Consider the following 128,118-nt stretch of genomic DNA (forward strand, 5'->3'; position numbering starts at 1 on the left):
AATAAACATCAATTTTGAAAGTAGTGCTACAAAGATATTTATATGCATTGTGGGTATTTATTAACATAATGATGGCAAACCATGGATTGTGTAGAGCCTTGAAGGACCTCCCAATGGCTGGACTCCGTCCTAAGACATGTTCTAGGCCTGTGTTTCGAGGTCTCACCATATAAACCTACTATACAAGGGTAGGCTAAGAGCATATTTTCAGAAAGCAGACCCACATCTTTTTGTATTCAGATTGCCTTTGTTCCTACATCATATTATTTTTTCTATTAGTTTAAGGTACCTATTTACAGGTTTAGAAAGTGCAGAGGTATCCCTGTCATCCTTAGAAGAGAATGAATGGGAAGAAAACTGAAAGAAAATCAGAATTCCTCAAGGCACTAAACTCAGAAGAATTCATATAAGCCCTGTATTAGCTGTTTCATTTATTTCACCAACATCCCACTCTGGGTGACAAAGTTGTATAGAAAGGAGATTAAAATGTAATAGGAGTTAAAGCATCCAAAGAAGGGAGATGACAACTGACGCTAGCCTTTACCTTCTGGACAGCCTCAAAGGGTTACTTCCATTTTACTCGGGAAGATGGCCAGGGTTCCTGTGTTTTATCTCTGGCCCACTCTTGTCAGTTCAGAGCACAAATGCAAACATACATTTTTAATATGCCAAAGCTTCGCTTTTCCTTATTGTATTGTTCCTACCAGTAATAAGTAGTTCTCAGCACCTAAGGCATGAGGTGGGTCAGATCTTGGTAGAATCTGCTGCAATTTTTAGAATCATTCTTGTAATTTTTACCTCATTCAAAGTATTAGAAAGCACAGTAGTAGAACAGACAGATGGAACTCCTTAGTAGATTTTAGCAGTAAAATTTGTCTGACAGTGAATTGCTATTATTTAAAATTTTCTATGTTTGAAAAGCTTTTCCATTGTTGGTGATTTACTTTGAAATGAACTTTTATTGAATTTAACACTCTAAATTTTCTCCGATGGCTTCCTGTGTTTGGGGGAAAATCCACATATTCCAAAAATAGAATTTTAAACTAAATTTTTAGGAGTTTTTAATCCATAGGATGGAGCCAAAAAAGGACAATCATAAGAGGGGTACCATCCAGTTCTCTTGTTAAGGATAAGTGCTTCTGAAATGTCTTGACAGAATTGTAAGATTGCAGAGTAGCATTGCATGACTGTTTTTTCTTATACATGATGACAGAGAGGAAGGCCCACACTTAGGGATGGAATGAAATGTGTACATTTTATAGCTTCAATGTATTATTTATAGTCTATAGTATACATTACTTGCAAATGGAAAAATAACTTTTGCAATTATTTTTATACGTTAAGAGAATTATTATATCCACTGTTATATTCAGATTAAAGCTTATTGTTTGGTTCTTTCTGTTGAGTGTGATGTGTGTGGGATCTGGGTATGTCATGTACTTCCTCCTCTTTCTTTCCTGGCCCTGCAGTAAAGGGAAAGAAATGAAGTTTTGGGTGCCACAACTTACTCTTTATAAGAGAGGAAAGTAGATATTCCCTAATAATCCCTTCCCATTAACAACCTGGTAGTTCTCGCTGAATCATATTAGGTTTAGCTCTTTGCTGAATTATAGCCCATTGTGATATTATATGATCAGTGTATAGCACAATGCCTCACACATAGCAGGGTCTCAAATACTTTGTGACTGAATAATTTAACATATAGTAACTGATAGAGAAAAGTATTTGTGAGATTTGACCTCATATATTCCGGTTCCCATATAATTATTATTTTATTGTGTGCTAAGCATAGGCCATGTCTTTAGGGATGTAAATATAAATAATGCACAGACCTAGGCCCTTAAGGAATTCAGTCTAACAGAAGTATGCACAACTAAACCCAAAAACATGTGCTTGACATCACCTGTACAGAACAAAGTACTGAGAGAGAAAAGGCAATGGGGATGTTTGTGAAAGGGGGGGCACTCGACCAGCAGAGATCTCACAGACCACCAAGGCTTGTACGAAAGGTTTTTTTTTTTTTTTTTTTTGTAGAGACAGAGTCTCACTTCATGGCCCTCGGTAGAGTGCCGTGGCATCACACAGCTCACAGCAACCTCTAACTCCCGGGCCCAAGCGATTCTCCTGCCTCAGTCTCCCAAGCAGCTGGGACTACAGGCGCCCGCCACAACGCCCGGCCATTTCTTGGCTGCAGCTTGGCTGGGGCCGGGCTTGAACCCGCCACCCTCGGTACATGGGGCCGGCGCCTCACCGACTGAGCCACAGGCGCCGCCCTGTACGAAAGGTTTTTATTGGTGAGGGAGGGATGCTGCAGAGCAGCACCAAGGAGGAGAGAAAAGAACAGAGAGAGAGGGGAGAAAAGAGAGAGGAAAGAAGGCGCAGAGAGACGGGGGGTGGGGGGGAGAGAGAGAGAGCACACGTGCGAGAGAGAGCTATATAGGTTCCATTAGAGGAAGTCTTAGAATAGTGATGGGAGGGTAGAATAGGCAATAAGGAGTTACTGCTCTGGCCGGAGGAGGCGTTAGGGGCAGGCCATAAGTTTGAAATTTTCAGCGGGTAGCTAATCTTGGTCTGTAGAAAGTAGGAGGGGCTTTCTCTGGGGCAATTACTTAACCATTTGTGTCCATGAAAATAGGACACCTCCTAGCTCAATTGGAGGAAGCAGTCAGAATGGTTCCCAAAGCTCAACAACTACCAAGATGCCCACCCAGACTTCCACCATGTGTTCAACACACACAACGTCCCTTCTAGTACAGAGAAGCCAGGACACTGCTTTCCTCCTCTATGGCTCAGCGTGCTTTTGAAGAAATACAAGCAAGTAGGCATTATATTACAATAGTTATCTCTACTTTTTTTTTTTGCAGTTTTTGGCCGGGGCTAGGTTTGAACCTGCCACCTCTGGTATATGGGGCTGGTGCCCTACTCCTTTGAGCCACAGGTGCTGCCCCCCTTAGCTCTACTTTCTAATGGCAAAAATGAATTAGTGTTTCACTAGTTGCCCTCTCACTATAACTTAGATCAGTGGTTCTCAACCTGTGGGTCATGACTGCTTTTTAACAATGAAAATACAGTGTGGCATTAGGAAGGTTGAGAACTGACCGTCTTGCTTTCCTTTAATAAGGTGGTGACCACGGGTCACCAGAGCCGGATCCTTCTTGAGATTTTATTCCCTCAAAGTTGCCCCCAAAGTTAAGGCCACAGCTGCCCCTGCAGGAGCACCTCCACATCCTCAGGACCTTGAGTTCACCAAATTACCAAATGGTTTAGTGATTGCTTTTTTAGAAAACTATGCTCCCGTATCAAAGATTGGTTTGTTCATTAAAGCAGGCAGTAGACATGAGGACTCTAACAATTTAGGAACCTCTCATTTGCAGAGTCTTGCATCCACTTTGACTACAAAAGGAGCTTCCTCTTTCAAGATAACTTGTGGAATTGAAGCAGCTGGTGGTAAATTAAGTGTGACTGGAACAAGGGAGAACATGGCTTACACTGTGGAATGCCTGAGGGGTGATGTTGATATTCTAATGGAGTTCCTGCTCAATGTCACCACAGCACCAGAATTTTGTCGTTGGAAAGTAGCTGACCTTCAGTCTCAACTAAGGGTTGACAAAGCATTGGCTTTTCAGAATCCACAGGCTCAAGTCATTGAACATTTGCATGCTGCAGCTTACTAGAATGCCTTGGCTAATTCCTTGTATTGTCTTGACTATAGAATTGGAAGAGTGACATCAGAGGAGTTACATTACTATGTTCAGAATCATTTTACAAGCACAAGAATGGCTTTGGTTGGACTTGGTGTGAGTCATCCTGTTCTTAAGCAAATTGCTGGACAGTTTCTCAACATGAAGGGAGGGCTTGGTTTAACTGGTGCTAAGGCCAGATACCTTGGAGGTGAAATTCGAGAACACAATGGAAACAGTCTTGTCCACACTGCTCTTGTAGCAGAAAGTGCTGCCACAGGAAGTGCAGAAGCAGACGCATTTAGTTGTCTTCAGCATGTGCTTGGTGCTGGACCTCCTGTCCAGAGGGGCAGCAATGCCACCAGCCTTCTATACCAGGCTGTTGCCAAGGGAGTTCACCAGCCTGATGTTTCTGCTTTTAATGCCAGTTACTCAGCTTCTGGATTTTTCGGGATTTACACTATCTCCCAGGCTGCAGCTGCTGGAGAGGTTATCAAGGCTGCCTATATCCAGATAAAAACAATTGTTCAAGGAAGCCTTTCCAATGCAGATGTCTAAGCTGCCAGAAACAAGCTGAAAGCTGGATACCTAATGTCAGTGAAGTCTTCTGAGGGTTTCTGAAGTTGGATCCCAGCTGCTAGTTGCTGGTTCTTACGTGCCACCATCCATAGTCCCTCAGGAGATTGATTCAGTGGCTTATGATGATGTCATAAATGCTGCAAAGACGTTTATTTCTGGCCAGAAGTCAATGGCAGCAAGTGGAAATTTGGGACATACACCTTTTGTTGATGAGTTGTAATACTGAAGCACATATTACAGGAGAGAGCTGAAAGCCTACTATATTTACCTTTTTTTTTTTTCAATAAAGTAAAATACCTTAAAGTATAAATTCTTTCCAGCTGGCCTAAAGTCAATAAAGCAATCTGCTTAAAAAAAAGGAAGGTTGAGAACCACTGACTTAGATGAATAACCATCATCTCTCTCTTCTTCATCCAGGATACTTCTACATTATGGCTTATATGTACTTTACAATAATGTTCTAAAGTCTAAAGATATTCCTATTTAGAGAGGGTCTCAGAGTAGCACAGCTGGAAGCTTAATGATGTAGCTGTAATCTAATTCTGGACTGTGGGGCTATGAGACTATGAGACAGCACACAATAGCACGAATACTATCAGATGATGTGCATGTATTGTGCAATGTATAGATAAGTTTGCATATTTGTTACCATCAAAAATCCTTTCTTTAAATAAAATCTGAATGCCAAATACACCTAGGGGCTGTTCTGATGGTTGGGGCAAAGGAAAAGAGAGGCAGGAAATGGAGCAGTCCACCCTCAGGCTGCCCCTTATAGGGTAACACAGTTTACAAACCTTGTGTATAGGGAATAAATACCCTGCCTCGAGTGACGGCACAATCGGGACAAACTGTGTGTGCATTTTACCTCATTCATTTATTGTATATTTTTGTATATTCATTCATAGTATTTTGGTCAGTTACTTATATCCCATTGTTTTCCTGAGGTAAATTACCAAAATACATATAACAGAATATCAGTAGACAAGTGGCGCTTAACAGTAAAGGAAGCCAAGAATAAAGTCGAAACACAAGAATATATCAGAGTTGGGTGTGCTTGCTCATACCTGTAATCCTAGGACTTTGGGAGGCTAAGGTGGGAGGATCACTTGAGCCCAGGAAATTGAGGTTGCAATGAGCTGTGATGCCGCCACTGCCCTCATGTCCAGGGAACAGAGGGAGACCCTGTCTCAAAACAAATTTTTTTTTAGGTATATACCAGAAATACTAAAGGTAGAGCAAAAATTTGTCTCCATGCTTCCTACCAACCAAAGCAAAGGGTGAAACACAATCAGATAAAAAATTCATGGTCCATCTGTATGAACAAACTCCCTAAAGAAAAGAAAAAAACCTGATTTTCAGTAATCTCTCTGGTCATGGGTTTCTAATTTAGCTTTTCTGCATTATAACTTGGACATAACAGTATTCTTTAAAAAATTCCAATAGAGGCTCAGCGCCTGTAACTCAAGCGGCTAAGGCGCCAGCCACATACACCAGAGCTGGCGGGTTTAAATCCAGCCCGGGCCTGCCGAACAGCAATGACAACTACAACCAAAAAATGGTCAGGAGTTGTGGCAGGCGCCTGTAGTCCCAGCTACTTGGAAGGCTGAGGCAAGAGAATCACTTAAGTCCAGGAGTTGGAGGTTGCTGTGAGCTGTGATGCCACCGCACTCTTCCCAGGGCGACAGCTTGAGGCTCTGTCTCAAAAAAAAAAAAAAAATTCCAGGGCTGCGCCTGTGGCTCAGTGAGTAGGGCGCCGGCCCCATATACCGAGGGTAGCAGGTTCAAACCCGGCCTCGGCCAAACTGCAACCAAAAAATAGCCGGGCGTTGTGGCGGGCATCTGTAGTCCCAGCTGCTTGGGAGGCTGAGGCAAGAGAATCGCGTAAGCCCAAGAGTTGGAGGTTGCTGTGAGCCGTGTGACGTCATGGCACTCTACCGAGGGCGGTACAGTGAGACTCTGTCTCTAAAAAAATAAATAAATAAATAAAATAGCCGGGCATTGTGGCAGGCACCTGTAGTCCCAGCTACTCCGGAGGCTGAGGCAAGAGAATCATCTAAACCCAGGAGTTGGAGGTTGCTGTGAGCTGTGACGCGACAGCTTTCTACCGAGGGTGATAAAGTGAGACTCTGTCTCTAAAAAAGAAAAAATTCCAATCGAATTTTATTGTTCTTCTAAACATGCACAGGCCTTTCCTACTGAAAGATCATTGGGCAGTCAAATAATTATACTTGCCATTCTCTGTGAACATAATTATACTTTCCTTTGCCAGTTTTTGACTAAGGAGTAATTAATATAATGAAGCTGAGACATGTCATTCAAGTTTTAAAAATTACAAGCATATGCTAAGATGAAAATATAAGGAACAGTGACACAAGGAATAAATTTCAAGATACTGTAAATGCAATGAAATGATGGGATAGTATAGCTTATACTGAATAATTTTAAAGGATAAAACACTAGGGAGTAGCTTAAATAGGAAAGGCTACATGGGAGAAGTGAATATTAAGATCAAACTTCAAGCATCAGATTTAACTAGGTAGAAAATAAGCAAATCATGTGAAATGAAGGTAACAGCATCAAAGAAACCATGAATGATATTTACAGCTGTCTAATCTTTCAAAGTTCCCTATCATTTCTCTCTCTTTTTTCTTTCTTTTAACAAATCATAGCTCACAGAAGCCTCTAATTCCTGGGCTAAAACAATCCTTCCTCCTCAGCCTCCTAACTAGCTAAGGGTACAGGCATGCACCACCATGCCTGGCTAACTATTTTTAATTTTGTGTGTAGAAGTCTCATTATGTTGCCCAGGCTAGTCATGAACTCCAGACTCCAAACAATCCTCCAGTCTCACCCTCCTAAAGTACTAAGATTACAGATATGAGCCACCATGCCCAGCTCCTTTATCTATTTTCATACAGAGGTTAATTTGTTCTTTGAAAAACAATATGGCACTATCTTGTAAACTTATTTCATTCTATAACTCAGCAATTCCACTCTTAGGTGTATGCCCAACAGGCACTCCTGTACAAGCACCTCAGGAAATATGTGCAAGAACGATGCTGTCAGTACGCTTCCCAGGAAAAGCTTGGAAATAACCCAAATGCCCACTGACAGGAGAGCGGATATACTGTGGGAAATTACAAAGGAATATTATTGATATATAAAATAAATGAAGATAGCCTCTTGCAACAGTGTGAATGAATCCTAGCAATATAGGATTACAGCAATGACCTTTTATTAATGAAAGACAAGTAAAATATATGCGGTACATATACACTCAGAAGAAAATGCAGGAATGTTGATAGCATGCGAGCTACCTGGAGAGGGTGGTCTGGAGGGGCTGGGCTGGAGAGGAGACCACGTGCATAGATATACTATCATTTAGATTCCAGTTTTTGGCTCGGCACCCGTAGCTAAGTGATTAGAGCGCTGGCCACATACACGGAGGCAGGCGGGTTTGAACCCAGCCCTGGCCTGCTAGACAACAATGACAACTACAACAAAAAAAATAGCTGGGTATTGTGGCGGGCACCTGTAGTCCCAGCTACTTGGGAGGCTGAGGCAAGAGAATCGCTTCAGCCCAAGAGTTTGAGGTTGCTGTGAGCTGTGATGCCACGGCACTCTACCCAGGGCAACATAGTGAGACTCTGTCCCAAAAAAAAAAAATTCTAGTTTTCATGTGGCTGGTGATTTATGGGGAGTATATTCCTTAATGAACTATAGATAAATATACTATTAGACAATGAACAATAAATAGTTAAATAAAAGAGGACCAATGATGAGAGTGTGTCTTTAAAGCAAAGATCATGACCAACCCAATTCTGTGCAACTGAGGGAAAAAAGACAAAGTTTATAAAGATACCACTGGAGGGAAATCCTCCTAAATGTAAACAATGATTCTTTTTATGTGGTGGAGTTGGGTAACTATATAGTCTTATTATGGTTTTGTATTTTCTAAATTTTCTACAATGAGCACATTACTTGTATTATCAAAAAAACCCCACTAAAATAGTTTTAAAGTGGGTGGCACTTGTGGCTCAAGGAGTAGGGTGCTGGCCCCATATACCGGGGGTGGTGGGTTCAAGCCCAGCCATAGCCAAAACTGCAAAAAAAAAAAAAAAAGTTTTAGGGCGGCGCCTGTGGCTCAGTCAGTAGGGCGCCGGCCCCATATACCGAGGGTGGCGGGTTCAAACCCGGCCCCGGCCAAACTGCAACCAAAAAATAGCCGGGCGTTGTGGCGGGCGCCTGTAGTCCCAGCTACTCGGGAGGCTGAGGCAAGAGAATCGCTTCAGCCCAGGAGTTGGAGGTTGCTGTGAGCTGTGTGAGGCCACGGCACTCTACCGAGGGCCATAAAATGAGACTCTGTCTCTACAAAAAAAAAATAAATAAAATAAATAAAAAAAAAGTTTTAAAGTTTCTTTAAATGAAAGAAACCTTTAGTTTACCCTTAGTAAAATAATTCTTTCATATCATCTGTTGCCCTGTCTTTACTCAGATTTCCCCAATTGTCTTAAAATAGTTTCCTAGAATTAGGTTCCAAACTAATACAAGATTACATTTAGTTCTTGTATTTCTTATTCTTACTTGTTTTAATGGATATCCTCTCTCCATTTTTTTCCCAAGCCATTGATTTTTTGGAGAAACTGAGTCATATATGTTGTGGAATGTCTAATGTTATTAATTTGGTTGATTACTTCCATGTAGGATTACTGAATGTGTTCCTGTATTACTCAAATTGCCTGTAACCTGTTAGTTAGATATAAAGGCTAAGGAGATTCAAGTTCAGTTGTTGTTTTGTTTTGTTGGGGTTTTTTGCAGGGGGGAGACAGGGTCTCACTCTTTTGCCCTAGGCCAGAGGGGTTGGGCATCATAGCTTACAACCTCAAACTTCTTGGCTCAAATGATCCTCTTGCCTCAGCCTCCAGAGTTGCAGGGACTACAGGCGCCCCCCATAACACCAGACTAGTTTTTTATTCTATTTTTAGTAGAGATGGGGTCTCACTCTTGCTCAGGTTGGTCTCAAACTCCTGAGCTCAAGAAATCCACCCATCTCAGCCTCCCACGGTGCTAGGATTACAGGCGTGAACCACTGTGCTGGGTATTTTATGTTCTTAGGCGGTGCTAACGGTCAACATGACCTCTCTGATTCCTTTTGCAAAGATACCCTTCAGCCTTTCACTTAATGGCATTAGCATCCGTGAAGATTATGCTGAGATCCATTATTTTATTTAGGGTTGCAAAATGATAAGTTCCTAATTCTCTAATTTCTTCTCTGCTGTTTGAAATTGTGTGAAGAAGAATGTTCTCATTTAACTGTTTGATTATTCTCAAAATTAGTTTATACAAGAAAGAGGAGAAAAAGAGAATTCTTTCATCAATTTTCAAAGAAACATATTAGTGTCCTAGCAACCTTTAATAGTAACCAATGAGGTTTTCTTTCTTTTTATATTATTATTATGAAACCATGGAATATTACATACTTTATATATATATATATATATATATATATATATATAAATTAATCACAAGCAGCATTTATTTTGATGCCCGAGTTGTCCAATCTTAGGCTAATGAGAGCTCCTTTCAACTTTTTAAAAAATTTTAATTGGGGCGGCGCCTGTGGCTCAGTCGGTAGGGCGCCGGCCCCATATACCGAGGGTGGCGGGTTCAAACCCAGCCCCGGCCAAACTGCAACCAAAAAATAGCCGGGCGTTGTGGCGGGCGCCTGTAGTCCCAGCTACTCGGGAGGCTGAGGCAAGAGAATCGCTTAAGCCCAGGAGTTGGAGGTTGCTGTGAGCTGCGTGAGGCCACGGCACTCTACGAGGGCCACAAAGTAAGACTCTGTCTCTACAAAAAAAAAAAAAAAATTTTAATTGGAGGGCGGCGCCTGTGACTCAGTCGGTAGGGCGCCGGCCCCATATACCGAGGGTGGCGGGTTCAAAACCAGCCCCAGCCAAACTGCAACCAAAAAATAGCCAGGCGTTGTGGCGGGCACCTGTAGTCCCAGCTACTCGGGAGGCTGAGGCAAGAGAATCGCCTAAGCCCAGGAGTTGGAGGTTGCTGTGAGCTGTGTGAGGCCACGGCACTCTGCCGAGGGCCATAGGATGAGACTCTGTCTCTACAAAAAAAAAAAAAAAAAAAATTTTTAATTGGGATAAAATGTACATAACATAAAATTTACTATGTTAACCATTTTTAAGTATACAGTTTGGCGTGTTGAGTACATGCAGTTGGGTTTTATGTACAATATTTTAATTTGCTCTTCAATTGTGTTTAGTGCATGAGGCTGTCAAGTAACTCTAGAAGTTATAATGGGAAGGAGCTTTTTTTTTTTTTGGTTTTTGGCCAGGGCTGGTTTTGAACTCACCACCTCCGGCATATGGGACCGGTGCCCTACTCCTTGAGCCACAGGTGCCGCCCAGGAAGCAGCTTTTAGTGAAAATTTTTTATAGTTGCCAATCTTTCCTTTCCCATATTCCTTTTCTTCTTTTTTTTTTTTAATTTGGCCGGGGCTGGGTTTGAACCCGCCACCTCCGACATATGGGACCGGCGCCCTACACGCTGAGCCACAGGCGCCGCCCCCATATTCCTTTTCTTTAGCTCTATCAAGATATAATTGACAAATACAATTGTATAAAACTAAGGTGTGCAAAGTGATGATGTAATATATATCAGTACGTGATATGATTACTACAATCAAGTTAATTAACACATCTATCACCTCACCTAGTTACCATGTGTGTCTGTGGTTAGAATACTTGAACTCTAATCTCTTAGCAAATTTCTAGCTTACCTTATCATTAAATAAAGTTACCATGCTATATAGGAGGTTTCCAGAACTTATCTTATAACTGAAAGTTTGTACCCTTTGACTGACATCTCCCCATTTCTCCCACCTCCCAGCCCCTGGCACCCAGCGCTCTACTCTGTTTCTATGAGCTCGACTTTTTTAGATTCCACATCTTAGGTGAGGTCATATAGTATTTAACTTTCTCCGTCTAGCATATTTCACTTGGCATAATGCCCTCAGTGTTCATCCATGTTGTTGTAAATGGTAGTATTTCATTTTTTATGGCTGAATAATATTCCTTATGCTACACTTTCTTTATCCATTCATCTATTGATGGAAACCTAGGTTGTTTCCATGTCTGGGCTATTGTGAATAATGCTGCAATAAACCTGGGTATGTAGCTATCTCTTTGAGATACTGATTTTATTTCCTTTAGATATAAATCCAGAAGTGGGATTGCTGGATCATATGGTAGTTCTCTACCGAGGGCCATAAAGTGAGACTCTGTCTCTACAAGAAAAAAAAAAAAAAATAGTGAGGTAGATTTACATTGAGTGATTATGGTAAGCAGAATAATGGTCGCCAAAGATGTCCATATCTGAATCCCTAGAATCTAAGAATATGGGCAGCTACATGACAAAGGGGAATTAAGGTTGCAGGTAGAACTAAAGTTGCCAGTAAACTGGCCTTAAATTGGGAGGTTATCAGGGATTCTTCAGGTGACCCTAACGTAATCAAAGAGGTCCTTGAAAGTGAAAGAGGGAAAACCAAAGAGATGGCAGCATGAGAACTACTCGGGCAAGGCCGCCGGCTTTGAAGATGGAGGAAGAGAAACACGAACCAAGCAATGCGGACCAGCTGTAGAAGCTGGAAAGGGCAAGGAAATAGATTCTCCTCTGCTTCCAGATAGGAAGGCAGCCCTTCCAATAATTTGACTTTAGCCCAGTTAGATCCATTTTCAGACTTTTGACCTAGAAAACTGTTAGATAAAAATGTGTTTTGTTTTAAGTCACTAAGTCTGTAATAATTTGTTACAGCAATAAAAGGAAACTAATACATTGTAGAAAAATTTATAGCATGTGTGTTGCTATGGTTTGAATGGATCCCCCCAAATTTGTGTGTTGGCAATTCAATCCCCAATGCAACAGTGTTGAAAGGTAGGATCTTTTGACAGGTATTTATAGGTCGTGAGGGCCCTGACCCATGAATGGATTAATGTCACTGTGAAAAGGGCTTGTGGGAGTGGGTTCACTCTTTCTTGCCCTTCTGCCTTCCTCCATATGAGGATACGAGAAGACCCTCACTAGATGCTGGTGCCTTGATCTTAGACTTCCCAGCTTCTGAAGTGTGAGAGAAAAACTTTCTGCTCTTTATAAATGACCCAGTCTCGTGTATTCTTTTACAACCTTACAAAATGGACAAAGGCAGATGTGATTCCATTTTTACATGTATATATGACATAGAGGTGTCAAAAAAGATGCTCATGAAAAGTTAAATTTAGCCCTTTATCAATAAAGAGCCCGGGCATGGTGGCTCACACCTGTAATCCTGGTACTCTGGGAGACTGAGGCGGGAGGATCACTTGAGTTCAGAAGTTCCAGACCAGTTTGAGCCCCATCTCTGCTAGAAATAGAAAAATTAGCCAGGCTTGGTGGCAGGCACCAGTAGTCCCAGCTACTCGGGAGGCTAAGACAAGAGGAGAATTTGAACCCAGGGGTTTGAAGTTGCTGTGAGCCAGGCTAAGGCCATCACATGCTCGCCTGGTGACAGAGAGTGACACGAAAAAAGAAACATCTATATGTGTGTGTGTGTATCTTACAAGAGTAGTTGAAAAAGAGTTCTTTTTTTCTTCTCATATAACCAAAAGACTAGAAGTAGGTGGTTACTGGTAGAGAGTCAGTGGAAGGGAAATGACTACCAGGTGAGTTTCCAAATCCAACAAACCCATAGTAAGATGGACTTTGCCCAGGGCTGCATTATTGCCTAGTGTCCCAACTTATCAATATTTACCAAGACACTGCATGTCATAATCCTCCAAATATCTGGGTATTCCCCAATGAACGGTCAACTGACTAAATGGCCTTAGGTCCTCTTGAGGAAACACTGGGGAAATCATTGAAGTTCATGTGTGTGGCAGTCATTACATGACTATATACATTTGCAAGAACTCATAGAACTGTACCATTATAGGTGGGTTTTTTTGTATAATAAAGCTTTTTTTTTAGAATCCCAGGTTTGAATTCATGTTCACTTTCTGTGGTCACAACTACTATTCAGAGACTGGAATTAGGAATGGGCATTCGTCCAGGGCAGAAGTGGTGAAGCTGTGACCTCAAGGCCACATGTGGTCCTTCAGATTCCTAAGTGCTGCCTGTCAACTGAATCCAAACAGGACAAATCCATTTATTTATTCATTTAATGTGTTCATTTATTTTTTTGAGACAAGGTCTCACTCCATCATCTGGGGTTGAGTGCAGTAGCATCATCATAGCTCAGTTGCAACCTCAAACTCTTGGGCTCAAGTGATCCTCCCACCTCAGTCTCCCCATTAGCGGGAACTACAGGCACACCACCATACCCAGTTAATTTTTCTATTTTTTGTAGAGATAGGTGTCTCACTCTTGCTCAGGGTAGACTTGAACTCCTGACCTCAAGCAATCCTCCTGCCTCAGCATCCCAGAGTGCTAAGATTATCAGTAGGAGTCACTAGCCCAGCCAACAAGTCTCTTTATTAAAGGGATTTGTTCTGTAAAATTTAGATTCAGTCAAAAGGCTGCACTCAAAGATCCAGAAGGCTACATGTGGCCCCAAGGCCACAGGTTCCCCATGTCAGAGGGTATAAATGAAGTTAAAAATTATAGGAATGCCAAAGACAAAGATAATTAAAGCTTCTTTTGGGGAGGAAGTTGGGCACAAATTGCAAACAATCAAAAATCATATTGCGAGATGACATTGGACTTCTCAATAACAACTGTGGACACTAAAACAATGATGCAATCAATCCCTTAGAATTCTGAGGAAGGAATTTTTCTAATTAGAAACTTTCATTCAAATATATAATACCTTTTCACACATGTATATAATATAAAATTATCTCCTGAATAGTGCACTCCATCAAAAATAAGGGAAAAAAACCAACGAAAAAAGAAACTATGCCATATAAGAAACAAGGACCCAAACTTAAGAGATGGGCGAAGGGAATGCCCAGGAAAAGAAAATGGACATACCCAAGAGGGCTGTGCAACAGCCCCAACATCAACCAGTACAGAGTGGAGCCTTCAGAAAGCTCCAGGCAAGGCTATTGGAATGCCTCATTTATTAACATAGAGTTTGGAGATGAGTTATATAGAAAACCAAGCAAACAAGAAGAAAATTATTAAGGTGTGCAGGAAAGGGAAAATATTTATAATATACTTCATGGATCAGCTGTAAAAAGCACTTATAAGGTCATAAAACTGTATGCACTAAATGCTAATTCAACCAAAAATTGATCTACCTGTATTACAGGGATGGGGAGATAGGAAGTATTCACTTGTGGGGGGGGATGTGAGAGAGAGAGATCCCATATTTCATGCAATGTGATAAATGCATGCATTTAGAGAAAATCGTTTAAGACTTAGTTCTGGACAGTGCCAGTGGGTAGAGTACGGACCACATACCCCAAGGCTGGCAGGTGCGAACCCAGCCCGCACCAACTAAAACAACAATGACCACTGCAACAACAACAACAACAACAAAAAATAGTCAGGTGGTGTGGCAGGAGCCTGTAGTCCCAGCTACTTGGAAGGCTGAAGCAAGAGGACCACTTGAGCCCAAGAGTTTGAGGTTGCTGTGAACTGTGTCACCACAGCACTCTACCCAGGGCAACAGCTTGAGACTCTGTCTCACAAAAAAAAAAAAAAAAAAAAAGACTTAGTTCTGAGAAGCAGAGGAGGCCGAGCAAAACAAAGACTCAGAGCTAAGCCATATTTGTAGGAAGCACCTTGCCCTGCAACAGAAGAGACATCATTGTGAACAGCTCCTCAGCTCCTTATCAAACAAGATGGAGGAGAGTAAATGCAAAACACTGAATCACAGGGTAAATGTCTGCTGTGCACTCAGCCCAGGTGTCCCCCACATGCATATTCATCAAAACAGCTGGTCCAGGAAACCAAACAGGCAACACAGCTTAAAAAACCAACACAAGAAGAAATAAAAACGAAAGGGAACAACAACAACAAATGGCAGAGAATATCAATAAAATATTGATAACTAGAAAACTGGTGTATATGAAAGCTGTAAGCAAATATTTTACTCTGCCAGAAAGGCAGAAAGTAGTGTTAGTACATTGGTATCTTTAAGATATCATTTAAGGGTGATAAATCAAGTAATGTGTGAGTGTATTTTCCAATACCAAGACAAACACAAAGTATACAAAAGGAGAAAATACATGAATTTCATCATCGGAATTATGAAATTATAGGTGATGTCCAAAGAAATTGAGAATTTAAGGGCATGAAAGTTATCCCCTTAAAACAAATACATAAACCTTTCAAATTAGCAGAAGTAACACGCACAAAACAAAGCAACTAGGTAACCTCATGGAGAATATTTTTAAGGTTTAAAGGAGAAAGAATGACATAAAATAATGTGCCAGATCTATGTTCAAACATGCCTCTGATGTCAAATATGTAAATGGACTTCGCCCACCTATTAAAAGAAAAAGACTGACAGATTGAATCACAAAACAAAATCTAACTCTGTGCTGTTACTCCTATTCAGAACAAAGTAATGCATAAATGTTGATAATAAAAAGATGGGCAATTGTACAATTAGGCAAATGAAAATAAAAAGAGAGCAGGTGTCACAATCAAACAAGGTTGAATCTGGGTCAAAATCATTAAGCCAGTCAAAGAAACACACTTTGAATGATAAAGGGTCCATTTCCCAGTGAAGATATTAACCGTTATGAATATGCAACAAATATCATCAATATTCAGAAAACAAAAAGGGTAAGAGTCCCAAGGATAACAGTAGCGAAAGATTACAGCTCATGACAGTTGAAAAATGTAAGTAAAGCTTGTAGGCAATCTAAATATCACGAACAATAAGGAATAGAGGGTTAATGTGTCTATTAACCTGGAAAATAAAGATTAGGCTTCCCTTTCAAGGATCCACAGAACTGGCTATACAACACTAGGCCACAAAGAAAATAACATCAAATACATACACACTTACTATGCACCAGCCACCCTTCTAAGTACTTATGTATATTAATTCACTTCATTCCAACAACAAGCATTAAAAAGTATATGTTATTATTCCCACTTCGTAGATGGGAAGACTGAGGCACAGCATGCTTGTCACAGAGCTCGTGCTAGTGAGCAGTGCTCAAGCACAGAGCTATTCAGCAGCAGAGCTGAAGTTTAACCCCAGCAGCCTGCCTCCCCATCCATACTCTTGATCATGACACCACGGACTTTCTTCAATAAAGTCTCTAAAGTAGAAAAAAAATGCAGATTTTTTTATTCTAAATTAATATGAGAGTACAATGCAGGTATTTTCTAATGACAATACCATAAAAGCACAAGTTAATAGCAAAAATGAAAAAAAACCTAAGAACTCTGCCAGCCAAAACAATAATTTTAGAAAAGGAAAAAAAAAAAAACCCTATTAATGAATCAATCAACCAAAGAAACAAAAACCTAGACAAAAACTCTCAACTTTTGGGTGAAAGAGCAAATCCAGACTAGATTCGAGTTAAAGCTCAGAGGACAAGTTAAAGTCTTGAATCCTGGCTCAGCACCTGTGGCTTAGCGGATAGAGCACCAGCCTCATACACCAGAGCTGGTGGGTTTGAATCCAGACTGGGCCTGCCAAACATCAATGACAACTACAACCAAAACATCGCTGGGTATTGTGGAGGCCGAGGCAAGAGAATCGCTTAAGCTCAAGAGTTTGAGGTTGCTGTGAGCTGTGATGCCATGGTACTCTACCCAGGGTGACACAGTGCCACTCTGTCTCAAATAAATAAATAAATAAATAAATAAATAAAATAAAGTCTTAATCCTTCTATTAATAAACAAGAAAAAATAAAAATGAGTGACTGGAGGATCTTATCAAGAAGATATAAAAAGAAAATTGAAATAGGCTGGGTGCAGTGGCTAATGCCTGTAATCCTAGCACTCTGGGAGGCCGAGGTGGGTGGAGAGCTTGAACTCACGAGTTCGAGACCAGCCTGAGCAAAATGGAGACCCTCTTCTCTACTAAAAATAGAAAAACCGAGATAAGAGGATTCTTGAGCTGGAGAGTTGGAGATTGCTGTGAGCTATTTATTATGCCACCGCAGTCTACCCAGGGCAGCAGCTTAAGACTCTCAAAAAAAAAAAAGGAAATAAACATAAGGACTCCACAAAGAAAAACCAATAAACTGGCCAGGCATGGTGGCTCACGCCTGTAATCCCAGCACTCTCAGAGGCCCAGGCGGGTGGATTGCCTGAGCTCACAAGTTCAAGACAGGCCTGAGCTAAAGTGAGACCCCAGTTTCTAAAAATAGCCTGGCATTGTGGTAGGTGCCCATCCTCCCAGCTGCATGGGAGGAGAATCACTTGAGTCCGGGGGTCTGAGGCTACTGTGACACCATGGAACTCCTTAATAAAAATTCCAGCCAGGGGAGCTGCGGCAGACCAGAGTCCAAAACGGCCACTCTCCCCAACTGGCTCAGTCTTCATTTTATCCCCAGTCAAAAAGTTCTAGCCCACACGTACCTTTCTCATTGGTCAGTTTGAATCAAGCTGGAGAAGTGGGCTTGGCTTTTGCAGAACCGAAAGCAGGTGCTAGTTGTGAGGTCCCAGTTGTGAAGCTAAGTTTCTACACATTCCTAAGAACTCAATCACCATGAGGAGGACCTTGGGCCCTCCTTGAGAAGACCTCTGTTCTCTTAGATCTTACTTTTTCTGGGTATCCTCTCTCATTCCCCCCTTTGAGAATCCACATATATTTTAATTTGGTGGTCTCACTATCAGCTTGCTCCTGTAGTGTTTCATATAGAACAAGTGTGATGCAGCTTTTTTCTTTTCTTTTTTTTTTTTGGATTGACATCTGTCCCAATTATCTAGGGATAGCCTTGACTACTAGTGGGAGGAGAAAGGGAATAATTAAGCAAACTCTGGTTATGGCTAGTACTCCTCCCAGTAAGGTTTTAAATTCTCTAAGGCTTGAAAACTAGTCTCTTTACAGGTTTTGAGGGCTTTACCGGTTCCAAGTCTGTACCGGGACATGGGTCAATGTCTGGGTTTTTCTTTACTATGTCTCATATGACTTTTACTTGGTTATTAATTTGCAAGACTAATGTCTATATCTTTTGCTCTGTTTTGTGGGTATAGTCTTTCCTAGAATTGGAATCAGTGTTTTTCTTGAGTCTTGAAAAGACGTTAGAAGTTTTTCTCCTATTATACATATGCTGTACCACTTTAAATAATATTAAACTTATTCTATGAATCATCTATGAATGATTGGTTGAATTTCCTTGTGAAACTGTCTGGTCCTAGTCTTTTCTTTCCCTTTGGAGTGGGGGCGCAGTTAACTTTTTGGCAACATTCTTGATTTCTTCTATAGTAATTGGTCTGGATTTTGTCTTTTCTGGAATCACTTTCCTTATACATAATTGTTATATATTTTTTCTTTGGTAAGCTATCACTGGGATTTATGTTTTTACCACAAAGCATCATCTGTAGTTTTGTTCTGTTATCTCATATTTTGACATCAGGCAAACCGCCTGGTAGGCCCCTTACCCTTTCTTGGAACAGTGTCCTCGCCCCAGCATCACTGCCCCTCTGCAGAAGCTCCTGGCTGCCATGCTTTTCCCCATTGTCATTTGATCTGGGGCTGAGCACTTGACTCAAACTTGGTCAATTACAGGTCCTTCCCCAGGATTTTGGAATTGGTGTAAAGATTTTCTGTTTTAGGGTGGCGCCTGTGGCTCAGCGGGTAGGGCGCCGGTCCCATATGCCGGAGGTGGTGGGTTCAAACCCAGCCCCGGCCAAATTAAAAAAAAAAAAAAAAAAAAAAAAAAAAAGATTTTCTGTTTTAATCTGGGCTGGTATCTAAAACAGAGAACATGTAAAAAATTGGGGGGAATTATAACAAAGCCCTATTTTTAACCATGTAACATCAGGAGCAAAGAAAGCTAATCCACAGAGAGAGGGAAGCAGAATGAATAGATCTCAGAGAAAAGCAGAATGAGACAAAGAGAAAATTGTCTGGAGTCCATGTGGCTTTTTTTAGCTCCTAATTTTGGTTCTGTCTTCATGGGGCTTGACTGCATTCTTTCCCTTGGGTTCTGGGAGATACCCCTATATCTGCTGTACAAGCAAATCAGCTGAAATTTCTTTTACTAATATTTTTTATTTATTTTTTTGAGACAGAGTCTCAAGCTGTCGCCCTGGGTAGAGTGTCATGGCGTCATAGCTCACGGCAACCTCAAACTCTTGGGCTTAAGCAATTCTCTTGCCTTGGCCTCCCAAGTAGCTGGGACTACCGGTGCCTGCCACAGCACCTGGCCATTTTTTGGTTGCAGTTGTCATTGTTTTAACTGGCTGGGGCTGGGTTCAAACCCGTGAGCCTCAGTGTATGTGGCCGGTGCCCTACCCACTGAGCTACGGGCACTGCCCCTGAAGTGATTTCTTTTATGATGTTTGTGATCAGAACAGTTGACGTTTTTTTTTTGGTTCTAATTCCCACCACCCTTCCTTCCAACTCTGTTTTGACAGGGCAACTCATACCACCCTGCAGGCTGTCAGAGTCCTTCTCTGACTATGACCAGGCCTGACTTAGTCTATTCATCCATAACCTCATCAAGTTGCTATTTCCTTCATAAAATTTTCTCTATCTCAGACCTTTTTGATTTTTCCCTCCTCTGAATTTCCAAATTCCAAACGTTTTTCTATCTCAAGCATCTGAGCGTCTTTCACACACAATCTTTTTTTTTTTGTAGAGACAGAGTCTCACTTTATAGCCCTCGGTAGAGTGCCGTGGCCTCACACAGTTCACAGCAACCTCCAACTCCTGGGCTTCAGCGATTCTCTTGCCTCAGCCTTCCGAGTAGCTGGGACTATAGGCGCCCAACACAACGCCCGGCTATTTTTTTTTTTTTTTTGGTTGCAGTTTAGCCTGGGCCGGGTTTGAACCCGCCACCCTTGGTATATGGGGCCAGCGCCTTACAGACTGAGCCACAGGCGCCGCCCCACACACAATCTTTTAGTCCTCCTGATTCTGCAGTGAAATTCTCATAGCTTTGCCCCATGGTTACACCTGTTCAGTCTCAATCTGCAAAGCTGGATTCCTATTTCAAATTGATGGTTAAAACCAATTAGAGAATTGTGTGATCAGTTTTGAGTCTCACTCAACTGCCAGGGAAAAGCAGGGTCCCAGGTGGAAGAGAGGGGTGGCGACACGCGCTGAGGTCTTACTGCAACTCCTGCATTCGTTTGTTGGATAACATTGAGCAGCATGACTTCATGTTATCATAACCACCTATGACTTATGACATGAAGTGCAGAAGAACTTTATTTATTGATAGAAAACGCACAATTTTCAACTGGATTCTAGGGAAGAAGTTTAAATGCATTTTGGGGAAAGGATGTCGTCAGTATGAGGTGTATGTGTCAAGTGTAATGGGTTAATTTAACAAGTATGAATTGTTCTCAAGTAGGCTGTTTAATTAGTACAAGAAAAAGGAACCAGAAAGGCAAAAATACAGAAATGTTCAAATATAGCCGTTGAATCTGGAATCGTACATAATGAAAATACTGAGAAAATGTCCCCTCTAATCAACAAACATTGGCTGTACATCTCACTCTAAAAGGAAGAAGATAAGGCCAGCAAAGTGGCTCATGCGTGTAATCCTAGCACTTTGGGAGGCCAAGGCTGTTGGATTGATTCAGCTCCGGAGTTCTAGACCAGCCTGAGCAGGAGCAAGACCCTGTCTCTGGTAAAAATAGAAATACTATATACTATATACGTGTAGTCCCAGCTACTCGAGGGGGTGAGGGAAGAGGATTGCTTGAGGCCAGGAGTTTGAGGTTGCTTGACCTGTAACACCTTGGCTGCACTCTAGCCTGGGGCAACAGAGTAAGACTCTGTCTCCAAAAAAGAAAAAAAGAGAGAGAGAGAAGAAAAGGAAAGATAAGTGCATTTCCTGCAAACAGAAGCATAATACCTTCAAAATTAAAAGGACATCTGAAAAGACAGCATGATGGACTTGTCAATAAGCCCCACAAATACGTGCTAAAGAAAATACAAGTCTTGAGAAAGACAATCTTTGCATTTAGTTGCTTTTTGATGTAGCAAAGAAAAATGGAGCATCCTAAGTGCTGAGAAACTGTTTCGTCTGGTATTTATGGTATGGTGCTTCTGGTGACAGATCAGCAGATCAATGAAAACCTTGGTGATAACACATCAAGACTATCACTACAGAACATTTAGAAGAAGCAATGTTGCAGTATGATGTAGTCACAGTCCAACTTGATGAGGGCACCTATAGTGCAAATTGTATAACACTTTAATGCCAGATATGTGTAACAAGATAATTTCATAGAGGCGTTACTGTCTGTATAGAGAAAAGTATACGTAGAATTAGAAAATAGCTCCCTTGGCCTCTGTGATTGCAAGTAGTAGTGTGGCAACGAATCTCATGGCATGAAGGCAATCACTGGACCATGTGCTTGAGAGTCCAAGAATTCTGAATACTGGCTTAGGTATGGAAACTCTATTTGTATATAGCTCTGTGAAGGAGAAATTAACCCAGGGGCATCATCATTGGTTATTAAGGAGCTTTATAAGGCTACTGAAGCACTAAAGGCTGATGAAAATATAAGGAGCTGACTTTCTGGAGAAATCCTGATACTTTAAGCTCTGCATGAAGATCTGAAGATTGCATTACAGCCAAGAATGTACAAAGAAATGACCACATCCAGCACTGAAATTTTTTTTTTTAATTCTAAAACCACAGCTTTTATAAATCAGTGAAAAGTAGCTTCCAGAGAGAACCATCAGATGTGTTTACATAGCATCTTATTCACTTTTTAAAACTGGCTCGAATGCGTTCATGTTGCTATGTTCATATTTATGTATTCCTCATTTATAGCTCTGATAGCTTTAATTTTCTAAGCAGTCTATCAGATGTGCACATCTGCTGTGCCTGGTTCAAGTATAGTGGAACCCATCAGTAGTGACATGTAGTAGTTATGATTTGACATTTCCATTATAAACGTTAATCTTGAATTGTTTACACACAACTGAGGATTTCTGTTGTATTGAGATGAAATTTGACAGGATTTCAGCCACCATTTGTGAATTGTGATTTAGATTTGTTATGCATATCATAATCTTGTTTTTTAATAGAAGAGCATGGATAATATTTCTTGTAATCTGCTCTTTAACAAAGAAGATACTGGATTTTGTTTTATTTTATTTGGACACACAGTCTCACTCTGTTGCCTGGTAGAGGGCAGTGGCATCATCATAGCTCACTGAAACCTCAAACTCCTAAGCTGAAGCGACCCTCAGGCCTTTACCTTGCCACTAACTGGAATTTCAGGCCTGGGCCACCAAGCTCTGCTAATTTTTCTATTTTTTATAGAGAGGGGATCTTGCTTTGCTCAGGCTGGTCTCAAACTTCTGACCTCAAGCCATCCTATTGCCTTGGCCTCTCAGAGTGTTAGGGTTACAGGTGTGACCCAAACTTCACCTGGCCTGTAGTGAGTAAGACTGAGTAATACCCTGTATTTAAATAGCAACCTTTTCTTTGTCTTTTTTTTAAATCTAGGCTTTTGACCATTTTGACTTTTTAAATGCATGATATCTTTACCAAGTGCACTGAAATATCTCTTATTGGCAGAACACATTGGAGACAATAAAAACTTGTGATAAATCATTTGATAATAAACACTGCAAATACATGTTGTCATTTATAACATCATGAGAACGTGTTTGTGAAACTATAAAATTTGTATATGCTTCTACACCATGAGAGTTGACGGTTTTGACTTTGTAGATTAAATTACTTATGTATGAAACAAAATATATTGGGAATGAATTATGTTCATACAGGACTTCTCTGATGTGTCACATTTCTTAAATGTAAATATATATATATATTTTAATGCATACTTAATATTTAAGAAACCAAACACTACAAGTACACAATTGCACTGCTGTGCAAAGACAAAAATAAAACCACTTCCATGGTTTAAAAAAATTACAAAAGAACGTTTAGGTAATAAAAATTAAATTACACAAATTGTAACAGATTTCAAATGATTGAACAGCAACTATGATCAGGAAACAGTAGAGACACAGAAAAATTGTAAGAAACTATTAAAACCAGAAGAAAACTTGAGACACTAAAAAAATGTATTAAGATTCTTTGGTTTCTAAAATTTTAAATAATTGAATTAAACTTGATATCTATGAAGAAAATAAATTATTGCAGCTTAGTACTTCATTTATATAGAAAAAAATGTTTGCCACAAATGACATTTATCAAAATGTTGGATTAAGATTAAAGAAGAGTTTATTGCTAAGAAGAACCTGTACATACATTATTACTATTCAACAACTACATATGTGAACTAGGACTTTTAATTTTGGCTTGTTATAGAACAAAGAAAAATATCAGGCTCAACAGAATACCACATTTTCCTGGTACCATTGTCTTCATAAATTCTGGAACGGAATAAAATCTGTGAAAAGGCAAGGACTTCCATGGCAGTAAATAAAACTCTTTTCTAATTTGCTTCTGTCTTATATTAAGATGTTTCTACAATGTATCATAGAATATTATTATATTAACTTTATCCTATGCAGGAAGGTAACATTGTGAACATATTTCAGACTTGGATGTAATGTGTATTACATTGGGTTACAATGTAAAATCTATTTGTTCTGTGGCTCGTGGATCAGAAAGTTGGAGCAACATTCAACTTTAGCAGAAGTTAACAGAAGATGATGTTGGATGAGTAACACAACTGCAGGACCATCTGGCCCACAGACCACCAGCTTGAGCCAGGTGTCCTGGCTCATCCCTGTAATCTTAGCACTCTGGAAGGTCCAGGCCAGAGGATCCCTTGAACTTAGAGGCTCCCCTGAGCAAGACCCTATCTCCACTAAAAACAGAAAAACTTACTGGGGTATGGAGGTGGACTCCTGTGTCAGCTACTGGGGAGGCTGAGGCAGGAGGATCACTTGAACCGAAGAGTTTGACGTTGCTGTGAGCTAGGCTGATACCATGGCTCTCTAGCATGGGCAACAGAGTGAGACTGTCTCAACAACAACAACAAAAAAGATAATTTGTAGGTAAGTTGCAGCTAGGGCAGAGAATAATGTAATCAAAAGCAGTGTTTTAGAAGCACTAAAATGGCCCCATTGCAAGAGTGGCAGGAATAGAAACAAAGATCACTTAAGGTCTACCAAGACAATCAAAAGATGAGAACTTAATTTGGAATCAGAATTGAAGAGAAAGGAGGTAATAGAGGCAAAACATGATGCCAAGGAGAAATGACAACATTTTAGAACTGGAAGGGACATTTGGAATCATTGATTCCGTAACAGTCTTCGTACAAGCACAGAAAATAACGGAAGAGCAAAAAATCGAACCTACTCAGAATTTGTTTATGACGTCATGCTGACTCAATCAAAATCCTTTTATAGCTAATCCAGTTAATGTGGAGGGCGAGCCCTCAAATATACTTTCTACTCAATGGATTAAAACAGCCAGTAATTCTCGTCCTTTTAAGCCTGAATTCCAATTAGTTTATCACAGGCGCGCCAACAAGACGTGCCCAATGGATGCTCCTCCCTCACCCTCATTTAGCATTCTTTGAGTGCGTCCCGAGATACTCCCGAATCCTCAATAAATTTTCCACTGATGTCAATAGTTTAGGTCTTACAAATGAGCCCAGGAGTGTTCATTTGTTTGTTAATTTTCCAACTGCACACTGAGCATTTTGCCCCGTGCCCCACGTACCGCCCACTGCGGCCGGGAGAGGAAAACAAGAGCCTGTCTAGGAACCACCGGAGACCAGTGAGACTCAGCTAGCGCTTCTGGCAGAAAGCAAGTCCGCTTGGAGCTGGGCATTTCCTGTCTTCCCTGGGTACCTCGGGCTGCGGGGGCACTGGGCAGGCAAGCCCGGCGGGTAGTCCATGTGTCCCTCTACCCTTGCCGAGTGTCCACCTTGAACAATCGGCTGACACCGCTAACTCTCTAGAATGGAGAGCGCAGGCAGTGTCTGGCGGGACCCGGCGCCATGGCTGGATCTGTCCTGGGCACATCCCAATGTTCGCCCTTCGAAGCTCCAAACGCGCCTCGGGTTTCCGGGTGCGAATAGGAAGCTACTTGTTAAACGCCAGAACCCTCCCTTAGAGAAAGGGTGCAGACGGCGTCTCTGTTTCCAAGGAAACATGCCACTTCGTGACGTCACTTCCGTCGACCTGTCTGGACTCCAGACTGTTGGGAGGAAAAGAGGAAAACTGAGCAACAGCCACGACGGTGGACGCGAGCGTCTTCTGTCTGCGCATGCGCCCGTTCAGCGGCCTGCTTCTATTTATGTGGGGGATCCAACATGGCGGCTGCGGCGACCCTGGCGATGGCGGTGGAGCCCATCAGAACATAGTAGCGGGGAAGGGGGCCCGGTCCGCACTCACCGTGGCGCCGGCGGAGACGGCTGAGGGTGGTGGAGGGAAGAAAAGCGACGGAAAGGAAAAGGAAGGGCGGGCAGGCACGCAACGCGGCGTAGAAGCGAGCGCCGGCTTGAGCGAAAGCAGAGGGCCAGAACAGTGGGGATGGCGGAGCCGCGCAGAGTAGCGTTCATTAGCTTGTCACCGGTGAGGCGACGCGACGCCGAGTACCCGGGGACCGAGCGCGAGCCTGAGTACCCCCGCGAGTCCCCCCGGTTGGAGCCACAGCCGTACCGCGAGCCGGCTCGGGCGGAGCCGCCGGCCCCGCGGGAGCCTGCCCCCCGCTCGGACGCGCAGCCCCCGCCGCGGGAGAAGCCGCTCCCCCAGCGCGAGGTCAGCCGTGCCGAGCCGCCCATGTCGCTGCAGCGCGAGCCCCCGCGGCCCGAGCCGCCGCCGCCGCCGCCGCTCCCGCCGCTGCCCTTGCAGCCACCCCCGCCGCGGGAGCCGGCTTCCCGGGCCAAGCAGCCGCCGCGGCCGCCGAGGGAGACTGTTCGGCTGGAGCTGGTGCTGAAGGACCCCACGGACGAAAGCTGCGTGGAGTTCAGTTACCCGGAGCTGCTGCTGTGCGGAGAACAACGGGTACAGAAGATTCCTCCCTCCTGCCCCAGACCCCGGGAGCCTCAGGACCCGCCGCCTTCCCCAGCTGGTTTGCACCTTCGGGCGCCCACGGAGCACGCCCCGGTCGCCCCGAGGGTGGGGTGGAAGGGGCAGGGGCCGAGCGGGTGGACAGGGCAGTGAGCACCGCTTTGCTCCGCTCCCGGGGTTGCCGAGGCTCTCACCCCGCCGCGCCGACACCCCCACCCCCGCCCGCGTTCGCTCCCAGCACCGCGCCGAGCCTGTTTTCCTCTGCACCTTTCGAAACCTCAGATTTTCCTCCTTTCCTTTCTGCTCCCCACACTAAATCTTGGGGCCCTGCAAGCCGTGCGGCTGGGGTTCTTGTGGCGTTCCAGCTGTCGTTCCAGTAGAAAGAAAGCGAAAACCTTGGGGGACACGCCTCCCACTCTGAAGCAGAGAGATTGTGTAACCCCTCTCGTATCATCCTCATCCTCATCACTGTTTGTTATTGCGGGGCGCCGTGGCTGCTGAGGTGTGCTTGCGTGTGTGTGGTATTTATTTTTCATTGAAGGGGCTTTAAGAGCAAGGAAAGATTTTCTGAGACTGATTCCACTAGGAATGGAGAAGTGGGTTGGTTATCTGGTTACTTTTCTCTTTTGTGTTGGTATTGGTAAACCTTTTTAGCTTTGCTTTTGGTTCAGTTTGTTTATATTGTAATTGAATGGGAGGTGTCTCCTGTTTTATTTGGCACCTACCCATTTTATTATTATTTAAGTGCATATCATTCGTTTATAGGAGGATATTGTACTTGGCCATTGTAATTTTCAGAAATTGAAAATATATAGGTATGCTTTTGATGTAATTGTTGAATAATGGAGATAGGACAAAAGTTTGTTGGTAATTTCAGTTTTTATTGTTGCGAGTTGGGAGATCTTTAGACGTAAGAAATCATAGAGTAATAAGAAAGAGAACAATTTTCTCTGTTGTTGAGCAGTTGCGCCCTTTATTAGATTATGCACCGCCCTAGATTATGCTTTGTAATGGACTCTCGAAGTCACTTGTTTTCTTCCTGAACTATCCTTACAGTTAAAATGAATGACTCTTTAGTCAAAAAGTATAATGTTTTGAACATTGTCGCTAGATTTTATGTCCAGCTAATATTTCAATCATTATTTACAGTTGTTGTCTGTCATGTAGTCAAATCTTTACTAAATTGTTTCCCACCAAAATGAATTGTTAAGGAATCATTTTGATCACTTCTACATAACATTTTGCCTTTTAGACTAATTTTATTGCCCCTTTTGTTTGTAAATATGATGTCATTTTTCCCCCAAAGAATATTGAAATTATTGGATTGGAGCATTTTTCAAATGAGTTGTATTTGACCTGATAATCTAAGTAGGTTTGCAGTTTCTGTGATTTTCATAAAGTACAGATGAAAAGCACTATCTAATACATAATAATATTATATAGTATGTAATAATAGCTAACATTTACTGAGTTCTTACTGTGTGCTAAACAGCTTTAAGCAAGCACTGTACATGGTTTACCAAGTTTAGCAGAACTCCATGAGGTAAGAACCATTATCCCCATTTTACAAATGTGTTTTGTTAGTACTTCTTTCCATAGTAGTACCAATCCTTTACAATTAAGTTACATAGTTTAAATTTAGAGGATCCTGCCAAAATGAAGTAAAGTTAGAGTCATTGTAGAAATAGAGTCCTCTATTCCAACTATCTTTATGCTGTAATAGTTGTGCCATTGTAAATTAGTAATAAATATGTATCTTTTAATTATAAAAGAGAAAGTTTAGGGAAAAAGTTTATTTTACACTGTAGCTTTGTTAACTTGAGAATACCAGCACTATTATTTTTGAGCAATAGGAGAAAGATGAATAATTCCATTTAATTTTTGTATTTATACTATTAATTTAGGAGTTTATTGGTCTAATTTTCTCATTGTATATTCAGCCATACACTTTTTGTCTTGTTCCACTGAACAACAACAAAGCCATTGTTTATACAGTGCAAAGATTTGCCCATTTTCCTGCAGTTGCTCCCAGTGAATATATTTATTGCATAAGAAAGTGTAGAAAACTTTCTAAGTTTTAAGTAAAACTGTTGTGGATCCACGAATGGAAATCCCAAAGAGAAACCATCAGAAAGCAAAATGTGAGCATTAGAATTGGTCTGGAAAGTAGTGGTTCCCAAATCTGGTTTTTTTTTCCCTTTGAAGAAGAGTCCATTTATTTTTAGGGATGTTGTAATATTTTCAAAATAGTTTTGAGTTATTGTAATTGAACAATGTGCCTTGTAGCAGCCTGAAAGCAAAAAGGGAAGGAAAAGAGATTATAAAATTAGAAATGGGGTTCAAAATTTTTGAAATAGCCATCTATTACTGAATGAGATTTTAGTTCGAGATCCCGAAGTTCATGGACGAAGGACTGTTAAAAAAAGGGGGGGAGGGGAAATGTGTTACCTGTGGATGGCATCCATATTAGGGTGCGTTTAAATCAGCCCTTTATAAATACAAAATCAGCAGTTAAGCCTTGACTAATCAGAACACAGTCAGACTGCTATTTTTGTTAATTAGGAAAAGTACAAGTAAATAAGCTTATGCTGGATAAATATGATAAACAAAACCCCAGGTTAGCTACATCCTTAATCTTGTCATCTCTATACCATCCTGTGCTGTGATAGAGGTGGTTTAGAATGATGACAGGGATTGAATCATCCTAAATCTGAAGTATTGGTTTGTTCACCATTTCTGTCTAAAGGGTAATATTATATTTTAGAAATAAGTTTTAGCAGCGATTGATACACAAGAAACTTTTTTTAACTCTTAGTAAACCAGAAATCAGCTAAACAGAATACCCTTTTTGCAGATGATTAATTGATCATTGACTGTAAAAAGAAAAATAAGTTATTATGGTGTTAATATAACTATACTGCTTGAGAATTCTGTGGTATTTCATTGTTTGCCATATTGTATATTTAGGATAGGTCTATGACAGATCTCCTGTAAATGGTGTTGAAAGGTTAATATCAAAGGACAGAATTACTGCATCAGTTTTGATTATGGGCAGTTGGTAGTTTTCAGATTTTTTTTTTTCACTCAAAAGAAAAAAAGTAGCTAGCTTAGTGTAAATTAGGAAGGGGCAGTTAGTAACTGTAAAGAAAAGTGTGTTCACTTTAAAAAAATTTTTGATTGTCAAGAGTAATTAAAAGATGTACTTTTGATGCTTAAAGTACACAAAATATTTTTGAATGCCATGTAAGATGATTCTTCTAAAAATATAGATCCATGTGTTTATGTTTACATATAAAATGGATCAGACCAGTAAAAAGACCTAGTACTTGGACTTCCCTAGTGCATGGAAGGGCAGTTTATATAATAAGGCATGGTGGTTGCTTAGACCTTAACTTCAGCCCCAAGTTAAGGCTAGCTATACCCTGAATGCCCCTAGTATTTCTTATTTCCTTTTGAGTCATGTTTACATTTTTCTTTTTTTTTTTTTTGTAGAGACAGAGTCTCACTTTATGGCCCTCAGTAGAGGGCCGTGGCCTCACACAGCTCACAGCAACCTCCAACTCCTGGGCTCAAGCGATTCTCCTGCCTCAGCCTCCCGAGCAGCTGGGACTACAGGCGCCCGCCACAATGCCTGGCTATTTTTTTTTGGTTGCAGTTTGGCTGAGGCCGGGTTTGAACCCACCACCCTCGGTATATGGGGCCAGAGCCTTACCGACTGAGCCACAGGCGCCGCCCGAGTCATGTTTACATTTTTCATTGGTAACTCCTACTGGGATAAAGAATTTAATAAATTGTTTATTATGATAATTTAAAAATTAATTCTAAAATTAACCCCTTTAAGCTATAAAGGGTAACCTTTTATTCTAATGTCCCAGGTATGATGAATTTTGTGTTCTTTCTATCCATGTTTTTCTGTCATGGTTTTTCAGCCGATCCTGTCTCAGCCTTTATATCCAGAATGAAGTATATCAATTCCAATGTGGGCAAATCTTCATTCCCTCTGCATTTTTTCTTGCCCCTCAGGGTCAGATGAATCTGTATCTAGTATTTTAGCTGTAACATATTTTCATTTTTAATCCTGAGGATGCTACTTCAGTAAAAACATTTAACCTTTTTTTTTTTTTTTTTAAGTTTCTAGTCAATCATCTGAACCTGGATAAAAATAATATTTTTATTTATAGGTTGGTCCTTGGGTTGGCATTTTTGATTTTTGGAAAATCATATGTATAAAAATGTGTCTACTAAGATAGCAAACTTGAGGATATGATTTATCTTTTTGTTTTGGTAAATAGATGGATCCTACTTTGTATGTGCATCTTTTTAAACCATGTATTATAATAAACTGTTACTCTTCCTCTGCTAGAAAGAAGTCATGGTAATATAATCTTTTTGCAACTCTTTCACTTTTCTAGCTTTGTTTAAAAATAGCATGTATTCCTTGAACGGATTTCCATTGATCGGGGATATTGGTGACAGAGAGATTGTTGATACTGAGTCTTAGCAGAAATCCATAGCAGCTACTGGCACTCAACTGATGACTCCCAGGCAGATTATTAAACATTGATCTCAATTAATAATCTAGAGATTCTAGTCCGGGCATGGTGGCTCATGCCTGTAATCCTAACACTCTGGGAGGCCGAGGCAGATGGATTGCCCGAACTTACAAGTTCGAGACCAGCCTGAACCAGAGTGAGACCTTGTCTCTAAAAATAGCTGGGCCAGGCGGCACCTGTGGCTCAGTCTGTAAGGCGCCGGCCCCATATACCGAGGGTGGTGGGTTCAAACCCGGCCCTGGCTGAACTGCAACCAAAAAATAGCCAGGCGTTGTGGTGGGCGCCTGTAGTCCCAGCTACTTGGGAGGCTGAGGCAAGAGAATCGCTTAAGCCCAGGAGTTGGAGGTTGCTGTGAGCTGTGTGATGCTATGGTACTCTACCGAGGGCCATAAAGTGAGACTCTGTCTCTACAAGAAATAATAATAATAATAAATAAATAAAAATAGCTGGGCCTTGTGGCGGGTGCCTATAGTCCCAGCTACTTGGGAGGCTGAGGCAAGAGAATCCCTTGAGTCCAAGAGTTGAGGTTGCTGTGAGCTAAGATGCCACAGCACTCTACCAAGGGTGACAAAGTAAGACTGTCGCAAAAAAACAAACAAACAAAAAAAAAACCCTAGAGATTCTTTTAGAAGCATTTACTGACCAAAGCCGTTAATCTCTGTTAGGGAAGATGACAAACTCTAGTTCTAAGTGGGACTTTAATTTTTTTACCTAATATTTGTGGGGTTTTTTTCCCCTGTTACTTGATTGAGGATGACCATATGATCATTTTTTTTTTTTTTTTTTTTTTTTTTTGTAGAGACAGAGTCTCACTTTATGGCCCTTGGTAGAGTGCCGTGGCCTCACACAGCTCACAGCAACCTCCAACTCCTGGGCTTAAGTGATTCTCTTGCCTCAGCCTCCCGAGTAGCTGGGACTACAGGCGCCCGCCACAACGCCCGGCTATTTTTTTTTTTTTTGGTTGCAGTTCAGCCGGGGCTGGGTTTGAACCCACCACCCTCGGTATATGGGGCTGGCGCCTTACCGACTGAGCCACAGGCGCCGCCCCATATGATCATTTTGTAGGTGAAGACAAGTAAGGGTTGTTGATTTCTTAACCCACTAACAAACTATTAGAATGTAAATGTGAGTCTATTAAAAGTGCAAATACATTTTGCTATGAACCATTATTTCTTTTTTTTTTTTTTTTTTGTAGAGACAGAGTCTCACTGTACCGCTCTCGGGTAGAGTGCCGTGGCATCACACAGTTCACAGCAACCTCTAACTCTTGGGCTTACGTGATTCTCTTGCCTCAGCCTCCCGAGTAGCTGGGACTACAGGCGCCCGCCACAATGCCTGGCTATTTTTTTGTTGCAGTTTGGCCGGGGCTGGGTTTGAACCCGCCACCCTCCACATATGGGGCCGGCGCCCTACTCACTGAGGCACAGGTGCCGCCCCCATTATTTCTTTTACTTGCTTGTTTTGCTTTCTTTGAGACAGTCTCACTCCATTGTCCATACTGGTTGAAGTGCAGTGGTGTGGTCATAGCTCACCTCAAACTCCTGGGCTCATGCAGTCCTCTTCCCTCAGCCTCCTGAGTACCTAGGACAACTAGCTCATGCCACTGTGCTCGGTTAATTTTTCTATTTTTAGTAGAGTCAGGGTCTCACTCTTGGTCAGGTTGGGCTTGAACTCCTTACCTCAAGCAATCCTCCTGCCTCAACCTCCCAGAGTGCTAGGATTATAGGCCTGAGCTGCAAGCCTGGCCTCTTTTTACTACCTTTTAGTGCTTCTGACTTATTTGTTAGTATTAGGAAAGACTGTCTCTCAATATTTTTTTTTTTTTTGGTTTTTGTCCGGGGCTGGGTTTGAACCTGCCACCTCTGGCATATGGGACCGGCGCCCTACTCCTTGAGCCACAGGTGCCGCCCTGTCTCTCAATATTGATTAAATTTAAGGATATATTCAACTCTGATAATTATGCAGCATAGTAATATTTTTGAATATAATTATACGTTCAATTATATTAAAATATAATTGAAATAGTTGATATGTAACAATAACAAATAGATAACAATAATAGTAGTTACAGTGATACTAATACTGCTGTTTTTTTTCCCATTTCACCTTGAATCAGAAGAAGCTCATTCATACAGAAGACCCATTTAACGATGAGCATCAGGAAAGGCAAGAAGTGGAAATGTTGGCTAAGAAGTTTGAAATGAAATATGTGAGTATAATAAACTGTTCACTTAGGTAATTTTATCCTGTTGACCATTTCCATGACTAGTTGACAGGGCTTATAAATATCCACTGCCTGCCTGCCTTGTTTTCAAATTGAAACCAAATGAATGGTTGGTTAGACAACACATAAAGATCCCAATAGGTTTGTGATGGCTATAATAGTAGCTATTGTTTGTTATAATCCTTCTGGAGTCTAGGCAGTTTAATATATATAGAATGTACCCCCCAAAATGTATACACATTTTAAGAAAGGAAAAACCTTTATAGAAATTATAATACTCAATATATACCAGTAACAAAAAACAAATACAAGACATATTGAGTACCTCTTGTAATAGCAGAAGTCAAATATAACTTAGTATTAATGAATTTCATAGCTTTTTCCTTTCTTAAAATGTGTATACATTTTTTTGGCACCCTCTGTATATTATCTCCAATCCTTGTAACCAAACTTCAAGCTAAGTAATATTGACCACACTTTGCAGACAAAGAAACAGGCTTTGACCTTAAGGTTTAAGTAGGTGATCTAAGATTACACAGTGGCAAGAATAGGCTGTCTAGCTCTGACCCTATTCTGCCACCATTGAGAACATTATTTTAATGTCCTTGATGTAGTAGTTATCAAACCTTTCTGCTTCTTAAGAATTTGAGAGTGAATGTGTGTACTTCTAGGCCTCTTGGATCAGAATCAACTTTTTTTTTGAGACAGATTCACTCTGTTGCTTTGGGTAGAGTGCTGTAGCATCATCATAGCTCATAGCAGCCTCATACTCTTGGGCTCAGGTGATCCTTTTGCCTTAGCCTACCAAGCAGCTGGGGCTACAGGCGCACACCACCATGTCCAGCTAGTTTTTCTATTTTTAAAGACATGGTCTAACTCTTGCTCAGACTAAGAGCAAACTTTGAGCTCAAGCTATCCATCCTCCTTGGCCTCCCAACAGTACTAGAATTACAGGCGTTGGCCACCTCGCCAGCCTTTGGAGATTTTTTACTTCTTTTTTATTTTTATTTATTTTTTATTTTTTTTTGTAGAGACAGAGTCTCACTTTATGGCCCTCGGTAGAGTGCCGTGGCCTCACACAGCTCACAGCAACCTCCAACTCCTGGGCTTAAGCGATTCTCTTGCCTCAGCCTCCCGAGTCGCTGGGACTACAGGCGCCCACCACAACGCCCGGCTATTTTTTGGTTGCAGTTTGGCCGGGGCCGGGTTTGAACCCGCCACCCTCGGTATATGGGGCCGGCGCCTTACCAACTGAGCCACAGGCGCCACCCACCTTTGGAGATGTTTTTTTGTATCAGAGCTTTCTCTTTCTTTTTCTAAGGCTGAATGGTATTTCATTATGTGGAAATACCACAATTCATTTAACGAGTTCTCAAATAATTTAGGTTGTTATCAGAAATTTGCTTTTATAAATAGTGCTACTATAGGAAATGGCATTTTAAGTTTTTCTGTAGGACAAATTCCTAGAAGTGGAAGAATTAGGTCAGAGGATTTATACATTTATAATTTTGGTATAACTATTACCAGTTTCTACTCCCTCCACCACTATATTAGAGTGGCTATTTTGCTTTGGATTACAAGACCAAGGATTAGAATTGGCCCTTTGCAAAAGGAAAGGTTGCTAGCATATTACATATAAGTAATGTGACTTAGTGTATGATATACTGTGTCAAAGTTAGCATTAAATCTTACTGGTTAATCCTGGGTTAGTACTTGGTATAGAAGAACCAATGTTCTGAAGAAGTTGTTTGATGTGTAAGATTGGGTTTTAAGTAACTTGGATATATCCAAGCATTGTCGTTGTCCAGGGATAAAATATTACTTATTATAATCCAAATTAATGGGCTATATTTGTTCTCTAGATTTTTATTTTGTTGATTTTGTTATTTCCATTCTAATTAGAGATATAAAATGTCCTACTTGGTGCAGATTTTATGTGCATTAATCATGCAGCAAGTATTATATCTATGAGTATTAAATGTAAATATCATTTGGAACATTTTAAAAAAATCCTCAGGTCAAAAGTGACCTAAGAGAAGGTACTTTGTCCAGCTCTAAGCTTTAGACCTAGAGCTCTAGGCTATCACAAAAGATCTTTCTTAAACAACCAAAGGTGTTTTTTCTCTTTTTCTTTTTTTTTGGAGACAGAATCTCCCTCAGTCTTGCTGGAGTTGAGTGCTGTGCCATCATAGCTCATAGCAACCTCAAACTCTTGAGTTTAAGCAACCCTCTTGTCTCAGCCTCCTGAGTTGCTGGGATTACCAGCCCACCACAGTGCCCAGCTAGTATTTCTATTTTTAGTAGAGACATCTTGCTCTTGCTCAGGCTGTTGTTAACCTCCCGAGCTTAAGTGATCCACCCACTGCTTCAGCCTACTAGAGTGCTAGGATTACAGGTGAGAGCCACCATAACTGGCTGGGTTTTTGTTGTTGTTGTTTTGAGGCCTAGTTTCACTGTTTCCTGGGCTAGAATGCAGTCATCATAGCTCACTGCGGTCTTAAACTCCTGGGCTCAAGTGATCCTTCTGGCTTAGACTACCTTGTAGCTCAGACTACAGGTGTGTGCCACCATGCCCAGCTAATTTTTCTATTTTTTGTAGTGATGGGGTCTTGAACTCTTGGCCTCAAGTGATCCTTCTGCTTTGGCCTCCCAAAGTACTAGGGTTATAGGCATAGCCACAGCAGTTTGCCTAACGAAGATTTTTATAGGTACGTAGGGATAACAAATTCATATGTTCTAGTAGTTGAAATCAGCAATATCAGAAATTATAGAATATAAAATTACAAAAGGAGCACCTTTTTTGGAGTTTTCCCCTTCCATTTGCTTTTATTATTATACATTCTATTTCCTGTTCTGTTGCCCTTATGCTCAAGTAATGTGACAGTTTATATTCAACATGAATTGCTAAATAGTTTTTTGGGGGAAAGGTCAATATGACTATTAAGTACTTATTTTTACCTGAAATATGTTAAACTGGTAGTTGTATATAAATCTTATTAAATAGTTAAGCCAAAGGGTTTTTTTGTTTGTTTTTTTGGAGACAAAGTCTCACTTTGTTGCCCTCGGAGAGTGCCGTAGTGTCACAGCTCACAGCAACCTCCAGCTCTTGGGCTTAGGTGATTCTTTTGCCTCAGCCTCCCAAGTAGCTGGGACTACAGGCGCCCAGCACAACACCTGGCTATTTTTTGCAGTTTGGCCGGGGCCAGGTTCCAACCCGCCACTCTTGGTATATGGGGCTGGTGCCCTACTCGCTGAGCCACAGGCGCCGCCTGCTAAGCCCAAGATTCAACATTTCTACTCCTCTATACGTTCCAAATTAGTCTTGTTGGTTGCTGTGGAAGGAAGCAGGATACTGTTTAAGGGGCTTCTATGTCATTCCCAGTTAAGGCTTCAAATGTTTAAGCTAAATTTTCTAGTTTCCAACTCAGTTTTTAGATGACTTCTAAGTAGAATATGCCTTATCTATGTTCTGGAGTAGAGAGTGAGTTTCAGTTTGATGGAAATAGACCTGTTCTTTTAGCCTTATAGGACATAGGATAATCTGTAGTAGTTTGAAGATTACTTTTAGTGACTTTTCTCACTCAGTTACCTTAGTCATCTTGAAAGATCATGCTATCCTAGAATTGGATATAAATTCAGTAATCTAAATGAAAGTACGTAGCGCATTACCTGGTGCCTCTATCAGGAGCTCATTTAAGACTGTTTGAATCTGAATGACTCTCTGGGTAGGAAGATGCGTATTCTGCCATGAGTTGATTAACATTCGTGAAATTACATTATAACTTTAAAATCTGGTTACAGTGCCATGTAGACTTCAAATACCACCTTTCATGCTCAGTTCTATGTGAGTTTGGACTCTCAGAGTCCTACTAGCTTCATATTTATTTTAAAAGGAAGAATGGGGATACATTTGATGCTGTAATAGTAATTCTTAGCAGTCTTATAAATAAAGTCAAACAGTTGATCAAATGGAATAATGCAATTTTTTAGTCAAAGACAAATTTCATTTCTATAAAATCCTGATTTCTTTTGGTATGACTTATGAAACTGATTTTGTCCAGGTACATTTTACAGAATGGCAATATCTTGGGATAACGGTATAATTGATTAATGACTTCTTGCCAGTAAATATTATTAAATTGAGTGGAAAGAAATATAATTTTGTCTTAAAATAATTATGGATTTTTAAAAATGTCCTCAAGTATGAGATTGATATTAATTGTATGATTTGAAACCACTTATGTATTCTTTTTTGAGTCAAGAATTTTGTCAATTACTTGCATTATTGTCCATACCTGTAAGTGGTTAGGGCTTCCTTGGGAACTTCCTAGGCTGATTTTACTATTTCTTTTGGCCTTATGTTAACAGGGGCTGGTCCTAAGGAGCAACTTGGTAGAGCTTTGGGTAAAGGCTCTACTAAAAAATAAATTCTGGGTTCGGCACCTGTAGCTCAGTGAGTAGAGCATAACATAAACCGAGGCTGGTGGGTTCGAGCCCAGCCTGGCCCTGCTAAAACAACAATGACAACTGCAACGAAAAAATAGCCAGGCATTGTGGTGGTCCCTGTAGTCCCAGCTACTTGGTAGGCTGAGGCAGGAGAACCACTTAAGCTCAAGAGTTGGAGATTGCTGGGTGGTGCCTGTGGCTCAAGGAGTAGGGCGCCGGTCCCATATGCCGGAGGTGGCAGGTTCAAACCTAGCCCCGGCCAAAAAAAAAAAAAAAAAAAAGAGTTGGAGATTGCTGTGAGCTGTGACGCCATGCACTCTATCGAGCGTAACATAATGAGACTCTGCCTCAAAAAAAAAAAAGAAAATAAATAAAATAAAAAATAAATTCTGCAAAACAAATACCTGTGTATTTAGGGTTCTGTAGACCAACAATAGCATATTACATATACAGTAAAAACAAAATAACTTTATAAATAACAAAACAAACTGAAGGAGGCAAGGAGGTCTTAGATAAAGGGCAAGGAAGAATTTCTAGCTCAGATAATAGCTTCTTTATTGTGGTTACCAATTCTAATTGCTTGTCATGACATGCTCTTTTGAGTCTTTGGCCTCCGTGAGCTAAGTAAATTCTCTTCACCCTCTTTAATCCTTTAGGAATGATCGAGAATCAGCAGTTTTAAGGTACTTGAGAGGAAGGTCCTATATCTGAAAGTGATTATGGAAATCTGTGGTTATAGATTATAGAAATCTACTATTTCTGTGCTGTGTAGTCAGCTCTGGGCCGTCTTCCACTGACTTGAAATTGTACCCTTTTCTATTGGTAGATGGAGAAACAGGCGTAGATGTAAAGAGATAAGGTTGTGGCAGGGCTGGGACAAATAGGGTGGCTTGTAATTAGAGGATGTTTTCTTCTCACTTATGAAATGAAAGTCTTTTTAGCAATGAGTGTCATGCTTGCTCTGTTAATGAATGTTGATTTGAGGTGATCAATGAATGTTGGTTATTGATTTGGTTTACTATTAGCTAGAGGCAGGGGGATTGTCCAGTACTAAGACCATCTTGTTTGTTTTCTATTTTAGTATTACAGTGTAATCAGACTGCATTGGCTTGAAACACTGATTTATCAGGTTAAGCAAGTACTAATGACTCAGTCAGTAATGGTCTTCTGAGTCACAGTGAACTAGTACCTGGAGGAATAGATATAAAGAGGTTTCTTCATTTTAGAAGCACCAAAATTTCAGAGTTTTTTTGTTTGGAAAAAATTTTTGTTTTTTATAAGATCTATTTAATGGGTAAATTGTGTAATATCAGCATCTGTAAAAATCCAGAGAATTTATTAAGTAAGACTTTGATTCTACTATAGGGATTATTTTTGCTAAGGATGCAGAAAAAGAGAGCAATTGAAAATAAGTCTGTTTAGTAGGGAAGATATTGTAATATAATCCTTTGCCCATCTAGCTTATGTTCCTTTAGGGTAAATGTGTGTGTGTGTGTGTGTGTGTATTTTTTTTTTTTTAAGACAGATTCTCACTCTGTCACCCTGGATAGTAGATGTTGTGGCTTCATCATAGCTCACAGCAACCTCAAACTCTTTGGCTCAACTTATCTTCCTGCCTCAGCCTTCTTAGTAGCTGGGATTACAGGAACCCACCAGAACGCCTGGCTAGTTTTTCTACTTTTAGTTGAGACAGGGGTCTCATTTTTGCTCAGGCTGGTCTTGAACCCCTGAGCTCAGGTGATCTACCCACCTGGGCCTCCTAGAAGTGCTAGGATTATGAGCCCCTCCGCCCAACCTAATTTTAATATTTGTGAAGTAACTTTTATGTTCGTTTTTGGCAACCGTCAAAAGTTTGTTTCCAGTTTTTACAATTTGCATATGATTGACTTTCAGCACAGTGAAGAAACTGGAAGGTAGAGACTAGAAAGGGAATAAGGCAGGAGGCAGGTTAGGGGTAGAAGTTTTCCAGGAAAGCCAGAAGGTGATGAAAAGTAAACTATTGCCAGAAAACTGTACTTTATAGCCTCTGCGATGAAGGTGGGAAGAAAGCTGATGGAACCCTGGCTTTGGGAGAGTGATTTAAGAAAGAGCTACTAGGCGTTTATATGTATGTGTGAAATACAGGTTTTTCCAAGCTCTTGTCTCCATTGGGACTGGGAAACTTCAGAACCATATGAAGAGGAATCCAGAACTTTGGTATTGAACAGAGAATATTTCTTGATGGGGCACTACGTGTACTTAATGAAAATCCAAAAGATGCAGAAGGTAACATGATGACCAGTGAATGTCCCTCCACCCTTGGTTTCCAGCTAACCAGTTCTTTGAGACACTGTGCGCGTTTCTTGTCCCAGAAAACTATGTTGTAAGCATTTAGATATTTCAGAGTTTTTTTGGTCATGGTAAAAGAAAGTATAAATACAGATAAACAAAGAAGAAGAAAGTAAAAATCAGCTAAGCATCTGTAGGCTTACTGCCAGGCAGAACCCCTGCGCAGTTTGTGGTGTGATGTGTATCCTTTCAGGACTTTAAAAAATAGATGTACAATTACATATGTCCTTTCTTTTTAAAAAATGTTTTTAAATTGCCTGAGCAATACATGAATATGTTCTTATTAAAAACAAATTCAAATAACTGTTAAGCCAGCCTTCCTTCATTAATGCTTCCAGTTATATCCCTTCCTCATGATAATAGCCATGATTTATCTGCTTGTTATTTATTTGAGTATCTTATACATATCTATAAATACACACATTTATTATTGTGTTACGTTTTTCCTAAATGAGATCATCTTGTTTGTATGATAGTGGAAAAAAAATACCTTGTTATTTAGGAGTTGTCTCCATGATTGCCACTTAGAGTTGAGCACCTTTTCAACTGCTTAGTGAACATTGATACTGTCTTTTCTGCCAAAACTATACATGACATTTGATAAATTGCTTTTATTACCTTATATATCTACACTAATACTATGATGTCACATTGTTTTTAAATGGCTGTTAATATGAATGGATATGTCGTGGTTTGTATATTGTTGTTATGATACTGTAATCAATTTGATGCTTGGTAAAAATCTTACCTTTGCAATATAATTTTTTGGAGGCAATTTGATCATAATATTAAGATCAAGGAAAGCTTTAACTATTTTGTTTACTCTGTTAAGATTCACACTTGTATAACAGCATTAACCATCTTATTGCATATAATAGGTTATTAAGTATGAAATGTCCTTTTTTTTTGCAGTTTTTGGCCGGGGCTGGGTTTGAACCCACCACCTCTGGCAAAATGTCCAATTTTTTAAAGTATTGAGTTTGACAGTTGATATTTTTGACATTTATTTATTTCACTTTGACACTTCTTGTTTTATTTTTATTGTGAAGGTACATCTTTAGTCTTTCAAATGCATGTTTTGGCTTGTAGTTATTTTTCTAAAAAGTTTTAGAACAATTTTTTGAAACCATGCATAAGTCAAAAATCTGTGTTCTTTTCTTTTCTTTCTTTATTCATTTTCTTTTCTTTTTTGAGACAGAGTCTCAATTTGTCACCCTCAGTAGAGGGCTGTGGTGTCACAACTCAAACTCTTGGGCTTAAGCAGTTCTTTTGCCTCGGCCTCCCAAGTAGCTGGGACTACAGGTGCCCGCCACAATGTCCAGCTATTTTTAGAGATGAGCTCGCGCTCTGGCTCAGGCTGGTCTTTTTTTTTTTTTTTAATTTTTTTTTTGTAGAGACAGAGTCTCACTGTACCGCCCTCGGGTAGAGTGCCGTGGCGTCACACGGCTCACAGCAACCTCTTAACTCTTGGGCTTACGCGATTCTCCTGCCTCAGCCTCCCGAGCAGCTGGGACTACAGGCGCCCGCCACAACGCCCGGCTATTTTTTGGTTGCAGTTTGGCCGGGGCTGGGTTTGAACCCGCCACCCTCGGCATATGGGGCTGGCGCCCTACTCACTGAGCCACAGGCGCCGCCCTCAGGCTGGTCTTGAACTCGTGAGCTCAGGCAATCCAGAATGCTGGGATTATAGGCATGAGTCACTGCGCCTGCCAATCTGGGTTATTTTCAAATATGAATTAAGTCATAGAATGATTAAGTGTAGGTAGCTCAAAATATCAACAGAATGTTTAGGAAGGATGTGGCTAATAAATGCACAGTACAGTGATGGTTAGAGAAGCGCATTCTGGTGATTTAAATCTTGGATATCAGTCATGTGAAAGACCTGAGACCAAGGTGGATAATTATGAGCTGAAAGCTGTGATGGAATTGAATCCATCTCAACCTACATGTGAATTAGCAGCAAGGTTTGATGTTACTCTTCCAACAGTATTGGACTGTTGGAAACAAATTGGCAAGGTAAAGAAGCTGGGTAACTGGGTTCCACATGAATAAATGAATGTCTTTAATCATCTCGAAGCTTGCCTTTCTGTGCTATCATGACATAAGGCTAACCATTTCTATACCATAGAAAAATGGATTTTTTTTTTATAATCAGAGGCATTCAGCATAATGGTTGGATAAAGATGACGTGCCAAAACACAGTCCAAAACTGAACATTCGTCAAAAAAAGTTAATAGTGGTCCAGCCCTGGTATTATCCATGAAACCTAGTCAATCAATTACAGTACATGTCTGCTGCAACCAATTGAACAAAATGATGAGGATGCTTGCAATTAGGCAGCTGAAATGGGTCAATAGAGACAGGCCAATCCTCTTACAAGACTGTGCTCAACCACATAGTACACAAACAGCGCTGCTCAAACTGCAGAATCTGAACTTGGAAACTGTCATCCACCATAGTCACCCAACTTTGCACCGACTGACTACCGCTTTTTCCAGGCTTTGGATTACTTCTTGCAAGGAAAAATACTCAGTTCTCAACAAGCTGTGGAAAATGCCTTTTGCTATTTCATTGCTACTCTCCAGGCTTCTTTGGTGCTGGCATACACAAGCTACTGTTAAGTGGCAAAACTGTTGATAGTTCAGGCTCATCCTTTGATTAATTGTGCTGCTTCTTGCTTGAGATACAATAAACTAAACTTTTGATTCAGAATCAGACATTTCATATTTAATAATCTAATAGTAACAACAGTCATAATTGTCAATGGTAGCAAACTAGTCACATGACTAGACATAGATCTTCCTGAGTCTAATTACCTCCAAATTATTTGTACTTCTACATATGTCTGATTGTATTACAACAGAACCTATTTGGTTTTTTAGTTTTCCCCAGATAAATATTATAGACAGCTAGTGATGCCACAATAAATAGTATGTTAGGAGAACAAAGATGATTGTTGTTGCAATTTTAACTAGAAAGCATCTGGGAGAAAAGATTTATAACTTAGGCTGATCTGTGAAGGGTGGGAGGATTCAGTAAGGAATAAGAGACTAGTTGCCAATAAGGAAAAGCATGGGGTAAGCCAGTGTGTTTGTGGGAGAGCGGGTAGATAGTTTAAAAGAATCAAAGTGTTCATGTTGGAAAATAGTAACAAAAAAGTTGGAAAGGTAGTAGTCAGTCAATGGTAGCTATCTTTATGATCATAGCCACGATTGGTACTTAAATTTATTTTATGTCCCAAATTACTGATGACTTTCTTGCAAATCTCTGCATTTTTTCCCTTTCTGACTGGTCTTCCCCCCAACTGTATTACTGTGTTAATTCCCTGTATAATAGACAGAGGCTTTTGTTAAACAGTAATCTCTGCAGTGACCTCCCTGCGCGGATCCCTTCAGTGGCCTCTGCTAGTGTGCGTCACTATACTCCTGCTTGTTTGGGTGTCATTGTCTTAGCAAAAAACCTTGATTAGGTTCTCTATTAGAAAGGTCTCCATGCAATCTGTCATTTTCCTGTCTACCGTTTATAGACTAGCTACCTCTCCTCTCCGTACTTAACTGCTTTACTATAAAATGCATAAAACCTGGCACATGAGTGCTCAGTAAATTTGTTGAGTAGATTATCTTTTTTTTTGAGACCATCTCGCTATGTCACCCTCCATAGAGTGCTGTGGCGTCACAGCTCACAGCAACCTCAAACTCTTGGGCTTAAGTGATTCTCTTGCCTCAGCCTTCCAAGTGGCTGTGACTACAGGTACCCGCCATGAACACCCGGCTATATTTTTTGTTGCAGTTGTCATTGTGTAGCAGGGTTCTAACCTGCCTGCCTTGGTGTATGTGGCCGGCGCCCTAACCACTGAGCTACTGGTACCAAGCCTGAGTAGATTATCTTGTTTTAAGTTCCCTGAGGACAAGGACTTTTCGTATTTAAATTCTTTCTGATATTTTAACGTATTTCTCTGTATGGCATAAGTTCTTAACAGATACTTTTGAATCTAAATAGTGGTTTGAAGTAAGCTACATGACTTAGTTGAATTATTGGGTCAAATAAGATAAAGAGACAAAAGAAAAAAATGTAAGAATATTGCAGAGTCTCATAGCAGATGCCTCCAGTTGCTTTCCAAAATGTGTTGTTGGTAAACTCTTACTAGCAATGTTTCTGCTCCATCTTTCCACAATTTAAAAGCTTGTAATTTGATAGATGAAATTGGTGTCTTCTTTAATGTCATTTATTTGGTTTATCAAGCATTCTCCATTGAGTTGTGATGTTTCCTTTTTCATTTCAAATTCTCATATACTAGAGTAGGTTTCTGAACAATGCTATTATTGATATTTTTATTCTTATATTATACTGCATCTATTTTAACTGCTATAACTTTTAAGATTATTTAATATGTGTCTAGGCTAGTCCTCTTCATTAGTTTTGTATGTAGATTTTTATATACTTCTTAGATCTCTCCCTCTCTCTTTTTTAGGGTGAAATTGTCCCTCATGTAAGTTAACTGCTTGTGTGTAACTTTTTTGCCATAGACCAATGCTGATCATAGGAATATCTTTTCCCTTCCCCTGACTTCTGATTCTCACCATAATTCCATTATTCCATAATTCTCACCAAATGTAAAGGTCTCAGTTTGCAGACCTGGCAAAATGAATAAATAAGGATAATTTAGTATGCATGCTGTATGTAAGCGTGTATATATGTTTTATGTGTATATGTATGTATATGTCATCTGTATATATGTGAGTAAAATCTAAAAACATGGGAACCATTACTTTTTCTCATACCATAATGCCTTTCTTGGTGATGATTATGTATATTAATAGTGTTGTTTTGTCCACTGAAAAGTATATAATACAACCATAGCATTTAGTTGGTGTCCTCTTTGACAGTTGCTCAGAGCAATGGCACCATGTTAGAGTCTCTGATAAGTCCATTATACTTGATTTTTCCTCAAGCACTGGAAGAAATCTATTTCTTTGTGTAGAAACACAGTGGATCATTTTCTTTAAGGGCCAGAGTGTGTACAACGTACCCATCTTTAGCCACTAGAGTCATGTTTCGCGTTGAGTGGTATGCAGTGTGCCGAATGGAACCCAACTAAGTGGTGTTCCCATGTTGCATCTCAGGCCTTCTGCAAGGCACACTGTGGCTCATTGGTTGGTATGTTAGTTGGCAGAATCCTTTGTACTAATTATTTTCTTTTCTCTCCTCTCTCTTTCTGAGCATCCTCTTCCCCACTCCACATTCCAACACCAAAAAAGTATAGGGTAGAAAGATGTTAGAAGCAGCTTAGAAAGTTTAGTTAAATTTGAGCAAGTAAATTTAAGTGTCTACAATGAGTCTTAAAGATTAAGCTGACATACTGTCCTTGTTTTAGTAGTGCCATGATAATAGGCTGCTTCTTTACTTTAACTACTTACACCAAGCCTTCAAAATATGTGTGACATTTTATACCTGAGATATAATGAGTTCTGTATACTGTTATCAGCCAGAGTCCAAAGGCTCTGTAAATAGGACCCGAAGAAATCTACACTGGTTTGTTTTGTTGTTTCACTTTTAAAAACCTTTTTATTTGGGCAGTGCCTGTGGCTCAAGGAGTAGGGCACTGGCCCCATATATCAGGAGTGGCAGGTTCAAGCCCAGTCCCGGCCAAAACTGCAAAAATAAAATGTTTAAAAAAAAAAAAAAACCATGAAAACTTTTTTATTTAAAAAGAATTATAGACTTGTAAGAAGTTACAAATACCTTACAGAGAAGTCACTTGTGTCCATTACTCAGCTGCTTCCAATGTTGATGTCTTACATATTTACAGTTGTCAAAACTGGGAAATTGATTTTGGCACAACACAATTAACTAGGTGATAGACCTTACTCAGATTTCACCAGTTTTTGCATGCACTCATATTTTATTTTCTTGTATGTCTGTGTATGTAATTCTATGACATTTTTTTTTGGTTTTTGGCTGTGGCTGGGTTTGAACCCACCACCTCCGGCATATGGGACCGGCGCCCTACTCCTTGAGCCACAGGTGCCGCCCGTAATTCTGTGACATTTAAAAAATAATTTTAAGAATAGTTTTAGAGGGTGGTGCCTGTGGCTCAAGGAGTAGGGTGCTGGCCCCATATACGGGAGGTGCCAGGTTCAAACCCGGCCCCAGTCAAAAACTGCAACAACAACAACAGCAACAAAAGAATAGTTTTAGATTTACAGAAAAATTTCAGAGATAATAGAGACTTTTCATACAGTCCCCACCCATTTTCCCCTGTTGTTAACATCTTATGTTTGTATTGTTTATAACATTTATTGTAAATAAGGAACCAACACTGGCCCATGACTCTTAATGACAATTAAACTCGGTGCTTTATTTGGATGCTACTAGCTTTTCTCCTCATGTCCTCTTTCATTTCCGGGTTTTCATCCAGGATGCCACGTTACAGTTCGTCATTGTTTCTTCTTAGTCTTATCTAGTCTGTGGCAGTTTTTCATATTTTCCTTGCTTTTGATAATCTTGACAGCTTTGAAGCACACTGTTCACTTACTTTCATAGAGTGTCTTTCTCCTTGGATTTGTCTGATGTTTTCCTCATGTTTAGGCTGGAGTTACAGGTTATGAGAAGAAGGTCAGTGCACCACAGAGGTCAAGTGCAATTTTGATCACATGCTGTCAACATGACTTCCCCTTTCGATGTTGACTGTGATTACCTGAGTTGGTTGAGTTCTGTATACTGTATACTGATCAACCAGTGAGCCACAGTGTCCCTTGCAAAAGGCATGAGATACAAGATGTGACTATCATGTCGTGGTAAGGTAATGTTGGCCAGGTTTTCCACTGTAAAGTTATTCTGTCCCCACCCTCATTTCCATTCTTACTCTACTTTGGAAGCAAGTCACTAAGTGTTAACTTAATACTCAAGATGCGGGGGGGGGGGGGTCTTAAACCCAACCTCCTAGCAGAGGGATTATCGACAAAAATGGTTTGAATTCTTCCAGCAGGTCATTTTAACTTCATGGAAACAGCTTATGGATACTGAATCAGTCTAACGTATCTGTTCTTTGCAGGGTGGGAAATCCCGTAAACACCGGAAGGATCGGCTACAAGATTTAATTGATATAGGCTTTGGCTATGATGAGACAGATCCATTTATTGATAACTCAGAGGCTGTGAGTAATGTATTTTTAATATAGCAGCAAATTCTTTGTGTGGGATTGTAGAAGTTAAGGGTGAAGTAGGTTAAATAGTGCAGTGAATGTTTTTATTTGTGCTTTTTAAGGCTATGTTTACTGCTTAAAGATTTTTCTTTAAAAAGAATACTGTGGATGTAAAACTCTGTAATGTTGGGTTGGTCTGAGTGAGTCATTATTAACACTTATACCAGACCAGGTTGTAGCAAACTTTTTTCCATAAAGGGCCATATCCACGTAGTAAATGTTTTAGACTCTGCAGGTTTGTATGGTCTCTGTCACAACTGTTCAGTTGTGTGTTGTAGTTTGAGAGCAGCTATAGACAATAAGTAAATGACTGAGTGTGGCTATGTTAAGATGAACTTTATTTAAGGACTCTGCAATTTAAATTTCATATAATTTTCATACTGTCATATCCTTACATGAAAGGAAATATTAATCCTCTTTTGGAGGTTTTTTCAATCATTAAAAAAATACCTTCTTAGCTTGCAAGTTGTATGGAAACAGACTGGCCGGCTGGGTCTGGCTAGCTCAGCACATGGTTTGCTGGGCGCACTCTGCCCTGATTTTCACTGTGCTATACCCCTTCCCAGTGCCTGACTGCAGTCCTCGATGTTCTTTGATGGTTGCTGGTTGTAACTAGTGTTGCTTCTGTTATCACCCCAGGCCCAACTGAAAACAAAAATAAATTTAATAAAAGAGAACAAGGAAAAGAGTTCTAACCATATGCTGAAAACTAATACATTAAACAAATGGTTCTCAGTCAGGGCTGAAACATATTAGTATACTTGCTTTAACTCAGACTTACTGAATTAGAATTTCTAGAAATGAGGCCTGATTAGATTGTTCAAGAGATTTTTGGTGTTTTGGGGTTTGGGGATTTTATTTTTGGCGTTTTCTTTCTTTTTTTTTTTTTTTGGCCGAGGCTGGGTTTTTGAACCCACCACCTCCAGCATATGGGGCCGGCGCCTTACCCCTTTGAGCCACAGGTGCCGCCCTTTTTGGTGTTTTCTTATTCTAAAATTCTACGTTTGTGATAAAACAGCAATAAAACACAAGCTAGTGATGCAGTAGACAGTAAAGTACCTTGAAGGTCTCACACTGAAAAGGTGTAAATACTAGTAAGCTACTTGTATAGTTCCTTGTATATTAAGCATACAACCTATTATTTAAATATTAACACAAATAAGATTATACTATGTATCATCTTTCAGACATTGCTTTTCTGATAAAATATAACATTTTGATGATATTTACATATTAGCATACAGATATGTTCTTTTTAATGACTAATGGAGAGTATACTTAAATTGCATAATTTATTTAACTAATCTCATTTGATGAACATTTACATTATTTCCAGTGTTAGGTGCTTACAAATAATTGGGCATCTGTGTACATTTATCATCTTAAGTTGTGTATGAAGGACATAGAGTGCAAATATATCGTAGGGATAAATTTCTAGCAGTGGAATTTATTGGTCAAAGAGTATTTGTATCTTGAGGTTTTATTGATAATCCCAAATTTGGGCAGTTGTGTTTTGAAATGACTTTCAAATGAGAACCACACGATTTTCAATGTTGGTGACACTCGCTTGAGGTAATTATGGCAGACATCTTTAAAATGCCTTACCATAAAATGTTTTACCATACCTGACAGCCTGGTCTATAGGAGTATCATATTGATAATGCCCTTTGGAGTAGAGAAGCCCTTCCTATTACCAAAGAGGTTGTCAGCCAGTAAGTTAGCATGTGGAATGTTTTCAAAAGTCTTGTGAAACTCCTGGACTCAAGTGATCCTCCTGCTTCAACCTACTGAGTAGCCAGGACTATGAGTGTCCATCACAACACCCAGCTAGATTTTCTGTTTTTTGTAGAAACAGGTCTCACTCTTTCTCAGGCTGGTCTAGAACTTCTGAGTTCAAGCAGTCCACCAGTCTCAGCCTCCCAAAGTGCATGAGCCACCATGCCTGGCACAAGTCCTATATTCTTGTCTTAACTACATTTCTAATTCACCACGTGACCAGGAGCTAGTTCTTTAGTGTCAGTTTTCTCTGCTATAAGTTGCTTATCCCACAGGATTATTCTGAAACTCAAAGTAATGAAGGTAATCATGCCAAAGAGCATAAAGCCAAGTATAAAGCATCAGTAGCAATGTTAATATATGTAGATTTTGGGGAAGGGACTCTGTTGGCCCAGGCTAGACTGTTGCGGCTTCAGCCTAGCTCACAGAAATCTCAAACTCCCGAGTTCAAGAGATCATGTATGCCTCAGCCTCCTGAGAAGCTGAGACTGTAGGCACTGGCTACAATGCCTGGCTACTTTTTGTATTTTTAGTAGTGACGGTCTCACTCTTGCTTGGCTGGTCTCGGAGCTTCTGAATGCAAGTGATCCTCCTACCTCAGCCTCCCAGAATGCTAGGATTACAGCCGTGACCCACTGTGCCTGGCTCTGTATGTACATTTTGAATTATAAATAACCCAAGGAGGAACTCACCCATATATAAATGGGCATTGCATGTACTCACACTTACGTAAATAACTTCTTAAAAATTAATAAACTTAATTTTATTTGAGAAGTTTTAGATTCCCAGCAAAATTAAATGGAAAGTACAGAGAGTTTCCATGTATACTCTGCCCCCATACACAAACAACCCTCCTGTTGATGTCCTGTATCACAGTGGTACATTTGTTGTAACTGATGAACTTAGATTGTGATACATCATTATCACCAGAGTTGATAGCTTACGTTAGGGTTTACTCATGGTGTTGTACATTCTTTGGGTTTGGACAAATGTACACGTATAATGACACATGCCCACCATTATGGTATCACACAGAATAAAATCTGTTCTATGCCTGTCCCTTCCTTGCTTCCTCCTAACCCCGGCAACCACCCCAAATTGGGTTATATATCAATTTGGTGGGTGTGACCAGTATTTTCAAAGAAAATGGAATCTAATAGAAGAGGAGCTGTCATAGTACATCATTAGTAGATTATACGCTTTTTATTGTGTGTGTATGTGTGTGCTTGGGTTGTGGAAAAAAATTTTGAAAGTTACTGCTTTAGTAAGGATACATTTTACAAGTATACGTTTACAATTAGTTACTGACGTTTGTAGGACAAGGTAGATCCTTGTTTTGAAAGAGATGGTTTGACTTGCAAAATAACTTTAGCATTGTTGCTCTGAACATATTATTTGCTTTTTTTATAAGAGAATTCAAATATGAAACAATTATTGTCAAACAGGATGAGTTTTTTTTTTTCTTTTAACTGATTGCATCATCAGTAAGCTTGCGGTGTTTGGTGTATTATTTGATAGAGTGAAAATTATCTGGTTCTAATTCATTTTCAGAATCATGTACTAAATTACTAAAAATACCTAAAATAAATGCTTTTGAGGATTATTTTTAGTCTCATATTTATGTTTCCAAACTGTAAAAGAACTGAAGGAAAAATTAATTTTATTATTAATAAATAATACCAGTCATGAGTAACACTGTTTTATTTAGGTTGTCCCATTAAAATTATACTGGAACTTTGTGAAGTAACTATGTCCTTGTTTTACAACTCCCTAAAAGTTGATGTTAAGTGATTAGGTCTGGGTCACAGTAGTTAATCATTGACAACAGATCTAAATTCAGGCCTTCTGATTCTCAATTTCAGTGTCTATTGCCTCTCGACACATTCTTATATGGCTAAGTTAAATATTCATGAAGAGTTTATTCACTTGAAGAGTGTTCTGATAGGGAAAGTGCAGCAGCATATTCCCAAGAAGATGGACTTTGAGCACGTCAAAATCGCCCTGTATACCAGGCGGTGCATGTGTTTCCATGTGAAGAAGCTGCTTGGTGTGGTGGATGGGTTGGTGGCAGCCAGTAACTTTGCCATAAAGATAGAAAATTGCTTTGGTAAGGTACTTGGTACTTACCTGGTTTTCACTTACAAAATGGAAATAATATTTGCCTTTCTTGCCTTACAAAGGTATCAGGAGGACCGAATGAAATAATTTATATGAAGAAGCATTGAAAATTATAAAGCACTATACAAGTACATGTAAGCAAAGAGTACAGGTGTATTTATTTTATCACAGTTACACATTTTCAAAGTAATTACTACGATGTCTTTTAGTTTTAATCCTTCACTTCTCATATTGTTCCTTTACTAGTAGATTGTACTGGCCTTTTGCTCTGAGGTCAGTCTTATCAATCTTTCTAGTAGAACAACAAGAAAGTAGTTTATTTTTTTCTTTCACTCATTTCTTTTTAATTCAATAGGATCAAACTGGACACTCTTATTCCATTCTCCACATAATTTAAAAGAATATGGGTTAAAATCATAACTTTTATACTTGGCCTTATATTCTTACAGTTCCTAGTAGGGTGTGTGTGTTTCTCACCCATGGCAAAAAAAATTTCCTTAAAAATCTGACTTTCTTAAAGACTAGATTATATGAAGAACCTCAGAAGTGGAGTTTAGGGGCCCTGAGATGGCAGAGGCCTCTGGGCTATTAGATAAGTGTTAATAGTTCATTTTTTCCTTTCCTCTTTGAACATCTTCATTTGGTTAAGATTGCCTTTGTTTAATGTTTGCTTTTTGTCCATCTTCATCAGGTGAGATGATGACAAATCTTAAAACCCAGACTTCGGGGCGGCACCTGTGGCTCAGGGAGTAGGGTGCCGGCCCCATATACCAAGGGTGGTGGGTTCAAACCCAGCCCCAGCCAAACTGCAACAACAGCAACAAAAAAATAGCCGGGCGTTGTGGCGGGCGCCTGTAGTCCCAGCTACTCAGGAGGCTGAGGCAAGAGAATCACCTAAGCCCAAGAGCTGGAGGTTGCTGTGAGCTGTGACGCCATGGCACTCTACCAAGGGTGACAAAGTGAGACTCTGTCTCTAAAAAAAAAACAACCCAGTCTTTGAGGACTAAATCTGATTTAGGCAACTAGGAGCCTAAAGCAAATTTGCTCCAAGCAAATTTTCTGGCTCATTCTGTGTTCTCAAATGTATATTTACTGAACTGAACATTTGTTTTTCTGCTTCTCTTTAAAATATATGTGCTATTTTTCTTTTAAATGTTGAAAATTTTTCCCTATTTTTAAAAGCATAGGGCTAAGGCAGAAGAAATAGTTTTGTATTTATAATTTGTCTTTACAATTTCTTTATGAATAAGATTACATACTGTTACGGTAAGAAATAAAATTTACTCTTGTCTAGACATTTAGTCATCTGTTTTAACTTGTTTCAGTTTCTCATTAGAGCCTCTTGTCATTAGGAATAGTAGCAGTGGGAAGGGGAAAAAAATAATAGCAATCATCCTTCAATTATTCTCAGCAGGTGATATATTTAAAATTTGCTTTTTATTCTAGAAGTTTCTTTCTTGTATATACTAAATGATCAGAGCTAATTTTTATTCCAGATATTAATTTTTTCTAAATTTATTCTGCACGTAATCCTCATTGTAGTCACTTTTATAGTTAGGATTTAAGGATGATGCTGCCATGGTGAATGAATTTCTTTGACATTTTATATAGCGTTAAAGACAAGAGGATATATCTGAATTTTTTTTTAATCTAGTATGATGAATTAGTTCCTGCTTCTCTGACAACAAAATATGGAGGCTTTTATATCAACACTGGTACTCTACAGTTTCGCCAAGCTTCAGATACTGAAGAAGAAGATACTACAGACAACCAAAAGCACAAGCCAGCCAAAGTGAGTTTCTCTGACATTAATAAGAACGTTCAATTAATACTATAGTAGGACCTCTATAAGTTGACCACCCAAGGGAATGTCGCCAACTGGTCAGCAATATACAGAGGTGGTCAACATAAGGAGCAAGGCCTACCGTATTGATATGTACATATGGTACATGTCCAGTCTATGAAAATCAGGCCAACTTTAAGGAAGTGACTGATATAGGGAAGTGGTCAACTATGGAATTTCTACTACATATACTTTTTTTTTTTTTTAAGACAGAGTCTCACTATGTCACCCTTGGGTAGAGTGCTGTGTTGTCACAGCTCACAGCAACCTGAAACTCTTGGGCTTAAGCAATTCTCTTGCCTCAGCCTCCCAAGTATATATACTTTTTGAATGTTACTTGTGCCACAACTGAATGCAAAGAAAAGTAAAATACAGACCATTGTTTTGAATCTATGGTTAATTATATACTTTAAAATTCTATAGATATGCGGACGCGGTAGTGCACGCCTGTAGTCCCAGCAGCTTGGGAGGTTCAGATGGGAGGATTGCTTGAGTCTAGGAGTTGGGGGCTGTAGTGCACTATGCCTATCAGGTGTCCGCGCTAAGTTTGGCATCAATACGATGACCTCGCAGGAGCGGGGGGCCACCAGGTTGCCTAAGGAGGGGTGAACTGGCCCAGGTTGGAAATGGAGCAGGTAAAAACTCCCATACTGATCAGTAGTGGGATCGCGCCTGTGAATAGCCACTGCACTCCAGCCTGGGCAACATAGCGAGATCCCATTTCTAAATAAATAAATAAATAAATAAATAAATTCTGTAGCTATGGGAAAATTAGTTTTTTTACATCATAGTAGAATTATATTTTCTTTAAAAGTTCTTTGGGTGGTGCCTGTGGCTCAGTGAGTGGGGTGCTGGCCCCATATACGGAGGGTGATGAGTTCAAAACCCAGCCCCAGCCAAACTGCAAAACAAAACAAAAAGTTCTCTGCATATATGGTTTAATAATCTGCTATTTCTGGTATAAAATTAAGTTCCTAGAAGACATTAAAATTTGCTATACAGGGCGGTGTCTGTGGCTCAAGGATTAGGGCGCTGGTCCCATATGCCAGAGGTGGCAGGTTCAAACCTAGCCCCGGCCAAAAAAAAAAAAATTTGCTATACAAATGATCGTTAATAATTGTTACATTGCCTAAGATATAAGTTGTGACTAGTTCTGTGGAGTTTGCATGTACTATATTTGGGAAAGGAATAGTGTCCTTAGATAACTGTTTTCTTAAAGTATGGTCCGAAGACTGACTTGTATGAGAATTACCAAAGCACTTGTTTAAAATGCACATTATGGGCGGCGCCTGTGGCTCAGTCGGTAAGGCACCGGCCCCATATACCGAGGGTGGTGGGTTCAAACCCAGCCCCAGCTGAACTGCAAAACAAAAAATAGCTGGGTGTTGTGGCGGGCGCCTGTAGTCCCAGCTACTCGGGAGGCTGAGGCAAGAGAATCGCTTCAGCCCAGGAGTTGGAGGTTCCTGTGAGCTGTGTGAGGCCACGGCGCTCTACCAAGGGCCATAAAGTGAGACTCTTGTCTCTACAAAAAAATAAATAAATAAAAAATAAAATAAAACGCACATTATTGTTGCTAGACTTGGGAAGATTTATTTATTTATTTATTTATTTATTTAGAGTCTCACTTTGGCACCCTTTATAGAGTGCTGTGGCATCTTAGCTCACAGTAACTTCAAACTCTTGGGTTCAAGTGATCCTTTTGGCTCAGCCTCCCAAGTAGCTGGGACTACAAGGTGCACACCACAACGCCCAGCTGTTTTTTAGAGACAGGGTCTGTCTCTGGCTCAGGCTGGTCTCAAATGTGTGAGCTTAGGCTGTCCACCCACGTAGGCCTCCCAAGTGCTGAGTTTGCAGGCACGAGCCACTGCACCCGGCAACTTGGGAAGTTTTAAAAAATGGTAAATCAATAAATGCAAATTATAAGGCCTACCCCAGATAACTGAATCTAAGCCAGAGGTGAGAGTGTTCATGGACCCCAAGAATTTGTACTTTTAATTTAATTTAATTTCTGTTTTTATTTATTTACTTATTTTGGGGAGGGGACAGAGTCTTACTTTGTCTCATTTAGTAGAGTGCCGTAAGGTCACAGCTCACAGCAACCTCATAAGCTCAAGTGATTCTCTATCTCAGCCCCCACGTAGCTGGGATTACAGGCGCCCACCACAACACCCAGCTATTTTTAGAGGTCAGTCTTGCTCTAGCTTGGGCTGGTCTCAAACCCGTAAGCTTAGGCAGTCCACCCACCTCAGCCTCCCAGAGTGCTGGGATTACAGACTTGAGCCACCGTGACCTGCCCCAAGAATTTGTACTTTTAACAAGCAATTCTGATTTATACTGACATTTGAGGAAAAAAACTCTGCCCTGGATCCTGAATTACATCAAAGAGTAAAGCATTGGTTCTTATGTAAATGATGCATTCTTCTATCATTTTACAGGTTCCCAAAATAAAAGAAGATGATATTGAAATGAAGAAGCGGAAACGGAAAGAGGACGGGGAAAAGGAGAAGAAGCCAAGGAAGAAAGTACCCAAACAGCTAGGGTGTGTTAAATTAAACCTAAGAAGGGAACGGGTGTTACATTGTGACTGTCTCTCCTTTTAGAAAGATATAGTCACCATTAATTAATTCAACTTAGCTGGGTCTAATTTAATATACTGTTTATGAACATTAGTGACTGTTAACTTATATTTTAATATTATAATATTTGTTGGTAAGCAGAAGGCTTTGTCATCTTAGAGACCCGTGGTGTTTTAGATCAGATTTACAGATTGGTTCATTAAGTATTTTGTTTGTTACAACTTTTTACCAATAAGAACCGGTTTGAAAAGATATTAAATATAGAAGAAATTGTTTTAATGTTTTGATACTAAAACTAACCTTAAATGCTTGGGGATTGAATATTGGTAGTAGCCTATGTGTAAACAGTTATTTATGACTGTTACAGTATAAAAAATTTTATTGACTTTATTTAGCTATTCTTAACGCTTGTGACCTTAGGTAATGATATTGCTGTTAAAATCTAAGTAAAACTGGGCAGCGCCTGTAGCTCAAAGGAGTAGGGCGCCAGCCCCATATGTCACAGGTGGCAGGTTCAAACCTAGCCCCAGCCAAAAACTGCAAAAAAAAATCTAAGTAAAACTTCTCAAAAGCCATATGTCACAAGAACAAAATATTCATACCATGCAATCAAAAATTGCCATTTGTCCCTATTTCTCTAGGGCTTTTTCACAGAGAAGGACAGGTATGAGAGGCTAGGTATTGCTCCTCTCCTTAGCTGGGGAGGTGTATTGAATTTGGAGCTGTCAGTATCCAAAGGCTGATGTAGGGAGGTATTTCACCCCTCCAAACATGGGATTTCAGCCATGAATCAGGACCTTGAGTTATAAAGAAATCATCAAGAAAAAAGTATATATACCACTAATGGTTGTCTTAAATGTTCATTATTTATAAGTAAGTTTCTTTGTAAACATAGCCTACAAGTATTTCTTTTTATTGAATTTATTTTCTCAACTTTATAAATATTAAGTACCGGTTTATTTTTTAAGGCACTATTATCCAGATTTTGGGTGTATAAAATAGACTAAAACATGGGCATACCTTCAAGGTACTAATCTTTTATGTTCTGTAGTGCACACAGAAGCATCTAAGCCATAGGATTTAGAAGATTTCTTCAAGGAAGTGATGGCTAAACTGAGATCTTCCCTATAGTTTCTGTAGGAAAAAACGCTGTCGTTGAAAATTACACATATTGCTTAACATGACTGTTTCTGAAATGGAAAGTGAAAAATATTCAGAAGGCAGTAGTAAAGAGAGTAGGGTCTCTAGGAAGACCACGTGACAGTGAGTAGGCTTGCAGCTCAAGACGGGATTGTGTATTGATACTTCTTTTTTTTTGGCAGTCTGTAGCACAAGCCACATGTAGGTACCAGCTTGAAGATGTATGATGTGAACTTCGCTGGTTGTAAGGCAACTCTTTTTTCAGCAAATGTTCATTTAAAAAAAATCACACGGCTTGGCGCCTGTGACTCAAGTGGCTAAGGCGCCAGCCACATGCACTTGAGCTGGCAGGTTCGAATCCAGCCCAGGCCACCAAACAACAATGATGGCTGCGACCAAAAAATAGGCGGGGTTTGTGGCAGGTGCCTGTAGTCCCAGCTACTTGAGAGGCTGAGGCAAGAGACTTGCTAGAGCCCAGGAGTTGGAGGTTGCTATGAGCTGTGATGCCATGGCACTCTACCCAGGGTGACAGCTTGAGGCTCTGTCTCAAAAAATATAAATAAATAAATAAATAAATAAATAAATAAAATCACACAGCCTTTTTGATCACTTTTTTTCTTCACAGAGTTGTGGCTCTAAATTCACACAAGTCTGAAAAAAAGAAGAAACGTTATAAAGATTCTCTTTATCTAGCTGCCATGATACGAAAATTTCAGAAAGAGAAGGATGCATTAAAGAAGGAGTCTAACCCTAAAATCCCAGTGACCTTATCAACCTCCTCTCTGAATAAACCCCCTTGTGCTGCTGCAGCATTAGGGAATGATGTCCCAGACCTAAATCTCAACAGCGCTGATCCAGACCTTCCCATTTTTGTTAGCACAAATGAACATGAACTCTTTCAGGAAGCTGAAAATGCCCTAGAGATACTAGATGATTTCGACTTTGACAGATTACTGGATGCTGCTTCTGATGGTAGCCCCCTATCTGAGTCAGGGGGAGAAAATGGAAACACCACCCAGCCAACCTACACCTCTCAGGTTATGCCCAAGGTGGTACCTACACTCCCAGAGGGTCTACCTGTACTTCTTGAGAAACGTATCGAAGACCTCCGTGTAGTAAGTATAATAATTTTCTTGGTATTTATTTGCTCTACAAACATAGCAATAAATGCTTTTCTTTTAAAGACAAAAATAACCTACCATCCTTCTAATAACTTCTTATTTGTCATATTTCCTTTTAGGCATTGACTATATAAATAGGTCTTTTCTTTTAAATAGAAATAAATGGCTCGGTGCCCGTAGCACTGTGGTTACGATGCTTAGCCACATACACCGAGGGTGGCGGGTTCAAACATGGCTCAGGCCAGCTAAACAGTTGCAACAAAAAATAACTGGGCATTGTGGTGGGTGCCTGTAGTCCCAGCTACTTGGGTGGCTAAGGCAAGAGAATGGCTTAAGCCCAAGAGTTGGAGGTTGCTGTGATCTGTGACGGCATTCTACCAAGGGCAACATAGTGAGACTCTGCCTCCAAAAAAAAAAATAATAAATAGAAATAACTATAGTTACAATGGATACAGTTGATTCTTTTATTATTTTAGTTCACCTAAGATGTATTTTTTTGTATAGATTTCATAAATTCAGTTTTTATTAGCTCCCTCATATAAAGAAAACAGAATCAAGATAGCCATGATGCTCTACCAAGGGCAACAAAGCGAGACAATGTCTCAAAAAAGAAAAAGAAACAAATACAGTAACATTGCATAAGAGTGTTTAAACTTGGTCTAAACTATGTTGACATCTCGTTATTTTATAATATTGTTCCAACTGATCAGCAGCTTTAGTAAGAGTTGAGCTTTGTAGCCTAACATAGATTACTTTCAGATTGACTTATGTTCATAATCTTCTTTTTTTTTATTAAGTCATATGCACATAGATCATGAATACATTTATGCATATGTGGGGTACATTGTGTTGGTTTTTTTATACAATCTGACGTGGTTACATCAGTGTTCTTAACTAGCTACAAATCTAGTTACATCTCACACATCTGCTTTTTATTTTAGGGGAGATAGTATTTTGTCTAAAAATGTGTCAAGCCTTGTCTAAAATTGTCCTTTTTTAATTGCTTTAACTCATTCATATTTTAGTAACTGGGGCCCCACCTCCCCCACCCCCCCAGTTAAATAAGTAATACAGTCTGGGCACAGTAACTCATGCCTGTAATCTCAGCACTTTGGGAAGTTTACGTGGGAGGATCCCTTGAGCCCAGGAGTTTGAGACTAGCCAAACTAAATTAAAAATAGCCGGGCGGCGCCTGTGGCTCAGTGAGTAGGGCGCTGGTCCCATATGCCGAGGGTGGTGAGTTCAAACCCAGCCCTGGCCAAACTGCAACAAAAAAATAGCCGGACGTTGTGGCGGGTGCCTGTAGTCCCAGCTGCTCAGGAGGCTGAGGCAAGAGAATCGCGTAAGCCCAAGAGTTAGAGGTTGCTGTGAGCCGTGTGACGCCACGCCACTCTACCGGAGGGCGGTATAGTAAGACTCTGTCTCTACAAAAAAAAAAAAAATAGCCAAGAATGAGCAGCGCCTTATGGCTCAGTGAGTAGGGCGCTGGCCCCATATCCCGAGGGTGGCAGGTTCGAACCCGCCCCGGCCAAACCGCCACAACAACAACAAAATTAGCCAAGAAGGGTGGGGCCCTGCCTGTAGTCCTAGCTACTTGGAAAGCTGAGTCATGATATCACTTGGGCCTAGGAGTATGAGGTTACAGTGAGCTGTGATCAGGTCACTGTACTCCAGCCTGGCCAGCAGAGTGGGACCCTGTCTCTGAATGAATGAAAGAATGTTAATGGGATTGTAATATGTGGATTTATTACAATATCTGATTAGGAGAGGACGAGATCAATCTTTCTAACAGCTGGCCCCTGGATTTCATTTATCAATTCTTTTTTTTTTTCCTATTTTTTTGTTGTTTAGTGTCTTTTCTGAGGTTATGGGTTACTAATTAATTCCTTTATCTTTTTACTTATTTTAATCTACTTCATCAGTCCAGGAGTTAGAGAAGTGTGTTAAAGTATCTCAGTCTCATTGCTATGTTTAGTTATACATTGTCTTTACCATAATTTTTGCTGTTTATTTCTATGCTAGTTGTTCAGTTTATGAGATTTTTAATGACTCTGTCTTCATTGTGGTGATCATCATTTGAAGGTGACCCTTTTTGTCCTATTAACACTTTTCACCTTGATTTTAATGTTGTCTTATTTTACTATAGATGCCTTTCTCTTTGTTTGTTTTTGCATGGTATAACTTTTCCCATCATTTGCATTCCCTCTGTTGCTCAGGCTGGAATGCAGTGGTGGGATCATAGCTCACTGTAGCCTGAAAGTCCTGTCCTACAGTCTCAGCCTTCCTTAGTGCTAGGGTTAAAGGCACAACCCACTGTGTGTGGCCTATCTTCAATCTTTTCGAGTTCCCTTATTTTAGCTCTTTTTATTATAGGAAACACAGAAATGAAAATTTATTTACTGACCTAATCAGAAGTTTTTTCTCTTAACAAAAGATTTTATCTGACCTAGAGTTATTAAGATATAATTGGGCTTTATTGCATATTTATTTATTTATGAGACAGAGTCTCACTCTGTCGCCGTTGGTAGAGTGCCATGGCACCATAGCTTACAACAACCTCCAACTCTTGGGCTCAAGATATTCTCTTGCCTTAGCTCCCAAGTAGCTGGGACTACAGGCAACTGCCACGATAATCACCTATTTTTATAGACAAGGTCTTGCTCTGGCTCAGGCTAGTCTCGAACCTGTGAGCTCAGGCAATCCACTTGCCTCAGCCTCCCAAAGTGCTGGAATTACAGGGATAACCCACCATACCTGGCCTATTGCAATTTCTTTTACATTCTGTTTTACTGTTCCTGTCTCCTATTCTGTTAGTCTTTTGTACTTACTTTTTGAAAAGTATACAATCTGTTTATCGTTTTATTAAATAAGATCTTGTTTAATCTTTTCCAATTTCATGTATGAAATATGAATATTATTTCCCTTTTATGGGTAAGAGACTCAAATTGAGGTAGGTTAAATAACTTTATCAAGGCTATGTAACTAATATGTGATAGAGCCAGAATTTAAATACAGGATTCACTTATGTCAGAGGACATCCTTTCAGCTTTCCTGTGTTGCTGCATCTCTGAAACCTTTTGTTTCTTGTAAATTTTTAAAAGTGCTAGTGATGTGATTCAAGCTTTTCAAGGAATAATTCTTAGTAATAATACCTGTTTTTATTTGGCAAAAACTGATCATATCTACTGGGTGCAGTGCTACGGTTCCTACCACTTCCCAAGGCCCTCTTCACCTCTTGGGAGGCAGTGACCCTGACTGGGTTTGATAGATTTTACGTACTGTATAGTCTGATCCTCCCAACAATAACGTGAGCTAGGTAGTGTTTCTCCCATTTAACAGTTGAGGAAACTAAGGTTCAAAAGGTTAAATGATTTTCCCAAAGCCACGTGATTTTTTTTTTGTCTGTTTGAGACAGTCTCACTTTGCCACCCGGGTAGAGTCCTGTGGTGTCATAGCTCACAGCAACCTAAAACTCTTGAGCTCAAACGATCCTCTTGCCTCAGCCTCCTGTACTCATTCTAAATATTTGTTTCTATTTAATTCTAAAGATCTTTAACCTTAATGAGAATCAATCTTTTATTTTTCATTTTCTTGCCGTGGCATCATAGCTCACAGCAACCTCAAACTCTTGGGCTCAAGAGATTATCTTGTCTTAGCCTCCCAAGTCTACAGGCGCCCGCCACAACACCTGGCTATTTTTAGAGATGGGGTCCTCATTCTTGCTCATTGCCTGTGAGCTCAGGCAATCCACCCACCTTGGCCTCCCAGAGTGTAGGTGTGAGCCACCGTGCCTGGCCACTTTCATAGATCTTTGAAATAACTGTAGTGGGTCCTCCAAAAGATATCCATATTCTTTTTTTGAGGCAGTCTCACGTTGTTGGCCTTAGGAGAGTGCTGTGGTGTCATAGCTCACATCAACTTCAAACCCTTAGGCTGTACTGATTCTCTTGCCTCAACCTCCTGAGTAGCTGGGACTGTAGGTGCCTGGCTATTTTTTTTTTTTTTTTTTTTAGAGACAGGGTCTCACTGTGGTTTAGGCTGGTCTCAAACCCGTGAGCTCAGGCAAACCACCTGCCTCGGCCTCCCAGAATGCTAGGATTATAGGTGTGAGCCTGGCTTTTTGGTTTTTGTTTTTCTTTTTTTTTCTTTTTTTTGAGACAGAGTGAAACTCTCACCCTGGGTAGAGTGCTGTAGCATCATAGCTCATAGCAACCTCAAACTCTTGGGCTCAGGTGATCCTCCTGCCTTAGCCTCCCGAGTAGCTGAGACTATAGGCATGCATCACTATACTCAGCTGGTTTTCCTATTTTTAGTAGAGATGGTGTCTTTCTCTTGCTAGGCTGGTCTTAAACTCCTAAGTTTAAGCAATCCTCCCGCCTCCCAGAGTGCTAGGATTATAGGTGTGAGCCACTGCACCCAGCCAAGATAACCATATTCTAACCCCTGAAATCTGTGAATGTTATTTGATATTGCAGAAGGGGAGTGGAAGCTTTGCATTTGTGATTAAAGATTTTGAGATGGGAGTGGTATTCTAGATCCTATGGATCTGTGGTTCTAGGATAATGCAATCATATATCTTTACAAGAGGGAGGAGGGAGGAGAGGTCATACAAACAGAGGAAAAGGCTATGTGAAGGGAGGGTGCAGAGAGATTTGAAGATGTTGGCCTTGAAGGTAGCAAGGCTGTAGTGCAACCAAGAAATGAAGCAGCCACTAGAAGATGAAAGATACAGGGGTGCAAGTCCTTCCCTGGAGGCTTTGGGGGAAACTCAGCCCTATTTACACTGATTTCAGGACGGTGATGCTGATTTTCACTTTAGACTGTGAGAGGATAAATTTCTATTGTTTTGAGGCACCAAGTTTGTGGTAATTTGTTATAGCAGCTGTGGGAAACTTACACAATATCCAGTTGAATATCACAACTCTTGTGGTAGCCTACCAGTGTGAAGCTCTTTGTTTTTTTTTTCATTAGACATTCATTGCAGAATAATTACTTGTTGCAGAAGACCGTGGTGGTACATGCTGTGATCCCAGCTACATGGGAGGATCACTGGAGCCCCGGAGTTTGAGATCAGCCTGGGCAACATAGTGAGACCTCCTCTTAAAAAAAAAAAAACAGTTGTTTATTTTGAGTTATGACAGTCTTTCTTATGTTCTCTAGGCTGCCAAACTTTTTGATGAAGAAGGGAGGAAAAAATTCTTTACACAGGATATGAATAATATCCTTCTGGAGTAAGTAATTGTTTTTATTTAAAAAAATCTTACGAATGATTTATTTAACAATGTAGGAGGGCTTTGAGATATAGATACTGAGTGACTGGCTAGTCTGATGCATTCTCTCATCCCTTTCAGCCTCACAGCATACATGGTTAAGATTTGTTTCTCAGCAGGATTATGTTTCTGCATGTATTGGACCGCTGGATTTGGCATGATTTTCCATTTGCTTTTTATTATTCATTCTTGGGAATAATAATTACATTGATACTTAATGAGGTTAATTACAATTCATATAAACATTTGTAGCCAAATGGAAAGTATGGTTTCATAAGAAGTCATGGTTGTGCAGCAGGATGGAGGTAATGTCGAGAAAACAGAAGTTAGATTGGGAAAAGAAAATGAATGCTGTTTTATGTATTTAACTTAGCAATAATTTTTACTCTTCAAGTTAGATACCAATGAAGCTGGTTTCTAAGGTTGTCCATAAGCTGTACTTGTAAACCTATTGGCTTGTAGATTTTAACCGTTGGATGCAGGAATCACATATATAATTGGCTACAGAACTGGGCAAAAAAGTGATCCCAAGGAAGGCAGTAAATTTCACTCTCTCTCATGAAAATAATGTACACCTACTCTTGGTAGTTTAGTAGCATCAAATAGAAAGACATAGGAAATTTTTAATACAGTGATTTCTGACTTTTAAGTACGTAATGGAGATAGTTTCTCGTGAGTTGTGAAGAAAGACTGATTGGTTCATTGGTTCCAATAGCTGTTGTAATTAATTGCAGTCTCTATTATCTTGGATTACTTAAGAATACTTAGACTGAGACAACACAGAACCTAGTATGCCGCTAGTGTGGCTATGGAGGTATTTCTTGTTCCTGTGCTTAATTATTTCAGCCAGGATTTTTCCAATCAGTCTTTCTGTGTGGAGGCCAGGTAAATACTTCCTGTCTGTGCCACCTCCTTTTGCCTACCTCTCTTTTACACCCCAGACTCAGTGAACAGTGCAGCCACCAGTGATCAGAGCTGTCCCAGATTCTATGATCAGGAATCTGCCCAGCTCTTCTTTTTCTTTCCACCTGAGAGCCCTGAGTGTACTAGATGAGGTCCTTCTCTTGTAACAAGACTATTCGCTTTTATTTTATGCTGCTGTAGGAGGGAACAACTCTTTTTCTCCCGGGAGAGTCAAAAGACCATTTTGGGACATAGCATCTTAAATAAGCAGATTATCAGCATTCCATTAATAGGCTTCTTTGTTCATCCTCCCATGTCTATCTTGAAGTAAATCTTTTTGTTTTTTGAAGCCCATCTACTTTTTATTTCACACAGATGTGCCTGGAGTTCCACAAGCCCTAGTGTTCAGAGTTGAATTTTTTTCCCTTTTAGTAGTAAACCTCTTTTTCTGCTTTCGTGAACATGTGTTATTTTTCTAGACCAAGTTGCTCTTCTAAGGGCATGTGAAGCATAATCATTTGGGATAGTAATTCCTGTAAAGATGTCCAGGTATATTGTCTCTCCCGCACCGTTGCTTCCTTATACTAAGGAAAAAAAGAGATCAGTTTGCTGGAATAGGAAACACTATTTCTTTTTGCTAACTGAATTTTGACCCGGATCAACAAATATACAGCATGCTGATTTGATTTTGGCCCATTACCTAAGCAGACATTGCTGAAAAATTGTGACACTCTTTGCCTGTGATCTCGATTCAGCTGAGAGTTCTGCCTAACCAGTTGTTCCAGACAGGTACTCCCAGTCCTGCTGGACACTTGCATTGAGACCTAACTGCCGTCTTTTTGTCACATGATCCTTTAAGGAATTTAGGAATAAGTAATGACTTTAATCTCAATATAAAGGGACTTTTGGATTGTATTCTCTTTAGGGAATCAGCTCTCCCTATACCTGAGTTAGCCTTTTTAGAAACCACTGATCTTTTTAAGGAGGTCATTGAATCAGGCTGCCCTTCCTCATAATCTCTCAGTACTTGGAGATTATATTTTATTTTTAAGCTTAACTAATTTTTAGTAATAGAGCAAGCCTAAAAGGCCTACTGCCTACAGTCTAGACTTCTAGTAAAGATTTAACTATATAATGTTACCTAACCAAATGTTTTATATATACAGAACTTACAGCCGTACCGATTGTTTTCCATATGTACCCTTGCATTTGACCGCCTGGTTCTTATAGGACTTAAGCTCTTGCTATTTTTTGTTATCTGTTTAGCTTTTTTAATACAAAAAATTTTCTATTACTAATTATAAGGAGGATAATTTTTCATATTTCATTGTTTTTAATGAAGTTACAGTGTATCTTAGAAGTGATGAATGCATTTGGTGTGTTAGGGTTTCTGTTCTTCCCAAAAAGCTATTTATTGAATTTTTAGATACAGCTTACATTTATGAGAAGTACATAAGTTTATCTGCACCTTCTCCTATAATAGAATGTGATGATTTGGACATAGGTTTTTGCCAAGAGTCCCGATTTGGTCTTGACCTTCAAATGAACATCTGTTCTCATCTATCTACAGTTGCCAGGTATAATGTCTTCCGTATTGGGGGAAACCTTATTATTTATGAGTAGGGTTGTCCTGCTGAAAATATGATGGCAGTTACAAACCGTTTTCTTCTGTTTTTAAAAAATAGCGATTAGGCTAAATACACAGTGAACAACTTGTTTTTTGTCTCAGAAGCCTAATTTGTAAGTGGAAATGGGAGCTGGAGAATTACAATGAATTGAATAAACCATTAAGTACTGTATGTAATTTGTGCAGTGCAGACACAGTAAGGGAAACAAAGATAGATAAGGTAGTTTGTGTATACATATAGCCAGGGGGCTTTACTGCTCTGAATTGTTACTTTTTTTTTTTTTTTTTTTTTTTGAGACAGTGTCTCACTATGTCGCCCTGCATAGAGTGCCATGGTGTCACATCTCACAGCAACCTCAAGCTCTTGGGCTTAAGTGATTCTCTTGCCTCAGCCTCCCAAGTAATTGGAACTACAGACGCCCCTGAATTGTTACTTTTTCCAAACACTTCCAAGAAAAGAATACTCTAAGCACTCAATGAAACTGTGACACATGCCAAGATAGCAGTTGTTGGGCGACAGAGGGATAGTATAATATCTCTTTAAGAAAATTAGCTTTTGGGCGGCGCCTGTGGCTCAAAGGGATAGGGCGCCAGTCCCATATGCTGGAGGTGGTGGGTTCAAACCCAGCCTTGGCCAAAAACCACAAAAAAAAAAAAAGAAAATTAGCTTTTAGTTAGTAATGGATTTCTTAGGCTTTACCCAAAAATTAAGACTTTGCCCCTTTCACCAAAAAGGTATTGCCTTATTGCCTCCTGGTTTGTGGACATATAATTCCGCTTTTAAACTGGACTTGGAATATTTTCTGTAGAATTACTAGTTATTAGTAGGGTTTTTTCCCATGAAGAATACTAGGAAATCATGGAAAGATAAAATGAAAACATTCAGCTGCCCTTGCCTTCTTGCCTATGTGGTACCATCTAAAAGAAATTCTATATGGTTTATTGTGGATTTTCTTTTCCTTTGGTTAGCATTGAGTTACAGCTACAAGAACTAGGCCCTGTCATTCGTAGTGGTGTGTATTCCCACCTTGAAGCTTTCGTGCCATGCAATAAAGAAACGCTGGTAAAACGTCTAAAGAAGTTACATCTCAATGTCCAGGTAAGAGGAAGAATAGTTAGTATCTATATCTGGACTTTCATAACCTGCCAAGTAAAGAGATTTGTTTCTGACTGGGGCCTTTGCACCTTAATTGCTTTATGGTCATATTGTATGTATTTAATAACAATAGGAGATTATTAAAGACATGTTGGATCCCCTGAAAAATGATTACTTCAACAATTGTTAGGTTTTTGTGAGAAATAATATTTTCTAAAGCATAGAATTTTGGAGGTAAATTAATGCGGGTATGATTTGACAAACAGTATATTAGTGCTCATTTCTGTTAATAAAATACTTCTTTTGATTTGATAAACTATAGTTTTTTTCTCAGTTTAAAGCAGGTTAATGAGCAAGTGAAATTTGTTTGAGGTCTCAGAATTTGTGCCTTTCTTTGCCTGGCTCTTTCAGACACTGGCAATTAGAGCTTCTTGCCGTAAGTTCAAATAATAGAAAAGGATACCAATTAAAAAAAAAAAAAAGAAGAAGAAATAGAATATCAACTTTTTGCAGAATATAACACATTTTCTAAGAAACATTTGACGTTTGGTGTTTAAAGTTAATATCCTCTTGGCTATGGAAGAAAGACATTTTTCTTATTCTTGCTTTTCTTTATATAGTTTTAGTCACATATTTTTATCCCTAAATATTATGTGATTTAGCTTTGCATATTTTTTGAGCTCTATATAGAGATACACTCTTCTTCTGCAAGTTTCTAACACTCAATATTATGTAATTCAGTTTTATGTCTGTATATAGTAGAAATCGATTCTTTTTTTTATTGCTGTATGTACCATGCTCCGTTACATGAACATTTCCCATTTAATTTGTCGATTTTATTATTGATGGATATTTGGTCTGTTTCCTGGCAGATATCCCCAGCTACATACTTCTTCAAAAGTGATCATCTAGGAGCTATGATACTTGATGTTCACATTTTTAAAAATAGGGTTTTATATCAGACACTGTCATATGTATTACGTAGTCATTGATACATATGTATGCATGGAGTAGATTAAAATGCTTATTGGTAATGACGGGTTTTAAAAATCTTTTTACCAAAAATCACATTTAAAAACAGTTGTTTCTTTGAAGAACAGCAAAGTCTTGTAATATTTCTGCACCTGTGATGGTGATAAAAGTATGTTTTAAATACATATATACGTTCTTATTTGTAAGATGAAAATAATAAATTGGTTAATTAACGCTGTCAGATACAAGCCTACTTGTTTTCACTTTAGCCTTGATCCTGCATTTTCGCTTGCAGCATAAGTCACTGTTACTTATACTGCTTAATAACCAAGAGAACGGGATGCCAGGATCCTGTTGGTAATCACCCAGTCCAATTGTTGGTTCACAGAAGTGTCTTTTCTTATGGCACTGGCTCCCTATCATAATGGGATTAGCCACTGGTAGTTTGTACAGGTAGAATTTGTTATTTGTTTATTTATTTATTTGAGACATGGTTTCCTTCTGTCAAACAGGCTGGAGTACACTCACTGTAACCTTCAATTCCTAGGCTCAAGTAATCTTCCTGTCCCAGCCCTGCAAAGTGCTGGAATTACTATAGCTTTTTCTCTCTATTTAATCATCTGTATTAAAGTGTCCATGGGGCGTTTTTTTTTTCTTTTTTTTTTTTTTTTTTGTAGAGACAAGGTCTCACTTTACTGCCTTCGGTAGAGTGCCATGATGTCACAGGACTCACAGCAACCTCTAGCTCTTGGGCTTCTGTGATTCTCCTGCCTCAGCCTCCCAAGCAGCTGGGACTATAGGCAGCCACCACAATGCCCGGCTATTTTTTGGTTGCAGTTCAGCAGGGGCTGGGTTTGAACCTGCCACCCTCGGTATATGGGGCCGGCGCCCTACTCACTGAGCCACAGGCGCCACGGGGCATTTTTTTTTTTTTTCAGACCAAGTCTCACTCTGTTGTCTTTGGTAGGGTGCTGTAGTGTCATAGCTCACAGCAACCTCAAACTCTTGGGCTGAAGCAGTCTTCTTGCCTCAGCCACCAAGTGGCTATAGGCACCCACCCCTCCACCCAGCTATTTTTAGAGAAGGGGTTCACTCTTGTTCAGGCTGGTCTGGAACTCCTGAGCTCAGGAAATCCACCTGCTTGGCCTCCCAGAGTGCTGAGATTACAGGTGTGAGCCACCACGCCTAGCCTCCATGGGGGCATTTTAGCGTATAAAGGAGCTGGGCACAAGTGGCTCATGACTATAATCCTAGCATTTTGGGAGGTCGAGGTGGATCACTTGAGGCCAGAAGTTCGAAGCCAGTCTATACGAGAATGAGAATCCATCTCTACAAAAATTAGAAAAATTAGCCAGGTGTGGTCATGCACACCTATAGTCCAGCTACTTGGGAGGCTGAGGCAGGAGAATCACTTGAGCTCAGGAGTTTGAAGTTACTGTGAGCTGTGATGATGCAAGCATTCTAACCTGGAGACAGAGCAAGACTCTCTCCAACAACAACAAAAAAAGAATATAAAGGAACACCATTCATAATTATGCTGGGGCAGTAGGTAAAAACTGGGATTCTTTTTGGCTAACTGAGAAATATAATCATCCTAATTTTATACCCAATATGCATTATGAGAAGTCTTTGCTGTAGAAGAAATGTCCATATTTAAATATGCTACTGTATTGAATTGTAATTGATACCTAAAACCTAAATTTCATCTTTTGAATTCTGTAAATAAGTTTGGAAAAAACTTTTAGTATGTTTTCTTCTCAGGATGATCGTTTAAGAGAACCTCTGCAGAAACTGAAACTGGCTGTTAGCAATGTCATGCCTGAACAGCTATTTAAATACCAGGAGGACTGCCAGGCTCGCAGTCAAGCTAAGTGTGCCAAGTAGGTATCTCATCTATCTGAGACTTTTGCATTTGAAAACTACTTTTAATTGTTGGAGGTTGTTGTTACGTGGACCTCATTTTCAAGTAGGAATCCATGTAGATCACTGACATGCTATAATTGAATATTTTCTAAATGGCATGTCTAAATGGCACTCATTTGCTTTGGAGAGAAACACAAAAGAAATCTGTTGATTAAATCTGTGTATGTGAGCAGAGTAAGAGCTGATTGACACTAATCAGACATATCACATGTTGACCAACTTGACAAGCTGAGGTTGGACAAAAATATTTTCTGACCTGAGAGATGAGAGTGTTTGAGCCTTTATATTATAGTTCAAAGATCTTATTTACCCGGAGGCACCTGTGGCTCAGTGAGTAGGGCGCCAGCCCCATATACTGAGGGTGGCGGGTTCAAACCCGGCCCCAGCGAAACTGCAACAACAAAAAATCTTATTTACCATACTGCTTTATAACTGCTTCTAAATTCAAAATATTATGTGGAAAGGTAAATCCCTTATTCTGTCTTTTGAGTTGAGAAAAAATTAAATCATGGCAAGAAATTGTGAATGAGATTTAACTTAACAAAAACTTTGTAATGTAAAAATGTAAATAAAATATGAAATGGCAAGGGGGAAAAAAGGTAAGAAAAGTTACCATGGAAACTTATCCTTTTAGAAACCAGTGTGAAAAGATTTGAAGATTAATAAACAATCCTTTGAGCCCTATATAGTAAGAGAAAATACTCAAGTGTTTGTTAAGTAATTAAATTATTGACAAGCTAAGATACCTCACCCTATGGGAATATTTCTACTTCACTAAGTTAAAATGCCATCAGTTAAACAAATATCTTCATTAAAACTGTCATATGACACCTTCATTAATAGTAATTTTCAAAGTTTTAAGTTGAGTTAATTGCTGATTAAACAATTCAGCAAGTGTTTGTGGAACATAATATGGGCTATGTTGGATTAAAATTTTGCTTCATAAAATGCTTTTCATTTTTAGATTACAAACAGATGAAGAACGAGAAAAAAATGGATCCGAGGAAGATGATGATGAAAAACCAGGGAAGCGTGTCATAGGACCAAGAAAAAAATTCCACTGGGATGATACCATCAGGTAAGATTTACCTTGGTTTTGCTTTAATCATATATATAATGCAGAAGTAAGATTCCTAATAAGAAGAATCTATGGTAAATACAAAAGTAGATTGGAAGCAACCAAAGATCAGTATAGAGGGAAAATTTATTTAAAAGAATATTAATTTGGTCCTAATATACTTAGAGTATTATCGCTTTTATTTTCATATACTATTATTAATTAAGTAATTTCATTATTATTAATGTAATTCATACTGGTTCAGAAGGTGAAGTGCTCCATAGACTTTGATTAGTCATCTATTTCATCAATATTTTTATGCCCCAGATAGAGAACTATTCCTTTAACTTTAGTGCCTTTATTAAAGGTTTCAAAAGGTTTGATTGTAGTGCATTGAATTATGTATGTTAGAAATTATCTTCATGTCATTTTCTGAATTCTTTAGATAATCTATATTATTGATGTCAGATTTATGTGCTTTTTATAAAATCTGTTTCAAACTCAAAGTTCAGTTTTACAGTCAGATTTTTATATAAATATCTATTTTTTCAATTTATTTAGAACCTTGTTATGTAACCTTGTTGAGATCAAATTGGGATGCTATGAGTTAGAGCCAAACAAAAGCCAGTCTGCTGAGGATTATCTTAAATCCTTCATGGAGACAGAGGTGAAGCCCTTGTGGCCTAAGGGCTGGATGCAGGCAAGGTAAGAAATTTGACTTCCTGGATTTTATTTTACTTTCTTATTTTTGCTATTATTAACGATAGACACATATGCACACATCTGTGTGACATTGATTTTGCTGAGTTATCTCAGATGATCTTTGGTTTGAAACCATCAAGCACTTAAAAGATAAACCAGTGATAGTCATGTGGACATAGAAATGTTGAGATCAGCATAAGGTGAGTTTTTTATTGACCTTTTTATTTTTTTGGCACCAGAATTTACTAGTGGAGAAAAGGGGAAGAAGACTTCCAAAGTGTTATGAACTTTGGGCAGGGAACTTCAGTAATGATAAGGAACTGAATATGTGATTTAGAACACAGGAAAAAAGACACAGCCTTAGGTTCTGTTGAAAATAGTTAATATAGAGTGGTATTTCAAGAAACTTAAGGGTAGCTCTCAAAAGTTAAGAATGTAAAAATTTATAAACTTGACTATCTCAACCCATGATCTTAGAGGGCTTCATCTTAAATCAGTAGAAAAGATCTCCATAAAATGCATTATTGAGTGTATTTGTACTATTACAATTTATACTTGTAAATAAGTAATAGCCTGTTGAAAATTGAGTGATTATAAAAAGAGAAAATCAAGTGATTAAAAAATCAATTACCCTATTATCTACAGTAAAAAATAACTGTATCCTTTTACTTTTTTCAGAATGCTTTTTAAGGAAAGCCGAAGTGTGCATAACCATCTTACTTCTGCTCCGTGAGTAAATGCAGATTCCAGATTGCTTTGTTTATTTTTATTTGCATTATGTGCTTTAGTTAGCAAAAGTATCTATCATTTATTAAATACTACCCTGTTTCCCCGAAAATAAGACAGTGTCTTATTTTAAGGTGTGCTAGGTCTTATTTTCAGGGAATGGCTTATCTTTCCTGTAAGTAGGTCTTATTTTTGGAGGATGTCTTATTTTCGGGGAAACAGGGTAGTTGAAATAGAACTTAAATGTACATGTAGGCTAGCTCTAATTTTACCACTATCTTAAAAAAATAAAAATTCATTTTGACTGTTTGGACCTCAGAACACATTTATGTATTGAAATAGTTCTCAGGCTATTCTTTAAATACCTACTAAATCTGTATTGTGACACATACCAGCCTGGGATTCTGGTATTAGGGAGTCCTGGGACCCAGATGGCTCAAGAGTTTTCCTTTGTTCCTAGGCCCCCTTGCCGTCTTCCTGTGTCTTTTTCTTTACCTCTTCTGACCATCTTCGTAGGTAACCCACAGCCTTCTGCTGCCCTGAGCTTGCCAGGACAGATCCAGATCCCTGTACATACTTACTTCTTTGTCCTGTAGAGGATTGTATGCCCCAAAATTAACATACTCTTTTGTTTAAAACTGAATGTTTCATAAAATTGTTGCGTCTTTTTGTAAAGAAAAAAAAAAAAAACTGAATGTTTCTTTAATGATGTGATTACTGGAGAAAGATCTCTCATTCTCTGACATACAATAAAAAGACAAGTTTCTTCTAAGGTTTCATTTTGGGGTGAATATTGGTCAACTCTATAAGAGTTTTATTTTTACCTATAGCTTAGAAGTGCTCTATAGCCCTCAAGTATGGTTTTAGGGTTATTAAAACATAAAATTAGGGCTCGGCGCCTGTGGCTCTAGCAGCTAAGGCGCCAGCCACATACACCAGAGCTGACAGGTTCGAATCCAGCCTGGACCTGCCAAACAACAATAATTGCAACCAAAAAAAGAAAAATAGCCGGGCGTTGTGGCAGGCGCCTGTGGTCCCAGCTACTTCAGAGACTGAGGCAAGAGAATCGCTTAAGCCCAGGAGTTTAAGGTTGCTGTGAGCTGTGATGCCACAGAACTCCACCCAGGGCGACAGCTTGAGGCTCTGTCTCAAAAAAAACAAACAAACATAAAATTAGCAGGTTACTAAATGCTATAGTTTGATACTCTGCTAAGAGATCTGTTTAACATCCTTTGGGCAACATTATAAAATCACTTGTATATAGTTGTATTGGAATTTTTTAGTTTGGGAGAAGGATGCTTTGTGAGTGCAGGTGACCCATGAACATTGCTGGCATAGGGGCACCAACTGCCATGCAGTCGAAAATCCACATATAACTTCTGACTGCCCCAAAGCTTAACTACTAAAAGCCTACTGATGACCAGAAACCTTATCAATAGCATAAACAGGCCATTAACACACATTTATTATATGTATTATATATGGCATTATTAAAGTAAGATAGAGAAAATACTATTTTAAAAACCCTAAGAAGATGTATTTACTGTCCATTAATTGGAAGTGAATCATTATAGGTCTTCTCATTGAATAGGCTGAGAAAGAGAAGGGGTTGGTCTGATTGTCTTAGGGATGGCAAAGGTGGAAGAAAAATCTACATATCGGTGGACCCACACAGTTCAAGCCTGTGTTGTTCAAGGGTCAACTGTATATCATCAAGGATGTATTGAGTTAGCACTGGATTTCAGTTTTTATTCTTGTTCTTTGAGTATAAATTTTAAATAGTTTGGTTTCATACATTGTGGGTTTATTTTGCAAGTAGCTTATTCTTTAAGTAAATTTTATTTATGTGTATATTTGTGTCAGTAGTATTTATGGTTTTAATTTTTCTAAAAAGTAGCCCCCCATTGTCCTTGGGAAAACATTTTAAGATCTCCACTGAATGCCTAAAACTGCAGAAAGTACCAAATCCTATATATACTATGTTTTTATCCTATACATATGTACTTAACATAGTTTAATTTATAATAATAATTTATAGTAAGAGGTAATAACTAATAATAGAACAATTTTAATAATATACTAGAGTAAAAGTTATGTAACTATGGTGTTTTTCTCTATTTCTGGAATATTCCATTTAATATTTCTAGATCTTGGTTGATAGCAGGTAACTGAAACGGGAAATTGAAGCCATGGGTAAGGGGTGAGGACCACTGTAGTTCTGAATCCACATATGCATTGCTATTCAGTTATAAATAACCCATCACTTTAATTCTAGAGGTGTTTATATAGGTCTGCTTCCTCAGTTTTTTTTTTTTTAATAGCTTCATTGTTATCACTTATTTTCTCTTTTGTTTTGTACCAGAAAGTAAAAATCTATGGGCTAGATGGTTCTGGAGTTCTTTTGCTCAATTTCTCTCTTTTTTTTTTTTTTTATTCTTTTGCCCAATTTCTTTTTTGCTTTCATTAAAAACTTTGAAAATTGGGCGGCACCTGTGGCTCAGTCGGTAAGGCGCCGGCCCCATATACCAAGGGTGGCAGGTTCAAACCCGGCCCTGGCTGAACTGCAACCAAAAAATAGCTGAGCATTGTGGCGGACGCCTATAGTCCCAGCTACTCGGGAGGCTGAGGCAAGAGAATCGCTTAAGCCCAGGAGTTGGAGGTTGCTGTGAGCTGTGTGAAGCCATGGCACTCTACCGAGGGCCATAAAGTAAAACTCTGTCTCTACAAAAAAAAAAAAAAAAAACTTTGAAAATTACTTCTGCTTCATTATTACTTAATGAAGTCATAATTTTATAGTTCTAATCAAGATAGTTGTTAATTTAATTAGTGGCATTTTAACCTAGTGAAATAGGAATATTCTCACAGGTGAGGTATTTTAGATGGTTGATTATTTAACAAACAGTTGAGTACTTTTACTATATACGACTCAAAAGATTGTTTTTTAATCTTCAAACCTTTTCACACTGCTTTCTAAGAGGTGTAAGGTTCCATAGTAATTTTTCTTACAATTTTTCTCCCATTTTTTTTATTTTTGTTTTTACATTTAAAAGTTTTTTTCTTCCCTAACAGCAGTTAGAGCTTCTATTCAGAGAGGAGGATTGATACAGGATTCTACCACTCAGGGCTAGACAGAGAGCCCCCACATTCTCTAGGCCCAGGGGCGCTCAGAGACCAGACCCCCATTTCCAGGCACAAGCAGACTGCCTTTTTCAGGACACACCCTCTGGGCTCTGACAAGATCATGAACAAAGCAGCCTGTGATGGTTTTTTGGTGGTTCCACCTTGGGTAGGAGCACACACCCTAATCCCTTCTCAGGGACAAAGACTGTAAAGGACCAACTGCCAGCCACGTGTAATCCTCTAGACCTAAGACCCCTAGATAAAAGAGCCCACGTGGAGACTCCCAAGGGAGTTCTGCAGTTCTTTCCCCCTTCCAGAAACTCTGGTGCTTTTTATTTCTTCTGTATTCCTTTCTAACTTCTAATAAAAATCCTATCTTACCACTAAAAAAAAGTTTTTCTTGTCTTGGTACCTGTACCACACTGGTTACAGCGCCAGCCACATACACCGAGGCTGGCGGGTTCAAACCCAGCCTGGGCCAGCTAAGAAACAGTGACAACTGCAACAGAAAAATAGCCGGGCGTTGTGGCAGGCACCTGTAGTCCCAGCTACTTGGGAGGCTGAGGCAAGAGAATTGCTTAAGCTCAAGAGTTTGAGGATGCTATTAGCTATGATGCCACAGCACTCTACCCAGGGCAACATACTGAGATTCTGTCTCAAAAAAAAAAAAAGTTTTTTCTTTTTAGTTAAATCTCATTCACAACTTCTTAATATGGTTTAATTTGAACTTGAAGTTCCTTGAAGCTCTGTTTTCCTACAAATAATTGTCAGCAGTTCTTACCAGTTTTTTGAAGTGACTCTCCTTAGACAGCTTTGTTAGTCTGTTTTGAATTACTTTATATTTTATGTATTCATATTTAAGTTTTAAAAAATGTTATCTACATTTTATATTTTACAATTATTTAGTTTTTCTTTCTATTAATCCAAAGTGGGGAAAATGGTGCTGTATATTCACATTTAAACTGAGCAGTTTTATATAGTTTCTCTCTTAAAAGAGCTTTCCAAATAGCAGAAGGAATTGTTTACTCACATAATTAAAAGTCTGTATGTTATTAATGTAATTTTCCAGTAGGTGAAATACTGTTGCTGAAATGATCGTCTTTATAATGTTTTATCTTAGGGCAAAGAAAAAGGTGATTCCTGCACCTAAACCCAAACTAAAAGTAAGTATTGAGCCAAATCTTTAATTATTAATAATTGCTGAATGTTGAAATGTATTCTTAAGATGAAGAGGATATATGATATTCAGCAAAGATCAATAGGTACTATAAAATGAATGTTTTCACCTTTGTAGTAATCCCAGGACCTTTATATTTGGAAGAATAAATGACTGTAGTGGAAAATCTGCATACCTTAATTAAACCGTAAAGCTTAACTTGGTTCTACTTAGAAATACTGGATAAGATATAACAAATATCCTTTACAAGCATCACAGTTATGCAAGAGGCCAAAAACCAAGAAGGAGCTGACAGTATTACTCCATCACTTAAATTTTGGTTGCCCTTGTGAGCATTTACCACTTTCTATTCATCAACTTGTGATTTCTTTTTTACATTTCTTCTCAGAGCATAACAGATCAGGTTTTCTTGAACTTGTGTAGGTCATAAGTTGTAATGAAGCCTGCATAAAAGTACCCACTAGCAGAAAGATTAAAAAAAATGCCTATCCTGCCCTGAATTCTGGATTGGAAGAAGAAATTCTTTCCTGAAAAAATTCCCTTTTAAATTAAAAGTTCAATTTATACTGCCTATATGATCTGGGAAAACCCCAAGCTGAGACAGTAACGTCAAGTTATTGAGCTGGTAATAACCCAGGGCAAATGGCAAAAGCAAATTCTCCCAGGTATAGTGTGCCCTCTTCCTAGGCATCAAAGACTTGGCTATCTGTAAACTGTGATGGTCCTGAGCTTATAGTCTGGAACACAGAGCACGTGAGGGAAGAAGTTACTATGAGTGAGTGTCAGTAGAAACCTGAACAGTAGAGTTAGGTCCCTAAGAAAGGCAAGTGGTAGATGTATTGGGTTTAGAACATAAAATACTGTAATTTTACTTAAAATTTTTAATTATTTAAAAAGAGGTACGTAAAGGTAATTTTTAAAAATCCTCTAAAAATAGACAAAGTAGATTTGAAAGAAAACCAAGTATAACTTCTAGAGATAAAAATCTATAATTGCTTGAAATTAAAAAGTTTTTTTTTTAACATTTTGCAGTTTATTTTATTTATTTATTTATTATTATTTTTTTTATAGAGACAGAGTCTCACTTTATGGCCCTCAGTAGAGTGCCATGGCCTCACACAGCTCATAGCAACCTCCAACTCCTGGGCTTAAGCGATTCTCTTGCCTCAGCCTCCCGAGTAGCTGGGACTACAGGCTCCTGCCACAACGCCCGGCTATTTTTTGGTTGCAGTTTGGCCGGGGCCGGGCTTGAACCCGCCACCCTCGGTATATGGGGTCGGCGCCTCACCGACTGAGCCACAGGCGCCGCCCTTGAAATTAAAATTTTAATGAAAGTCCACACCCTTCAGGTTTTAGACTTTTCTCCATAGCCTTCATCTCTTTGCATACTTGACTTACTTTGCTTGTGAAGTTATGGCCAAGTCAATATCATTTCCTCTGTGGCTTCAGAACTTTGGGTATTAGAGCCTCTTTACATACAGAGTAAATGGTTCTTAGTACCTACTTTGTCTTCTAATCCAAATAATAACCAATCTTTCATTAAATCCGTTGAGTTCAGACTTTTTTTGACACTTAACTTGATTTTCATTAGACTATTAAACTCTTAATACCCCTCATACAGGATTGGTTAGATTTTGGTACATCGGTTCAAACATAAGATTAATAGAATAATTTGGTAGGAAATGTATCAGAATTTTAATGAATGTGTTAGGATGATATGGAGAAATCATCAGTTGTTTTTTTTTTTTTCTAAGAGACAGAGTCTCGCTTTGTTGCCTTCAGTAGAGTGCTATGGCATCACAGCTCACAGCAACCTCCAGCTCTTGAGCTTAGGCGATTCTCTTGCCTTAGCCTCCTGAGTAGCTGGGACTACAGGCGCCTGCCACAACACCCAGCTATTTCATTTTATTTTATTTTTGTTGTTGCAGTTTGGCTGGGGCCAGGTTTGAACCCACCACCCTCCATATATGGGGCTGGCGCCCTACTCACTGAGCCACAGGCACTGCCCTATCAGGTTTTTTTGTTGTTTGCTTGTTTCTCTGTGATTAAACTTTTTTCTTTTCCAAAAATGGAAAAGCTTTATTGCTGATATAGTTTTTTTCTTACCCTTACACTTCCATCCTTTTTTTAGTTATAAAGGTAATATAAGGAAATGCCTACAGTAGAATATACAAATAATACAGAAACATCAGGAGAAAAGTAAAAGTACCTGGAAATTTCTCATTAGGAAATAAAAAAAGAAAAGCTCTGAACTTTCTGGTGCACATCTTCCTTCCCTTCTCTGGATCTCTGTTTCTCTGTCCTTTCCATCCATCCATCCATCCATGCATCCATGCAACCAACCATTCATTTATTGAATTGACATTCTATATAAATGACAACCTGCTTTTTCACTCAGTTGTATATCATGAACAGTCTTAAATCTGTACAATATTCTGTTAAGTGTATTTAGTGTTATTTTTATAAAGAAAAATTAGTTATTTAAAGCAGCAGTGTTCTACTGATAATATTACCAATATTATTCTTATACATTTCCCCACCCTCACTTCTGTAATTTTTATAATAATGATGGAGTTTTCACTGATTGTATATATGTAATTATATGGCATGTCAAAGCAAACATATGTCTCATATTAAACTTTTCGTGATGAAATTATCCTTTCATTTTAGTAGACAATTGTGATCTCAATCCAGTTAATATCATGTATTTCTGATAGGCAGTGAGCTTTTTAATCTGGGGTGTTAGAATAAAAGCTTAGAGAATCTGCTAAGGAAGTTAAGAGTGTAACAGCATTCTTAACAGCTTACTTACTGTAATACCTTAGGAGGTGATGATAAAGACCCTTCCTCTTCATTCTTTCCCCAGTATGCTTAAGGTAAGTGCTATGGTTGTATAAACCAATATATAATAAAAACAGACTGGTTTGGGGTTCATGTGTTTGTTTTCAGAAACCAACAGAAGGTGGCACCTGCAGCTCAGTGGGTAGGGCGCTGGCCCCATATACCGAGGGTGGTGGATTGGAACCTGGCCCCAGTCAAACTGCAACGAAAAAAATAGCTGGGCTGGGCAGCACCTGTGGCTCAGGGAGTAGGGCACTAGCCCCATATACCAGAGGTGGTGGGTTCAAGCCCGGCCCTGGCCAAAAACTGCAATAACAACAACAACAACAAAAACAGCTAGGCATTGTGGCAGGCTGTAGTTCCAGCTACTCAGGAAGCTGAGGCAAGAGAATCATCTAAACCTGAGAGTTGGAGGTTGCTGTGGGCGTTGATGCTATGGCACTCTACTGAGGGTGACAACTTTTTATGTAATAGATTTTTTTCTTCTTAATCTTAAAAAAGAAACAGTTGCTTTTTAGTTTTCTTACTTTTTGACTACTATGAACTATTCTGTAATTTTCATCTCTTCTTTTAATTTTAAGACTTTTTTTTACTTAGGTATTTTTTTTTTTGAGACAGAGTCTGTCTCTGTTACCCTGGGTAGAGTGCTGTGGTGTCATGGCTCACAGGAACTTCAAACTCTTGGGTTCAGCAATCAGATCCTCTTGCCTCAGCCTCCCAAGTAGCTGGGACTACATGTACCTGCTACAATATTGGCCCACCTAATTTTTCTAGAGATGAGGGTCTCACTCTTGCTCAGGCTGGTTTCGAACTCCTGAGCTCAGGCAATCCACTTGCCTCAACCTTCCAGAGTGCTGGGGTTATAGGCATGAGCCACCGTGCCTGGCCTGAGAGTTTTCGTTCTTAATAACTTGTTTTCTTAGCTTAGGGCCTTGCTCATAATGAACACTTAGTAAATATATGTTGAATAAATTACAAATGAGTAAGTTATAAATAAATTACAAGTTCACCTAATGAATAGAAAACATAATTTAAGTATGATTGGATTACATCATCTGCCAGTTTGATGTGCCACTTTCTCTACACAACAGGAAAATGCAATGAGAGAGTCAGCATCTTCGCAAACCACAATAGACAAAGCTGGGAGGAGTCTTACATTAAGTCAGAATTTCTCCTGAGTACGAAGAGAATAAAAGGGAATAATGTTTGAATAGAGGGATTTGGACTAGTATCTGAAGATCTGATACAAGTAGTGGAGGGGCTCATTAGTAATGTAACAAGAGTGTGAGTGTTCCTTCCACTTGGTGTTAAGCCCTCTTCTTATACAATTCAACTCTTTGTTCCTTGGGGTAAGGGGAGGAATGTAAAAAAAAACCCTCTTCTCGACCGTGATACAGCATGTTTGCGAAGTGTATAGTCAGGAGCTCTGTTTTGTCAAAAATTATTTTGGTTTTGGCAGTCTCTAAAGATTTCTAGTAGAAAAATAATTTTAATTATCTTGAAAATTGCTTAATTCTTTACAATTAATTTTGTAGTTTTTTATTAGCCATTTCTATTTTTTCCGGTATCATGCTGGTTATTCTAGGAGTGTAGTCCAAAAAAGGACCAAAAAATTCCTGCGTCGTTGGTGGCTTCAGTTGGCGGTCCTCCAACAAGCTCAAACACATCTGCCGTTGCTATAGCCAGCTCCAGCTCTGCACCAGCCCAAGAAACCATTTGCCTCGACGACTCACTAGATGAAGAACTTTCTTTCCATTCACCTTCACTAGATGTTGTTTCTGAAGCTTTAGCTGTTATCAACAATGGGAGCAAGGCCCCTGCAGTTGGCTCAAGGATAAGCATGCCAACTACAAAACCTCGTCCAGGGCTGAGAGAAGAAAAATTAGCAAGTATCATGAGTAAGCTGCCACTGGCTACCCCCAAAAAACTAGATGCTACTCAGACTGCACATTCTTCAAGTCTAATTGCTGGTCACACAGGGCCAGTACCAAAGAAACCCCAGGATTTAGCTCATACTGGCATCTCTTCTGGCCTTATTGCTGGTTCTTCAATTCAGAACCCTAAAGTTTCTTTAGAACCATTACCAGCCAGGCTACTTCAGCAAGGACTACAGAGGTCAAGCCAGATTCACGCTTCTTCCTCTTCACAAACTCACATCTCCTCCTCTTCCCAAGCCCAAATTGCTGCCTCCTCTCACACTCTGGGAACATCCGAGGCCCAAGATGTTTCTTCATTAACACCAGTAACAAAGGTGCACCAGCATTCGGCTGTCCAACAGAACTATGTGTCTCCATTACAAGCAACGATTAGTAAATCACAGACCAACCCAGTGGTGAAATTAAGTAATAATCCCCAACTTTCCTGTTCATCCCCACTTATTAAGACTTCAGATAAGCCACTTATGTACCGCCTTCCATTATCAACCCCCTCACCTGGAAATGGTTCTCCAGGGTCCCACTCCCTGGTTTCTAGGACAGCACCTAGCACCACTACCTCCAGTAACTATTTAGCCAAGGCTATGGTGTCACAAATCTCCACGCAGGGTTTCAAATCTCCCTTCACAATGGCCGCATCCCCCAAACTTGCCGCATCTCCTAAACCTGCCACATCCCCTAAACCCTTGCCCTCACCTAAGCCTTCTTCCTCACCCAAGCCCTCTCTGTCAGCTAAGCCTTCAGTATCAACTAAACTTATTTCTAAATCCAACCCAACTCCCAAGCCTACTGTAGCCCCAAGTTCTTCCAGTACAAATGCACTAGTAGCCCAGAGTAGCCACTCTAGTAGTAACAACCTAGTCCATAAACAGCCCAGTGGAATAAACATCAGCAGACAGTCTCCCACCTTGAATTTATTGCCCACTAATCGCACTTCAGGCCTTTCATCTACAAAAAACCTTCAGGCCCCTTCAAAGCTAACAAACTCAACATCCACTGGAACTGTTGGCAAGAACAGCTTGAGTGGAATTGCGATGAATGTACCTGCCAGCAGAGGTAGCAACCTTAACTCAAGCGGAACTAGTAGGACTAGTCTGTCCGGGGGAACAGGAAGTGGAACACAGGGTGCTACTAAACCGTTGTCTACTCCACATAGACCATCTTCTGCCTCAGGGTCTTCAGTGGCCACAGCCAGTGCGCAGGTATGTATGTTCTATGTGTTGGTGTGAGATGATGTAAGATTTTATAATCTTTCTTGCGAGTCACTATAATAAGCCTATGATAATATATAATTGGTTATCAAATTGCTTATTATAGCCTATGTCCAAGGCATGTTTTTGATGTTGACATCACAGTGACAGAGGAATATACTTATGGATGAGGTTTATGTTGGGATGAGGATTTTTTTCTCCCAGCAGAGTATCAAATACTTAAAATTTTTAAAACTCCACTCAAATGCATACTTAAAGCTATATCTCTTAATGAAAGTCCAGAACAAAGTAGTAATTTATGAATTTAACATACATTCACTTGTCTCTTCCCTTTTTCTCCTGCCAACTTTCTTTTTTATTTAACTAAATTTATATATTCATGTTTTTTTCTTTAACCATTTTTCTTCTCAAGTAAAATTCTTATTTTGCAGTTATATGTTAATTTTGTAGTTATATATAATTCTCTATGTCAAATTAGGTTTAGTCCTTTTATACCACAGTTTCCTCATTTATGAGTTTTTAATTTAAATTTATCTCTTAGGTGGGTGAGTTACCTCATACCTGTGATCCTAGCGCTCTGAGAGGCTGAGGCGAGAGGATCCCTTGAGGTCAGGAGTTCGAGACCAGCCTGAGCAAAGACAGACCTTGTCTCTATTAAAAAATAGAAAAATTGGCGGCACCTGTGGCTCAGTCAGTAGGGCGCCGGCCCCATATACCAAGGGTAGTGGGTTCAAACCCGGCCCCGGCCAAACTGCAACAAAAAAATAGCCAGATGTTGTGGCAAGTGTCTGTAGTCCCAGCTACTCGGGAGGCTGAGGCAAGAGAATCGCGTAAGCCCAAGAGCTGGAGGTTGCTGTGAGTCGTGTGATGTCATGGCATTCTACCAAGGGCAGTAAAGTGAGACTCTGTTTCTATGAAAAAAAAAAAAGAAGAAGAAAAATTACCTGGGCATGATGGCATGAGGCTGTAGTCCCAGCTGCTTAAGAGGCTGAGGCAGGAAGACTGGTTAAGCCCAGGAGTTGGAGGTGGCGGTGAGCTAGACTGAGGCCATGGCACTCTAACCCAGGTGACAGAGTGAGACTCTGTCCTAAAAAAAAAGTAAGCAAATCAACTTACCTCTGAATTAGCTGAGTGCCTCACTCAAGGAATGTTTTCAAGAATGGTAACATGAATGTTGTTTTGAGCTCATACGTACCTGATAATTTCTTTCTGTGCTGTCATGCCTGAGGAGTTAAGAGTCTTCTTGGGTCACTAACTTTCCTACTCCAAATTTTGTAAATACTGTTTCACTGATCCTTGCTTAGTATTTAATATTATAGAGAAGTCTGAGGCCCTTCTATTTTCTTTTCGCTTTATAAGTAATGCATTTTCTCTGCCTAAATGCTAGTGAGATTTTCTCTTCTTTCTTTGAAATGTAAAGTTCCCTAGGTTATGGCTGGATTTATCTACTTATATAGTTTTTATTAATTGTGTACCTAAAACATAGTAACACCTATCAATCTCAGATCTGGCTTTTTTTTTAGATCAAGAATACGTTATTTGGCGTGGCGCCCATAGCTCAGTGTTTAGGGCGCTGGCCCACATGCACTGGGACTGGCGGGTTCGAACCTGGCCCAGGCCTGCTAAACAACAACAACAAATAGCCAGGTGTTGTGGTGGGTGTCTGTAGTCCCAGCTACTTGGGAAGCTGAGAAAGAATTGCTTAAGCCCAAGAGTTTGAGATTGCTGTGAGCTGTGATACCACAGCACTCTACCCAGGGCAACATAGACTCTATCTCAAAAAAAAAAAAAAAAAATACATTATTCTATCATAAGTCTGGTTATTGTTTCTCATCCAGACTTTGAGGTATTTTGAGAACTCTTTATTATTCATATATTTTGAGAACTCTTTATTATTCATATATTTCATGTCTCTTTCTTCCATATCATCTTTTCCTCTGTTTTTATCTGTCTGCTAATTCTTTGTATTGACACTTCCTTGGATTTGTCCTTCATATTAATGATTTTGCTTCTTTTTTTTTCATCCCCTGAAAGTAATACATGTTGACTATAGGTAAGTTTAGAAAAACAGAGATAAGGCGCCTGTGGCTCAGTGAGTATGGTGCCGGCCCCATATACTGAGGGTGGTGGGTTCAAACCCAGCCCCGGCCAAACTGCAACAACAAAAAAAATAGCCGGGCGTTGTAGCGGGCGCCTGTAGTCCCAGCTACTCGGGAGGCTGAGGCAAGAGAATCATGTAAGCCCAAGAGCTGGAGGTTGCTGTGAACCGTGTGACGCCATGGCACTCTACCGAGGATGGTAAAGTGAGACTCTGTCTCTACAAAAAAAAAAACAGAGATAAAAATCACTTATTATCCAACACTATTTTTACTTTGTAGATACTTACATTTGAGACAGAGTCTCACTTTGTCACCCTTGGTAGAGTGCCATGATATCACAGCTCACAGCAACCTCAAACTCCTGGGCTCTTGCCTCAGCCTTCCGAGCAGCTGGGACTATTGGCACCCTCCACAACGCCTGGCTATTTTTAGAGACAGGGTCTCACTCTTGCTCAGGCAGTGTACCCCCCTCAGCCCCCCCAGAGTGCTGGGATTACAGACATGAGCCACCAGGCCCAGCCTGTAGGCTCTTCAAGAAAGTATGTTTTATATAATACTCTTTTCATAGCCAGCTTTCTGTAAAATACATCATTTTATGATGTACAAATTTGGAGGTTCTTAAATATTCTTTGAAAACATAACTTACTGCTCTATGGAATTCTGTTGTCTGAGGAAGTGTTCTTTGTTCTGCCTTCTGTTTATGTGGAACAGGAACATCTAGTGAAAGAATTTTCCACTGCTGTTTATAGAGGTTTCCTGCTGTTCAGAATAGCCTAAGGGTTGATATTCAGTATACCTTTAACACTCAAATCATCACTCTGCCACTAATTTAGGCTTAGGAATGACCTGAGTTTAGATTTCTAACGTAAAACAAATTTAATTCATTGGTACTTCATTAATCAAAATCTAGAACTAAATGTTTTCTCTATATAATTTTACTTTCATCAGAAATAAGAAAATAAAAAACAAGTTGATATTAAGAATTGTATGTTAAAATTTAAGTTATGTGTAAGGTCTGAGAGTTTATCCACATTATATTATCTTTATTGAAAAGTCGATTCTTTTTAAAATCAGTCTTTAATTTGGTAAGTGAAAAGATTATAACAAATCTTCCTTCCTAGTGTTAACTACTTTTAACTCTTAGATTTTCCTTCTCTGTATTTTAAAATAAGAAGTAATAAATGAAAACTCTAAATTTTATCAGTTTTGGGGGGGTTTCCTTAGCATTAAAAATTGCTTTTTATTTTTACTTGCTTGGTTTACTTTGAACTTAAGGTTAAGTCTTTCTTCATCCTTGTCATCTCCAGGATCTGTCAGTTCTATTTTGTTCCCCCAAAACCTTCCTGTATTTGATCATTTATCCCCAAAAGAACCTGTATACTAACTAACAAATAATTGGTTTGTCAGCATGAAAACTACTTGGCAAAATCTGTATATCTAAAAAGTAACTGCTCCTTCCTAGTTTTCTTCCTGTCCTGCTGGCTTTATGATTTGTAGACTCACGTCTTCCTGCCTTTATATCTGATCTGGTTTTTTTCCCCTGTCTTATTGATTTGATGGAAGAAAAGGTTAATAATTGAATAAGATGGTTTCTACACTTTGGTGAACCTAAAGTTCTTTTTATTTGAACATAGCATCTCACTGAAGTCCTATCAGCTATCTTGTGGCTTCTAGATCCCATCTATAGCTCTTCACAGATTTGCTATCTATGCTTGCAAAGCATTAACCTATTCTGAAAGGTATCAACAACTATCTACTCATTTGCAGAATAAAAATGATAGGTCCTTTAACAAAAGGCAGAAGGTAAAATCTTTTTACATTTGGATTATTAGCTCTACCTGCTTCTATTTAATGACTTTCCACCCAGGGATTTCCTCTTCTTTCTTGCCCTTTCCTGTCTTTGCCACTTTTTAATTCCAAAAACCAACTGTTCATTAAGCAGATGTTTATTAAGTGTTTACTGTGTGCCAGGCACTCTTCTAGGTGCTGGGGAAATAGTGGAGAATAGCATACTCAATATCTGCTCTCCTGGAGCAGGTATTCCAAAATGCAAAATGTTTTAAATGTGGTTAACTGCTATTAAAAAATAAAACAGGATAATATGAAGAGTTGATTGCTGCCGACATAGATAAAGGAGTCAGGAAAGACCTCTTTGAGGAGTTAGCATTTGAGCTGAGAATTGAATAAATAGAAGCTATGTGGAAAGAAGGGGTATAAAAAACAGTCCAGGCCATGGGAAACAGTAGTATGATGGCTCTGAGCAGGGAAGGGAGCCTGGATGGCTGGACTGTGGGAGAGACGGGTAGGGGATGAGGTCAGAGAGAGACCAGAACCACACCTTGGAGGACCTTGTGGGCCACACTGAGGCCCTTAGATTTTATCCTGTGTACAGTGGAAAGCTATTAGAGATTCTTAAACAGGGGAGTGGTATGGTATGATGTACATTTCAAAAGAATACTGTGGGTGGTGTGGAGAATGGGGGCAAATGCACTCACCAAAATAGAACATGCATTTTACCAAAGGATTTAATGCCCACTATGAGAAGAGCAAATTTTCCTTTCATATTTTCCCCTGGGGATGAAATATAGAGGTCATAGAAAGTGTTTTTGATAATTGGGGCTTTTTTTGAACTATCTACCTCCTTCATGCTGACAGCTTCTTCTGTATGCTCCCACGTGATATCAACAGAACACCCCACTTCTGACAAGTCTCCATCTTTTAGGGTAGAGAAATTTACCCTAAAATTATCACATATAGATTATCTGATGTTTGAATTGGATTTATAAACAAAGTGGATATGGAAGTTCTTTGAAAGTATAAAAAGCTAGACGGTTGTGGCGGAATTTTATTTTTTTATTGCTAGTACTCAAGTTATTTAATTTTGTAAAATGCCTTAATTTAACATTTTTCGTCTATTTTAATGCTTCAATTAGACTCCTCTAGAAAAGCTTTAAAGTTCTCTTTATGGGGGTGGCACCTGTGGCTCAGTGACTAGGGCGCCATCCCCGTATACCAAGGGTGGCGGGTTCAAGCCCAGCCCTGGCCAAACTGCAACAAAAAAATAGCCCAGTATTGTGGTGGGCACCTATAGTCCCAGCTACTCGGGAGGCTGAGGCAAGAGAATCACCTAAGCTCAAGAGCTAAAGGTTGCTGTGAGCTGTGTCAGCACAGCACTCTACTGAGGGTGACAAAGTGAGACTCTGTCTCAAAAAAAAAAAAAATATGTAAAGTTCTCTTTAGGGGCAGTATTTTTTCCGCAGGGACTCCATTTGGGGCATATAGTCTTGGGGAGTCCTTATCATCCTACATCTGTAATAGAATTAGAATTAAAAAGGAGAAACAACTCTTGTTAACTTTTAAATTGACAGGATTCTTTCTCTCCTAGTTGCTTGAAGACATTATTTCTAATTTGGTAACTTTTTCCTTAATGCATCCACTTTGTATATCATGATTGGTATAGTAGAGGAAGGAACTGTCAAGTAAGAAAAGCTGTTAAGACCAAGCATGAAGTGGTGAAGATTTGTACTTAAGTGTAAGAAGAAGTTTTGGTAAAAGAATGGATTTTTTGACTGTGAGCTCATCTGGACCTTCATTTTATGATATCTGAAAACTAAGGTTTCAAGCCCAAGTGGCTGGAAAGAGGGAGGCGCTTCATGATAGCAGTTAGTAGAACGTGGGGGAGGTGCGCAGAGAAGATGGTTTCAATTTTGGATATATTAGGTTGGTGAATGTTACATTTCCAACAAGAATTATTCAGTGAATTTTTGGATAGACAGAATGGAGATTGAAATCAGAGGCTAGACTATGTATATAAACTTCAGTGATAACAGGTAAAGGAGATAAAGGAAGGGGAGGCAGTTTGAGAGGGAGTGGAAGAACCAGAATAGAGATCTTCTTGAGGATTTTTTTTTTAGTAGTGACATGCACCCTAAAGTGTACAAATATATGTAATGCAGCATCTGTGTATGGGAAAACTTTTCTTATACATTAAGAAATAATCATCTCTTTGCTGGTCATGTTTATTAGTAGAAGTAGCACACGAAACTGACAAGAGTTACCACTTACTATTGACATAAAAATATTCAGAGAATTCAGTTTTCCTTAGCAAATTTAAAACTGTAAATTTTTTATTTTATTTGTCTGTTTTTCTTTTTTTTTTTTTACAGTTTTTGGCCAGGGCTGGGTTTGAACCCACCACCTCCAGCATATGGGGCCGGCGCCCTACTCCTTTGAGCCACAGGTGCTGCCCCCCCCCCTTTTTTTTTTTGAGACAGTGTCTCACTATGTCGCCCTTGGTGGAGTGCTGTGGCATCACAGCTCACAGCAACCTCAAACTCTTGGGCTTAAGCAATTCTCTTGCCTCAGCCTCCCAAGTAGCTGGGACAACAGGCGCCCACCACAGTACCCAGCTATTTTTTGTTGTTGCAATTGTCGTTGTTTAGCTGGCCCCAGGTGGCCCTGTCAGCCTTGGTGTATGTGGCCAGCGCTGTAACCACTGTGGTACAGGAGCCAATCCAGAACTATAAAATTTTTGACAAAGGAAATTTGGGTTAGGTAAAGAAAGGCTGCAAAAGGAAACTCACAGTGGCAGAAACTGTAACATGATATCTGATACTGAGAAAATTTAATTGTATCAGATCTTTGTTGATAGTAGCACAGTGTTTATGGTGCCAGCCACATATACACTGAGGCTGTTGGGTTCAAACCCGGCCGGGCCAGGTAAAAAGAACAGTGACAACTGCAACAAAAAATAGCTGGACGTTGTGGCAGGCACCTGTAGTTCCAGCTACTTGGGAGGCTGAGGCAAGAGAATTGCTTAAGCCCTTAAAAAAAAAAAAAAAAAAGAAGAATTGCTTAAGCCCAAGAGTTTGAGGTTGCTGTGAGCTGTGATGCCATGTACTCTACCAAGGGTGACGTAGTGAGACTCTGTCTCAGAAAAAAAAGAGAGAGAGAGAAAAGGAAAAAGTCAAAATGTGAAAAAACAATGTAATTATTGTATAGAAAATGGTTCGAAGAATTAAAGTGGTCTAAGGAGTATATTTAATTTCCCAATAAAAGGTCATCAGTGCTAGCATATTTTTCATTTAAGTGTTTTTATTCCTAAACATGGCATCAAAGCCCAGGTAGGGAAATGTGCAAATATTTCCTGATTAGATAGGAAGTCTAATTTCAGAAAAGTAATTAATGGAAACCGGCTTTCTGAAGTTGAGAGAAACTAGAAGTATGGATAGTGGAAAGTGTTATTCAGTATGTTTGCTATTAAAAGGAAGACAAATAAATTGTTGCTAGGAGTTGGGAAAGAAACAGAATAACAAGGTTGTTGTAAAAAGGAGTCTGTATCTGAGAAGGCAGAGGAAACAGAAAAAAATTGCTAGATGTTTATATCAGAAAGTTCCACAAGGTGTGGGATTCATGGTGTCTGTCGGTCAGCTGGTTAGGTTTGGAGAAGGCCAGGACAGTTGATGAGGAAGAACACCCAGCATGGCCTCACCTCTTGAAGGCGGTGTAATGGGAGTAAAGGAGACAGAGGTAGGAGGAAGACCAGTAGTCTAAAGCAGCAACTGCAGGACTGTGCCAGGAAAAGCTTATAGGATAAATAGAAAGTGAGCATTTTCAAAGACCCAATTGAAATTACATGCTGCTATTTACTTGTAGTTCAGATCTATGGGCTAGAAGCAAAATTGAAGAGGTGGGAATTTAAGGTTATGTATTAGTGGAATCAGAGAGTGAATGCTTGTTAATACACGCACCATTAAAATGACAGTCACGGAGTCAACAGAGGTAATGACAAGCCTGTCTCACAAAGTTTCTATTAGAGCAGATGTAAGACACAGTCTTGTGTCTGTGAAGATACATAGTATTATATAAAATAAATCAATTTAGGTGAAATACTTTATTACTTATGTATTTTTGACCCCTGGTTTCTGCACAGTCCACAGCAGGAGCATCATTATTGGCTAATGCCTCACCTCTGACTCTCATGACATCACCTTTGTCTGTAACAAATCAAAATGTGACTCCTTTTGGGATGCTGGGTGGCCTTGTTCCAGTGACCATGCCCTTCCAGTTTCCCTTGGAGCTACTTGGCTTTGGAACAGACACTGCTGGAGTGACAACCACCTCGGGATCTACCTCAGCTGCTTTCCACCACAGCCTAACTCAGAGTAAGTGGGGCTTTTTATTTAGTTGCCTGTCTACTTGACAGAGCAGGAGATGTCTCGAATTTATTCTGATTGAAAATAGTCTAACTGGAGTTAATAAAGATTATAGGGTTTTTAAAAAAAGAAATAGTTTATTTCATCTGTACATAAATAGTCAAATTATTGGACCCTGGGTTTTTTATTTTTGTTTTCAAGATGGAGTCTTGCTCTGTTGCCCTAGGTAGAATGAAGTGGCATCATCATAGATCACAGCAACCTCAAACTCCTGAGCTCAAGCCATTCTGTTCAAACTCCCAATTAGCTGGAACTACAGGCATGCCCTACCAGCTCATTTTTCTGTTTTTGCTTGCTTTTGTTCAGGCTGGTCTTGAACTCCTGCCCTCAAGCAATCCTCTCACCTGGGCCTCCCAAAGTACTAGGATTACTGGCATGGGCCACCATGCTCAACCCACTCTGGGGTTTTATTTGCAGTTTTAAAATAAGTCATCTATATACCACATTTCTATTTTAATGAAATTTAAAAGAAGAAGTCAAATTCGTAGGGTTATTTGTATACGCACATAAATTAATACATGTACTTTTTTTTTAATTTGTGACTTTAGTTTTAGAAGAACTTTTAAGTCAGGTCTGTGCCTACATTAGATAAATCAAATTATTTTCAATTTTAATCTAAGAGAGCTCAAATCTTGACTTAAATAAGATGACTAACAAATCTGTTTTCCTCTCAGATTTACTAAAGGGTTTACAGCCAGGAGCTCAGCATGCAGCAACACTTTCCCACTCACCTCTGCCTGCACACTTACAGCAAACATTTAATGGTAAGAAAACCATCCATTTCTTCATCTCTTTATTATTTGTATAGGTTTATAGATGCAGATTATGCTTTTCTGGAATTGTTGTGATTGGAATGACAAAGGTTGGAAAAAGCAAATTTTTATATGACTGAATCTGCATTGGGAACAAATTCCTTTTAAGAGAAAGGAAATAGCTAAATGTTGTGACATAGGAACAGAACCTTTTTGAAAGTGATTATTATATAGGAATGATGAATAAAAGAGGATTCATAAGGCAGTTAACAAAAGTTATGTACAATAGTTACATTAAAAGCTTACTAAATGCTAGATGGTCTTGCAGCTGCTTGCATGAATTAGTTAACTTAATCCTTACAATAAGCCTGTGAGTGATAGATGAAGATCCCCATTTTAAAGACATGAAATGAATCAGAGAGGTAAATAACTTGCCTAAGGTAGTATGCAAGTAAGTGCTGGATCTGCTAGATAAACCCAGGAAGCCTGGCTTCATGGACTGTATTCTTAACCGTTAAATTTCTCTGCACCTTAGCAGTAATTAGATTGAAATGAGCCAAACTGTATGCCTTATGTGTTTACAGCCCATCTGGATCACTCTCAAATATGACATTAGACCGTGGGCTTGTACATAACATATTGGCATCCAGCTTCTTATTCTCCCCAGCGGTTGACCTTTATGGACTACTGAGACCATTCTGAAGCCCATTTTTCAGGATCTGTTGAATAGAAATAACTGCTTAGCTGCACTTGTAACTTTGGAAGTTCATTGGGGCCTCACTGGGGTCTTTTTTTTTTTTTTTTGTACACTACATGAAAAATGATCTTGAAACCAGTTTACCACTGACCACAAGACAGAAATGGGAGCTGTGTAGCAATTTTGAGGCAACAGATTGTCATTAATCCTCTAAAAGACCTAAGTGAACCACAGTTGTGTAAAATAGGTAACACAAGTAGGCACAAATGTTAGCAGTGCTGGTCTTCAACTCCTTGACTCAGTTTCAATGCTAAAGGAGAACTGCACTGTGACTAAAGCAGTGTGGACAGCTGCTTGGTATAGTGAATCCAAATGAGGCTCATGTGCTCATGGTGCAGAATGACGTGAATGTGACCACTTACCAGGAATTAGATAAGCAGAATTCTCATAACTCAAAAAGACCCCAGTAGTTGGTTCTTATGTGAATTATCCTACTGTTTGGGTAGCACCACTATCCAGAGGAAAAAAGGAAATATGACTGTCAAATATTTTCCTAATTGAAGCTTAAAAATTTAAGATTTTATTAAAAAACTTCTTTTTTTTTTGGCTGGGGCTGGGTTTGAACCCGCCACCTCCAGCATATGGGACCGGCGCCCTACTCCTTGAGCCACAGGCGCCGCCCCTGTTTTTTTTTTTTTTTGAGACAGTCTCACTTTGTCACCCTCAGTAGAGTGCCATGGCATCATAGCTCACTGCAACCTCAAACTCTTGGGCTTAAGTGATCCTCTTGACTCAACCTCCCAAGTAGCTGGGACTACAGGCACCCACCTCAGCACCCACCCACTCTGGCTCAGGCTGATCTTGAACCCATGAGCTCAGGGCAGTTCACCTGCCTCAGATGCTAGGATTACAGGCATGAGCCACCATGCCCGGCCTATTAAAATATTTTAAAGTGTAAGTCACTAAACCTGAGAACAAGTTTTGGACTTTTTCATTCCAGAACTGCCAGTTTGATCAAGCTTCTTATTTGACAATCACTTCTCTAGCTTATAAACTAGGGACAAAGTTTTTAATAGATTCTTATGAGAATTGAATAAAATAAATTGAATTTAATAAAAATGATTGTATTTAATAAAAAATAATTGATTTAAAGCTTATCACATGTTATTCAGTATATAACCAAAGTTCAATTAATGTTAATTCTCTTAATTTTATTTAGCTAAAATAAGGGTCAGGAAACTTTTTCTATAAAGGACCAAATAGTAAATATCTTAGACTTTGTAAGCCATATGGTCTCTCACGCCACTACTCAACTCTACCTTTGTTCACAAAAATTAGACAATATGTAAATAATGAGTGTGGCTAAGTTTCAGTAAAACTTTATTTACAAAAACAGATGGGAGACCAGGTTTGGCCCTTGAGCTGTACTTTGCCAAACTGTGGTCTAAAGAATCTCAAAGTTACTTAATATTTTATTTTGCTAACTAACCAAAGCTTCCTTGAGCAAAATTCCATTCAAAAACTACCATGCCATTTTATGAATTTATACCTCAGACGAAATAATTTCTCTCTCAAAATGCAGTTATGTAATATCTTACTATGAATGGAAAAGCCTTAGATGATGTCACCAAAGTTATGATAGTAGTATTCTATGTATGCAGATTTTAAAAAATTATCTTATTTCATTGATACATCTTTTCTTTAATAGAAATAGTTTTTTTGTTTTATTTTTTACCAGATTGATTTAGATATCATACAAGTGGACCTGGCAACGTGACTTTTATGATCTCTTCCAGCCTTAAGATTCTATTACTATAATGCAGTAATTTATCTTTTCCTTTTTATCTCTGCATTTCTACCGTTCATGCCTCTTCCGTGAGACTGAAGGTTTCCTTCCCTTTTTCTCTCAGGCCTGGGTTGTCTTTGGGACTTTATTTTTCTTGCTAAGGCAATGATCTGTTAAGAAACTTCCTTCTGTATTCCATTGGGTTTCCGGGTCATTGGACTTTACTCTTGCCTGGGTATCCCCTTTTTTTGTCATCTCCCCAGGTTTTGTAAGTAATGTAGCTGAGATTTAAACGGTATTATCAGCATTTTCCCCACAAACATTTAAACAGCAGTATGTAAAAATATAAACCATTGTGGGCTGGGCATAATAGCATGTAGTCCCAGCTACTCAGGAAGCTGAGGCAAGAGCATCCCTTGGGGCTGGAGTTTCAGGCTGTGGTACACTATGATCATGTCTGGGGCCACTGCGCTCCCTCCTAGGCAACGTAGCTGCGACCCTTTCTCTAAAGAAAGGAAATCATTGTTCTCAGTAGCAGACAAGAACCAAAACAAAGACTTGGCTGGATTTTTTTCACTATTAGTGTGGTACATTTGTTTACTTAAATAATTGGGAAATGAATTGTCAAATGCTATATCCTGTCAAGAAATTTAATCTCCATCACAAGAAAATGAAATTGATCTTATCTTCTAAAGGAATCGAAAGATGTAGAGGTCCCTTAAAATGTGGGAATTGTGTCTTCTGGTTCTTTTATAATCCTCTCTCAGCATTTGACATAATTGGCTATCAAGTAAATGGTAAATACTTGTTGAAATAATGTTCGGTACACTGAGAACCAACTGAATCACAGTCATTTGAAATAAGAGGATCATTGTTGAGTTTTTATCTCCTTTGTGTTTTATCAACCTGTATAATATCATATGGTATGTAAGATATTAAAGGTTAACTTATCAGAGATGTCATCCTCAAGAAATTAAGTTAATTGTACTTTTTGCTTTCTTTTTCTTACCTATTTTTTATAACATATAGACTCATACCAATTTAACATTTTTTTTTTCAGATGGAGGCCAAAGTAAAGGGGACACTAAATTACCACGGAAATCTCAGTGACTTGCCAGCAAGCGAAGGAGATGAATCATTTAGTTGGCTGATGGAATCTACCTGATGGGAAAGTACTTATGTGGTCATAGGGCTGCTGTTTCTGTCAATGTTTACATTCTCTCGTCCCAAGCACTGTGGTGAGGAGGAAAAAGAAAAGAAAACATTACTTGAGCAAAGCCAGGTGCAGGAGGAAGAAATGCTTTTGTGCAAAATTAGTGACCTTTGGTCTCTTCTAAAGAAAGAAAGTTAACATATTAACTGACTTGAGAGAGACTTCAGTTGTCAAACCCACAGATGTACAAATTTTAATTTTCCCGGGGGAGAAAGAAAGAAATCAAAAGGATTTGGGTAAACTTCATCCATCCTGGGGGTTAGATCTGAACACTTAATAAGGTCATAGGAACATAATAAAAGTTAGTAGATCTGGAATTAGACCAGTTTGTCAGGAATAGTGAATCATGTCTATTCAGATGGACTGTGTAGCAAACTTGCCACAAAAAAAAAAAAAAAAAAAGAATTAATGGCTCTGTCCCATATAGACAATAGCTGAAGAATATCGTACCCTCAAAAATCCTGAGCAAACTTGAATTTTCTCCAGTGTATAGTGACTCCCCATATAAATCAGTAGACTAAAGATGCTTTGGGAAAGTTATTTTAGCACAGTGATATATATGAGTAAATCTAGATTTTTTTCAAAGTCAGAAAGTTGAACCTATTGTTCTTAACAGACAAAACATAGATGTCCCCTTTTTGTGAAAGGGTCAATTTCAACTTTCATTCAGAAGCAGGTACTTAACTCTTCTTCAGGTGATTTGTACATCTGGTAACGACTGGTTATTCTTATTTCCTTTCTTGGTGTTCAAATATGACTGTGTTCAGATTTTTTTCTTAAGAAATGGGGAGCTTTTATACATGGATGCTGCTTTGTTGCTCTTAGTATTTGCAGTAACATGCACTGTAAGTTTCCCCTTAAATCACTTCACACGTCCTTCTGTTCTTTTAATGATGGTATTTCAGGTGATTAGGAGCTGTTGATGTGAACAGGTAGAAGCATATGCTTTGTTTCTTCATTGGTCATTCAAATGGCATGAATGTGGCTTCTGAATTTTTAAGATGGTATGTGGGTCATTAGGAAAGTTTGGAGATACACAAAGATCATGAAATGTAAAATCCATATACACGTCCTGCTAGCAACACCTGCAAGCGAGCAAGTTGAAACTTGCTGGCTGCAGCAAAAAGGATGCTGTTGACTGCATTTCTTAGAAGTGAGATAATGGATAACACAGCCTATCTCAAAACTTTCATAGTGAACCATGTATTTGAAAGGGAGGAATTACATCAGGATAACAATCACAATGTATTTTTACCCCCTATATCCAGTGTAGTGGAACTGTTGGAGCATTTGGGATCCTAAAGCTTTACTGATACTTAGAGTATTGATAGGTGAGTAAACATGCTGATGATACGACTTCTTCGTTATTATAGCTTCCTTATGCAGATAGGATATTCAACAAAGGATGTTAAGGGAAAAATTTATAGTTCTCTTTGGGTACGTTTGATTTTTTCTTTTTTTTACTTCTGGATCATTCTAGTGTCTCTTTTGTTTTTTAAGCTTCTGAATGTTTTCAGACTATATCTGAGAATGGTCTAAGCTCTAAATAGTATAAACTTGGTCCATTTATAATGATAGACTAACTTAAAAATATTAGACTGGTAGTACTAAGATTTCTTGCATATGTTTTTATTACATGTTACTTTATACTGTTAAGTTTATTCAAATAAGAGTATTAACCAGGCCCTTTTTTTTCCTTTGTAAACAAAGTCCCCGATAGCCTATAGGACTGTGAATAAATAATCTCAGGTCTGTTCAGATCTGTTGCCTTTATTTTGACTTCAAAGTCACATTGGCTTGCCTCATAGCAAAAAAGTTAATGAATAACTGAAAACTTTAGTTCCAAGAACTTGTTACAGGAAGGGGAAAGAATTATTTCAAAGAATTCATCGATACAATTTCTTGCTTCTAAGAATTTATTTTACCAATAAAACAAATATGGATGTTGTATGACCTCAGTAGATAATTTGAAAGAATGCTGGGATGTTACAGAGATTTGACTTCAATTCAGTATGTCTGATTGAAGTTTGCTTTATTTTAACTAGGGAACCTAACCCAATTCTTGATTTGTTCCAAGGTAGTGGGCCTCTTAGGCTTATTAAATTTGGGGGGGGGGAAGTATTTGCTAATATTTAATACTATCTGGGTAAATTATGGGAGTTTTCCTTTGAGAAGTTAGCCTTTATTTCTCATACCAGGAGAGAAATCAAAGTGCATATTAATCTTTCTTCCTCCTGATGATTATACATGTATTTGTATGTGTACACACACGTATGTATTCATATAAATTACTAATTTGAATCAAAACATAATTTCTTAAATCCATCAATTCTGAATCATGCCATATGAACATTCTTGATGACTTTGTCATCATTAGAAAAGAACAGAATAATTAGTTCTTTCCTCCTGTATCATTTTATACTAACCAGTAAAAATATCTGAATGTCCTTGGCTCTAAAAATATAATATAGAGATTATGTTCTGTTCTCTTCAGTCTTGAGTCTTTGAGGACTGTTGTCGGGTCCTCACCTTAACCCTCCCCCATTTTTACTGACCACTCACATCCGTTTCAATGAAGACTTCCCCTTTTATGTTGTACAAATGAGTCCAACATACTTGTAATTTCTTCATAGACAAAGTAGATCTGAGAGTTTCTACATGTAAATATAAACATTTCTTTTCTAAATCATAACATTGGAAATGGTGTCCATACTTCATGGTCACCCATCTTTACAGTTTTTATTACTAGAAAACAAACATATAAATTGGTTATTTTTTAACACAGAAACTTGTGACTCTCACTGTATTTTTGCACTTAAAAATCAAATTATGTTATTTTTGAAAATGGTAATTGGAAAGGATATCTATAGAACAATGTGTATTTCTGAAGAGCATTAGCAACATCCAGATGCAGAAATAATCAGCACACATAATTATGTCCCACTCAGCGGGATTCTTGATTCAGGAAGATTAAACTGTTTGTTTTCAACTGTCTTATATTTTAAATTGCCTTCACTGATATATAAGCTGTTACTGTACATAAAAGTTAATCCTCAGTATTCACAAGCAATAATGGTCAGCAGAGTCGTCCTCAGAGACAGAAATGCTGAGCTTCAGTTGGAGACTGGGAGCAAAGTGTCAAGCTCATTCAGAGCCTCCAGAATAATTGCAAGCAATAATTTCCCTTATAAGTTAGTTCTTATAACTCTTTCTCATATGCTTCTGAGATCAAATAGTAAACAAGATTATGATTTTAAAACAACCTGAAGAAAAAAGGTTTGGGGAAAAGAAATGAGGTTTAATCTGTAGTTACAAGGTCGTGATATTTTGAGGAGATCAGAGTATTGTGTTAAGTACATTATTTCTTGCCCACCACCCCTTTGATGGATGTTGTTGGCCCAAATTGCATTTTTTTACATTATAGATGTCGAGTAGGGTTTATTAAATCACCAAGGTAAAAGGCAGAACCCGGCAACATACATGTTTGGATACTGTGGGTTTGACACCTGTTTGAAAACAACTTACTGGAAATGATTTTTAACCCAGGATATTTTTTTTCCCAAAGCAGATCTAAATTGTTTACTACCCAGGGTTGGAAAGGGCAGGCACCTCTAGTCTTTCTCTGCTGGTGGCCCTCTCCCACACCCATTTCCGCCTCTACTTGGTTCAGGACATTTTCTGAAATGAAAATTCTACTGTTACTCCAACTGCCATTGAGTGTGAGAGCTCTGTGTCCTTTGGGATCATCTCTTAGAACTCCAGTTATCGATCACATTTGCTGCTATGTTTGTAAGATGAACTTTGCCTGTATTGGTTGACTTTAATCTAATTTACAGTTCTTTATTTCTGGAAGATTTTATCCTATAATTTGACCCATGTATAGAATTAGGAAACTTTATTTTGGGAGTGTATCATAAAAGCACACTGGTCCCTATATTGTTTTTATCATTTAGGTTTTGAATTTGTTTGCTTTTTTGTTTGTTGGTTTTTGTTTTGTTTTGTTTTTTAAGTTGGAAGTAGAACGAAAAAGATCTATAATCAGCCAAACTTGAGAACTTTCCCTGTGCTTCAGCACTATAATTTCTGCTGACCTAATGTTCTCAAAAGAGGCACTTTTACTCTCTTGTGCATGTGTGATTGGTTTTTTTCTTTGTTTTGTTCTTTGCTTTGGGGGGCTTTTGTTTCTGTAATAATAAAGCAGAAGAAAAGTGCAGTAATAGATAAATGATTGATCACAAACATGCAATTTTATGAAGTTTTAATGGGAAAAGTTTAACTCTTTGTAAGTCATTTCTTAGCTCTGGTAAAATGCTTATATTACTGCTCTGAAACATCCTCAATTCAGGCCTTTGTCTTTGTTAAGTGCCTTTTTTCTTTCTTTTTTTCCTCTTTTGAAACTGTTCTCAGATGAAGTATAGGCTAAGGCAGGGGATTCAAGAGGAAGAATCTCAAACTTGCCACCACCATGTCATGCTGTCACCCTCTTTCTTTTATTTGGATATATGTATAAGATCCATATATCCACACATACGTATATATAAAACCAGTAGCTGCCATACCATTGCATCCTTTCCAAACACCCCCACCAGTGTTTGCAAAGCTTCTGTCTTGTTTATTCCATTGCTTTTAGTTGATTAAAAGAGGCAGATTGGGAAATTATCTTTTCACAAGATGCTGTCTTCCCCTCTTGAATATCTGTTTGTAGAAATTAATAACAACAAGATATATATATATGTGTGTGTGTATATATATACACACACATACACACACACACACATAATAAGTCGGTTATTACAAGTAAAATAAATTCAATGGACTCATTGACTGTTTCTGGAGTAACCCACTGCTGTATGCCCTTCAAACTTGGCATAAGCAATATTGAGAAAGCATTGGAATAACAAGTACCTCATAGGTGAGATTGGTAGGGTGCACTGTGGCAGGTGAGACTGAATACACGGGAGGGCTGGTGTCACAACTGTGGTATGGTATCTGATTCAGTTTTGTAGGAAATTAGCAGCTTTGTCAGCATCAAAAATGTATCATTTCCTTTTGGGAAATGATTTTTGAAATCATAGCTGCATATCTGTTAAAAGGTTAATAAACTTAGAAAGACTTCAGATACTGAGGAACACACTCATATAATCTATAGCATTCTTGAGAGATCTTCGGTTTTCTTTTTATTTGCCAAATGATTACATTTGGCTTAATCTGATTTTATGATTATTTAGATTTCTCCCTTGAGCAAAATAACATAATCTTCAGCATCTAAGATTCATCTGTTTCTTGTTTAAAACAAATGTGATACGTTAAGGGAGACTAAGTTAAAACATTCCTCATACCCAGTACAAATATATCTAATAAGTGCCCCCTTTTTAAATAAATTCTATTTGGAAAGAAAAGACTTGTAGCTAAAAAGGAGAAAGCATAGACTCCTGATAATGTAGCCTGATAGCAAAACTACGGTCAGGTGCCAGAGTTCATTTGCAAGTATTACTCTTGAATTTTACTATGTCTAGGGGGGAAATCATTTAACCTTCGTGCCTCAGATTACCCATTAGACAATTGGGTATAATAATATTCACCTACCTCCCAGGGATATCAGAGACTTTACTATTTCAAAAATATTTTGAGTTTTTCTAAAATGTGCTATATAAGTAAAAATAGTATTATCATCTTCCTGCAGAGGCTAAAAAATGTTTTCCTTGTGATGAGTATAAAAAGGACCCTATGATTTTTAAGTTCTAAAAAAAAAAATCACTGGAATTCTAATTTAGATACATATTTGTTATTTAAACATATATGCAGTGGGATAAAATGTTTAGTTTGAAGTTAACAAGGGGGGGGAAGGAAATGACACTAAGTTTCTTAATTATAAGTAGTTTTTTTTAGCCTTTTAAGGTGTTACTGCTTGTGTGGATTTTGCCAAGGTTGTGGAGCTGAAGTTAGACGAAGTTTGGACGCTTGGTTATTGAAGTTGATAAGTGATCCCGGAAATTTTAACTGCCTCACTTTTCCATCGTCTCAGTCTAATTCCCTTATGTTACTTGTTTGGTGACAGCTACGCTTTTCGCTTTTTCAGAAAGAGCAGGAATCTCCTCATTCTTGCTAATCATGAGACTGTGTACTATTCCTGTAGCTAGGTGTGTCCAGCTCTGCACTGAAGGGGCAAACACTACACACAGCTGGCTGGGCACTCTCTTAGCCATTCTGCCTTTGTAATCCATGCTTCTTCAGTGTGAAAGAGGGGAGCCCTCAGCTGCTCAGGTTGTAGGAAAACAAGAGAGGGAAGGCAAGATTCACTTTCTAGCTGGGGAGGGCCAGGGTAGAAGGAACGTGTTTTCCCCAAATCCCAGGAGGAAATGAAGATCATTTTATCCCACCATCCAACCCTGTATATTAAGTAGTACTATGTAGAATTTTTCTTTCGTCATTTGAAACAACAGGAAAAAATGGATGCTGCAATTTTTTGGATGCTAAATGCGGACCACCGTTTGTTGGAGTATCTGTGTAGAATTAAATTGTAGAGCATATTCAGGGTCAGAATGAAGAAGACACGCAGGGTGAGGAACAAATTTCATCTAGCTCATGTGAGTTAGGAGAAAGTACCAAGCCCTAGCAGACAAAGCATCTGGGTTAATTCCCAGAACTGGCAAAGGCCCAGTTAATCCCCGGTAAGATATGATAAGGGTTTCTAAAAATCATTTACTGGATTTTTGTTGCTTTTCCCAGGTAAGGCCTTAGTAGTAGCCTCTAAATAGCAACTATGCAGATAAACATACTCCTTGTTTTCCATGTTGTCCTCTTTTTCCATTCTCCAATAACAAATGTTAAGACCCAAAGAAATAAGGCATGAAAGTTTGGTTGAATGTGTGTTTGTTCCTCCAAGGAAGATTAACACAAACATAAAAAAGAGATATTTTGTGTTTGTCCTAAAATGTGAACTCTATATTCAAAAACTACAGACCCTTTCATTGGTGCAAAAACTATAGTTAGTATCATGGAATGTCTTTGGGTTGTTATGATAAAATCATCCCAGTGTTCAATTCTGAAAAGGTTTTAGATTCTGTGGCACAATGTTCAGGTTTATAGAGCTGAACGAGTGGTCAAACTCTAATTAAAAATAGCTTTGAATATTAATATTGAATTCTTTCTTCATTTCCTTTAGTCTGAACTCTTAAGTTAACCATTTAATCAGCCAACTGCTACACTAGGATGTAAGTTCATATTGTTAGAAGTCTGGTCACACTATCTCTTACATCCTTTTCTCACTCTGGTGATCTAGTCTGTGTCCCCATTGAACCTGAAGGTAAAGCCTGTAGGCCTATTTCAGAAGACTGTTACATCTCAGCAGAAGACCCAGGCAGGGACTCTCTTAGGATTTTATTTAGACTGCCTTTAAATAGCTTGATATTAAATAACATTTTTCTCATAGACTCCCAAAGTACAATTTACTTGAAAGTAGCTATTTGTGATCATTATTTTTAATTTCATCACATTGTAATACTTTTGCTTCTCAATCTGACCTATGTATTTCCATTTCATAGTGGGTTAGTACTTAAACTCTGGATACATTTCCAAACTATTACCCAAACAAGTCAAGAATGCTTTTCAAAAACCTCATGAGTATGATTTGGGTCAATCTGTCCAAGACTTAGAGTCAGTGGTTATCATTTGATTTGTTTTTCTTCTCCTTTGTATTAAAAAAGATTCTGCTACTATATAATGTGGTAATAGCTACATTTCATGCCTTCCCCTTGATACTTTTCAAGGTTATTCAAAAGAAATGCAGACCTTTGTTAGAGGTTCTTATTTCTCATAACCGTATGCCTTGCTTATTTCCGTATTTCCCCAGATAAGCCTACTTTTGCAAATAGGCCATGTGAATCCTTAATACCATTTTTATGTTTGTTCCTCAGAAAACTCTCTCTACTTTATTTGCTCCCATTTTGCTAATAATAATACAATTATATTATCTTTAATCTGTCTTAAATATTGTATAATCAAGAACTAAGGGAAACCTCATTGAAACATAAACAAAATGACTTTTGCCCAACATAACTTGGAAATACTTCTGTTTTTGAAGTTAACTGTTCCATCAATCCTCAAAGCCTATTTTGGAGTCAGCATTAACCATGCCTAGCCAGCGGACATGCTTTTTTGTGTTATGTCCTACCCTTAAATTGTCAGATCTTAGCTATCTTGTATTTCCTATCCTTACAGCCATAAACTTTCTTCCTTTATTGCTTATCTCCACTGTAAGCATGAGAGTATTTTGCCCTCTGTCAGAAAATTGAATTTTCTTTACCATAACTGCGACTACCAAGGATTATCCCATTAATTAAGAGGCATTAAAAGAAAGAGAAGTTATTCTCGAGTGACAAAGGTATTACTGTTTTTAATAGTTTGAAACTTGGCCAAATTTGGCCACTTTTTTTTAAAGTCTTGGCTGTGCCCATGTAATGAATCACATATACTTTCTGAGACATGCAGATAGTCGTGGGACCCTTCCACCATTGTAGGTTCCCAGCCTACAAATAATTTCTTCTGATCCATGGCCACCTTCCAGAGAAAAGATTAAAACTTTGCACTTTTTATTGGCTATCATTGAAAAATTATTTTATTTTAGAAAGTATCAACAATACCAAATTATTCTTTAAGGAGAGTATGTAACTTTGGGGCTTTCCCTTGCTAAACGCTATCAGATTTAGAAGAAAATAAATCTCTGGCTGGTGATAATTCTTTGGCCCAAATAATACAAAAAGTCTACCAAGAAACTAAGTGATGAGTGTTTTCTTCTTTTATTGCAAGCAAGAAAGTCTATTTGCAGTTGTAAATGTTATTGTGAAACTGCAAACCTATTTGCTATAACTGATTGGAAATGACGATTCTGATTTTTAGTCTGGGTAAGCACATATTTCCAACCCTTACGAAATGAATTTTGGTAAGGAAAAGACTTTTGTTTGGTAGCAGAAGGAAAAACAGGAATTTTATACAGTAAATGTTCACTCTCCAGAGGAACTTCCCTCCAGTTACACAACTTCTTATTAGCCGCCTCCACACTTGATGTAAACGCCAATACGCTTCAAAACTAGTCTTGAAGGAGCCTAAAGAATTGATGATCCTCTAGGTAAAAGGCTCGAATCACTGTATTGGATTTTCTTATAGGGAGGTGTTTTTGCTAACTTGAAAGGATATACTGTATTTCAAATAAGTGTATGACTTAATATTTTGGGATTTGTTTTCCTCCTTTAAAAACTGGACCTGAACACAAGCTTTGAGTTGATATTTGTAATAATCTCAGGACCTGAAAGATTGTAGCATTTAGTGTGTCTTAAAAATTATGTACTGTACCAGCCATGGATTTTTGTAAATATACCTGTCTCCCTTTTTTGTATTATTTTAGTAAAAAAATAATAAATTTAAATAAAGGGGGGTGGTGACGACATGTGAATGGGTGTGGGTGTGTATGTGTGTGTGTTTGCATAAGGCTCTTTTGAGATGAACTGGTGCTTGTTTGATTTCCAGCTCAAATTGGAGCAGGAATATGGACAAACTGCTGCTACTGAACCCTGCACTGAGCCGAGGTATTTCCATTGTGTCATTTTTCATTTGGTTGATCGAATGCTCGTAGCTACCAGGAAATGGCTTGGGAGTCAAAGTCTTCTTCCCATTGCCATCTTGCCTTTGCATTCCCGGTTTTACATGCTCTTGGAACTTTAATATAAAACATTTGAAACTTTGGGTGGTTTGGTGGTCTCTGGTTTTTAGAAAGCTCTTGTCACTCGTCACTCTTTCCTTAAAATAAAATTTAGAAAGATAAATTTCTTAACAAAAAACAGAAGAATTAGACATTTCATAAAAGCCCGATAATTTTGGAAATGTGAGAGGGCATAAACATTCCTAAATATGAATCTGTGAATTTAGTAAATTCACCCTATGGATATACTCCTTCAGTGCAGGGATTTTTGTTTATTTTTATTTTTATTTTTTGCAACAGCCTTGCTCATATTCCAGGTGTAGCTAGGAAACCCCTGTTTTGAAGCAAGAGCCTTATTTGGTTCAGTGTAGATGTTTCCTGTCTATCCTTTGTGACAGGGCCTTTTATGAGTGTTTTTTTTTTTTCTTTTTGTATGTGTTACGTGTTTGTTGTACTAAATAAAGAAGAATGTACATATTATTCTCATGTCTGTTGTATTATTGAGTTAACTTGGATTTTAATATCATATTCATGGACAAGTGTGGTGGTTCACACCTATAATCCCAGCATTTTGGGAGGCTGAGACAAGCCTGGGCAACAGAGTGAGACCCTGTCTCAAAAAAATAAATTACATTCTTTCAGTAGTGGTTAAGTATCTGTTGTCTGTATGGCACTGTGCGGTACAGAAACAAAGGACACACCTCCACCCTAAGTATATTCAGAAACAATTAACAATCGCCTGAGTCTTTTAATGAATCACATTAAAAGATAATTGTTCAAAGTTTGTTGCAGAACTGTGGTCCTTTCCCAGCTGACATTTGAGTTGATGGGTAAAGGGAGAAGGGAGACTGGAGCAATGTAGACGGTCTTGGTCAAACAAATGGCACTTGAGGTGAGCCTCCGGGGATGGGCAGGAAAGGGCAAGAGTTGGGAGGCAGCAGGAAGCAGGTAGTCTGATGGGAAGTGTGCGCTGGGTAGCAGGGACGGGCAGAGTGTGCGAGTGAATGTGGCTCACTCAGTCCTATCTTTAGGGGACAGGGTGTTCACGTTCGGTGATACCACCAGGGTCAGGCTTGACATGTAGATATGTGGGTTGCTACTCACAAGAAGAGACCATCTTCTCTATAAGCCTTACTTATAGAATACTTCTAGGAAAAGTGTTCATAGAGAAATTGGAAAAAATCAACCTTAGAAATCCAGGTGGTCTTGGGGTATAATTCTCACTTGGAGTGCCAGAAATCCAGGAGGGATATGGGAAAAGGATGGAGAGAGAACAAGTTGTCAGAGAAACTGGGCAGCTTGTCCAGTACAAGCGTGTACATATGTATGCATAGAAAATACTGAAAAGGATATATACCCCAAATATAAAGGGTGGTGGCATAGGTGCTTTTGCTTTTGCTTTTTGTTTTTCTTTAAGTATATTTTAAATATCTTCTTGTCATAAAGATGAAAAGAATTTCAAAAGGGCCTGGTTCTTATGTAGTTGGGGAGGAGGGTGGACTGCAAGTGCCTTTAGCTAACAATGAAGGGCAGTTTTGCAAAAATGGGGAGTAATAGCTCAAGATAATTTTTTTCCTTTTTTTATTAAATCATAAGCATGTACATTAAAGCATTTATTGGGTACAGTGTGCTGACTTGATATACAACGTGGAATGCTTACAAGAGTATTAATGCAATCAAGAGTATTAATGTCAAGATAATTTTTTTTTTTTTTTTTTTTTGAGACAGAGCCTCAAGCTGTCGCCCTGGTTAGAGTGCCGTAGCATCACAGCTCATAGCAACTTCCAACTTCTGGGCTCAAGCGATTCTCCTGCCTCTGCCTCCCAAGTAGCTGGGACTACAGGCACTCGCCACAATGCCTGGCTATTTTTTGGTTACAGCCATCATTGTTGTTTGGTGGGCCCGGGCTGGATTTGAACCCACCAGGTGTATATGGCTGGCGCCTTAGCTGCTTGAGACACAGGCGCCAAGCCAATGTCAAGATAATTTTTTTTTTTTTTTTTTTTTTTTTCAAGATAATTTTTAACGACAACAAAACCCTGTTAAATAATTTGGCTACACTAAACTGTGTTTTTACCAACATGTAAATGTATGTCAACATGTTAAAGGTATTTTAAGCTTTTCAACCTATCATTTCCCCAATAGTATTTGATCATGGAACATTCTTCTTGTAACTCCAGTTAACATTAAATTACATAAGGCATGTAAAGCACTTAGCACAATGTCTGACACAGCTTTCCTATTATTTATACTCATTTTGTTTTATTATTCTGTAAGTTAAAAAAGGAAACTAAGAATACTTTCAAAGAAGAAAAACATAAAACCTAAGGAGTTAAAGGATTTCAGAATAAGCTAATGATGTAGCGATCCAAGGAATAATTCTCTAGCGTTGAACTGAATAAAAGTCAGCTGTTCAGAAGAGTGGCTTGTTCAGAAGTCCAGAACTATCTGTGAAGCAGAAAGTATGTTTTACACTTCACCGTGGAGGAAAGAAATGTCAGAGCAGAGCTTATGCCTAGGAAAGTGTGGCTGGTTTAGAAAATGGCACAGAGGGCCGGGCACTCTGGGAGACCGAGGTGGTGGATTGCTTGAGCTCAGGAGTTCGAGACCAGCCTGAGCAAGAGTGAGACTCTGTCTCTAAAACTAGCTGGGCATTGTGGCAGGTACCTGTAATCCTAGCTAGTTGGGAGGCCGAGGTAAGAGGATTACTTGAGCCTAAGAGTTTGAGGTTGCTGTGAGCTATGACACCACAGTACCCTACCTGGGTAAGAAATTGAGACTCTGTCTCAAAAAAAAGAAAACGGCACAGGGAGCAACAACTACAGTTAGAACTGGAAGGCAAATTAGCAAACTGGTGACAAAGCTATTTTGTTTTACAAATTTATTCTAAGAAAAAAATGAACTTGTACAAAGATTTATGTACAAGATTGTTCATTACAATGTTGTTTGTGATAGTAAAAGTTGGAAACAATTTAATGTCATGATCGAGGGGATTGGTTTAATAAACGAAACTAATATTAAAATTGTTGAAATAATTCAAGATGTTCACATGTTAAGTGAAAAGGCAGCTGTGAGTGTAAATATGTGTGTGTACCGTATATGCATAGGAAATATACAGAGTATATACAGATATATCCTCCAGTATGAGTACTTTATTTTTTTCTTTTACTTAAATGTATTTTCAATGAATGTGGATAAGTAAGTTATTTTGTTTCTGTTAACATGCAAATAGGTGGACTTGGTTGAAAAGAGGGAAAAAGAAAAGGAAAAGAGATTGTTCCCATCTCATCACTGGAGAAGGAAAAAGAGAAAGTATTCCACCCAGAACCTTTGAGAGCCCCAAAGTTGATTTGACTTGGAGGGGAAGACGCAATAAACTGCTTGGTTTAAAATAAAGATTTTTGGGGAAGAGATTATCCTTGCTTTTGGTGGAACACAGACAGTAGGAGGTACATGAGTATACAGTGAACACAAAGCATGTCTTCTCCTGTGATCCCAGTTTCCCTTCCCCAGAGCAGCCAACCACTAGTTTCTCCAGTTACAAGCAGAAACATGTACCTGACTCTTTAACATAAATTCAGTCTATGTATCCATTGTACTGCACCTAGCATTTTTTCTGTTTTCACGGAGATTATTTCAAATCGGTGCAGAGAGACCTATCTTTTATGAACAGCTGCATGGAGTTCCGTAGTTGGCCGTGTCGCCTCTTGTGGGCACTTACATTAGTACCTATCGCAGGTAGAGCCACAGTGTCCTTTGTACACTTTTCACAGTCTGTGCGATTGCAAGTAGACCATCAAAAGTTCATTTTGGCACAGACGAGGAATGATCTAACATGCTAGATTTGAAAGTCAGTGTCCAGAACCTGTGACCTTGCTTCCTCTACATATGAAAGTTTGAGAAGGATTTGAGAAAATAAATGTGTTTTGAAAATTGGAAACAAAAGCAAAAGAACTGACTCTGGGTGCACCAAGGATTGGGTTATATTGCAAGCAAGATATGATATACGCCTTTTGAAGGACAATGACAACCTCATCTCATACAGTTACACTCTGATGTGTCACAAGTATCCTTCAAAAACGATAATGCCTCGTCAACATGTGCCTTGATGTGGCTTGTTTTTCTGTCTCTGTGTATATTTATGTCTCCTGTGTCGCTGTGTGTGTCCATTCAACATTTCCCCCACTACCTTCTTGCTAGCAAGGTGGCGTAGTATGAAAGAAAACGCGTCAACATTAGACAGACTCAGGTTAACACGGCCCCGCTGTGAAGCTGTGTCACTTTAGACGTGACTATTGACCCTTCAAGCCTGTTTTCTCATCTGTGCAGTGATAAGAGCCATGGTGGGTGCGTAGCTTGCATTGGAGACAAGGGATAGGAAGCACATAGCATAGTGCCTAGCACATAGTAAGAACTTCCAGATGGTGGCTCCTGCTATTCTGTCTCTTCTCTGGCTTCTTACTTCCTAAGTTTATGCTCCCTCTTGCTCCCCTGATTTTCCAAAATAACAAGTGAATGAACTCACAGTGTTTTTTAAAACCTGGTGTAGAGTACTGCTTAATGTACAGTCATGGATAAGTAAATATCAGTTAAAATTCTTTCATCACAGTGTTGGAAATCCTTGGCTCAAGGAGCAAAGGGAATTTTTTTGGCTTATATGACTGAGTAGTTGTAGAGGGGACCCTGATTTTGATAAAACTCTTTCTCCAGTGATTCCATAGCACCAAGATCCAGCTCTCTGCACTCCTCCATGTCAAGGGCGGGCTCCGCAGGCGGTCCCCCTCGGTCTCTCCCTACGTAGCCAAATGCTGGCTGTAGTTTCAAACTATACATGAGTATAGTTGTGTTGTATTGAGTGTGTGTTGTGTATAACTTATTTTTCACTTCTTTGCACCTCGAATGCAAAGCAATGCGTTAATAATATGCCTCGATCCATAGCACTTGGTATCAGTATATCTCCTTCCCTTGCTCTGTTGCACGTGAGGCTCTTCCCTCTCCTAGTCCCCCCTTGGCTCTACCCTACAGCCACTACCACTGTGACCTTTTGGATACATGCCCTCTCTTACTGCACACAGCCTTCTAAAATGAGTAGAAGGTGCTTTGTGTATATGCAATTTTAATTTGTACAAACATACCTGCTCTATTTCCTACTTTTCGTACCTTCTTGATTCACCCTTGTAATTGTTTGCACATCTGACGCGTCGCTACTTACGGCGTAGAGTACCCAGCTGTACCCGCCATGTTATACACACCTGCTCCCCCGACAGTGGGAGCCTCGCTTGCCTGCAGTTGCTTGTTACCACACACAGGGTTATAACCAGTCCTCCCTTCTGCAAATTGCTTGTCCGTCTCTTTTGTTCATCACGCAGTTGCATTTTCTGTTTTTGTGGTTGTTGTAGACATTAATCGCTTATCAATTTTAGATGTGTCAGTTACATTAGTCTGTCACTTAATTTTGTCTGTGACATGCGTTAAGCAGCAGCACTTTTTTAATAGATCGAATATGACTTTTCGTCATTTATTTTTTGGGGAGTTTAAGAAATACTGCTCTACCCCTAGACCACAAAGATATCCTCCTGTGTTTTCTCCTTTATGGGTCTATCTTTCTTAGAGTTGTCCGCCTCTGTATGTTATGTAATGTATGGGCCCAGCTTTATTTCTGTGTTCAGTGAGCCCTCAGCACGACCTTGTTATCAGTACATCTCCCGCTCATACATGTTCGTGCTAACGTTTTTGTCCTATGTCAAGTTCTCATAGGTGGAAGGGTATTATTTCTGAGCTCTATTCTGTTCCATTTTTCATTTTTGTTTTTCGGGTTTTTTTTTTTTTTTTTTTTCATTTTTCTTACTTGTGCACCCGTTATACTTTTTTCATTACTATAGACTTAGCGTATGCCTTATTATCTAATAAAGGGGTCTCTCTTTGTTCTTTTATGTTGACTCAGTTAACTGTCGATTTTATTCTTCATATAAATTCTAGAATTTTCAAGTTCCACTTAAAAAAGCATCCAGCTCTTTTTTTTTTTTTTTGTAGAGACAGAGTCTCACTGTACCGCCCTCTGTAGAGTGCCGTGGTGTCACACGGCTCACAGCAACCTCTAACTCTTGGGCTTACGTGATTCTCTTGCCTCAGCCTCCCGAGCAGCTGGGACTACAGGTGCCCGCCACAATGCCCGGCTATTTTTTTGTTGCAGTTTGGCCGGGGCTGGGTTTGAACCCGCCACCCTCGGCATATGGGGCCGGCGCCCTACTCACTGAGCCACAGGCGCCGCCCTCTCTTTTTTTTTTTTTTTTAGGCAGAGTCTCAAGCTGTTGCTCTGGGTAGAGTACTGTGGCATCATAGCTCACAGCAACCTCAAACTCTTGGGCTCAAGCAATCCTCTTGCCTCAGTTTTTCTATTTTTAGTAGAGACAGGGTCTCATTTTTGCTCAGGCTGATCTTGAACTCATGAGCTCAAGCTGTCCACTCGCCTCGGCCTCCTAGAGTGCTAGGATTACAGGCGTGAGCCACCGCCTGGCCCTCACTAGTAGAATTTTTAAGTTGCCCCACTGGTAGTGTAGTTCTTCGTTTATTCAAACCCTATTATATGTCTTCCAATAAGGCTTTTAAAATCTACCTGTAGGGTGGCGCCTATGGCTCAACAGTGGGGCGCTGGCCCCATATGCCGGAGGTGGTGGGTTTAAATCTGGCCAAAAACTGCAAAAAAACAAATAAACAAACAAACAAACAAAAAATCTACCTGTAAAGGTCTTGTTTATAGAATGATTTCTGTGCACTTTCTTTATCACTGTTGCTTTCATGAACAGTACCTTCTTATTTGTTTCCTAGTTATTGCTGGTAATAAGGAATGCTCTTTATCTTGAAAGGCGATTTTCCTTCAGCAATTTTGCTAAACGCTTATTCTGGTAGTCCATCTGATTACTTTATTAGCTTTTCTTTTTTATTTTTTTTTTTGTAGAGACATAGAGTCTCACTGTACCGCCCTCGGGTAGAGTGCTGTGGCGTCACACGGCTCACAGCAACCTCTAACTCTTGGGCTTACACGATTCTCTTGCCTCAGCCTCCCGAGCAGCTGGGACTACAGGCGCCTGCCACAACGCCCGGCTATTTTTTTGTTGCAGTTTGGCCGGGGCTGGGTTTGAACCCGCCACCCTCGGCATATGGGGCCGGCGCCCTACTCACTGAGCCACAGGCGCCGCCCTACTTTATTAGCTTTTCAATGGAGATGATCATACACCTATAATCTACAAAATATGACCATTTATCTCATCTCCCAATTCTTTTGCTTCTAATGTCTAAGAGCATTAGATTATTCCGTTACTACTGTGCTAAACAAGCAGTGCTAAAAGTGGCATCCTTGTTCCTTATGTTAACAGGAACATTAAAATCTTTGTTCTTTATTTAGGTTTTCTCCATTAAGTGTGGTGTTATTCTAGGTTTTTTTTTTTTTTAATTGAGATAGAGTCTCACTTTGTCACCCTCCATAGAGTGCTATGGCGTCACAGCTCTCAGCAACCTGAAACTCTAGGGCTTAAGCTATTCTCTTGCCTCAGTCTCCCAAGTATCTGGGACTACAGGCACCCGCTACAATGCCCAGCTATTTTTCCGTTGCAGTTGTCATTGCTGTTTAGCAGGCTCTGGCCGGGCTCAAACCTGACAGCCTCAGTGTGTGTGGCTGGCATCCTACTCACTGAGCTACAGGTGCTGAGCCGTTATTCTAGATTTTTGGTATATGGTATACAGTTGGTTAAGAATGTTCTATTCCTAATTTTCTGGGAATGTTGACCATGTGCATGAATTGGATTAGATCAAATGGTTTTCCCATAGTACATTTCTTAGAAATGATGAGATTTTCTTATTCTTACAATGCTTGTTTCCATTTTTATGCTGTGTTTTGTTTATAAGCATCTTCTCCCTCTTTTTCTTATTCATTCTTGCCATTCCTCCTTAATAATTTTTCAAAGAACCATAAATATTATTGGATGAATATATGTTCATTAAGGTTATATCTTTCTGATATAATGTTCTTTTTACCGAGGGTAACTGAGTGAGTCTTTGTCTGAAAGGAAAGGAGAGGGAGGAGGAGGGAGAGGAGAGGAAAGAGAAAGGAGGAAGGAAGAAAGGAAAAGAGTAAGAAAGGAAGGGAAGGAAGGAAAAAGAAAAGAAGGAAAGAAAGAAAGAAATAAAAGAAAGAAAAAAAAAGAAAGAGAAAAGGAAGGGGAGGGTAAGGGAAGGGCACCGTAGCACAGTGGTTATGGCACCAGCCACATACACTGAGGGTGGTGGGTTCAAAGTCAGCCTGGGCGAGCTAAACAGCAGGAAGGCCAGGAAGTTGAGTCCAGCCTATAGTCAATGTAGCAAGACCATGCCTCTATAGAAAAAGAAAGAGAAGCATTCAGACTCTCGGCTACCAGGAAATAGCGCAAACCCCCCATTGGTGCTCGCTCTCTCCCTCTCATTCCTCCTCCTGTCTGTCCTCTGGTTATTCTGGCCTCCTTTACTTTCCTGTCAGCTCAGTCATGATTTTAAAGAGCATTTTTATGACACTTAAAGGTATTCTCTGCACATCCAATTATCTATAATGTCAAAATCAAAAAGTCTTGTATGTATTTTGTACAAAAATAATCATGCATCAGTATGCAATATATAAATACGTAATAGTTCTATATTAACAGTACCTTCACTTAGCCTGCTTCATAATTCGGGCTGTCACAGGACACCTATGGAACATCAGGTACCCTGATGCAGAAACGAGAGTTCCTCTGGAGGAGGGGTCAGCAATGGTAACTTCCTTTACTAAAACTGGACTCTTTCTGTGTCAGTTTCACCAGAGACCCCAAAGGCTGAAAACTAAACAATAGGTGCCAAATACTTCCACATTCAAAAGGGAGGAGGAGCTAGATCACCTTTGCAGCTCATACTGAGAGATGAGAAACCTCGAGCTGCACGCTGGGAAGGAGTAGCTGGGCCTCCACCTCCAAGCTACAAGGATGCGGCGAGAGGACTGCTTTGAAAGCAGTGGTCTGTGTGCTGGACACACCCCTTTTCCGGAGCAGGAGAGAGTGGAGCTCCTTCCTCTGCACCTGGTATCTGACTCCTAAAATGTCTAAAGACAAACAGTTGGCGGAGGGCTCCTGAAGAAGAGAGGAGGAGACGTGGCTGCCTTTGGAATGGTTGGCACTCCCAGGGTTCCTTCAGGCCTGTGGCTCTCAGAAAGGGAGGCAGGTTTGGTCCAGCCAAAGGGAACCAAGGGAGGGACAGGATAACCTCAATGGAGGGGCACACTGCTGGAAACCAAGAGGCTGGGGCAGGAGTTCTGGTGTCCAAGTGGAGGAGGCCTGGCCTCCAGGGAACACAGGTGAAAGCTGCCCGGCAGTGGAGACACTGTCCTGAACCCACAAGAAATCACCTGTGAGAAAAGAAGCACCATTTGGCATTTGCCACTCCCAGACTCCTAGAATATGACCTGCCCTCTCCTTCCTTCCTTCCCCCGGGAGCAGCACAGAGCAAGTGCAGAGGAGCGGGTGTGAGAAAGGGAAGAGATGCTGGCCATGAACCTTTCTCCCACAGACTGGGGCTAGAGGAGGGAAGTGGTGGGGAAACTTGAAATTAATTTAATTTGAGGTTTCAATATAACACTGGATGAGTCTGCTAATACCTAGATAGAAGACTATTTTTTAAGTAAGAAAAAAGTACTCTTTACCCTGTTTATTACCTGAAAGAACCCAGAAACGCTGCAATTTCATCCAGGCCTATTAAAGAACATGTCATTACAACCGCTAGGTAGGGGCACTCATAAGAAAACAAAGTTGCTTTCTCTTCATACCTTAGCTTTTTCAGCAAAAGGTTGTATCTGAAGAGCAGAATGGGCCAGGGAATCAGGTTGTCTGCCCTCCCAGTCCCTTCTGGGTTTCCTTCTGGCCCATGGCAGCCTGAGCCAGTAACCAGAAGTTTTACTGGATAAACGATGGAGTTTTGATGTTATAGAGACTGGACTTAAAAACAAACAAAAAAACAAAGATGATTGTCCTGTTTCCTGGAAAAGCCCTAGTTTCACGCAGGAGAGGAAGAGGCCACCCAGCGGGTTCACATGTGGCAGTGGTGGGAAGGAATCACTGGCTCTCTCCTTGTGTCTAGCAGGTCCAGCAGGTTGAGAGTTTCATTTCCTTCTGAGTACCATAATGGACTGCAGTTTATATGCTACAGGATGTTGTCAGGGGAGTTACTTTAGATAACGGAAGCGATTATGTAATGGGAAGTAGCTGTAAAAATCTCATAGAGAAGAATTGTCAAACATCAAAATTACTCACCTAGTCTTTTTGACAAAACAAGCATTTCTCATTTGCCAGCCTTTCCTGTAGTAACATGAGGCTGTCAGGAGTGCGCTGCCATGTGGTCTGTTGCATGGTTGGGATAAGCAGCCTTCGTTCCCAAATCCTTATGTGCTACTCTCCATGTCATAGGGACTAGGATTATGGAAATCATCTTTCCCAAACTCCCTTGCCTTCAAGGTTCTGGATGTGATTTCTTTTGTGCTTATAAGGAAAAGGCGGTATTACTATTTTCTCTGATGGCACCTAGCAAACGTGAAGGCCATGCTAGACTTCTAGCCTCTAAGCTAAGGGATTATCAGCCCTTATCTCTGTGTTTTGGGGGCTCAGTGATCAACAAAGGGGTTCCTGCATTTTTCTTTTTTTTTTTTTTGGTTTTTGGCCGGGGCTAGGTTTGAACCTGCCACCTCTGGCATACGGGACCGGCACCCTACTCCTTGAGCCACAGGCGCTGCCCAAGGGTTCCTGCATTTTTCTGACCTGGATGACAACAGCATCTATCCTCCTAAACTCTGAACTCCCGTGTGGTTACAAATTTTCCCTAACCCTTAACTCCTTCGGGGAGTTTATTAGCCCTTTTAATAGTGTTCTGAGCATCTAAATCCCCTGTATTCAATTCCTATTTGCTTGGAAGGCCTGTTGTGGTTTGCTAGTTTCTTACTGAGCCCTTATTGATACAGATGCCTGCCTGGCTGATATTTTGAAATAAATGAGCATACTTAATTGGTCTTTTTGAGTTAAAAGTTATTGTTTTAAACTATAATGAGACATTAACTGCCATTTGAAAAGAAACTTATGCTATGAAGAGAGAAATTGAAAAATGGATGTTTAAGGGAACATTGTTGGTTCAGTGGTAAAATTCTCGCCTCCCTAAAAATGGATGTTTAGAAATGTTTATATTATCTGATTTTGTTGCCCAAAAGAATGTGTCAAAGATTTTTTAAAATAAACATATTGAGTTACATTATTGTCAATAAAATACACAATCATCTTTCTTTACTGTAAGAAATTAGGACTTTGTTTTTTTACTGTTAATAAGTACAATAAAAATATTTTCAAATATGGTGTATTTCATTTCAGAAACATCTTTTGTTTCTATTTTGTGCATATTTCACAATGTAGATAATACCTTGGTTCAGTAGTACATGTACATAATTTAAAAATAAATACAAAGACGTTACAGGATAGCACAGAGTATACAGTCACACAATTTAAAAAGTTTAGAAACCACCACTTTAAGATAAGTGCTTTGGGACACCCATTATTATCTGTAGCATCGCAATCAATGGAAGCACATGTGTACACGTGTATTCTCTCACATTACCCCCTTCCATTAGTTCTGACTCCTTCCTCTCCAAATTTTCCCCAGATTTCTGCATGTGTGGCCAGGTAGCCCGTCTCTGCTGTAGTGGCAGGGAGTGAAGATTGGACACTAAGAGGTCTCTTCCCATAATTTCATTGGGCATAGAAAGTTGTTACCCCCTGGGCGGCGCCTGTGGCTCAAGGAGTAAGGCGCCGGTCCCATATGCCGGAGGTGGTGGGTTCAAACCTAACCCCGGCCAAAAACCACAAAATAAAAAAAAAAAAGAAAGTTGTTACCCCAGAACTCCCTTACCCTAACACAGAATTTAGAGGACAGGAAAGACATGACTTCATAAGGCTGAGGAGCGGAGGTAGAGTCAAATTAAAAATATGGGCACTGGGCTGGGTGTACTGGCTCATGCCTATAATCCCAGAACTTTGGAAGGCCAAGGTAAGAGGATCTCTTTAGGCTGGGAGTTCAAGACCAGCCTGGGCAATGTAGCAAGACCCCATCTCTACAAAAATCTTTTTTTTTTTTTTTTTTTTTTTTTGAGGCAGAGTCTCACTATGTCGTCCTTGGTAGGGTGTCATGACATCACAGCTCACAGCAACCTCAAACTCTTGTGTATAAGCGATTCTCTTGCCTCAGCCTCCCAAGTAGCTGGGACTACAGGCACCTGCTATAAAACCCTGATTTTTTTTGTTGTTGTTGTGGTTATTGTTGTTTAGCAGGCCCAGGCTGGGTTTGAACCTGCCAGCCTCGGTGTAGGTGGCTGGCACTGTAACGACTGTGCTACAGGGGCTGAGCCTCTGCAAAAAATGTTTAAATTAGTTGGGTATGGTAGTGCACCTGTAGTCCTAGCTCTTCAGGAGGCTGAGGTAGAAGGATGGTTTGAGCTTAGGAGTTCAAGGATACAGTGAGTTATGATAAGGCCACTACACTCAAGCCTCGGTGACAGTAAGATACTGTCTCTAAAAATAATAGCAATAAATTAATTAATTGATTTAAAATGTGGGCAACATAAGAGAAAAACTCAGTTCAATTCAGGTTGGAGGAGGGGAAACAAAGGAGAGGGGAGGAAGGGAGGGAATTGGTGTGCTCCCACTTAATGGCCACACCTTTTGAGTGCGGGACACAAGTTATAAGTACTCTGGCTAACAAATGCAAATATTGTAACTAGTCGTTTGTACCTTCACATTAGTCTGAAAAAAAAAAAAAATGTAGGCTTTGCCCCCAGACAGCACCACCCAGCTAAAAAAGTCCAGATCCCTCATATTATTTGGCACTGTGCTCAAGTATCACCTCTCTCAGGGACCTCCCAGAACAGGTTACAAAGCAGCAGGTCCCATCCCCAACCCTGGCTTTATTGTTCTCCATGGCACACATCACCATTTGACAAATGTATGTTTTCCCTGTTTTTTTGATTGCCACCTGACTCCCCCTCTCTAGATTGGAAGTTCTGTGAGACAGGGAAGTTTTACCTATTCCTCTTGCTTGTTTTTAGCAGGTACATGAGTGCCTGACTCACAGCAGGTGCTCAGTAAACTCAGTGAATGATGAAATGTTTGCTTTCCCAGCCTCCCATGAAGCCAAGACACGGGCACGTGACCCAGACCACACCAATTAGAAGCACCCTCCTGAGACCATGACTCTTAGGTAATGACTTAAATTCATCGAGTGGAAAGAGAGGACCAGTTCCAGCCAGTACCCTGGAGCAGCAGCATTGGGGGAAGTGTCTAGAGTCACTGGGTCCGCAGTTGCAAGCCGTGGTGGCTGGGGATGTTTTAACTGGGTCACACTTGTGGCAGGATTTGGGATGAGGTTATTGGCTACATAGCTCCCAAGCCTGGTCTCTAGCCTTGCCAGAAAATTCTGAGGTGCACTCAGCATCCTTTTAATAAAAGCTCTTCTATAAAATTGTTTAAAAATTTAATATGCTTTGGAGCAGCACCTGTGGCTCAAAGGAGTAGGGCTGCAGCCCCATATACCAGAGGTGGTGGGTTCAAGCCCGGCCCCGGACAAAAACTGAAAAAAAAAATTTAATAAGCTTTGGAGTTACATTGCCTAGACCCAAATAGCAGCTCACCATTGACCATTTAGTAATATTGTGGCTAAATCATATAACTGTTCTGAGCTAGTTCGCTCATTCATAAATCGGTAAAATCAGAATACTACCTCATAAGATTGTGGTGAGGGTCCCATGACGTAGTGCCTGGAAAACACATCCTAGGATGAGTTCACACACTTACAGCCCTGGGTTATGTAGGGCCAACGGAAGTGTTTTGTTTGACAAACAGGGTTGTTTTTAACTGGTTGCTAATATTTAAATGTTAGGACAAGTGCGTGATGGTGCATGCCTGAAATCCCAGCCACCCAGGAACCTGAGGCAGGATTGCTTGACCCCAGGACTTCAAGTCCAGCCTATTCAAGGCAGCAAGACTCTGTATCCAAAAAGAAGTGTTTAAAGGGCATTTTATAACAATTCTAAATATACAACTTTTCTTGAAAAGTCAGAAACTCTGGCAACACTGAAACCACATTCCTACTTTGTAACAATGAGTCGAGCTGAAAAGTCTCTTTTGAAAGAGGTAACAAAATTCACTCACCTTATCTGTTTGGTCTTTGCTGTAGGACTTTTGAGTGCATAACTGTGCACTAGGGATATATAGATTTCCTAAAGCTGCAAAATTTAAGAGTTTGACTAAATCGTCTCTAAGAACTTATTCAGACCGTCATGGTTTTTATTGCTGCACAAGAAATAATTACAACATTTAGTGGATTAAAACAGCATTTTATTATCTCTAAGATTTCTTGGGTTGACTGAGTTTAGCTGGGCCGTTCTGCTCCCTGTTCCATGGGCTGGAACTGTGGTTATCTGGGCAGGAGCATTCAAGATGGTCTCCTCAGGTGACTGGTGATTGGTGCTCACTGTCAGCTGAGAGCCCAGTGCATCCTGCCTCAGGGCTGTTCCCTGGGCCTTGGGATTTTCTCAGTGTAGCAGCTGGATAAGAAGCAGAAAGTGAAAGTGGCTAATGTTGAGGCCTGGGGTTGCAAGTCCCAGAATGTTACTTTTGCTACACTGTATTGTTCCAAGTTCCTCACAAGGCCGGCTGAGATTCAAGGCAGTGGGCTGGGTCAGCTGAAAAATAAGCTTCACCTTTTGATGTCAGAAGCAACATAAAGGGAGGAGAGGGTTATTGGGTGTCACCTTTGGAGACTGGTGACTTCACAGAGCCAACACTCTGTGTCTTAGTCCACTTTGGGTGGGTCTAACAGAGTGTCAAAAACTGGTAATTAATAAAGAAGAGCAATGTATTTCTCACCTCAGGCTGTAAGTGTGTGCCCAATGTCAAGGTGCTGCAGGATCCCACAGGGGAAGGTGGCAGGTGGAAGGCAAGAGAACAAGGGGGGCTGGGCGAGACGTTCACACCTGTGACCCTAACACTCTGGGGGGCTGAGGAGAGAGGACTGCTTGAGCTCAGGAGATCAAGACCAGCCTGAGCAAGAGCGAGGCTCCATCTCTACTAAAAATAGAAAAATTAGCTGGGCGTTGTGGTGGGTGCCTGTCGTCCCAGCTACTCAGGAGGCTGAGACAGGAGGATTGCTTGATCCCAAGAGTTTGACATTGCTGTGAGCTAGGCTGATGCCACAGCACTCTAGCCTGGGCAACAGAGTGAGACTGTCTCAAAAAAAAAAAAAAAAAAGGGAGGTGCCTGTGGCTCAGGGAGTAGGACACCAGTCCCATGTACCAAGGATGGCAGGTTCAAAACCAGCCCGGCCAAAACTACAACAACAACAAAAAGTTGATGGGCGTTGTGGTGGGCGCCTGTAGTCCCAGCTACTTGGGAGGCTGAGGCAAGAGAATCGCTTAAGCCCAAGAGTTGGAGGTTGCTGTGAGCTGTGACTCTACGGCACTCTACTGAGGGTGACATAGTGAGACTCTGTCTCAAAAAAACGAAAGAGAGAGAGGAAGAGGGGACTGAATTTTATTTTATATTATGACAAGCCCACTCCTAACATAACTGACTCACCCCTGCAATAATGAAATTAATCCACTCAGAAGGGCAGAGCCAATCCTGACCTAATCGCCTCTCATTAGGCCTCACCTCTCAATACCGTTGCATTGGATTTAATTTTCCAACACATGAACTTAGGAAGACACAGTCCCAGGATGGCTGCACCTTGTGGAAGAAGGGCTTAGGGTGGAAGATGAGAATCTCTTGTTAGACCAGTGAAAGGTCATCCAGAATTATTCATACTTCTTATCACCTCGTACCATGATAGTTTTTGAAGACCTACCTCCAATAAATTCCCCTGCTTCCTTAGGGCTAAAATCTGCGGCATCTTAGTAAACTGCTTAAATTTCTGTGAGAAGCAGAATAATTGATAGCCTTCTCCCTAACCCCTCCTGCATATCTGCCTTTTAAAACCAGATACTTGTGAACTGGAAGTTGATAAAATGAATATTTTATGAGTGTGGCTAGAAGAGATTGATTCATTCTCATTAAGTCACACCATTTCCTTTTCTGTTGACTGTGGAAGTGTCAGGATTCCAGCTAGAGTGTGAAAGATTGTATCAAGGGGGGCCCACAGCTAGCTAGAGCCAGTGACCCTGTGATGGCTTGGGACAGAAGGACTGCCAGGGTGGGAGGTCCTGACTCTGGGCAGCTGCAATCCTGACTCATGTGGGAGGGAGGTCATGGAGCTGATAGGTAATCTAACTTATGCGGGAAAGAGTTCAGGGAAAATAACAGGATAAAATCATGAATCACGTCAAAGATGAACCAGAGTCAGCATTATAAAACTGAGAGAAACATGTTAAATCAGAAATTAGACGCCCATGAGTAGAAACTAAAGATGAATCTAAACTCTAAAGCAATGCAGAGGTTTTTAACAGCAATAAAACTGCTGTGGGAGGATCTCCTGAGGCCAGGATTTGAGACCAGCCTGACTAACATAGTGACACCCTGTCTCTACCCAATATGGAAAAATTAGCCAGGTATGTGGCTATTTTTCTATTGGACTATTAGCCATAGTTCCTGCTTCTTGGGAGGCTGAAGCAGGAGGATCGCTTGAGCCAAGGCCTTTGCATTGAACTGTGATGACGTCACTGCACTCCAGCCTGGGCAACAGAGTAAGATGGTGTCATAAAGAAAAAAAAAAAGGTGGGCGGCACCTGTGGCTCAAAGGAGTAGGGCGCCAACCCCATATGCCGGAGGTGGCGAGTTCAAACCCAGCCCTGGCCAAAAAAACTGCAAAAAGAAAAAAAGAAAAAAAAGGGAACGGAAATATATATATACATATATACTGTATGTAAAATAGATAGCCAGTTGCTATGAGCAAAATAGTTTTTCAAAGATAAGACCTGTTCTTTTCTTAAAGAGAGCTTGCCTTCAAGATGTCCCTGAACAACCTGGACCTTGATGAGAAGAGTAAAGGAAAAATCAGAAGTGTGATTCCCTTAGTCCAGCACTGCTGCAAGAATTCATCTGCCTGACACAGCAGTTCTTGACCCTGGTTATACAGTCAATTTAAGAAAAAAAAAATCCTGTTGCCTGCCTCCTACCCCAAGTCATGAATCAGCATTTCTGGGGGTGGGTTCCAGACATGGGTATTTTTTGGGATGTTTCCTGAGGTAATTCTAATGTGCACCAGTGTTGAGCCCCACTGGCCTGCCGCCTTCACCCTCAGTGAGACAGACACAATCACTGCAGAGGACAGGAGGGTGTCCTGTCCTAAGACACAGAAGTCTTCAGTTATTATTATAGCTCCAAACTAGCAGAAACAAGCAGGAAAGACAATAGTCATGTAAGCATGATGGATGTGGCACTTCAGGAAGACTCAGGACATCTCGATTACCTATTCACAATGCGGGCCAAACCCTTCCTGGGTGGCTGCCTCCAGGCCAAGATTTGGCACCAATGAATTAAGAGGTTAGAGGAATAGGGCCACTAACATAATTTGAGAAGAAAATCAGAAAAGCTTTCTCCTCAGCAATGTGATTACTCATCACAGTATATGTTAAACAAATTTTTCTTTTCTTTATGTTTTTGGGCAGCGCCTGTGGCTCAGAGGGTAGGCCACTGACCCCATACACCCAGGGTGGCGGGTTCAAACCCTGCCCCGGCCAAACTGCAACGAAAAAAATAGCCGGGCGTTGTGGCGGGCGCCTGTAGTCCCAGCTACTCAGGAGGCTGAGGCAAGAGAATTGCGTAAGCCCAGGAGCTGGAGGTTGCTGTGAGCTGTGATGGCACAGCACTCTACTGAGGGTGACAAAGTGAGACTCTGTCTCTGAAAAAAAAAAAGATTTTTCTTTTCTTTTTTTTCCCCAACTCTGCAGGATTATATCCTTCCCTTTATAAGTGAGAATTGTGAGTTGGAGAGAGGTTGAATGATTAGGTAGATGCTATGTGGGAAATCAGGAGACCATACTGGTATCTTGTTCTTTTTTTTTTTTTGAGACAGAGTCTCACTTTGTCACCCTCAGTAGAGTGCTGTGGCATCATAGCTCACAGCAACCTCAAACACTTGGGCTCAAGCGATTATCTTGTCTCAGCCTCCCAAGTAGCTGGGACTACAGGCCACGGCAACACCCGGCTATTTTTAGACAGGGTCTTGCTCTGGCTCAGGCTGGTGTCAAAACTGTGAGCTCAGGGAAATCCACCTGCCTTAGCCTCCTAGAGTGCTAGAATTACAGGCCTGACCCACTGCACCCTGCCATTCCGTTTTTTTTTTTTTTTTTTGAGAAAAAGTCTCACTCAGTTTTACTGGGATAGAATGCCGTGGCATCATCATAGTTCACAGCAACCTCAAACTCCTGGCTCAAGTGATCCTTCTGCCTCAGCCTCCCGAGTAGCTGAGACTACAGGTACCTGCCACAACACCTGGCTAATTTTTCTATTTTTAGTAGAGGTGAGTGTTTCACTCCTGCTCAGGCTGGTCTTGAACTCTTGAGCCCAAGCAATCCACTTGCCTCATCCTCCCAAAGTGCTGGAATTATAGGCCTGAGCCACCGCACCTGGCCTACAGATTTTTCTTTGTACGTTACAAAGTTATACAATATCTCCTTATTTTAAAGTGGTTATATCGGCTTGGTGCCTATAGCTCAGTGGTTAGGGCGCTGGCCACATACACTGGGGCTGGCGGGTTCGAACCCAGCCTGAACCTGCTAACCAATAATGACAACTATGACAAAAAATTAGCCAGGCATTGTGACAGGCACCTGTACTCCCAGCTACTTGAGAGGCTGAGGCAAGAGAATCGCCTAAGCCCAAGAGTTGGAGGTTACTGTGAGCTGTGATGCCACAGCACCCTACTGAGGGCAACATAGTGAGATTCTGTCTCAAAAAAATAAAAATAAAAAAATAAAGTGGTTATATCTTCAAAGCAGTCTTACTTTAAATTGATGGGTACTGAGTACTTTACTAAGTGCATTACTAAGTGTTTTTTGTACACTGGGTCCTTGGCTGGTACCATGGTTCATGGAGTGTCCAAAACAGACTGTTATATCCATAACAGAAAACATTGTACATGAATAAACAACTGAGATGGCGGCACGTGGGCTCATCTGGCCCTGCCAGGGCCTGTCCAGCGGTGCCCTGTATGTGATGGTTATTTAGGATAACAGTGGCCGCCATCATTCCCCGCTCTTACAATCCAGGTTCCTATGTATGGGTCCCCAGTTTTTTTGACTTGGAAATAATGACTATGATCGAAACTATTGACTTTGGAATCATAAGGCACTTGAGTTGAAAACCAAGAGGCAGGGCGGCACCTGTGGCTCAAGGAGTGGGGCGCCGGTCCCATATGCCGGAGGTGGCAGGTTCAAACCCAGCCCCGGCCAAAAACCACCAGAAAAAAAAAAAAAGAAAACCAAGAGGCAAATAAAGAGACAGGAAAGCAGGCATGTTTTGTACAGAGTAACGTACAAAGTAACGTATTAAGAGGTTGGCTGGGCACCTGTAGCTCAGCGGCTAGGGTGCCAGCCACATACACCAGGCCTGCCAAACAACAGTGACAACTACAACCAAAAAATAGCCGGGCGTTGTGGTGGGAGCCTGTAGTCCCAGCTACTTGGGAGGCTGAGGCAAGAGCATCGCTTAAGCCCAGGAGTTGGAGATTGCTGTGAGCTATGATGTGACGGCACTCTACCCAGGGTGACAAAGTGAGACTCTGTCTCAAAAAAAAAAAAAAAAAAAAAAAAATATATATATATATATATATATATATATTTTAGGAGGTCTAAAAAGAAGACCCCCCCCAATGGTTATTGCTGTGTGTAGCCAGCCAATGTCAGGTGATTAAGACACAGTGTTGGTATTTCAATGTTTTTTTTTTCTTTTTTTGAGACAGAGTCTCACTTTGTCACCCTCTATAGAGTGCTATGCCATCACAGCTCACAGCAACCTCAAACTCTTGGGCTTAAGTGAGTCTCTTGTCTCAGCCTCCCAAGTAGCTGGGACTAGAGGCACCCACCACAGTGCCCAGTTATTATTTTTTTTTTTTTTAGAGTTGGGGTCTCACACTGGCTTAGGCTGTTCTTGAACCTGTTAGCTTAGGTAATCCACCTGCCTCGGCCTCTGTACTTCAGTGTTAAAATTTTTTTTTCTGAGTTATGTTCTGGACTGTATTTTTAACAGTTGGTATTTTTTAATTAATTAAGCATTATCTGACAAATTAAAACAACACATACCTTTGAAATCTTGGCACTCATGGTTATGTTTCAGTAATAACTACTTCACTGTAGCCTAATTTTCTAATACATTTTTTTAAACTGTTCTAAGTTTATACTAATAGTGTTCACAGTTTGAGGGCGGCGCCTGAGGCTCAGTGGGCAGGGCGTCGGCCCATATACTGAGGGTGGCGGGTTTGAACCTGGCCCCAGTCAAACTATAACAAAAAATAGCCGGGCCTTGTGGTGGCACCTGTGGTCCCAGCTACTCGGGAGGCTGAGACAAGAGAATCGCCTAAGCCCAGGAGTTGGAGGTTGCTGTGAGCTGTGACACCATAGCACTCTACCAAGGGCGACAAAATGAGACTCTGTCTCTAAAAAAACAAACAAAAAAAAAATAGTGTTTAAAGTTTTTGTCATATCATATGTCATTTTGTTAATTTTAATTTTTTTTCTTTTGAGACAGAGCCTCAAGCTGTCACCCTAGGTAGGGTGCTATGGCATCACAGCTCACAGCAACCTCCAACTCCTGGGCTCAAGCGATTCTCCTGCCTCAGCCTCCCAAGTAGCTGGGACTACAGGCACCTGCCACAATGCCCGGCTATTTTTTGGTTGCAGCCCTCATTGTTGTTTGGTGGGCCCAGGCTGGATTCGAACCCTCCAGTTCAGGTGTATGTGGCTGGCACCTTAGCCGCGTGAGCCACAGGCGCCTAGCCTGTTAATCTGAATTTTAAGACTGGCACCACAAAAGTGGATAAGCATAGCCGGGCATTGTGGCGGGCGCCTGTAGTCCCAGCTACTTGGGAGGCTAAGGCAAGAGAATTGCTTGAGCCCAGGAGTTGGAGGTTGCTGTGAGCTGTGTGAGGCCACGGCACTCTACCGAGGGCCATAAAGTGAGACTCTGTCTCTACAAAAAAAAAAAAGTGGATAAGCAGACGTATTTATAGGAATAAATATCTGAACATTACTGTGACAAGTAGTGGGCAGTGCATACTTATTAGGCACATTGAGAGGGTATTGTTGATTTCTGTACAGGGCAGGAAAGGTGTGAGGCACCACATAGTGCAGGGCTTACTGGCACTGTTAGGACATAAGAGTAAGCTGGCGAAGAGTAATCGTGGTGAAAGAGAAACCATTTCCTTGGCAGCTTGAGATGTGTGATAGCATGAGACAGGTGGCTGTTTGATCACATAGGAGACCTTAATTTCTAGGAGGCTGATAATTAATGTAACATCCTATAAAGTTAATGTGCCTCCAATTTTTCTTTTTCTTTTCTTTCTTTGTTTTTTTTTTTTTTATTGTTGGGGATTCATTGAGGGTACAATAAGTCAGGTACACTGATTGCATTTGTTAGGTAAAATCCCTCTTGCAATCGTGTTCTTGCCCCTAGAAGGTGTGGCACACACCAAGGCCCCACCCCTCTCCCTCCTTCCCTCTCTCTGCTTTTCCTTCCTCCCCCCATGACCTTAATTGTCATTAATTGTCCTCATATCAAAATTGAGTACATAGGATTCATGCTTCTCCATTCTTGTGATGCTTTACTAACAATAATGTCTTCCACTTCGATCCAGGTTAATACAAAGGATGTAAAGTCTCCATTTTTTTTAATAGCTGAATAGTATTCCATGGTATACATATACCACAGTTTGTTAATCCATTCCTGGGTTGGTGGAGTACCTCCAATTTTAAAGAAAACATTCCTTGGTCTTTTGTCATGGTAATGGTCCCTCAATTATATATATATCTGTATAGGCTATGCTCTTATTTATGTTTTTAAGGAAAGTTATATTTTTAAAACAGTTTTGGGGGACCCCTTACCTATTAAACAAGATGTGAACACGTGTTTTACATACGTTTCCCGTTACACAAAAATCTGATGCGCTCATTACAGTGTGAGCTAAATAAGTCCATGTATTTTTATCCTGGTGGAAAAGCAGAATGTCCACATTTTGAGAAGTTAGTATAGTTTCCGTTAAGCTAAGAAGATGAAGGGACGCATCGCTGTAACTGCAGTGTGGTGTCCTCTCTCTCCTCTATGGCTCACAAGTCCCGGTCAGGTGTTGAGTGAGCGTTTACTGAGGGACACGGTTACCTTTTACTGTAGAGCGAACTTCTGGTCAGTCCTTGGGGAGCTCTTTGACATGTCATCTTTTCTCCTTCAGGAGCTCCCTCCCTAGAATCCTAATTAGGGTGCTTCTAAAATAACCCATGTTAGTAAGACATAGGACCACATCTGTCTGTTTCTGTCAGAAAGTTTCTGGGGGCTGGGCGCAGTGGCTCATGTCTATAATCCCTGCAGTCTGGGAGGCCAGGAGTATTCGTATGAACTATCTTTTGACATGCTTAAGTCCTCTGTTTTTGTCCTAAATTTTCTTTCTTTCTTTCTTTTTTAGCTGGCCCAGGCTGGGTTCGAACCCCACAGCCTACATGTATGTGGCTGGCACTCTACCCACTGAGCTAGGGGCGCCGCCCTAAATTTTCTTTCTTAAAGCACCAATTACTTTAGGATAAAAAATTTTCACACAAAATTTCTTCTTATATAAAATTATTTTCTTTCTAGCTCGGCACTTGTGGCTCAAGCTGCTAAGGCGCCAGCCACATACACCTGAGCTGGTGGGTTCGAATACAGCCCAGGCCCGCCAAACAACAATGACAGCTGCAACCAAAAAATAGCTGGGTGTTGTGGCAGGTGCCTGTAGTCCTGGCTACTTGGGAGGCAGAGGCAGGAGAATCGCTTTAGATCAGGAGTTGGAGGTTGCTGTGAGCTGTGATGTCACAGCACTCTACCCAGGGTGACAGCTTGAGGCTCTGTCTCAAAAAAACGAACAAACAATAATTTTCTTTCCTTTTATCCTTGTTTACCAAAAGTATATCTTCATGCTCGTGTCTTTCGACACATGTCTCTCTGCCCTACTTACTGGTTCCATTTACTTTAAGTCCAGAAAAAGGAAAAAGGAAGCTTGTATATAAAGTCTCAGTTAAGCTTTTCCAAGAGTCTGAGAAAGGAAGCAAGCAATGTTAAAGGAGTTAGGTGTTTAACTTAACCTTGAGATTCTGTTCTAACGGGGGGAGAGTAACTGGACTTGATCTCCCAGCTGGCAGAGAAGCTGTGGAATA

At 39.8% G+C, this 128,118-nt stretch overlaps 2 protein-coding genes across 7 annotated transcripts; both read left to right on the forward strand.

The window, feature by feature from the left end:
* Positions 1-3,143: 3,143 nt before the first annotated feature.
* Positions 3,144-4,757, forward strand: LOC128560412 (cytochrome b-c1 complex subunit 2, mitochondrial-like). Its single transcript, XM_053554010.1, has one exon. The coding sequence runs from the start codon at positions 3,777-3,779 to the stop codon at positions 4,236-4,238; it is 462 nt and encodes a 153-aa protein (XP_053409985.1). The 5' UTR covers positions 3,144-3,776; the 3' UTR covers positions 4,239-4,757.
* A 20,800-nt stretch (positions 4,758-25,557) lies between these two features.
* On the forward strand, positions 25,558-105,176 carry UBN2 (ubinuclein 2). 6 transcript variants are annotated; one of them, XM_053554000.1, is made up of 18 exons: positions 25,558-26,343; positions 33,019-33,111; positions 46,955-47,056; positions 52,653-52,790; positions 55,277-55,380; positions 57,183-57,672; positions 62,839-62,909; positions 66,448-66,577; positions 69,308-69,426; positions 70,434-70,547; positions 71,088-71,231; positions 71,907-71,957; positions 76,195-76,237; positions 79,077-79,127; positions 80,678-82,228; positions 90,269-90,500; positions 91,226-91,315; positions 94,847-105,176. In XM_053554000.1, the coding sequence occupies exons 1-18, from the start codon at positions 25,870-25,872 to the stop codon at positions 94,894-94,896; spliced, it is 4,047 nt and encodes a 1,348-aa protein (XP_053409975.1). In that variant the 5' UTR covers positions 25,558-25,869; the 3' UTR covers positions 94,897-105,176. The 6 variants fall into 6 exon arrangements, with proteins under 6 accessions (XP_053409975.1, XP_053409976.1, XP_053409977.1 ...); XM_053554001.1 differs by having other exon boundaries at positions 33,022-33,111; XM_053554005.1 differs by lacking the exon at positions 25,558-26,343 and adding an exon at positions 26,781-26,851.
* The last annotated feature ends 22,942 nt before the right edge of the window (positions 105,177-128,118 follow it).

The sequence above is a fragment of the Nycticebus coucang genome, chromosome 11, assembly GCF_027406575.1.
Source record: "Nycticebus coucang isolate mNycCou1 chromosome 11, mNycCou1.pri, whole genome shotgun sequence".
NCBI classification, from domain to species: domain Eukaryota; kingdom Metazoa; phylum Chordata; class Mammalia; order Primates; family Lorisidae; genus Nycticebus; species Nycticebus coucang.

Bases quoted from the DNA above. Each gene is read 5' to 3' on its own strand.
- UBN2 (XM_053554000.1), top strand. From the start codon at position 25,870: ATGGCGGAGCCGCGCAGAGTAGCGTTCATTAGCTTGTCACCGGTGAGG. The intron at 62,910-66,447 runs GTAAGTAATTGT...TCCTTTGGTTAG, and splicing joins ATGAATAATATCCTTCTGGA to CATTGAGTTACAGCTACAAG. The intron at 90,501-91,225 runs GTAAGTGGGGCT...TTTTCCTCTCAG, and splicing joins CCACCACAGCCTAACTCAGA to ATTTACTAAAGGGTTTACAG.
- LOC128560412 (XM_053554010.1), top strand. From the start codon at position 3,777: ATGGCTTTGGTTGGACTTGGTGTGAGTCATCCTGTTCTTAAGCAAATT.